Source organism: Eumetopias jubatus, unplaced genomic scaffold, assembly GCF_037043125.1.
Source record: "Eumetopias jubatus isolate StellerSeaLion01/CBP00866 unplaced genomic scaffold, mEumJub1_p1.0 scaffold_11, whole genome shotgun sequence".
NCBI lineage: Eukaryota > Metazoa > Chordata > Mammalia > Carnivora > Otariidae > Eumetopias > Eumetopias jubatus.
The window spans coordinates 2,833,146-2,955,041 of record NW_028274817.1 but is presented as its reverse complement, the minus strand read 5'-3'; the positions used below and the strand labels follow the sequence as shown (position 1 = coordinate 2,955,041).

The 121,896-nt window shown below is 49.7% G+C and overlaps 1 protein-coding gene across 1 annotated transcript; it reads left to right on the top strand.

The window, feature by feature from the left end:
* Positions 1 to 679: 679 nt before the first annotated feature.
* On the top strand, positions 680 to 115,740 carry MAMLD1 (mastermind like domain containing 1). Its single transcript, XM_028091986.2, has 6 exons — positions 680 to 910; positions 59,485 to 59,643; positions 78,641 to 80,392; positions 107,730 to 107,973; positions 114,311 to 114,395; positions 115,654 to 115,740. The coding sequence occupies exons 2-5, from the start codon at positions 59,548 to 59,550 to the stop codon at positions 114,349 to 114,351; spliced, it is 2,133 nt and encodes a 710-aa protein (XP_027947787.1). The 5' UTR covers positions 680 to 910; positions 59,485 to 59,547; the 3' UTR covers positions 114,352 to 114,395; positions 115,654 to 115,740.
* Positions 115,741 to 121,896: the final 6,156 nt, after the last annotated feature.

Below are 121,896 nucleotides of genomic sequence, written 5' to 3'. Positions count from 1 at the left end.
CCGCTCTCCCCGCTCGCTCTTCGTCTGTCAGGGGCGCGCACGGCTCACCAGCCAGCTCTGCCCAGAACGCGGGAAGGCTACCTGCCGTGTGCGGGTTTCCCAAACGCGCGGGGCTCCGCCTGCTGCCCTCGGGCGAGCTCCATCCGCTCGTGCCCAGGGGCCCTCGGTCACCCCTCTGTCGCTCCTCCCCATCAGTGCACCGTCTAGACGGGCCACCTGCCGCTGAGGGCACCGACCGCCTCCCGCTGCGCGCGGATCCACCGAGGTAAGTGCGGCGGTGGCCCTTCCTTCCCTGCCGCACTCCCCGGCTGCCCTGGATCGAGTGCACTGGAGAAACGAGGCGACCGCAGCGAAGCCATCCTGCGGCCGTTTTCCCTTTCGAAGAGTGGCAGGAGGGCCGGGGAGGCCCCTTGGGCGGCCGCCGCGCTTCCGCTGCCCCCGGCCCCATGCGGCCGGGAAACTCAGCGTTTCGGGGCTCAGGGCTGGCGGGGTCGCGGGCGGGTCAGCGCGGCTTCCCCTTTAAGGCCGGAGCCGCTCGTCGCCGTGAGTGTGAGGGTGTGTGAGTGTGCGGCGTGCGTGTCTCCTCCTCCCCGAGTGACACAGCAGTGAGAAATGCCTATCAGTAACTTAAACCCCCGAAACTCCACCTTCCGGGCGCGCGGCGCGGAGCCGGGCGGTGGGAATGGAGCGAGCAGATTGAGGCCGCCGCCGCAGCGCCGCCGGCATGAACTTGGCCGCGAGCTGAAGCAGCCGGCGGCGGGCGGGCGCGGGGGCACCGGCCGCTAGCCAGGGGGTGATCTGCAACCGGGCCGGGCCACTCGGCGGGTGCCCGAGGCCAGGCTGCCTGCGCCGGCGGCCGCCCGCCCCTCGGGCATTGCCCCCGCCGCCGCCGAGGGAGCTCCGCAGCACGGTAAGACTGAGGGCGGGAGCGGGAGGTCCGGCTGCTCTGGGGGCTCCGGGGTGCACTTGCGGCCCCTACTTGTGGTTCTCGTCGCGGAAGAGCCGGGGGACCCCAAAGTTTGCTCCGAGCACACGGCCCACCTGGCGCTACCCGCGGCCGGCCCCCCTCTCGAACTGGCCGGGCCGGCCTGAGCGCAGCTCCCATCGCCCGGGACTTCGGCCTCTGCCTGCTCCCCGGCGCCCATCGGGTGTCTGGAATCGGGCGGGGGCAGTTAAGTACCGGGGGCGGGGGTGTGTGTGCGGAAGGCAGAGGGGCGCGAGCCACACAGGCTTCTCTGGCCCTGCCGGGCTCACCGGGAGGCTCCCACTCCGTTCCGGCGCCCCCCGGGCCGCTGGCGGCCCGGATGCCACCGGCGACGCTCCCATAGCATGCCAGCTCCCTGAGCCTGGGCCAGTCGACAGTGGGCGCTGGGCACAGGATTCCACCCCCCACACACACACCCCAACCCGGTTTGCCGCCACTGAGCGGGAGTGTGGAGTGTGCGTGCGCCGAGCCCGCTGCCTGGCGCTCCCTCCCCTGCCAAATCCTCCTCTGGAGAGCAGCCCCGAGCAGAGCTGGCGGCTCAAGGCAGCCCCGACTGGGCTCCTGCCCGGAGCTCCCCGGCGCCCCCGCGCTCGGAGCTCCCAGGCCTCGGAACGGCGGCAGAGCCCGGCGCCCGGCGCCGGCAAGGGCGGGCGGGAAGCCCCCCGGAGCGCCGCCAAATACTTTTCTGGGCCAGTTGGCTCTGCTAGGCTCTGTCCCGATGCAGTGTGTCCGAAGCCACTTGGAAAACTGGCCGGACCGTCTGATTTTGATCCGTGATTAAATGCGGACTGAGCAGACACTAATAGGATTAGCCTGCCAGAAAACTGCCCTGAAGTCGTCGGAACCTGAGCAAACTGACGCACCTCGGGCCGGGGGCTTAGCCCTACCGCGCTCCTGCAGCTCAGTGCGGCTGAGCCGGGCACCCCGAGTGTGGGTGTGAGTGTGTGCGCGGGAGGGAGCACAGGATGGCTGGGGGACGTGCGGAGAAGGGACTCCGCTTGCTGGGGTGGGCTTGTCGTCGTCGTTTGGCAGCAGAAGGAATCCCCCCGGGGTGCCGTCCCCACAGCGAACGTGTCGTTTGCGGGTAGCCGACCGAGGCCGGCCCCGGGACATTGTCTGTGAGGGCGAGCGAGCCGAGCGTACGAGAGGCGGCCGCGCTGGAACAAAGACGCAAAGTCTCCCTGAGCCCAAGCAATTTCGAAGAGTTGGCGGGGAAGAGGGCCCGGGTCTCCCAGGGGAGACCCCCGCGGGAAGCGTGCGGTCCCCACCGCCCCGGCCCCGCGCGATCGTGTTCCCGGGCTGCGGCGAGCCGGCGGGCAGCATCGCAGCGGCGCAGCCCAACCCTTGGCAGGCGCGGGGCGCCGCCCGAGTGCCCACGGGCCGGGCGGGGTGGGCCGCGCACCCGCGGGGGCTTCCCGGCCGCCCGGCCGCTTGGGGCTCCCGGAGGCCGCGCAGCTTCTCCCCCCCCAACCACCCCACCTCTTCTTGTCTTTATAGATCCCCCCTCCCTCCTACCCCCGCCGCCGCCGCCGCCAACAATCCGCTTTATAAAAAGCCCCTTTGTTTCCCAGGAGGCTGGAGAGAGGGAAGGGGGAAAGGGACGCAGAGGCAGGGGGCGGGGGCGGCTGCCTCCCAGTGGCCTCGAGCCGCTCGGGACCGGAGGGCAAGTGTAGGCGGTGGGGGAGGGGGTTGTGTTTCGGAGACCTTCCCCAGGAACCCCAGAAGGCGTGGGGAGACCCTGGCTCCTGGCGCCCACCGCGCGCCCCGCCTGCCTGCGGCGGACACCCGGGGCTCCAGCGGCCGGGACGGCCTGGCGGCGGCGCGGCGAACGGAAGGACTCGGAGGCCAGAGGCCGAGCACGCTCCGCGGGAAGGGCAGATGCGGCTCGCCGCTGCGCTCGCAGGGCGCGGGCATAGGGGGCGCCCTTTCCTCGGTTTCGCTTTGCAGCCCGGGCCCCTCACCTCCGGGCTCCGGGCGGCTGTCGCGCCCGCGGGTGGCTGAGACGACAGCAGTGTCTGTGAGGCTTTCGCCACCCTGCGGCTACACTCCTCACTCCTTCCTGCGCCCTCCTGCCGGCCACCCTCTCCCCCCTTCCCCAACACAGCACACACTGGGGCTCAAAAGCTCCGCGGTCCCCCTTTGTTTGGAGGCAGGGAGGGAGTCGGAACCGCCACCTCCGAGGTTCGTGCAGCCTTGGCGGGTAGTGGGGACGGGGAAACACCTCCAGACCGTGCGTCGGTCTGTCGCCTCTGCACGGACCCAGCGCCGGACAGCTGGGGGTGTCCACTACGCATGGGCTGCCGGCGTTAGTTGGCTTGAGAATTTAGCGGGCCCCTATCCTCTACACCTGCCCTTCCCCCCCAAACTTGTGGGAACGCGGACTTGGACTGAGGAATGTTAAGGCTGTTAGAAGTAACCTTTCGCCATCCTGTCGGCCTGCCCCGCCTCCGCCCCCACCTCCCCCCACCCCAAAGCTGTCCGCTTCTCTTGTAAAGTTTGTTCTGTTGGGAAAAGGAATACTGACAATAAGAAAAATTGACAAATAAGGAGAAGTGGGCGGGGTCCAAAGAGCGAAGTCAGATTCCTCCCGGTCTCTGTCGCTGCCTCCGTCCCCCTTCCCATTTAATCTCAGGGTGACATATTATTTGTACCTTTTGCGTATCTTTCCCCTAATCCACTCCACTCCCATCTCTGGAGGTTATTCGACAGTGTTAGTCAAACATTTGTTCTCTGGTTTTTGGAATCGAAGGTGAAGCTTTAACTTTCCCCCCACCCACCCACACCCACACCCACACACACACACATCCCAACTGCATCTAAAACCACAAGAAAGTACTCAAAGGGTAAACCGCGGGTTCTACCTTCTCCTCCCCCTTTTGTGCTTCCCTTCTGGAGCAAGATCATTGGAAAATAAAGCTGCTGATGTGCGAGATGGAACATATGGTGCCTCCATAAGAGAGTAGCTGAAATGGCCTTGAACCTGCCGGACAGACCAGCTGTTTGCTGCCAGCCAGAGCAGCTAATCAGCTTCTTTGCCTTAAAGTAACATCCCTCTTTTCTCTTGATGACCAGTTTGCATATTAAATAGGATATTCTCCAGAGGAGAAAGGAGATGGGCTTCTACATTGCTTTGTGCTTTGGTGGCTCTCCGCACGCCTGTCTCCTACTCTGGGTGCTGACTTGGCCTCTCTCCCCATGCTCCTTATGCCAGGGGACAGTGGTATGTTTCCTTTAATACGGGTAAAAGAATGTTGCTCAAAGTGGAACTTGGGAAGAAGGAGGCAAGAGAGGGGCTGAGATATTCCCACATGCCTGGGAGGAAATCTCTCCGTTTTGTTCCTATTGGCTTTAGAAAAACTAGCAGCTCCCCCCCCCCCCAGCACACGCACATTAAAAATATCCCAAAGATCTGCAGCTCTTCCTTATAAGATCTCCTTAGAAATCATCCCTTCCGGCCGTGACCATTTTCAGTTTTCCTTCAGTACAATGTGTTTGAGAGGGGGAAAAACAGTTTGGCTTTAGAAGAAGAAAGGCTTGAGGAGATACAAGGAAATTCCATGTTAGGAAATCATTAGCAAAGGGTGACTTCGTCTGTTTTCCTGCCACTGACGCTGACAGTGACACAGATGTGTGGGTTGAAACAGGAACGTCATTGAATTTTTAAGCTCAACCAGGAAATAGCCTGTTGCTGGGGTGGGGGCGGGGGCTACACGTTCACTGCATCTTAAGGTAGGAGATTTACTGTTGTTGATCCTTTTCAATAAGTAAAGGGATTTTTTTTTCCCAAGCCTGGCCAGCATGTTTAATTTGTTCCCATTTTAAGCAAATCACCTAAAGCCTTAAAATGCACCTGTTAATAGATCATCCCTAGGAAACTCAGTGTCTGTTCAGGCTTCTGAAATGGGCGAAACTGACCTTAGATCAGTGGTTCTGACAATAGTTGGACTACCCTCCTTCTTTAAAGGGGCCTCTATGCAGTTAACCTTTTCTTTCTTTCTTTTTTTTTTTTTTAAGGGTCTGATTTTCATTTTTTTTTTTTTTCTGCAGCGCTGCATTGAAGAGATAATTAGCCTAGGAGCTGGGAAACTTGTGTTCTAGAACACTTTCCCCACTAATTAGCTGAGTGATCTTGGGCAAGTCCGTCCCCCCTCCTTGCTCCTCCTGCCCCCCCCACCCCCCTTCATGACCTGGGAGTCTGAGTCCCTTCCAGCTCCAACACACTGCGATTTGTAAATGAAATAGTCATTTTCTGGGAAAGTAAAACACCTTTGGGGAAAATAGCTACACGTACAAAGAAATGGGGCTGAGATTTGGAGGAGCAGCAAGAAGAGGGAGGAGTAAAAAAAAGTGGCAGAGGGCCAATGAAAACAATATAAAAGTGGGAAGTGCTCCCTCTCTTTGTGTCTTTTGTGGGTATGAACTTCTCCCTCAGAAGCAGAGATGGTGGAGGCTGGGAGGCATCCTGGAGGGCTTCTTGTCCAGTACCCCTAATCTGGGGATCTCAGGGCCTATTGACGGCAGGCCTCCTAGTCATTGGGCTGGTTTTCAGATAACGGGATCTAAACTCTTTGAAATTAGACTGGCATGTTTCCAAAGGACTCATCTAATAGAGAGCAGATTTGCTGCTTTGCAGTTATTTAGCAATGGTTTCAAGGACAAAAAGGCCTTCCGTCTACACACGCGGGCCCCACTGGAGTTGGGGCTCTGAACTCACTGTTGAACATTTTCCGTTCTTCCTAGTCCAGCTGGGTGTTTTTTAAAAATCACATTTCCAACTTGGAGGACACAGCAGCCATGCAAGAATCCGCCAGTGTCCTGCTTGATTTTAATATTGATTTTTTTTAAACATGGGGGGGGGATGTGAACGTTATGCAGAAGGACCTTTTATCCTCTGAGCTCTTTGGCAATTATCTTGCTGCCATAAATGTTGATACACATATAATGGATGTAACTAGAAAATCTCCTTATCCAAGCAGAAAAGGCTGAGTGTTTGTTGGAGCAGACAGATGTGCCCGGGGAGGGAGATAGATGGCGGGGAGCAGGGGCCGGTTACTATGCACCAGCACAATAAACTGATTCTCATCACCCCCCCCCTCCCAGAGCCGCCACCCGGGGTAACCTAGGCAGCATCAGTCAGCTGTACGGCAGGAAAGAAGCCTCTCGAAGCTCACTTGGAAGCAGTCTGATTTTGCAGACATTGAGTCCTGAAACATCTTCGGGTCTCGAGCAGGGAGGCTTCCTGAATCTGCATGAACCTGATAGGGTTGTCTGACAAGACTTATTACTTGTTGCTGTTGCCACTGTTGTCGTCATTTGGTTGCAACTGTAGCAAAGGAAGAACCGGGCCCCACAGAGCCGCTGGGCAGTGGGTCAGGGGTCCCGTGGAGGTGAGGAATGGTAGCTTGTGTTATGCAGGCTTTACGTGTGAGCATTGTGGACACATAGTCCCAGGGGTGTCCTGCTCCCAAATGAGCAGCCCGGGGCTTCGGAAGCCCCAGGAGCATTTTGTGCGAGGGAAGGGATGGAAGGAAGCAAGAGAGTTGAGTGTCCTTCCTCCCCACCCTGTTGCTTTCTTTTCTTCTCCCTGTTCACAGAGCCTCCCCGATTTCCTTTGTGCCGCAAGTCCATCCCTAACATTTGACCTTTTAGGATTTTCCAAAGCAATCACATTTGTCACAGTCCCAAAAGATCCCCCAGGGTGACGCATAGTGAGGGGCTTTGCTGACTGTGGGCTCCCCAGAGTAAAAGCTTCCAGAGACAGGGCCTAAGGAGCACCAGAAAGAAAAAGCCCTTTGCGAAGTCTGTGAGAACTTTTCTTGCCCAGAGGGGTTCCTCAGGGCCTCTCAGGAACCCCAGCTTCCGGCTCCCCTTCCCTCCCTGGCCCGCATGAGGGTGGGCTCTTCCTGACTGCGGAGGAAGAGCTCACCCATAGCAACCCCATCCTGCCCCAGCTGCCTTCTGACCCTGGGGGCAGCCAGCACCCCTTTCTGTACAGCCTGGGTCCCAGCCTGGAAATCCCTCTATTTCCTCAGAGCGGGGGCAGCTGCCTTCCCCTCCCAGGGTGCCCTGCTTCTCGCTCTGCTCAGTAAATAACCAGTAAGTGGGGTTTGGGCAATGCTGTTTTCTGAACATTGAGAACTGTTCCGTGAGGCCCAGAGGAGGATGGGGCAGACCCCGGGATTCTGCCATGCTGGAAGGGGGCCTGCCAGCTGGCCGTTAAGTCTCCCCCTTCCTTCCGTCTGTGCGCAAGTACCTGGGCGCTGGGCCACAGGGACACATTTCTGCCGATTCTAGAAAAGGCCCCTGGATGCCACGGGGCATGAGCTAGTGAATGGCATCTGCTTTCATATTTTGCCCAATATTTGAACCTGAAACCCCCACCCCAGCTTCTTTTAGAGGTTCAGTGACACAGAAGGGCAGAGGTGGGACCCGCTCTGCTTGCTTTGCTTGGCCCCATTAGTCTGTTGCCTACGGTGCCTACACATGGTCGGCCTGCATGCCCCTAACTCACCTACAAACTCCTGTAGTAAAAGATAGAGAATTTTCTAGCTGGAAGACTAAAGCCTCGTGACTTTACAGAAGACGAAAGTGAGGCCCAGAGAGGGGTCCGACTTTCCTGAGGGGACACTGACTCTCCGTCAACCATTTGAGTCCAGAACACCCCCTTTGCACCCCTGCTGTGGGCACACGGGCCTCTCCTCTTGAGGAAGAGCAAATGTGGTGGGATCCTGGCGCGTGCCCCTTGTGAGCACTGTAAGGAAGGCAGAGGGGCGGATCGCAGTCAGAGCTCCAAGCCTAAACTAGTGAACACTGGCAGGTTGTAAGTTAAGGAGCAGTCTGGGGCCCGGGCCTTGGGGCCTCAGAAAGGAGTGTGTCTCATCTTGTTTTCAAGTTGCTGAGGGAGAGTCGGGCAGCCAGCTCCGTGGAGGGCTCGGCTGGGTGGGCTCTGTTGGCAGTTTTGGGGATTGTTTGGGTTTTGTTCTTAATGAGATCTCCGTGTTAATATCTGCCTCTGGAAGTTCCAGCGCCGACCTCGGAATTTTAAGTGGGACAGTAGGTGTGGTGTGGTTGCCAACGTCACGTGAAAGACTGGCATGCATTATGCTAGGTTTGGGGAGGAGGCCACAGTGTTTCTAAGCCACTTGTCTGTCAAGGATTAATTTAACCTCTAATTACTACATTTTCTTCGCAGTTTGCTGCGCGAACATGTTGTAACAAAAGCTAAGGAAGTATGCCATTTCATTTCGCCACCACTCTAAAATTAATTTTGGGGATATGATGGAGTCAAATTTGACACACTTGGTGTTAGAATAATTGTGCTGCTATTTGAATGAAAGTGAACAATCTGGTTGTTTCTAGGGATGCCCCGACGATGGAGTAAAGAGCATTATTGGGTTAGTCGCAGCCACAACCCTGACACTCCAGTCACGGCACTCCTGCCCCCCCCCCGCCCCCCACGGCCTGGGGCCTGTGCGTCGCCCTGGAGGGTGCCGGGGCCCTGCCTGCTGCTCCCCGAGGCTGGCGGGTAGGCGCTGTGCCCCGCAGCACAGGTGAGGTCAAGCTGGAGCCTCCCCCACTTCTACTCCCCAGGCGGCAACAGCAAAATCGAAACCGCAGGGCTCCCCGGACGGGGAGCCTCCCAGCAGGCTTCTCTCCCTCCTCCCCCCTGCAGCCCTCCAGAGTGACAGCCCCTTGGCAACCCTACAGACGTCTTCTGTCCTGTCTCGCCAAACAGCAGCAGTGGGTGTGGGAGCCGGAGGCCATTCCCCTCTCTGGGGCGGCGGGGACGTCTGGCTTCTCAGCACCGGGGCTGGAGGCCCTCAAAGCATCCTTTGCTCCCATGGCCCAGTCCTATTTCCGAGTGCACAGCAGAGGCCGACCAGGTCAGCCAGACTTGGCCTCTCACGCGCGCACCTGTCTCGGGGCAGAGAAGCACGATCACCCTTCCTTTCCTCTCCTTTCCTCCTTCTAGAGCACAGGTCTCCCCAGAAGCTGAGAACTAGAAGCTGACATTGTCTCTCTCATCCTCACCGCATCCTTTCAGGAAGGTGGTACTCAGATAGGAAGGGCTAGGTCTGAAGCCCTTGCTCCCCCATATGGCTGGGGGAAGGCTTTCTGGCCTTTTCAGTCACATCTGTGGGTTGGCTCTTTGCAAAATCCTGAGCAGACCAAATTTGGGTTCAGTCCCCCCGCCTTGCCCTTCCCGGGTCCTGGGCTTGCCCCTGCCCCTCACAACCCCTCCGCCTTACCTGCAAGGGTGCCCTCCTCAGCCCTGTATGTCTCAGTGTGATTCCCTTTCTCAGGAGAACCTGGAACTTCCAACTTGAATTATGGGATGCAAGGGTTGCCATGTCTTGGAGAGCATCTGCTCTATAGGACGCCGGTAGGAGGTGTTCAGGGTTTAGGGAGGTCCCTTATGCCCTGCATAAAGCTGGTTCTGTTCATGAGATTGGAGAACAGCCAGGACCACCTGGCTGCCAAGGCTTTCCTGAGCTTGCCCCCAGGGAGGCCGACTCCAGCTCATCTCCTGAGCCCCAAATCGTAACAAAAATAATTCCTGTCTCCCTGGAGCAGGGACAGTCCTTGCCTTTCGTGGGTCATAGACTTCTTTGGGAATCTGATGAAAGTTGTGGGTCTTCTTAGACCACCACACAAGAATATGCAATGTGGCATCTAATTTCAGGGGCTCATAGACCTTTCTGGAAGCCCATTCATGGTTCCCTCAGGGATTCTTTGAGACAGGTTAAGAACACCTCAGTGTAGTGCCTTGAGCTGTGCAGATTGCACGGCCATCCCTGGTCACCACATGGGCATAGACACACTGTGATGTGGTGGGAAGAACAATGAGCTTTGCCTTCTGGCAAAGGTCATCGACCAGCCATGGGATTTTCGCCAAGTCTCTGCACCTACCTGAGCTGCAGTGTCCTCGGTTGACAGATGCGCATACAAGAATGCCAGTCCTGTCCAGCGTAATGGCATCGTGCGGGTGTTGGTGAGATGGTCTTCCAGACATCAGGCTCAGGACACGCTCTTGGGTTGCTCTTTTTAGGGCCACTGGCCACGCTCCATTTTGCCTTCTCAGCTGGCCTGAGAAACGTAACAAAAGAAAAGCAGGTCTCTTTTGACGCGAAAAGTCCTTTTGTGCCTTCTCTTGGTCACTGTGTGAGCTACACCCAAGCAAACCAGCATGAAAGAATCCCTGGCTTGGGAGGGCGTGCAGTGTTTCTGGGATCTAGACAGTTCTGCAGGCCGTGCCTGCTTAGAGATCCTGCTTGGCCAGCCCTCTGCAGCTCCAGAGTGGGGCCAGGGTGTGTGTGTCTGGCCCAAGGCCCTGGAGGAGGTTCCGTGTCTTCCTGCCATGGAAGTTAGCAAATGAGATCTGAGAAGGCCAATGATTTGGTTGGGTTTTCTACATTTCCACTGTCGCACCTGGCATCAGGAGGGAAAAGTGGGTCTTTGACTCCCCGCAAATCACTGAAAAGGTCTGGCCAGCTCATTGTGAGAACTGGGTGGTGGACCTGCGGGGGTGTCTGGCCAGGACCCTGTCCTGAGGGATGGGAGCATCATGTTCTCTTTGGAGAGAAGCCTCAGGAGGAGCAGGGGAAGGGGAGGGGGGCGTGTGCTGGGTGCGATTCAGAGAACCTCCTCTGCTGTCCGCGCCCAACCCTGCAAATGTGGGAAGGCTTCTCGTGGCAAGGCCAGGAGGGTTCATAAATCACAGATGGGGAAACTGAGGCTCTGAGTGGGGCTGTGCGAGAGCACGGTCGTGAGCATGAGGGCGTGTTCTTGGCCCCTGTCAGGCCTGTACTCCACCCCTTACAGTAAGGGCTTTTTATCTCTCTTAAAGACCACCCTGTCATCGGATTAACAGTGCCCTAATGAATGTTCAGGTCCTGAAAGCCAGCCGAGAGAGTGAAGAGCAGGTTTGGGAAGCCACGGGAAACCTCAGAGGATGTCCTGGCTTGGTGAGCCAGTTGCTGTGCGGTGCCGCATGTTTGCAGATCCGCTTACGCCCATCCCCCCACGCTCAAGGTAGAACCTTTGGGAAGGGGGTGTGTTGCTAGGAGCTTGGGCTTTCCCTCGCCTTTATAAAGAGATGAGTGCTGGTTTGCTCTGAACGGGCTTGCATACAGGTTGAGGTGTCCCCTCACCCTTTGTTTCTTTTGCTAAAGAAAGCCAGGTTTGCCAGGGCTGGGTAAGTAAGGGTCATGGTGAAGATGAGTAGTCAGTCTTGGGTCCTTATGCAGAGGGGTGCCAGCTCTGTCCATCGCTGGAGCTTCTCGGCCTCTGCTTCATGATTCATTTGGAGGGGAGGAGTCGAGCGAGTCACTTGAAAGTAGATGCCCTTCAGCAACTGTAGGCATCACCAAGTAATCCACCTGAGATTGGAAATCACGGCCGTTAGCTCTTGCCCTTTGGAAGATTCGCTGTTTAGGACCAGCTTTGAGTCTGGGTGGGGGGTTCCCTAGTGCTGTAGTGTGTAGAACATCCACCTGGGCGTCAGCCAACACTGACGTGTTTCAGATGTAGCTCTGAGTCTCAGTTTCCCCATCTGTACAATGAAGGACTTAGACTAGGGGAATCTGAAGGGCTCCTCCAGCCCTGACATTTCCATGATTCCATGAGTTGCAAATTAAACTCTAAGTTACTTCAAATATTTCAAAATGATAAATCATCATTTGCTCTTTTTGAAATGACCAGAGACTTGACACTGTGGGGGGTTTGTGTTAGTTTGGTAGGTGGGGGCTGTGACTGTTCTATAGCCAAGAATAGTTCTGGAAGTTTGGGTAAAGACGAAAGGAATTGATATGTATTTATGTAGGACCAAAAAATGGGAAAAATGGAAGTTCCCTTAGAGACCCCTGGTTTTACACATGAGGATGCTGGGGCTGAGCTAGTCCAGGAATCAGGCGTTCCCACTCCCAGCCCACCCTGGAGCTGTTTGCTCTGCCCCATGCTTCACAGACCCTTACAGAAGCATCATCTGGGCCTCCAACTTGTGTGCAGCAGAAGGAAGATAGGGGTGATTTTGATTTCTAGCTATCAAATAGTAGCTTATCAAAAAGGAATTTTTGTCCTCCATCCTTGCCCCCAGTAGCAAAGAGTTGTTCTCGGCTAAAGTAAATATTTAATTCTGTTGGTACCGGTGCCTAATTTATGATAAAACAGATTTTTAAAAAAAATACTGGAGGGGGGCTTAGGGATGTGGTCCTTGGAGACTTGTTATTTGGAATTATTTTAATTTAAACATACGGGCTGTTTTAGGTTTGACTTCGTATTTGTTAATTTTCATTATAAAAAAAAAAAACCCAAGCCACCCCACTACCTCACTGTGTGACCTTGGGCAAGTCCCCTCCCCTCTCTGGGCCCTGTGGGCCCCATCACTCCAGTGAAGGGGCTGGCCGAGAAGAGGAGAGGGCTCTCTGAGATTTTTTTCTACTTGGCTTGGATTATTATATTTGGAGGCTGTGATTTGACCAGTGGAGTATATGACCTTTAAATCCTTTCTAGAGGTAAAACTCAGTGATTGCCTGAGTCACTGAAAGAGGAAGGGAAACATGGAGTCCAAGAAAACTGAAATGGGCTAGCACTTTTTAAATATATGTGCTTCTTGGGGCACCTGGGTGGCTCAGTTGGTTGAGTGGCTACCTTCGGCTCAGGTCATGATCTCAGGGTCCTGGGATCGAGCCCCACGGTGGGCTCCCCACTCAGCAAGGAGTCTGCTTGTCCCTTTGTCCTTGCTTGTGCTCTCTCTGTCTCTCTCTTAAATAAATAAATGAATGAATGAATGTGCTTCTCTGCCCACATAGTTCCTGATAGCTCTCTGCCTTTTGGGAAAATGTGTCTATCCCCTCCCCCTCAGATTTGTTAGGAGCTTTGGCTCCTAAAAGGGAGGGCAGTGCCCAAGACCCTTCTCTCTACTGTGGACCCTCACAGGTGGTGGGGCATATTGGGCTTCTTCTCCTCTCCAATTCGGGCAGGTCAGGGGTCCATATGAAACTGGAGTCCAGAGTAATTCAAAACTGGAACTTGGGTGCTGATCAATTCAGGAACAGGTCAAAAGTCATTCTGAAAAATTGATTCAAGGAAGATGTTGTATGTATGTACTATGTGCCTGGGCTGTGGATGGACAGACAGATAGATGAATGGATGGACAGACAGACGGATGGATGGAAGGAAGGAAGGAAGGATAGGCAGATATGTGAGAGTAACAATGTAAAAGTCTACTAAGTGCCCATGGTGAAGAACTTATGCAAATTAATGATTCGCCAGCGTGATGATACAAGAGTGAACAAAGCACACACAAAATGCTCATGGAAGGTAGTCCGGTGGGGGGAGACTAAAGGAAGACAAGATTAATAAGTAAAAAATACAGTTATGTCTGAGGTGATAAGTGACTTGCAACAAAATCAATCAAGGAAGGGAGTTGGGGAGTGGCAGGGAAGGGGGCACTTCTAAATGGGGTGGGCAGCAAGGACCTTGCTGAGAAGATGAGATTTGAACAAAAACTTGCAAAACCACAAATCCACTAGGCCAGTGCTGTCTAATAACCACATTGAAAAAGTTGAAAAGCAGGTGAAATTAATTTGAACAATATATCCTGTTTAACCCAATCTGTCTAAAATATTATTTCAACATGTGATCAACTTAACAATTACCAAAGTGTTTGTACATTTATTTTATCATGTGAAGTCTTTACATTCCAGTGTGTAGTTTACATTTACAGCACATCTCAATTCAGACTAGCCACATTACAAGTGCTCAACAGCCATATCTTAACTCTCTATCTACCCGTCCGCCCATCCATCCAATCATTTGTCCGTCCACCCATCCATCCAACCATTTGTCCGTCCACCCATCCATCCGTCCATCTATTCTCCAAAACGACTCTACCTGAAAGGAGTTTTGATGCTCAGCTCCCATCAACTGGGAGCATTTCCTAATGGTTGGCGCTCAGGCCTCTGCTCTGCTCTCTATACCTTCCCTTTGTCCTGGGGGTTCAGTGATCACTTCTAAGCTTTTTTTTCTCTAATGCTTTAGCTTGCCATGAATTCAGATTCAAGAAAAGTTGCAAGAATAATACAAATGATTTCTGAATACCTTTTACTTTTTACCACGTTTTTGACATTTTCCTACATTTCCTTTGTTTTATCCACTCCCCTCTACACACACACACACACACACACACACACACACACACACACACACACAATTTCTTTCTCTGAATTGTGTGAGAATAAACTGCAGACATGATGTTCCCATTCCTAAGTAAGTGAACGTATATTTCCTAAAACAGAGGCATCCTCTTGTACAAGATGCAGATCAAAATCTAGAAGCTAACATTGTTTCCAGTCTAACCTAAAGACCTTATTCAGATTTTGCTGATGGTCCCAATAATGTGTTTTATAGCAAAAGAAAGTTCAGGGTCATATGGTGCATTTGGTCATCGTGTTCCTTTAGTCTCCTTTAATCTGGAATGATTCTTCAATCTGTCTTTGTGTTTTATAGCATTGATATTTGTGGAAAGTATAGGCCAGTTGTTTTGCAGAATGCCCCTCATTTTGGGTTTGTCTGATGTTTCCTCGTGATTACATTCAGGCTCTGCACCTGTGGCAGGAATACCACAGAAGTGATGCTGGGTCCTGGTCCGTGCCTCAGATCATGAGGTCTGTGGTAACTAGATGTCTCATTACTGGTGATCTTAACCTTGATCACTTGGTTAATGTGGCATCTGCCAGGTTTCTCCACTGCCGAGGTACTAGTCTTCCTGTTGTAATTATCTTATGGGACTATTTTTGAAGAAATGTTAATATCCTGTTACTCTGAAAACTTCCACTCACTAGTTTAGCATCCAATGACGATCCTTGCCTGAGGCAAGTTTATTATGCCGTTTGCCAAATAATGAATTTCTAATTTCATTATCTCTTCTATATGTATCGTTTGGCTTTCTACTGTAAGAGAGCTTTCCTCCCCACCTGGTTTATTTACTTACATATTTATTTATATCAGGTAAACTCGTGGATTATTTTTTTATTCAGCGAGTTATAATCCTTTACTATCATTATTTATTTTGATGCTTAAATTGTCCCAGATTTGGCCAGTGGGAGCCCATTTATGTTAGCTCTCAAGTCTTTTTGACATGTCCCTAATCATTCTCTGAGCATGGCCTTAGTTTCTGGCACAAGGTGCTCCAGGCTCATCTTGTACATTTTCTGCCTCAGTCCTAAAAATCAGCCGTTTTTCCAAGGAGCCCTAGTTTCTTTTGGTGGAGAATGGTATTTAGAAACCAAGATCTGGGTATTAGATGTATGCTTATTTCTACAAGAGTGTCATTGCTAATAGACCCTCTGAGTCCACAAAGGCAGGAAAATAATTACCTAACCCACATCTATATTTCATTTTATTTTATTATTTTATAATTTTTCTTATTGTGGTAATTTCTCTATCTACCCACCTCCCTGTCTATCTCCTATCTATCTATCTATCTATCATCAGTTTGTCTGTAATCCATGAGTTAACACTGATATCTCTAAATCCTAATCCAACAGCGAAGTTAATTCTCTCTCCCCGTCCATATTTGTAACTCCCTTTTATGACAGTGAGAAATCTCCCTGCTATTATCCAGAATGTATTTACTCATTTGTTGAATCCTAGAATATACAGGAGGTAGTTTCATAATTGCTAACCTGTAACTCTGTGAGAAGAAGCCCATTAACTAGAGTACAATATTTGTTTAGAATTCTCTTTGTCTTTTGCTTGAGGTTATATCATCCAAAGACTGTGTTAAAAAATTACCTGGGCTAACTTTCCACCCCCCTGCCCCCGGTGTGGTCATCTGAGTATGGTTCAGTTGACTTATTTCTATTTAGATTCCTTTTGAGGTTTTTGTTTCCCCATATCTGTTCATTTTAATTCTTCTTTTTGTGAGCATGCGGAAAATGACAAAATTCTGTAAGTTAAAACTGTCCAGAAAGCGACACCTCCCATTACTTCTATCTTTCCCACCGTAGTCCATTCATCTCCACTAAGTAACCAACTCATTTGTTTTCCTGTATTTCTTTTGCACAAATGAGCAGACGTCTGTGTATTTCTTTCTTACATGAAGAGTAGCCGCCCATAGATCCTTCCCTGGGCTTTGCTTTTTTACGTGACGGTACATCCTAGCAATCACCTCTTCTCGGTTCCTAGAGCTCTTTCTCATTCTTTGATTACAGCTGCCTAACACAGCATTGTGTGGCAGTACCCTAGATGATTCAACCACCTTCCTATGTATGAGTTTTGGGTTGTTTCCACTATTTTGCAATTACAAACAATGCTGCAGTGAGCAACCTGGTGCATATGTATTTTCATTTTGCTGAAGTTATGTGTTCAAAGGTAGATTCCTAGAAGTGGAATGCGTGTGTCAAAAAGTAAACACCTATTGGTTTTGTCAGGTAGTGACAAAATTCCCCTCCTGAAAGGTTTGTACCGATTTGCATTCCTATCAGTAATGTGTGAGAGGGTCTTTTTTCCTAAAACCTTGCCAACGAAGTTTTTGCTATACTTTTTAATTTTTGTAAATCTGATAGGTGAGAAATGGTATCTCAGTCATTTTAATTAGCTCTTTTCTAATTATGAGTAACTTGGAGCATCTTTTCATATGCTCTAGAGCCTTTTGGGGGGGGTGTGTGTATGTGTGTATTATCTGTTTATGTCTTTCTCCCTTTCTCTATTGAGTTTTTGGTCTTTTATCCTCAATTTTAAGAGTTTTTATATTAAGGCTATTAGTTTTCCAACCTGTGATATATGTTGTAATTTCTCCCAATTTGTTGTTTCCTGATGGTGTTTATTTTTCTTTGCCACACAAAAGCACTTTTTAAAAGAAGATTTTATTTTTAAGTCATCTTTACACTCAATGTAGGGCTCAAACTCACAACCCCAAGATCAAGAGCTGCACCACAGACTGAGCCCGCCAGGCGCACCGCAAAAGCGTTTTTACATAGTCAAATATCAACCTTTTCTTTTATCGCATCTGGATTTGAGTCACAGTTAGAAAGCCTTTCCTCAAACCCAGGTTAAAGAGGAATTCACCCAATTTTCTTCTACTATTTGAAGGGTTGCAGGTTTTACATTTAGATTCCTAATCCATTTGGAGTTTATCCTTGTGGGTGATTATATGGTTTGGATCTCTGCCTGTTTTCAAATGGCTGCTCAGTTATCACAACCCTGGTTTTTTATTTATTTATTTATGCATTTAACCTTTAAATTCTTTTATTGTTATGTTAATTACCATAATCACATCATTAGTTTTTGATGTAGTGTTCCATGATTCATTGTTTGTGCATAACACCCAGTGCTCCACGCAGAACGTGCCCCTTTATTTATTTATTTTTTAAAGATTTTATTTATTTATTTGAGAGAGAGAGAATGAGATAGAGAGCACGAGAGGGAAGAGGGTCAGAGGGAGAAGCAGACTCCCCGCCGAGCAGGGAGCCCGATGTGGGACTCGATTCCGGGACTCCAGGATCATGACCTGAGCCGAAGGCAGTCGCCTAACCAACTGAGCCACCCAGGCGCCCCAGAACGTGCCCTCTTTAATACCCATCACCGGGCTCATCCATCCCCCCACCCCCCTCCCCTCTAGAACCCTCAGTTTGTTTCTCAGAGTCCATCGTCTCTCATGGTTCGTCTCCCCCTCCGACTTACTCCCCTTCATTCTTCCCCTCCTGCTATCGTCTTCTTCTTTTTTTTTTCTTAACATATGTTGCATTATTTGTTTCAGAGGTACAGGTCTGTGATTCAACAGTCTTGCACAATTCACAGCGCTCACCATAGCACGTACCCTCCCCAATGTCTATCACCCAGCCACCCCATCCCTCCCAACCCCCCACCACTCCAGCAACCCTCAGTTTGTTTCCTGAGATTAAGAATTCCTCGTATCAGTGAGATCATATGATACTTGTCTTTCTCTGATTGACTTATTTCACTCAGCATAACACCCTCCAGTTCCATCCACGTCGTTGCAAATGGCAAGATCTCATTCCTTTTGATGGCTGCATAATATTCCATGGTGTATATATACCACATCTTCTTTATCCATTCATCTGTCGATGGACATCTTGGCTCTTTCCATAGTTTGGCTATTGTGGACATTGCTGCTATAAACACTGGGGTGCACGTACCCCTTCAGATCCCTACATTTGTATCTTTGTGGTAAACGCCCAGTAGTGCAATGGCTGGATCGTATACAACCCTGGTTTTTCAAAACGTCTGCCTTTGCCCCAGTGATTTGAAATGTCACCTTTATCATATATTCAATTCCACATATACTCGAGTCTATTTCTAGATATATGCTCTATTCCTCTGGTCAATCTGTTCCTCTAATACCACCCTGCTTTAATGATAGGAGACTTACAGTATGACTATAAAAACTTTTTATTTTGAGATAATTGTAGGTTCTCATGCAGTTTTAGGAAGTAATGCAACAGAGATCCCATATGCCCTTCACCAAGTTTCCCCCAATGGTAACATCTTGCATAAGTGTAGTTCAGTATCACAAGCAGGACATGGGCATTGATGCAATCCATCCAAGCTTATTCAGACTTTACCAATTTCACACGCACTTATTTATGTATGAGTGTATTTAATTCAAAGCAGTTTTATCAAATGTGCGGATTCATGTGATCGCTACCATCACCTCGAGGATCCTTGTTTTTCAAAACTGTTTTATTCTAGGACCTGAAGCTTCCATATAAATTTTAAAATAAGCTTGTCTGTGTCTGCAAAAAACCTTGCTGGGATTTTGATAAGAATTGCATTAAAACCATAGATCAGTTTGAATTGAAATGTTTATTATGTTGTGTCCTCTAATCAATAAACAGAATAAGTCTCTTCATTTATTGAGATCTTTATTTCTTTCATAAGTATTTTGTAATTTTCTAGATACAGATCCTATGCATATTTTCTTAGATTTTAATATCTAAGTATTACATTTCCTTTGGAGCAATTGAAAATGGTATTGTGTTTTTAAAACATGGGCTTTTTGGGGTATAATTCACATACCATAAAATTCATTTAGAGTGTGTGTTTCTTTTTTAGTATATTCACAGAGTTGTGCAACCATCACCCATATCTAATTTCAGAACATGTTGGTTACCCCAAAAAGAAACCACATACCCATTAGCAGCCACTCCCCGTTCCCCTTTACCCTCAGCCTCTGGCAACTATTAATCTGCTTTCAGTCTCTAGGGATTTGTCTATTCTGGACATTCCTATAAATGGAGGTGTACAATAGGTAGCCTTTTGTGACTGACTTCTTTCCCTTAGCATAGTATTTCAAGTTTCATCCATGTTCAAGCATGTGTTAGTACTTCATTCCTTTTTTATTGGCAAATAATATTCAATTGTATGGATACACCACAGTCTGTTTATCCATTCACCAGTTGGTAGCAATTTGGGTTGTTATCACTTTTTTACTATTGTGAATAATGCTGCTATGAACATCCATGTGCAAGTTTTTGTACAGATGTAGCTTTCATTTCTCTTGGCTCTATACCTACAAGTGGAATTTCTAGGTCATATGGTAACTCTTGTGTTTAAGATTTTGAGGAACTGACAGAATGTTTTGCCAAGTAGTTGCACAGTTTCACTATCTCCCCAACAACATATAAGGGTTCCGGTTTTTTCCACGTCTTCACAGACATCTGTAATTTTCTGTCTTCTTGATTATAACCACTGGTGTTGAGCATCTTTTTATGTGTTTATTGGCCATTTGTATATCTTCTTTGGTGAAATGTTTATTTGGATCCTTTGCCCATTTTTAAGTTGGGTTATTTGTCTTCCTGTTGTTGAGTTGTAAGGGTTCTTTATGTATTCTGGATACTAAACCCTTATCAGATATATGAATTACAAATATTTTCTCCCATTCTCCGGGTCATTTTCCCACTTTGCTGATGTTATTTTTTTAAGATTTTATCTATTTATTTGAGAGAGAGTGTGCACAAACAAGGGAAGGGGCAGGGGCAGGGGCAGAAGGAGAAGGAGAAGCAGACTCCCTGTTGAGTGAGGAGCCCAGATGCGGGCTTTGATCCCAGCACCCCGAGATCATGTCCTGAGCTGAAGTCAGACACTCAACCAACTGAGCCACTCAGGCCCCTTTTTTCCTGATGGTATTATTTGTAGCACACTAGTTTCAATTTTATGAAATCTAATTTATCAATTTTTTTTAATCCCATGCTTTTGATGCCATATCTAAGAAACTCTTGTCTAATTCAAGGTCACAAAGATTTACTGCTATGTTTGATACGAATTTGGTCATTTTTGTTTTTACATTTAGGTCTGGCTTCCATTTTGAGTTAATTTTTGTGTATATTGAAAAAGCAGTCAACATCATTCTTCTGGTTGTGAATATCCAGTGGTCACAACACCATTTGTTGAAAAGACTATTGTTCTGTCTTGGCACTCTGTCAAAAATCAATTGAACATAAATGTAAGATTTATTTATTAACCCTCACTTCTATGTCATTAATCTATATATCTATCCTTAGGCCAATATGGTATTGTATTTTTAATTTCAGTTTCCAAATGTTTGTTGTTACTATATGAAAATGTGATTGGTTTTGTGTGTTGATCTTATGTCCTGTGACCTTGCTGAACTCACTTATTGGTTCTAAGAGCTACTTTGTCAAGTGTTTGGGGATTTTCCATGTAGACAATCATGTCATCTGCAGATAGGGACAGATGTAGTTCTTCCTTCCTGACCTCTATGACTTTTATTTTCTTGCCTTATTACACCAGCTAGAACTACAAGTATTTTGTTGAATAGCAGTGGTGACGGCAGATGTTCTTGTCTTGTTCTTTTTTTTTTTTTTTTAAAGATCTTATCTATTTATTTGAGACAGCATGCACACGAGTCAGGGGAGGGGCAGAGGGAGAGGGAGAAGCAGACTCCCCACTGAGCACAGAGCCCAATCCAGGGCTCAGTCCCAGGGTCCTGAGATCATGACCCAAGCTGAAACTGAGAGTCAGACACTCAACCGAGCCACCCAGGCTCCCCCGTTGCTTTGCTTCCGATCTTAGAGGAAAAACATTCAGTCTCTCATCATTAAGTATAATGTTAGCTGTAGAGTTTTTTGTAGATGCTCATTATCACATTGAGGAAGTTCTCTGCTTCTAATTTTATGAAAAATGGGGTTTTTAAAATAATGAATGGGTGTTGAATCTGTCAAATGCTTTTTCTGCATCAATTGATATGATCATGTGCTTTTTTTTTTTTTAGCTTGTTAATAGTGTGGATACCATGGATTAATTTCCAAAAAGGTGAACCAACCTTGCAATCCCACTATAAACCCCACTTGGTCATTATATATTATTCTTTTTAGGTATTCCTGGATTTTATTTGCTAATGTCTGGTTGATTTTTTTTAGTTTAAATTCATGAAAGATAATGGTTTTATGTTTTCTTATTTTGTACTCTGTCTGGCTTTGGTATCAGAGTCATGAAATGAATTGGGAAGTTTTCCTGCCTTTTCTGTTTTCTGAAAGAGATTATGTAAAAGTAGTACTAATTCTTTAAACATCTGGTAAAATTCTCCTGTGAAACAACGTAGGTGTGGAGATTTCTCTTTTGAGAACTACAGATTCATCTCCTTAATAGTGGTAGGGTAATGTGGGTTGTACACTTCATATTGTAGAAGTTGTGGTAGTTTGCTAATAATTTCTTTTTTTTAAGATTTATTTATTTATTTGAGAGAGAGGGAGAGAGTTCGTGAGCTGGGGCAGGGGCAGAGGAGGAAGGAGACAAGCAGACCCCCCGCTGAGCAAGGGGCCCACTACAAGGCTGGGTCCCAGGGCCCTGAGATCATGACCTGAGTTGAAATCAAGAGTCAGAAGCTTAACTGACTGAGCCACCCAGGCGCCCTGTTTGCTAATAATTTCTTAAGGATTTTTGCACCTTTATTCATGATGGGTCTCTGGTTTTCTTTCTTCTACTGTTTTTGTCTCGTTTTCATATCAGGGCAGTATTAATTTTATAAAATGAGTTGGAAAGGTTCCCTCCTCTTTATTTTCTATAAGAGAATGGGTAGAGTTGGTATTAATTCTTCTTTAATGTTTGGTAGAATTCTCCAATGGAACCATCTGGGTCTGGTGTTTTGTGGGAGAAAGTTTTTAAAATTATGAATTCAATTTCCTTAGTAGTGATAAGGCTATTCAAATAGTCTATTTTGGTAGCTTGTGCTTGGCAAGGAATTGGTCAATTTCACTTAAGTTGTCAAATTTGTGCATGTAAAGTTTCTCATAATATTCCTTTAATAGCCTTTTTGATGTCTGCCTGGTCTGTAAGCGATAGCTCTGTGCTTCATTTCTGATCTTGGTAGTTGGTGTCTTCTCTCGTTCTTTTCAGTCTTGCTAGAGGTCAAGTTTGCTGATCTTTTCAAAGAATCAGCTTTTTGTCTCATTGATTTTTCTCTATCATTTTTCTGTTTTCAATTTTATTGATTCCTCGTCTCTATCATCTCTTAGCTTCTGCTGCCTTGGGTTTCTTTTGCTCTTCTTTTCCTAGGTTCTTGAGGTATAAGCTTAGATTATTGATTAATCTTACATACTAATTTGAGAGCTTTCCACTTTTCTAATGTATGCATTTAGTGTTATAGGTTTCCCTCTCAGCACTGCTTTAGCTATTCCCCCACATGCTTTTATAAGTTGTGTTCTCATTTTCATTCAGCTAGATGCATTTTTTATTTCCTTTGGGACTTCCTCTTTGACCCATGCATTGTTTAAAAGTGTGTTGCTTAATTTTTAAGTATTTGGAGATTTTCCTGACTTCTTTCTGTTATTGATTTCCACTCTGATTAAAGAACATTGTGATTAAAGAACATACACTGTGTGATTTCAATGCTTTTAAATTTGTTGAGGTGTGTTTTAGGACCCAGGATATGGTTTATCTTGGTGTATGTTCTATGGGCCCTTGAAATGAATGTGTAATCTGCTGTTGCTGGGTGGAGTGTTCCATAAATGTCATCTAGAGCCTGTTAGTCAAAAAAGTATTATTGAGTCCTTCATTTTTGTTAATTGTGACAAGTGGTTGTATCTATTGCTGAGCACGGGGTGTCGAAGTCTCCCAAGTATCAGGTGGATGTGTCAATGTCTCCCTTTAGTTCGCCCGGTTTTTGCTTCATGTGTTTTGAGACTTTGTTGTTTGGTGTGTACACATTTAGGGTCATTATGTCTTCCTAGTGGTTTGATTCTTTCATCATTATATAATGTCTGTCTGTCTCCCATAATATGCTTTGGTCTCAAGTTTTTTTCCGATGTTAATACAACCACTACTGCTTTTTTTTAAATTAATGGTTGCATGGTGTAGCTTTCCGTCCTTTTACTTTCCACCTAAATATGCTATTGTATTTGGAATATCTTGTAGGTAGAATTTAGTTGGGCCATTTTTTATAATCTACTCTGCCAATCTCTGTCCTTTAATTGGTGTGTTTAAATCGTATAAATGTAAGGTAATTGTTGATATGTTCCAGCTTACATGTGCAATTTTATTCTTTTCTGTTTGCTTCCTCTAGTTTGTGTTCCTCTGGTTCTCTTTCCTTGCGTTCGTGTGGGTTACTTAGACATATTTTAGGATTACATCTTGATTTATACTCAGTGTTTTTGAGTATCATATTGTATAATCTTTCTTAGTCATTACTCTAGTAACCACTTAATGTTACTCTAATAGCTGCATATACAAGTAATTTATCACAGTCTACAGTCTACACTTTATCACTTTGAGTGAAGTATCCATTTAGATCACTTTTCCCTCCCCTGCTTTTTAAATATAATTGTCTTAGCCATTTCTTCTGTAGACACTGAGAATTAGATGAGATGGTGTTACAATTTTTGCCTCATCCATCAAATATAAGATGGAAGAAACTCATGAGGAGAAGGGCTTATTCTATTTATCACTGTTCTTACCTATTCTGAATTTCTTCTTTCCTTTATAAAGTTTCCTTTTCTGTTATCATTTCTTTTCTGCTTGGAGAACTTCCTTTAGCCATTCTTTAATGATGGGAGTATTATTAATGACATATCTTGTTTTCCTTCATCCAAGAATGTCTCGATTTCCCCCTCATTCCTGAAGAGTATTTTTTGCCAGAGACCTAGTTTGGAGTTGACAGTTCTTTTCTTTCAGCCCTTGAAAAATGTTATGCCACTTCCTTCTGCACCTCATGGTAACTGAAAAGAAATCCCCTATCTTTTGAACTGATAGTTCTCTATGATTTTTTCCTTTGTCTTTTTGTTTTTAGAAGTTTAATTATGAAGTGTCTTGGCATGGATTTCTTTGGATTTTTCCTGTTTGAGATGATCTCAGGTTCTTGGATAGGTTTATGATTTTGCCAGATTTTGAAGGTTTTTAACTATTTTTTTTTTTTTTGACTACGTTTTCACTCTCACTCTCTCCTCTTCTGGGCCTCCAATAATACAAATGTCGGATCTTTTGTTGTTGTTGTGTCCCTGAAGGTCTCCTTTAATCTCCATCCTACTAATTAGCCTTGTCTGTGAGTTATTTTATTTCGGTTACTGTACTTTTCAGTTTTATAATTTCTATTTGGTTCTTTTTTTTATAACTTCTATTTCTTTGCTGAGATTTTTTATTTTGTTAATTTGTTTCAGAAATATTTGTAATTGCTTGTTGAACTGACACTACCCCAGTGTACCTGTTGGCAGTTCCAGGTTGGAGGTTTCTGCAGCAGCCTGTTCAGGATCTATGGGAGTCCATAAAGAAACCCATCAAACTCCCTGATGTGCTGTTCCTCAAGTCTCTAAGTCCCTAGGTTGACCACCCACCCTCTCTTTCTGCCTTCTAGAGGTTTCTTATACTTGTTTGTTATATCTTTTGTTTGTTTCTGCAGTTTGCTTATTTAAAACTTTCTAATTATGGTAAAATACACATAATGTGAAATGTAGCATCTTAATCATTTGTAAGTGTACAGTCAGTACTGTTAAATTCATTCACGTTGTTGGGCAATGTGCAGGTTTTTTAGTTGCAAGAGGGAGGACCTGGGAGAAATGGGGCCACTCCATCTTGGTGGGAACCAAAAGTGTCCGATAAGGCGTTCTCCTGGCTATTCTTGTATGTTTCTTTTTCCATATGAAATTTAGTGTCAATTGTCTAGCAGCATTAAAAAGCTTGTTAGTACCTTTTTTTAGGATTGCATTTCATATTTATAAACTAAGAGAGGACTGCTGATGTCTTTATGAGTTGAGTCATCCCATTCGAGAGCAGAGAGTATCTTTCCGTTTGTTCAGGTCCACTTTCACGTCTTCGGGAGTGTTTTAGCATTTTCTTCAGAGAGGTTTTATACATGCTTGTTGTGTGTCTTCCTAAGAATGTTATTTTCTTTGTTGTTTCTATAAATGGGGTTCTCTTTCCTATTGTGTGTGTTCCCTCCTTGGTTATTTGGGTACATGAAGTGAACTAGTGACCCTCAAATCTCGATCTCCAGCCTGTCACCTGAGCTTCAGACCCAGTGAGCCTTCAGGTCAGTGTGTGCGAGGATCACTTGCCCCTCTCTCCTGCTCACTACAATCATAGCAGCAACACTCACCAGAAACTGTGTGGTTATTTCCAACTCCTCCTTTTACAGCCCCTCACCAGCTAATTAGTCATTCAGTGCTGATTCTCTAGCAGTTTAGAAGCCATGATCATGACATCTCCGTGTTAGATGGAATCATAAAATCATCTAGCATAACCACACTTTTTGGACGCCTAAATTCTCTATTCATCTTCTTCATCACGTTGTTTCCTGTCACATGCTTGAACATACATTTCCAGGGGCAGGAAACTTACTCCTTTATGTGGCAATCCATTTTATTCCTGCCCATTTCTGACTCTCTCTCTCTCTCTCTCTCTCTCTCTCTATTTCATTATATATATATATATATTTATATATATATGTATATGTATACACACATTTATGAAATATACAAGAAATATATATATGAATGTATATTATATATCTATGCGTGAACATATATAATGTAATATAATAAATCATAATGAAAAAATATATATATCAGGGCATTTCCTGAGCTGACCCCAGCCTTCCTCTCTCACATCATCTCCGACTACTCTGACAGGCAGGGGTTGGGGGGGGAGGGTGGAAGGGAGGAGAAAACAAGGAGGAAAAGGAGGAAGAGAAGGAGGAATGAGGAGCGAGATCACACACTAGCTTTCCAAAGCTCATGTCAACATTCGTTGTAGATTCTCCTTCTTTCCTACTCTATCAGCGCAGGTAAAGGGAACTGACAGCCTCGGCGTCTTCAGCAGGAAGGCTGTCAGTGGTAATCACAGCAGGGCGTTTTCGATGTGAATTCAATAAAGGATGTTCAGCAGCCATTCCCTACTCCCTTGACATAGTTGGGGTGTAGTGACACACATATGTTGCCATCAGGGAACTTCCAGGCTCGTGGAGGAGACAGGCCAACAAAGGAATATAACATCAGTGACCATAAATACAAAGCAAACTATAGAAGGCTGCCTCCTCCATGAACCTCCAAAGGACATCTCTGTTTTCTGAAGGTATTGGTTGCCTGCAGCCTGGTAGTATAATTATTTCTAGACGGTTCCTTTAGGGTAGCAACTGTCTTTGGTCTATCTCAGTATATCTCCCACTCTGTCTTGTTTCCCTATCAGAGTCCCATTCACTCATTAGGATCCCCCTCAGATGCCACTTCTCCTGGAAACCTTTCTCTAGTCTCCTTAGTGAGAATTCATTCCACAGACATTTCTTAAGCACCTGCTCTGTGCCAGGTACTGGGCCAAGCACTGAGTATGAAATGCTGGTGTGGTGTGTTTTCTGCCTTGTAGGAACTTACAATCTGGTCAGGCTTTATCACCCTCAAAGCCCCTCTGTTAGCACCTTCTGACATGTGTCACGGGTCAACTTCTCCCACTGAGATCCAAGCTTAATGCCCAGCCCAGAGTAGATGCTCAGAGGGGTGGATGAGTGGATGCCAGAAGGGTCCAAACAAAGTGACATTTGAGTTCAGGGAAGGGAGGGGGACGTATGGTTCAGAGGTCACATGCAGTGAGGAAGAGGTCATGCAGGACAGAAGCCAGCACCCAAGCAGCTAGACCTTTGCTTAGGCCCCGAGGTGGTCAGTTTGGGAGCACCAGGGGCACTAGGGGGCTGAAGGCGGGACAGAGAGGGGCTGACAAATGTGGAGAACTCCAAAGGCCATGCTTTGGAACTTTCCCTGGAGAACCTATGGTACCACCCATATTTTTGAGCAGGGAAGATGGTCAGATCAGTGTTTTGGAAAGATCTCTCTGACTGCAGTACAGAAGACAAATTGGGAAGGAGAGACTAGAGGCAGAGGAGGTCCCCTGAGAGGAGGCTGTGGCAGGAGTGCAGGGGAAAAATTATGAGGCTAAGCCAGGGCAGTGGAAGGAGACAGGCCTGACAGACGGCTGAGAGGCAGAATCAACAGATGGCTATTACTCCAAAGACAGGCTTGACTGATGTTTCACCCACACGGAGACGTAGGCTAGAATTTGTGATAAAAATATGTTATTAACAAGTGTGGAAGGTGTTCAGCTCAGAGACTTGAATGGTATTGTGGGTGGAATCGTGTCCCCCGAAAAGATACGGTGAAGCCCGAACGCCCATCACCTACGGATGTGACTGTACTGGGAAATGGGGTCCATGCAGAGGTGCTCAAGTTCAGAGGTGGTCATTAGAGTGGGCCTAGGTCAATCTGACTGGGGTCTTTACAAGAAGAGGGAAAGGTGGCCCTGTGAAGACAGAGACAGACATGGAGTGATGCAGCTACGGACCAAGGAACGCCAAGGTCCGCCGGCAATGCCAGGAGCTAGGGCAGAGCCATGAAACAGATTTTCCCTCAGAGCTTCCAGAAGGAAGTGACCCTGCCCACACCTGGATTTCGGACTTCTGGTTTCCAGAACTAGGAGAGAATAAATTTCTGTTGTTTCAAGCCACCGGTGTGTGGTAATTTGTTATAGCCGCCGCAGAAAACTAATACCAGTAGTATGAAAGATAAGTGAATGGGCTCTCGACGAATATGGAGGGGGTGCTGAGGGGACGTTCGTGGCGTAAAAGTCTAGCAGTGGCTGTGGTGGCTTCGGAAGAGATTGTCTTTTATTTCGGACCCAGCTTTTGCCTCATTGCTCTCTAAAGGGAGGCTCGTCAGAAAAAAAAAAAAAAAAAAAAAAAAATCCTAGGTGTGGCTCAGAAGTTGTCACAGGCTACTACTGTCAGAGAAACAAGATGGTGGCCTACAAATCCATTCTGTCCGGTGCGTTAAATGCTTACTCTCGGTCACAGGCTGGAGGTTCCCTGAGGAGGTTAGAACCCGTACCTCCCAAGGGGGTGTTCTTCCTGCTGTACCTCAGCACGCCTCATCTCGTCCTTCATTCGTGCCAGTTACAGAGACTGCAACTAGTATATGTTCCGGCCAGAGGATTTTGGTTTAGAAGGTAGAGAAGAAGCAAAGATACTAAAAGTCCTGTAGTCCATGCGCTGGAATATTCTTCAGCCATGAAAAGGAATGAAGTTCTGATCTATGCTCCGACGTGGACGAACCTCTCAAACACGCGGAGGAAAGAAAGCCAGACACAAAGTATCACATGTTGGATGATCCCGTTGATATGAAATGTCCAAAAGAGCGAAATCCACAGCGACAGAAAGCAGATTAATAGCTGTCAGGGGCTGGGGTGGGGAGTGGGACATGGGCAGTGACTGCTAATGGGTACAAAGTTTCCTTTGGGGGATGAAAATGGTTTGGAACCACGTAGAGCCCATGGTTGCACAGCATTGTGAAGGGACTAAATGCCCTGAATTGTACACTTTAAAATGGCTAGCTTCATGTTATGTGATTTTTTTTACCCCAACAAACAAAGATATTGCAGGCTTGACACCAGATTTTATTATTTGGTTTCTGAAAATTGGGAGGTTAGTAACCCTCTCTGTGGCCCCCACCACCACCTTCGGCTAAGCAGCAGGAAGCCACAGAGCTCCCATTTGTCCACATGAAGTAAAGAGCAAGGTAGCTCACCCTCCTGAGAGCCACCCCAGGGCCACCGTGTGGTGGGAGACTCCCTGCTCCGTCTGGCTTCCGGGTGGGTGAGCTGCAGCCTGTGTGGAAAAGGGCAGAACGCAAGCATAAGGAGGCAAGGCCCACTGCACGCACTCCATTGCTGCTAACGGGTCTCCACGAATGGTTATGATTTTAAAGAGTGATTTCCTTCACTGGCAGCTTCTCCCTAGGCTGGGGCCTCCTGGAACCCTCTAGAAAATTCAAGTGAAAATACAGTGGAGACTCTCATCCAGAGAGCGAGGAAAGCCCAGGCATCAGAACAATGAGAAGGTGCATTGATGCATCAGATGAAATATCAAAAATCGCCCACATCCCCATCGTCTGAAGCTCAGGGGTGTCGCCCAGAGCTAGCAACTGAGCAGGGACCGCATTGTTTCATTGCTTTGGTTGCGGTGTAACTGGCCTACGACCAAGGCGCGTATTCGATCAGTGTTGGCACGAGCGTGTCCCATCACCGCAGTCCAGATAATGATATACCCACATCCCCAAAGTTGCCTTACGCCCCTAGACGGTCCCTCCCTCTTGATCCGCTTCATCATCCTGGGACAAGTGCTCATCTGCTTACCATCAGTGTCCAGCAGTTTGCATTTTCTAGAGTTTTTCATAAAGGGAATCACAAAATAGGGACTCCTTTTTGGTCTGGCTTCTTTCATTCAGCGTAATGACTGAGATCCCATCATGCTGTGTGCATCCATTGTCCATTCCCTTTTATTGCCAACTAATACTCGCTTGTACAGATTATGCCACGGTGGCCCATCCGTCCACCTGTTCGTGGGCATTTGGGTCGCTTCCAGTTTGGGGTTACTATAAATACAACTGCTGTCAACGTCCGGGTAGGAGTGTTTGCGTGGACCCAGTCTTCCATTCTCCTAGGTAAATATCCAGCAGTGGAAGGCTTGGGTTATAAGGTATATGTTTAACTTTTAAAGAAACTCCCGAACTGTTTTTTCAAAGTAGCTGTACATTCCACACTGGTGTGATTCTTCAAATCCATGCCTTTCTGTGGGGTTAGCAGAGGTTCGTGGTTTTTCGACCGGTTCTGCAGCAAACCAAACATCGGGCTGTGTCCAGAAATCACTTTGGTCTAGTTTCGGGGGCTATATTGTGACACGAGATCGGAATGAGGGGCAAGTGGTGAAGAGCAGAGTGGATGCGGGGGACCAAGGAACTTGGGGACAGGGGAACATCAGCAGGAGTCAAACTGGCCCCTTTGAAGGAAGCCTGAGCTCTGCCGAGGGCCAAGGGAAGGGAGGGGGAGCAACCAAGCACATGTTCAGGCCTTTCTCCTGGCTTCCTGCCAGAGAAATGGAACTTCTCTGAGGAATGAACGGGCAGTTTTCCTGGGCACCCACTTCCAGGCCCTGGAGCCCACCTGTGCGGCCACGTTAAGGCCTGGGTCTGGGGGCCCCTTGCCATGGGGCAGTGCACATCTGGCTTCTGACTTGGAATAAGACAGAGAGGGCAGTTGTGACATGACCTGTTTTCCACCTGTTGCTAACTTCCTATTGTACTTCGCCTTTCATTCTCCTGTTATCTCTTTAAAGGCCCACTGGAGAAAGGCAAGGTGGAAAGGGGGCTCGGGGTGAAGTCCTTGCTCCCTGTCACGTGGCCAGGGAAGATGAGATCCGGGCACGCAGGTCAGGAAGGAAAGGCATGCTGCCCTCGGGCCTCCATCACCTCACAGAACCTGGGTAGCAGTGAGCAAAATCCAGTGTCGCCCAAACAGAACTATTCCAAATCCCAGAGTGCAGCCTTGCTTCCTTAGCTTGTTAGAGTACAAGTGCCCCTAGGATCCTCTGGGTGCCTTTGGGAGCCCTTGATGCCCCAGCAAAGAGGAGGTGGGTGTCATACTCCCTGGAAGATCCGTCCTGTTAGTATTTTTCCATCAAGATAGTAACACACTCATTCTAGAAGTTTTCTGTGGCAAACATTGGCTGGGCTTGGGGCCCCACCAAGGGCGATGCAGACAGAGGAGCCAAGCTGGCCTGGAGTGAGGCAGGCCAGTGACCCCTATCCATGGAGCGAGGGCTTCTAGGAGAACCTAGAAGAGTGGCTGGAGTCTGACTCAGCCTCTCCCCTGCCCCTCCCTCAGACGCCCCCTCCACTTCATTCTCATCTCTGAAAGCTGCTTCTCAGCCATTTCCCAGGAACGACTGACTCATGATCCCAAGCTGTCTCACCAGGGAAAAATGCTGGAGTGCCCGTCGATTACAAGCCATGGGCATGGCCTCTGTCCGAGTGGGTCCAACCATCCTAAACAAACAAGCATGCCTGTTTCTGGAAACGAGACACAGAGCTCTCAGGAGAACCTCTCTAACTAGCAATCAAAAGGCTCATTATACCTGGAGATGGGGTGGGGGAGGCCACAGATTCTAGGATTCTTAGAGCAGTTGTGATGGGGTGGCTTCTGAGCGTTCTGGGACGGAGCTGGTCCTCAAGCCTTCTGGAAGGGAAGAGGATTGGTCCTGGGCGCTAGTGAAAGTACTCTCGGAGGCTGGGATTCTTAACCCTTAACGTGCTATGGATATCCTTGGCTTTCTGGTGAACCTTACAGACCTTTTCAAAAAAAGCCATTCTTAAATACAAAACAATGGGATCACAAGGGATACCAGTTAGCCTGAAATAGTTACCTCAGTAACCAACATATATAAATATATCACAAATTTGTTTTGTTAATAAGTGCTTCCTAACACATTAAATAAGATCTAGCGGTAGGTCTCATAACTCCTGTAATTTCAAGGTAGTGATATTTGGAGATTCCTACTATGGGCGTAATGTGAAATAAAAATGTCTTCGATTTCTCTTGGTGACAAACTCACAGGTTCTGTAAATATTACAGCGGTGTGTTGCCAACATTCATAATTGAAAGGAATGCTAACTTTCAGTTAGAGGTCAGTGAAAATAGAAATGTAATTTTTTCCTGCATTCGACTTTACGGACTCTCTAACTTCTACCCATGAACCCTAGGTTAATAGCCCCCTGCTAAGACAACACTGAAACCCAGTTAATTGGTTGCTGTTGTTGTTTTTTTCTCCTGATTCTTCAGCTAAGTCAAACTGTTGACTTTACAGCTTTTTCTGTACTTTCTTCTTACTGCCAAAGCACAACCAGGGAACTTAGGTTCCAGTCCTTGCTCCCCGCTTGTGAGCTGTGTGATGTTGGGTGACCCGCTAAACCTCTCGGAATTTAGTTTTCTCCTCTGTGAAATGGGAATAACAAGAGTGCCTACCTCCTTGTGTTGACATGAGGATTAAAGGAGACAATGCCTGTACCACATCCTGGCCCCGTGTTAGCCCTTAATAAAGACGGGCCGTGATAACTATCATTAAGGAAAGAGTTCAGAAGCCAAAAGGCTGCCTGTGTGTGACCATTAATAGTAATCTGCATTCTCCTTTGGTGATTTATCTATTTGCCATCTCTACGATCCCAGAGTAGAAGGCACGGGACACGCGCAGACAGGGGAGGGGCCGCGGTGTGCTAGAGCAGGGGCACGCCCGCTCCCGCAGGCCAATTGTTATATTTGCAGGAATTTTGTTGGTGGCCAGAAATCGGCCCCAGTGAGAGCTTTTCCCCCTGGAGAGCTGCCTGTTAATTATTCACCAGCACAGCCCTGGGAGAGGGGGGTGAGGGGCTTCTCTCCCCACAGGTATGGTGGGACAAGCTCTGCCGTATCTAGGGAAGGTGTGAAATGTCAGATGGGTTTCGGAGGAGAAAACTAACTGTTCCTCGTGGTGTAAGTTAATTTCATTTTCAGTCTATTGATTCTTCTATCTACAGAGTTTGGGATCAAGGAAAGAACAGGTTTTTCTTGATTAACATTCTCAGTTCTTGATAATTACTTCCATTTCAGCAATTCTGCAAAAGGATCTGTTTTGAGATAAGGAGAAAAAATCTCTGTTCTCTTTATCTGCAGAGTACAATATTCTTTTTCCTTAAAATCCAACATTTTTCTGTACTGGTAACTTACTTCCATGTCAACTTTTATCTAAGATTCCAGTGCCTTCTTCCCGGAGAGTATTGCAAAGGCACACAGCAGAAAAGGGAGTTTACTGATTATGCAGCCCTGTTAGCATTACTTGCGTCCAAATGTTGGCTTAGATGGTGTTTTCAGAACCCGTAAGTGGATGTTTATGTCTGCAAATGGAAGCGCTGAGTAGCTAGAGTTGCAGGGCCAATGTGGGGGAGGCAGTCCTGGGGTGGTGGTTTGCTCAAACATTGGCATTTGGTTGCATGAGCTGTTTTCCAGTGCTTCTCGGTTAGCTTGCCACAGTCTCTAAGCCGGTTGTATTCGCTGCTCTCCACCTGGTGTGGATACTAACACATGATGGAGAAAGGAAACATGGCGGAGGTGGCACGCGAGAGGACTCGGGACTGTGGAGAAGGATGGCCACAGCCTCTCGTGTGGGGATGCTGTGGGGTGCTCCACCAGGCAAAGTGTGCAGCTCAACTCTGTGGCCCTGAGGAGCTCTGCAGAGACTGGGTGGCCCGCCAAGCTATTGGTCCCACACTCTCCCCCCACCCGCATGCAGTTGCTCTTGGATCGTATGCGTTCTCATGAAATATGGGTACAACCAATTGGTTGGGTGCTTCAGGGCGGGCCACTCCTTCCTTTGCCTGTGGTCAGCATTATTGGGGTCCGTATAGTAGTAGTCCATGTCTCTGGCTCTCCTCTTGTGAAAACCTCACTCAACTGGATAATACCTCTGGCTGGCTGCTTGGCAGTAGGTAGACGAGCTGGCCTCATCATACAGACTGGATATTAGTACCGTCATTTCCCAAAGATGACAAGGAGTTAGGGATGGGGGTCGTCGCTGCCAAAATGGGCTCTGGCTTCTGGAAGCAAAAGTTGTCAACTGACAACCTAAAATAATGTGAGCCACTTGACTAGTCTGGGTTCATCCTTTTCTCTGATATGCCATGGTTTGTGCACTTCAGAGAAAGTGGGCAGCCTAGTAGCCTGTCCATAGAATACGTGGCTCTCAGAAGCAAACCAAACAGTGGTCTCTCTTCATGTGCGTTTATACCTGTGGCGATTTCAAGTCGTTCCTGTCAAAATGTACCTGCTCTCCAAAATGTGTTTTTTAAATGTAACTTTCACACTTAGGAATGGAGGGGGGGAGGAGAGATGAACATAATATAAAGTAAGGCAGAGAAATTGGCTCCTATAATTGACATAGAAATGGGCTCCTATAATTGACATAGAAACGGGCTGTGGATATGGCTGTCAGAAATTGAGCCTGACCTTGAACGTGATGGTAGTGAGCCCAAGCCTCGGAACTGGGTGTGTCCCTTCCCCTCTTGTTTTGCTAGTGCCCTGTGTGTTCTGGGCCCAGATGGGAACGTGACTTCCTGGAGGGCACAGACCATGGTCCCACCTCACATTGTTTGTCACCCAGAGAGGACACTGAGGCCCAAAAAGGGGCAGGCTCCATGGCAAGGGAGCCGCAAAGCCTCTCAAAGCCCAGCCTCCTGACTCCTAGGCCAGCCCTGAGCTCTGTAGACTGTCTGAAGCCTGCTTAGGTCTCTTCTGCTGTCTGTCACCCACCTGTGTTTGCACCCAAGTTAGGAATTTTCTACCGCTGGGACCCTTTCCAGGGGGGATTCCCACACCTGCTTCTTTACCGCGTGCCAGGCTCTCTTCCAGGAACTGGGTATTCAGCGTGGGGCTCATGTTCTTGTGGTGGGGACACTGGACAGAAAAACAGTCAACGTTGCTCTGCGACCGTGACAACGTTTCATTCCGCCCGGCAGCTATTACCACAGTGGCCTGGTTCCCCTCTGCCAGGACCTGGATGGGGGCCTAGAGGAAGACAGCACCCCGAGCTAACATTCGGTGGGGCTAACCATGGGGTAGCACCTGTTCTAAGCGCATTACAGGTATCATGCCTTTGATCTTCATCACAACCCCATGGGCAGAGGCAGTCATCACCATCTCTCTTTTACAGTTAAGGAAACATAAACAGAGAAGTTGAGTAACTTCCCCAAGATCACATAACTAATCAGTGGCAAAGCTGAGATTCAAACCCAAACCATTGGTTGCCAGAGTCCGTGTTTTAACTGCTCGGCTACTATACTGCCTCTCAGGATGGCACAGAATTTGAAGTCCAGACCCCACCCAGTTCCAGGAAGGCCCAACAGCCAGTCTGGGGTCCCCCCTCGGTCCCCCCACGATGGGTGATGACCTTCACTCCCAAAGGAATGCTGAGGCAGCCGTGTGCTAGCCGGGTATCACAGGACCTGGCCAGTGCCCCGTTCCCCTTCCTCAGCCAAAGCACCCTCCTCTGGGATAGGAACCCCAGCCCTATTTGCCTCACAGAGTGGTTGTGAGGTGCAGAGGAGCCACCTCCGATCCCACCACCCCCCCCGGAAACATTTAGCAGCACTGACCATCACCCCCCGCCCTGGTCAGGCTCCAAGCTGGGACAGACAGCAGGTTTTGCAGAGAACCAGAGACCGTTGTCTGGGCCAGCTGGGCACCACCACTGCCTGGGCTTTGGAGCAGTCGTGCCGGCTGCAAGGCCATTTCAGCCTTTATCGTGCATAGTGCCCCTTGCATGTGGCCTCCAAAGCAGCTCGAGAAGCCAAGGCCACTGTGATGGGCAGAGGAGACCCGTACAAGTTAGAGCAGTGTCTGCCTAGAGGCGGTCTGTCCATTTGCTTGGGATGCTGTCACCACACCCCACGCTGCCCGGTCCCGAGATGGCCCTACAAACCTGCCCAACGGGACCCTTTGCTGCCAGGATGCTTTTCTCTGGCCCATCTCCCTCTTTCCTGGGTCCCGGCAAGCCAGCCGTGGGGGCTGTCGGGGCCCTAGGAGCAGAGACTGCACTGCTTGGCCGGAGAAGCGGGCAGGCTGCCAGTGAACTGAATCCACTTGATTTAACTGGCCTGTGTGCTCTGTGAAACATTGTTTTTGGTCAAATGTAGGGAATCGAAGTTTAGCCATTAAAACCATGTGATCTACAACCATATTAAAAGTTAAGGATGTAAAAGTGCCCCCACAAAATGCTCTAAAGCTAAATAAAATGGTGTTAGTGCGGCCGGACAGATTCTTGTTGAAGGAAACGTAATCACTCGCTAGGAAGAGAAAAGTCCACGTGTCAGCAAATCAACACTGGGATTCTATTTTGTACTTTTAGCCACAGACGGTAATGTGGGGGCCCTGAGACGCATGACCCAGCGTCAGAACACATCAAAACAATCATGAGTGCGAGAGGGAAAGAGTTCAGTTCGCTCCACAGTCCCATCATCAAGGGGGGAACATCAGGAGACAACAAGCTGTCCCCAGTTCTCCTCACATTGCACCCCCACCCAGCACCCCTCCGCCTCCAGGCTTCTGGGGACTCTCACCCATCCACACAGCTGGAGGAACTACCCACTGCTCTTGAAAACCCACCCCTCCAGCTCCAGCCTCAGGCTCTTCTCTTCAGGTGGACTCCCCTTCTCCCCCATCTCCCTGCATGGTGTGCTTCCTATCTGGGCAGTTCAGCGATGGACACTCAGCCATCACTGGAAGGCGTGGGGGGGGGGGGGACGGTGGGGGGCGGCCAGGGCAATTCCTAACAAGCTTACCCCGGGCTTTTGCGAGTTTGTTACGGAGGTGCACCTTTTCCCTTCCCACATAACCCAGGAACACCGCTTTCCGACAGAAGATTGAGTCAGGAACGGGAAGAAAGGCCTAAGACAGGGAAGACCAGAAGAAACGCTCTTCCACTAGCAAGAAACAGTCATTTAGAGCTCATCGCACCAAGAGTAAGACTCCAGATTTCCTAAAGATGCATCAGAGTCAGGGGCGGAGAGCTGGGGGGAAGGGTGTGCCCCCAGAAGAGAGAAGGTGGCGAAGAAACACCACAGCCCGGAGTTCCTGGGTAGTGAAGAGACTCGTCGTGCGGAGACTGATGGGCTGGGGTTGCTGCTCAGCTAGAGTTGGAGACCGTGACGGATGAGGGGATTGTGAGAGGGGGGCCTCTTGGCCAGGCACGGAGGGGAGAGCACTTGCTAACAGGACCGTGAACCCTCATCACGGAGCATTAAGGAATCACACACAACTGCAAAGAGGAACCATAAACCACCAAATGGGCACGTACACCCAAACCACCAGAAAAGAAGTTCCCCGTGCTGGGTATCTTACGTAGCTACAGTTAGCATGGCTTCCTGGAAAAACTTAGAGCAAGTGAGTGAATGCATGCTTAGAAAAGGAAGCCAGTGAAAAGTGAGTCTAAGACAAAAGCAGAAGGAGCGGGGATCCCTCGGAGCTGCCATGGGTTCATTAGGAGTAGCCTGTTGTGTTGGAATGGGCTCCTTTTCTGTTGCAATTGCTCACTGGGCAGGTAGGTCAGAGAAAAGCAAGCGTTTTTAAACTTCAACAAAGCATTTGGCATTGTCTGTTGTGAAATCCTGTTTACAGCCCAGTTATGTGATTGCGTAACCAATTAAAGGACTGAATCCCAAGGCCTTGGGCAATGGATTAATGTACTCCCTCAGGGAAGGAAGTCTAGGGGCAAGTCCCAAGCCTCCCTCCTGGCTGGTTTCACTTGTTCCTCAGTGATCTGGATGAGAATAGAGAAACCCAAATCTGGTATTTGCCCACTGACATAACACCAGAGGGTGACGAATTCTCGGTAGTATGAACTTGGGATCTAAAGAGATCTTAACGAGCTTAAGATTTTCATGGGAAATTTAACAGGGACAAATAGCTGGTCCTACATTTGGGTTGTGAACCCATCTGCCCAAGCGTAGGATGAGGGAACCGTGGCTTGAGAAAAAAAACTAGGGGCTTTTACACTTTTAATTGACTGTGACTGTAATTAGCAGTGAGCCGGGCCTGCCACAATGTCACCATGATCTTGCGCACTGGGTGTGATGGTGGAGGTGCTGCTCTGTCCGCCCCGGAGCTTGGAACTCAGTTCACATCAGGTGAACAGCAGACAGGTGACAAGCAGAGGTGGCCAGCAGGGTGGTGAGAGGGCAGTAAAGAGGCTCACAATTACACGCATGCAGCCGGCAACCTCCAGAGCTGGGACTTGAACCCAGGGCTCCCATTCCAACTTCAGAGCTTTTTCATAAACCACCCATGCAAGACCCTGAATACCAAGCCTTGGATTCATTTCATTCTGATTCTTCTGAGTGTATTGACAAATGCTTTGAGAGTTGGAAAACATTTTAATGGAAAGCAGAGACCCTCTCAGCCTTTGTAGATATGCGGGCTACGCCCTCTAACTTTCGATACCCAAGAGAAACTCAGCAGAGATACTCTCTCATAAAAAGTAATTTCTTAGAGGTGCCTGGGTGGCTCAGGGGGATGAGCGTCCAATTCTTGGTTTTGGCTCAGGTCGTGATCTCGTGGGTCATGGGATCGAGTCCCACGTTGAGCGCCGCCTCAGTGGGGAGTCTGCTTGAGTTCTCTCTCCCTCTGCTCCTCCCTCCACTCTCTCTCTCTTTCTCTCTCTCTCTGAAATAAAGAAAATAAATCTTTTTTAAAAAAGAAGAAAAAAAGCAATTTCTTAAATGAATATGAAATGAATTTCAGAAACCCCCAGAGGCTTCTTATCCACTTTAAAAGGTACATATTATTAAAAACAATACCTGTTGGATGCACTAAGGTTGTATAGCTTAACAGAACTTTACTGTACCTTACCTTCCCTGCAGGAGAGAATGAAAAGTTTGTCTCTTTTCTTACGCCTTCTGTACAACTCTCATCCTTTTCTTGTATGAGCAAAAAGAGGAAGGATGAATCAGGATGATACAGGCAGCTTGCCTAGATGAATAAGTGGACGGCTTATTGGATGAATGAACTGCAAAGTCTTGGCACAGAAGTGTTTCTTTGGAGTGTTTCTGAATTCCAAACCAACTTCGTGCACAGCTGAAGGACAGTAACTGGTGACACTCCGTTGAAGAGCCTGGAGCTCTGTGGCTCTGTAACCTTCCACGCCTTTCAAGCTCTAGCTGTTTGAACCCTTAAACCCCAGAAACATACATTTGCATTTGGTCCAAAAATGGAGTCAAATAATTATCCTTGAAGGAGTTAGAGCAAGGACTCGTGAAGTCATGGAGGTGGTACTGATTTGGATTGTGAAGAGATCGGTCCAGAAGGAATAAATGCAGTGGATCGGGCCGGGCTCAGGAGAAGCTCAAGTTGCATGCCTCCTGAAGCCCAGCCCTATCCAGTCGCTTTCCTGAAACTTCCTCTTCCTGGTGAATTAGCACATGGCATATGTGGCCTCCACAGTGTTAAGCCCCAGCCGATGACATGGGTTTGTTTTTTTCTGTCTCAGGCAAGACAGGTTTGATCAAGAAAACATGTCTTATTCAGTGCGTCTTAGCAGCTGGGCTCATGGGATGGGTCAAGTGCCATGCATTCAAGATCTGCTTGGGGCTCTGCAGTCTCTCCTTCGCTACCCATCACAGCAGAGCGGCCTTGTGTTTGCTTAGGCGGCGAACGCCACATAGGACCGGCAAAGGAAATCGGCTCATAGAGTTTGAACTGTGGAAATTCACTCTTGGCGATCGAGCAGAGTAGCCTACAAAAGTATCCATGTCAATTTTCCCTTTCAGCTCTTTTGGCTTCTGCACTACATTGCTCTTGCCCGCTTATCATGCCCGATCCTCCGCGTCTTGATGACTGTGTCCTGGGAGGGAAGTGTCTGTGAACCATTTCCGAAATGCATGGCGATTTTCCCACTTTCTTTGGAAACCAGAGCCGTTGTTGCCAAGTTGTGATAAATATCTGGAAAATTAGATTGTTTCCTCCAAAGCTGGTGGTAGCAGCCTTGACTGTTTTCTTTCATTTGTGAAATAATATCAGAAATATTTGCAAAGACGCATTTCCAAGAATGGAGAGAATTTATTTCATCATAATAAGTCCTAAAAGCACATTTTCCTCCCATCAAATGAGATTTCACGTGAAGTCTGTAAGTGCCACACTAGGGTTTTTTCCTATTATTCTAAATCCATCTAAAGAGTGGAATGTGTTAAGGAAGACAACTTAAACATGAGCTCTCCACAGATCTTTTCTGACCTTCAAAATAGTCTTTATTTTGAAAGAAATGGCTGCTCCGTTTCTTCTTTTAACTCACTGCTCCCACGGGCCACTGGCTGAGTCCCCTTCCCTCCTTCTGTTCGCCTTCTTAGGCAGATTTCTCAGTCGGACCCACCACAGTATAGCTGGAGCTAGAAGGCTGGACTGTGGGTGCAGACCTACGGGGACACCTCCTTGCCATGCCTCATGTTCCCCAATTAGCTGTGGCCTTGTCTTCTCCCACTTTCTTTTTAGAGCACTTTGGCCTCTGAGGGGGATGAAGAATTCTTGAGCATTGTCCTAATTGGGGATCTAGGACTCTGATCCCCCGATTGCCTTGTTTAGAAATCTGGGGGTGTGGGGGGGTTCCACAAGTCTTTGGTTCCAAGCAGAAAGGGAGGACCCCAAGCTCCACCCAGCCCCCCTGGGAGTCCAGAGCCGGCCTAGCGTGTCTCCAGTAGCTCTGGCTAGAAGTCAGAATAGGTGGACGGCCATAGAGGAAAGTCGATGTAGAGGCTGCCAAGCCTCATAGGGTCCTCCGGGCCAAACTCATTAGGGTGTCGAGAGCAGGTGAAACCCGGAGGTGTGAAGAGGCTTGCCCGTCGGCTTGGCAGGGACAGGCCGAAGTCTTGGTGTGGCTGGCAGGGTCAACACTTGGGAGAGAGGCAGGGTCGTGGCAGCCTCGGAGGCTGCCTCAGGTTTTATTAGACTTCCTCTGTGAATACCTTTCTGAATGTGAACCCGAGGGAACTTTCGCTCGAGTGCCTGTCCTCAGTCCAGCTGCTGCCATGGCACCCTGACGTGGGATTCAGGGTCTGGTGTCCCTGCTCGTCATCCCTGTGATCCTGGACAAGTCTCTGCCTCATTTCCCTTATCTGTACCTAAACTCTCTAGTTTTCCCTCTCAATATTAACATTCTTAGGACTCCAGCCAAGCTTCACTGTAAAGGAGGGACACAAAATGACACTGCTTCTGTCAGCACGGTGGCTTGCTCCGTTTCCTGCACTGTAGGAAGGGGCTGCCCTCCCCCCATCCCGCCCCTCTGTCCCACAGGGCAGGTTCAGGTTGTCATCTGAAGAGCAAAGGGGATCAGTCCCATTTTGCAGATGCGGAGCCCGAGGCTCATAGAAGTCAAGGGATCTGGGTAAGATGGGAGGTGAACCCAGGTCCCCTGACTCCCATGTTCTACCCACGATTTCTCCTCGGCCACCAGCTAACAGCACGCTGCACACCTTTACTTGCCAGGTTTGGCTGTGGTTAGCTGGCACCTGGACCCAAGCTGTTTCTGCACTCCGAAGCTCTTGCCTTCTGAAGTTGCTACAAAAGCAAACCATGCCCAGTGCTTTCCTCCTCCCTAGCCCACCATCGCCGGTGACTCTTGTATGTTAAGTCCACGGACAGCACTGGTTTTGCAGTCATTTCAAGGGGAAATGAACCTTGCTTGAGTGTGTGCCTTAAGGCAAGTGGCAGGCAGGGCTGGAAAGGAGGGCAGCTACGGTTCTCTTCCCTCTGCCGGCCACCGCTGGAACCAGCTGGAAGGTAGAAGGGCCAGGCAACCACCAGTACTGATGAGGCATTCCCAGTATAGAGAGGGAGCACTTCCTCCAGGGCCTCCAGGGCCTCTAGTGCCGGGGTGTTTTCTGGAGGCAGAGATGGGGGGAAAGCTGTGTGTTGATGTACATCTTTGTGGATCTGCATATGTGTGTGTGCATGTATCCGCGTACATGTCTGCATGTGTCTATGTGTATGTCTGTGTATCTCTGTTTCTGTATGCACGTGTGTGTGTGTGTGTGTTTCAGTATGCATATGCAACAGCGTCTGTGTGTGTGTGTGTGTGTGTGTTTTGGTATGCATACACAACAGCGTCTATCCGTGTGTGTGTGTGTTTCGGTATGCATACACAACAGCATCTATCTGTGTGTGTGTGTGTGTGTGTGTGTCGGTATGCATACGCAACAGTGTCTATCTCTGTGTGTGTCTGGTATGGTATGCATACACAACAGGGTATATCTGTGTGTGTGTGTGCGCATGTGTTTCGGTATGCATACGCAACAGCGTCTATGTGTGTGTGTGTGTGTGTGTGTGTGTGTGTGTGTGTGTGTGTAGGTATGCATATACAACAGCATCTGTATGTGTGTTTCGGTATGCATATGCAACAGCGTCTGTGTGTGTGTGTGTGTGTGCGTTTCGGTATGCATATGCAACAGCGTCTATCTGTGTGTGTGTGTGTGTGTGTTTCAGTATGCATACACAACAGCGTCTATCTGTGTGTGTGTGTGTGTGTGTGTGTTTCGGTATGCATACACAACAGCGTCTGTGTGTGTGTGTGTTTCAGTATGCATATGCAACACTGTGTGCATGTGTGTGTGTGTGTGTGTGTGTGTGTCGGTATGCATACACAACAGCGTCTGGGTGTGTGTGCGTGTGTGTTTCGGTATGCATACGCAACAGCGTCTGTGTGTGTGTGTGTGCGTGTGTGTGTCGGTATGCATACGCAACAGCGTCTGTGTGTGTGTGTGTGTGTGTGTTTCGGTATGCATACACAACAGCGTCTGTGTGTGTGTGTGTGTGTGTGTGTGTGTTTCGGTATGCATACGCAACAGTGTCTGTGTGTGTGTGTGTGTGTGTGTTTCGGTATGCATACACAACAGCATCTATCTGTGTGTGCGCGTGTGTTTCGGTATGCATACACAACAGTGTCTGTGTGTGTGTGCGTGTGTGTTTCGGTATGCATACACAACAGCATCTGTGTGTGTGTGTGTGTGTTTCGGTATGCATACGCAACAGCATCTGTGTGTGTGTGTGAGTGTGTGTGTGTGTGTTTCGGTATGCATATGCAACAGCGTCTGTGTGTGTGTGTGTTTCGATATGCATACGCAACAGCATCTGTGTGTGTGTGTGTGTGTGTGTATGTTTCGGTATGCATACGCAACAGCGTCTGTGTGCGCGTGTGTTTCGGTATGCATACACAACAGCGTCTGTGTGTGTGTGTTTCGGTATGCATACGGAACAGCATCTGTGTGTGTGTGTGTGTGTGTGTGTGTGTGTTTCGGTATGCATATGCAACAGCGTCTGTGTCTGTGTGTGTGTTTTGGTATGCATACACAACAGCGTCTGGTTGTGTGTGTGTGTCTGTGTGTTTCGGTATGCATACACAACAGCATCTGTATGTGTGTGAGTATGTGTGTGTGTGTTTTGGTATGCATACGCAACAGCGTCTGTGTGTGTGTGTGTGTGTGTGTCTGTGTGTTTTGGTATGCATACGCAACAGCATCTGTATGTGTGTGAGTGTGTGTGCGTGTGTTTCGGTATGCATACGCAACAGCGTCTGTGTGTGTGTGTGTTTCGGTATGCATACACAACAGCGTCTGTATGTGTGTGAGTGTGTGCGTGTGTGTGTGTGTTTCGGTATGCGTACGCAACAGCGTCTGTGTGTGTGTGTGTGTTTCGGTATGCATACGCAACAACTTCTGTGTGTGTGTGTGTTTCGGTGTGCATACGCAAGTGTCTGTGTTTGTGTGTGCGTGTGTGTCGGTATGCATACGCAACAGCGTCTGTGTGTGTGTGTGTGTGTGTGTTTCGGTATGCATACGCAACAGCATCTGTGTGTGTGTCGGTGTGTGTGTGTGTGTTTCGGTATGCATACACAACAGTGTGTGTGTGTGTTTCAGCATGCATACGCAACAGCATCTGTGTGTGTGTGTGTTTCGGTATGCATACACAACAGTGTGTGTGTGTCAGTATTCATATGCAACAGCGTCTGTGTGTGTGTCGGTGTGTGTGTGTTTCGGTATGCATATGCAACAGCGTCTGTGTGTGTGTGTGTGTGTGTCGGTATGCATACGCAACAGCGTCTGTGTGTGTGTGTGTGTGTGTGTGTTGGTATGCATACGCAACAGTGTCTGTGTGTGTGTGAATGAGTGACTACATTTGTGTCTTTCTGTGCACATGTACAACTGTGCACACCTGTGTCTGCGTGTGTGTATGTTCATATCACAACATATGAGTGGGATGGTCTGGCCCTGCAGAGGACACCAGAGCAGTTTCCCGACACCCTCCAGCACAACCCCAGATTGCGTGGTCGGCTGTGGAGAAGCTCAGGGAAACTCGGCTTGCAGGCATTCAGCACATGGAAGGGCCAGCATGCAGTGCTAAATCCCAGGGCTCTTCCAGTTCTCGAAGTGTGTGATGTCTGTGACAGGAAAAGATAATGCTGAACAAGTCCAGTACAAAAATGAGGTCTTGACAAAACTTGGCCTTATATCACCTCACAGGCTTGTCCTGCTGCCGTCAATCATGTGACAAGATCAGCATTGTCATCACTGCTGTAAGACTCTCTTGGTCTGCCCTAATTTCTTGGTGTCCCCATGTTCCAGAAACCTCGGTTCTCCGTTTGCCGTAATGGGTGGCCATCACCCGCTGCTCTGTCTTAGAGTCAAATCCACTTCAGGGCAGGGCCAACTGGAGAAACCGTGCTCTCCGCTGACTTGTTGGTCGCTATACAAGTCTTGGCTCCTTAAAGCAGGACTTTGCCATCTGGGCCTACTGTGTGGGAGCACAGGACATTTGTATTTGCCAGGAAGCCATGGCCCCAAGCAGATTTGTCAATGAGTGGCACATGACACCCAGATGGGGGAGGGGCATTTTTAACATTAGCGGCATGATATCCCAAAGCCCAAAGGAGGCAGAGTGGGGAGTTCCTGGGGAGCAGCAGTGGCCGTGTCAAAAGTATGATCAGGGGCGCCTGGGTGGCTCAGTCGGTTGGGCATCTGCCTTCGGCTCAGGTCATGGTCCCGGGGTCCTGGGATCGAGCCCCACGTCAGGCTCCCAGGGAGCCTGCTTCTCCCTCTCCCTCTGCCTGCCACTCCCCTTGCTTGTGCGCACTCTCTGTGTCAAATAAATGAATATAATCTTAAAAAAATAAAAGTATAATCAACCAGAGCTTGAGATATCATTTCCACATCAACTTGGTTACGTTTTTCACTAATGATGTAGGTCACTGGGGAAAGGTCACCAGCAACAGGAGAAAAGGGCCATTGACATCACATTTCACAAGGAGCCAGTCTTAACTAAGAGTAGAGGATAGATGAATGGACAAAGAAAAGATGGTATATATATGCAGTGGAATGCTATCCAGCCATAACAAAGAATTGAACGCTTGCCATTTGCAGTGACATGGATGGAGCTAGAGAGTATCATGCTAAGCGAGATAAGTCAGTCAGAGAAAGACAACTACCGTATGATTTCAGTCACATGCGAAATTTAAGAAACAAAACAAAGGAGCACAGGGAAAACCGAGAGAGAGAGAGAGAGAGAGAGAGGCAAAGGAAGAAACAGACTCTTCACTCTAGAGAACACACTGATGGTCACCAGAATGGAGGTGAGTGGGGGATGGGGGAAACAGGTGACGGGGACTAAGAGTGCACGTGTTGTGATGAGCGCCGGGTGATGGATGGAAGTGTTGACTCACTATATCATACACCTGAACCTAATATTACACTCTGGTAACTACCGGGAATTAAAATAAAAACCTTAAAAAAAGTGTAGAGGATATAAACTTTCTTTTCTCCAAACACAAGATGATTCATCCTTTTTCTAAAAGGAACATCTTGGGGCGCCTGGGTGGCTCAGTCGGTTAAGCGTCTGCCTTCGGCTCAGGTCATGATCCCAGGGTCCTGGGATCGAGCCCCACATCGGGCTCCTGGCTCAGCAGGGAGCCTGCTTCTCCCTCTCCCTCTGCCTCTCTCCCTGCTCATGCTCTCTCTCTCTGTATCTCTGTGTTTCAAATGAATAAAAAAAAAAAAAATCCTTAAAAGGAACATCTTTCTAAAACCCCAAGTCAGATTAAGGAGTGATAACAATTTGGGCTTTATAAAAAAGCTCAATTAGTATATAATTCACATACCATACAATTCACTCTGAAAGTGTACAAGTGAATGAGTTCTTCGTACTCCCAGGCATGTGTAACCATCTTCACAATTAATTCTAGAACATTTTTATCACCCTCAAAAGAAACCCGTGTCCGTCACTCCACATTCTCCCCTCTCCCCATGTCCAAAGTATAATCAGGAGTGCCTGGGTGGCCCAGTCAGAGAGCCACACTCAGTGGCTAGGCAACCACAAATCTACTTTCTTTCTCTACAGACTTGTCTGTTCTGGACGTTCCATATAAATGGAATCATACAATATGTGGTGGTCCCTTGTGCCTGACATCTTTTACTTAGCATCATGATTTCAAGGTTCCTCCATGTTCCTCCATACATGTTTAGTATGTGTCACACTTCATTCCTTTTTATGGTTGAATAACATTTCATCATACGGATAGACCACATTTTGCTTCTCCATTCCATGTCCAGTTGATGGACATTTGGGTTGTTTAAACCTCTTGGCTATTGTGAATAGTGCTACTATGAACATTCATGTGCAAGTTTTTGTGTAGATGTGCTTTCAGTTCTCTTGGATATATAACCAGGAGCGGAATTGCTGAATCATGTAGCTACTCTATGTTTAACTTGTTCAGCAACTGCCAAATTGTTTTCCAGAGTGGCTGCACCATTTTACATTCACACCGGCAATATTTGAGGATTCTAATTTTTCCATACCACTTTGGGCTTTTTAAAGTCAACTTTTAAAAGGCAAAAGCAGTGTTTTAGAATATTGATACATTTATTAGCACAAAGCTATAATTACATGCCTTGCAGCTCTTCACGTTGTCGGAGCAGTCCTTTCAAATGGACACAATGAAGGATGTGTTACGCGTTCCTGAGGACACATGGGCGCCAACACACCGAGTCATCGAGGCTCTAGGCTGAGGGACTGCTTTAGAGGGTTCCAGTCCAGCCTTCCACTCAAGCTTGTGCTGACCTCGGGGAGCTTACAGACTACAGGGGAGCCAAACGTTCACCAAGTACTTCCCGCCATGCGTGATGGGGGCACAGAGGGAGCTCTTCATGTGTGCCATGTAGGAATGTTGGAGAGAGCCAGTGGAAATGCTGTGTACATTGCCAAGCCAGATGCCTGGCTCATGGTGGGCACCCACTGGTGGCGGTTATATTTCTGTATAGAACTTTGCGTTTTACACATGAGGACACTGAGTCTTTAAGATGAAGCTGCTTTTCCAGAGCCCCATAACTTATGACTGAGAACCCTGCCTTCCTACTTCATTGGGCTCCAAAGTCCTGCCTGTACTGATATCTAGACGCCTGGCCTCTTTAACCCTTGACCTGCCTGTCTTCAGCCTGGGTTCTACCTGCTTCTCCCGGGTCTGAATCCTGCTGGAGCCAGGGCATCCTACCTGACTCACGCCCAGCTTAACACCAAGACTGTGAGTGGCAGATAGTAATTATGAATAGTTAGCCGGTACCTGTTCGAGCAGGGTGACCTGCTGATAGTTAGCAGCCACAGTGGCCATGATGGATGGCTGCGAGCTGCTCGGTCTGTGCCTCATGCAGCGCTCTCTGCCTATCAGCAGCCCCACACTTCTTCCCACTGTCTGGCCTGGAAGTTCTGGAAGGTAGGTGTGGCCTTAGCTTCCTGGTCTGTATGCAGCCAGTCATCAAGCCAAGGGAATCCTCCTTCCCTTCATGTCCTTGCTTCTTCTCCATTCCCACACGCTCCCCCCGACCCCCACTTTTGTCTACAAAATTTTACAAACTGTTTGCCATGAGCAAAGCACTGTGTCACATGCTCTGGTTCAGAGCCACCTGGGAGAAATAAAGAGTCCAGAACTGGGTGTTCTGTAAGTGCCCAGAGCCAAAGACGGCCCTGGGCTATGAACACTCCAGCTCTTAGTCATCCTAATGAGAGAGAATCTTTCACCACAGAATAGTAAGTGAGCCCAGAAGCTCAGAGTAACCAGTGAGTGTGCTGTGCTGCGGACACGGGCCAGTCCTCGCTGGTACCTGTGCCTTCCCCTACAAACATTTCTGTCCCCGGCGTGTGAGTTTGTTGGGGCTGCCATAACAAAATTCCACAAACAGGGCGCCCTAAACCCCACACGTCTGTTTTCTCACAGCCCTGGAAAGTAGAATTCTGAGATCGAGGTGTCAGGAGGGCTGCACTCCCTCTGAAGGGGCCACGGAAGGACCTGTTTTGCTCTTTCTTCTAGGGCTTGGTGGTTCCTTGGCTCGTGGCGGCATCAGTGCAGTCTTCGCATGATGTTCTCCCTCTGGGTCCAAATGTCCCCTTTCTATAAGGACGCTGGTCATACTGCATTAAGGGCCCACCCTACTCCAGGATGACCTCGTCTTAACTCCTGACACCTGCAATGACCCTATTTGCAAATAAAGCCACATTGTAAAATATGGGAAGGAGACACAATTCAACACACAGCACTAGTGTGCATGTTTGGAAACTGATTTGAATTATTTATCCATCAACACTGCAGATCTGTTCTTCCACAAGCCCACTTGAAACCTGGAGGTCTTTTGGCTTTTTCTTTGCTTTGGGGGCTAAATTTGACCCTTGAAAAATGAGGGCTCTTCTATTGAATGTCTTCTATCCTGACCAAAAATCTGCCCAACAACCTGGTGCCTCGGGGTGGGACATCATGGCCTCAGGGGTCACACTGGGAATGGCTGAGCCTGTCTCCTCACCCTCGCCGCATCCAGGGGACACAGAGGAAGAAGCAGTTAGGATGAGAGACACACTCAGGTCTGTCAGTGCGCCTGTGAAGTAGGCGCCCAACTCGGCTTCACAGCGTAGCATGCTGTTTGGACCTTCCAGTCCGAAGCCCAAGGCTATTCCTGGCCGAAATGGTAGCGGCTGGGGGGCAAGGGCAGAACTCCTTTATGCTTTTATTTTTTTAAAAAGATTTTATTTATTTATTTGAGAGAGAGCATGCGCACAAGCAGGGGGAGGGGCTGAGGAGAAGCAGACTCCCCGCTGAGCAGGGAACCCGTCTGCGGGGCTCTATCCCAGGACCCTGGGATCATGACCTGAACCGAAGGCAGACGCTTAACTGACTGAGCCACCCGGGCGCCCTTCCTTTGGCTTTTAAAGAAGATTTCAGGCTTGCATTGCTCCCCTTCCTTCCTTGCCAAGTGCCTTTAACTTGGCTCCTGGTTTCCTTCCTCGGTCATGCCTGCAGCCGGGCGGCAGCAAGGTAAAGCTGGCCCCAAATGGCACTTGGAGGTGGACATGAGGGATCTGGCAGAGTCCACAGACCCGGGAAGCAAGAAATCAGGCACTAGAGACGTGGCTAACACGGGGTGGGGTGAGCCAGCGATAACCCCAGCGGTACTAGTGTGCCTTCAGAGCTCTGGGTGTGGGTGGCCAGGGGGTCCCAGGTATGTGCTTAGAGCCTGAGGGGGAAACAGAGACTGCCCACAGGCCTCTGTTCTGAAGCTGAGGTATGAGAACGCCCCTTGCCTCACCCTAATGCCCACGGGCACAGGCTACAAAGTCACAAAGCAATGCATCTCCCTGGGGCAGCCACATATTTGAGGATGGGGCACGTTTTCTTTCTTTATGGAGGCCGAACGTGGATATGTATGAAGTGGAAAGTTGAATGCACATGGATTTGTGGGAATGAAATCCAAAGTGTGTGTGGCAGATGGCTCTGGGGTTCCCCTACAGCCCTGGACTGTGCTTGGGTAAGAACAATTGCTGGGAGTTGGTTTCTTTTTATGCGAGGGGCAAAGGCTTCCCGAACAGGTGCTCATGGGCGCTGCCAGGGGACGAGGAGCCCAGGCGGGTCTCAGGGATGGAAAGGTGGTGGACCCCTGCTGTGGACAGAAAGGTCTGCCCACGGGTTGTTTCCCAGGCCTAGGTTCATCTAGAGGGAAAGAGGAACCGAGACCACGGCCCGAGGCCGGTATGCTGGGGGTGGGAGATCCCTTCCGACTTGGACCAAACAAAGACAATTTCCGGGCGGGGACCTCCTGTCAGCACCCCCTCCATTGGCTGTGCTCCCCAGCCCCGGGTCCCCCCAGTACCTAAGTGCGCGGCTGTGGTGCTGAGCCAGTAAGCTGCTACTTCGGACCAGAGAATCAAGCCTTTGTTCTGGAAGCTCTGGCCATTACCCCCACTTGTCCCCTTTACGTTGGCTGCTGGGAGCCACAAAGGGGCAGGACAAGAAATCAGTAGAGTGGAGTCTTTAAAAGCAAAAGCGGCTTTTTTTTTTTTTTTTTTTTTTTTTGCCTTTTTTCTTTAGAGCTGAATGGGTAGCTTGTTTGATGTCGATAGGTTTTGTGTTGCCAGCCCTGAAATAAGATCCCGGCCTCCGTCCCCCACACGGGCTCCAGATGCTGGGCCGGGGAGTTAGTGATGGCCTCTGCGGTAAATAGGGTCTCTTTTTCCCAGTTCTCTTTGGGTGCATTGTACATTATATGCCATTTTGTCCCCAGACCCTAGTGTTTGAGTGAGGTTACAGCCAAGGCCTCAGGCTTGGCCCCTGAAACACTCAAGAAAGATTTGGGTGGGAATTGTTTTTTAAAGAATAAAAAGGTCTGTACAAACTTCTGTATGTTGCTTTAAAAAGGAATGCTACTTAGGACATGTCCCAGAAGCAAGAAGAAGAATCAGTGTCCCCCTGGATCTGAACATTGACATCTGTTTTGAATAGCATTTCGCTTCTTTTTTTGAAGGAATTACAGGTTCAGGGAAAATTTCAAACATGGTAGAGAGGCCCCCGGTGGTTACACCTTATATCCCACTTGTATAATATCAAAACCAGGAAATCGATACTGCCATGGGTTTTTTTCTAATGAGTCTCCCTACAGGTCTTTTGTGTGGACATACATTTTCGTTTCTTCGGGATAAATGCCCTGGAGTGCAATTGCCGTGTCCTGTGATACTTTCATGCTTACTCTTAGAAGAAAGTACCAAACAGTCTTACAGAGCGTCTGTACAATTTTACATTCTGACCGGCAGCTTCTCCACATTCTCACCTGTTTTTGCCATCATGACCATTTTTTTATATTAGCCATTCTGATATGTATGCAAGAGTATTGCTTTGTGGTTTTAATTTGCAGTTCTCTAATGGTTACTGATATTGAACATCTTTGTATGTGCTTATTCGCCACCTGTAGAAACTTGGAAGTACAATGTCTTTTCACATCTTTTGCCCATTTTCTACTTGGATAGTAGTTTGTCTTCCTACCAGTGAGTGTTGAGATTCTTTATATATTCTAGATACTAGTCCTTTATCAGATATGAGGTTGCACATACTTACTTCCAGTCTGTAACTTGTTTTTTCATCCTATTCACAGGATCTTTTCACAGAGCAAAAGATTATATTTTCGATAAGGTCTGATTTGTCTATATTTCTTTTTATGGGTCATGCTTTTGGTATCATATCTGAGAAAGAACGTTTTGCCTAGCTTTACATCCTACAGATGTTCTACTTTTTTCCCTGAAACTTGTATAGTTTGACTCTTATATTTAACTCCATGGTCCATTTTGAGTTAGTTTTTGTGTAAGGGATGAGGTTGAGTTTGATGTTCATTTTTTGCTTATAGATGTTCACCTGTTCCAGAACCCCATGTTAAAAATGCTATTATCCCTGCACCAGATTGCTTTTGCACTTTTGCCAAAAATCAGTTAGGCGTATTTGTGTGGGTCTTTTTCTGGGTTCTCTGTTTTATTTCAGTTATCTGTGTGTCTGTCCCTCTGCCAATACCACATGATCTTGATCACTGAGACCATATAATAAGTCTTGAAATTGGATAGATTGATTCCTTCCACTTTACTCTTCTTTTTCAAAATTGTTTCCACCCTCCTACTTCCTTTGCCTTTCCATTTAATTTTGGAATATTATTCCATTTATTTTAGAATAATCTTGTCTGTATCTACAAAAATCCTTGCTGGGATTTCGGGGCACCTGGGTGGCTCAGTCAGTTAAGCATCTGACTTCTGCTCAGGTTCTGATCTCAGGGTCCTGGGGTTGAGCCCCATGTTGGGCTCCATACTTAGTAGGGAGTCTGCTTCTCCCTCTGCCCCTCCCCTTGCTCACACTCTCTCTCTCTCTCTTTCATATAAATAAATAAAATCTTTAAAAAAGTCTTGCTGGGATTTTGATAGGAATTGGTTAAAGCTGTACATCAATTTGGGAAAAATCGACATCTTTAATATGTTGAGCCTTCTAATCTATGAACATGGAATATCCCTCCATTCACTTAGCTCTTCTCCTATTTCTTTCATCAGTGCTGCATAGTTTTCAGCATATGAGTCCTATACATGTTTTGCTTAGTTTTCACCTGGAAGTTTTGGGGCAATAGTAAATGGTATTGTATTTTGCGGAGGTGGGGGTTGGCAGAAGGAAAGGGAGAGAGAGAATCCCAAGCAGGCTTCACATCCAGCATGGAGCCTGACTCGGGGCTCCATCTCAGGCTCACGACCAGGTGCCTCAATGGTATTGTATTTTTAATCCCAGTGTCCATTTATTCATTGATGGCACATATAAGTGCAATTGATTTTTATTCATTGATCTTGTATCTCAGACCTTCCTGAACTCTCTTCTTGGTTCTAGGAGTTTCTTTGTAAATTTTTTAATGTTTTCCACATAAACAATTGTGCCAACTGCAAATAGAAATAGTTTTACTTCTTTTCTAACACGTATGTCTTTCATTTCATTTTCTTAGCTTAATGGACTAGCTAGAATTTCCCAGTACTATGCTACTATGTTTTTGTTTTGTTTTGTTTTTGTTTTTTTAATTGAGAGATATTTGACATACGACATTGTGTGAGTTTAAGGTGTACGACATATTGATTTAAGCAGTAAAGAGAGCAGATATACTTGCCTTGTTAACAGTCTTATAAGGAAGGCATTTATTCTTTAATCATTAAGGGTGATGTTAGCTGTAGGTTTATTATTGACATTCTTTATCAAGTTGAGGAAGTTCCCCTCTATTCCTGGTTTTCTGAGAGTTTTTATCATGAATGGATGTTGAATTTTGTGAAGTGCTTTTTCTGCATCAAATGATGTGATCGTATGATTTTAATAGAAGTTTTTTGTTTTGAGATAATTGTAAGTGAACATGCAATTGTAAGGAATAATCCAAATAGGTCCCACATACCCTTTAACCAACTTCCCCTAATGATAACATCTGGCAAAACTATAGTACGATATCATAACCAGGATGCTGACATTGGTACATACAGCCAAGGTACAGAACATTCCCGTCACCACATGAATCCCTCATGTTGCCCATTTGTGGATACATCCACTTCCTTCTGACACTCACTCCCTCCTTAACCATTGGCAACCACTAATCAGTCCATTTCTATAGTTTTGTCATTTTGAGATTGTTACAGAAATGCAATTATGCAGTATGTAAATTTGGGGGATTGACTTTTTTCACTCAGCATAATTCTCTGCAGATTCATCCGGGTCATTGTATGGATCAGCAGTCATGTCTTTATATTGCTGAGTAGTATTCCATGGTATACATGCACCAGTTTGCTTAACCATTCATCCATTGAAGGACTTCTGGGTTGTTTCCCTTTTTTGGCTACTATGAATAGAGCTACTCTAAACACTCGTTTACAAAATTTTGTGTGAACACAAGTCTTCATTCCTCTGGGATAAATACCCAGGAGTTCAGTTGCTGGGTCATCTAATGGTTGTGTGTTTAGTTTTTAAAGAAACTGCCAGTTTTGCAGTGACTGTTTTCGCAGAGTGACTTTTCATTGCCACCAGCAATGTGTGAATGATCTGGTTTCTCTCATTGTGGCCAGTATTTAGTGTTGTCGCTATTTTTTTAAAGACGAAAGTCGCATAACAATTTAGTGTCATTTAATACATTCACAATGTACTAAAGCATCACCTTTATCTAGTTTACATCACCCTGAAATAAAACCCAATACTCATTAGGCAGTCATTCTCCATTCTCCCCTCCCCCCAGCGCCTAGCAAACACCGATCTGATTTCTCTCTATGGATTTACCTATTCTGGACATTTCATATAATTTCATACAATATGTGACTTTTTACGACAGGCTTCTTTTCACTTAGTGTAATGTTGTCAAGGTTCATCCATGTCCTAGCCTTTCTCAGTATTTCATTCCTTTGAATGGTAGAATAACAGTCCACAGTATGGTTGTACCAAAATTTGTTTATCCATTTATACACTGATGGACATTTGGGTTATCTCCACCTTTTGGTTATCATGAATGATGCACTTAAGAAGATTGTGTAAAAGTGTTTGAGTACCTATTTTTGATTCTTTTGGATATATACTTGGAGTGGAATTGCAGGGTCAGATGGTAATTCTACATTTTACTTTTTGAGGAACTGCCAAACTGTTTTCCACAGCAGCCATGACATTTAAATTCTCATTAGGAATGTACGAGGGTTTTGATTTTTCCACATTCTTGCCAACACTTGTTATTTTCCTTTAATTATGCTATCCTAATGGGTGGGAAGTGGTATATCATAGTTTTGATTTGCATTTCCCTTAGGCCTAATGGTATTGAGCATCTTTACATGGGCTTGTTGGCCCAAAGTGTATCTTCTTTGGAGAAACGTCTATTCAAGTCTTTTGTCCGTTTTTTAGATTGTATTGTTTGTCTTTTCATTGTTGTAACAGTTCTTTATACATTCTAATTCATACTAGATCCTTTTCAAATATATGATTTGCAATAGTTTTCTCTCATTCTGTAGGCTGTCTCATTTTCTTGATAATGTCCTTTGATGTGCAAGTTTCTAATTTTGATGAAGTCCAGTTTATCTATTTTGTTGTTGTTGCTCATGCTTTTGGTGTCCTATCTAAGAATCCTTTGCCAAATCCAATGTTATAAAGATCTTCCCTTATGTTATCTTCTACATGTTTTATAGTTTTAGCTCCTGTGTTTAGGTTGATCCATTTTGAGTTGGTTTTTGTATATGGTATGATGTAGGGGGTCCAACTTCATTCTTTTGCATGTGACTATCCATTTGTCCCAGCATCATTTGTTAAGGAGACTATTCTTTCCTCCACTGAATAATCTTGACACCCTTTCTGAAAATAAATTGGCTGTAGATTTATGGGTTTATTTCTGGATTCTCAAGCCTATTCCATTGGCATATACGTCCGTCCTTATGCCAGTAGCACACTGTTTTGATTACTGTTGTTTTGTAGTAAGTTTTAAAATTGGAAAGCGTGACTCCTTCAACTTTGTTCTTTTTCAATATTGTTTTGAGATGATCATATGATCTTTACTATTTTGCTTGTTAATATGGTGGATAATGTGGGCCTTGCATCCCTAGAATAAACCTGACTTGATCATAATATATAATTCTTCTTATAAACTGCTAAAACGTTGTTATGGATTTTTGTGTTTCTGTGCATGAGAAATATTAGTCTGTAGTCTTCTTTGTACATTCTTCATCTTTGCTGTCAGGGTAACACAGTGAGTTGGAAAGTGTCCCCTCCTCTTCTATTTTCTGAAGAGATTATGTAGAATTGGTGCTAAGTCTTCTTTAAACAACTGGTATAATTCTAGTGAAACTGTCTGAGCCTGGAGTTTTCATTTTCTGGCGTTTTTTTTTTTAATTATGAACTTAATTCCTTTAATAATTATATTGAGTAAATTTTGGTAGTTTGTGCTTTTAGAATAATTGGCCCATTTCATCTAATTTCCAAATTCGCGTGGGTAGAGATGCTTTTAGTATTTCCTTATTATTCTTTACATGTCTACAGAATCAGTAGTAATATTCTCTTTTTCATTCCAATATTGGTAATTTGTGTTTTCCCTCTTTTCCTTTTGTTAGTCTTTCTAGATGCTTGTGAATTATATATATATTTTTTCTAAGAACCACCTTTTTTCCACTGGGCTTCATTTTTTTCTGTTTTCAATATAATTTTAATATCTGTATCTATTCTTTATATTCCCTTCCTTCTGTTTGTTTTGGGTTTATTTTGCTCTTCTTTTTCTTGGTATCTTATTTGGAAACATATTGTTTTTAGACTTCTCCCGCATTTCTATTGTAAGAATTTAGTACTGTAAATTTCCCTCTAGCTTTACCTGTGTCCTACAAATTTTGATATATTGTATTTTTGTTTTCATTCAGTTCAATGTATTTTTATAAAGTAGTCTCCATGCCCAGCGTGGATCTTGAACAAATGACCCTGAGATCAAGACCTGAGCTGAGATTGAGACTTCAGACACTTAACCAACTGAGCCACCCACACACTCCAGTAAAATGTATTTTTAAAATTTCTCTTGAGACCTCTTCTTTGACTCATAGATTTTTTTTAGTGTGTTGTTTAGTTTAGTTTAGAGATTTTCCTATTGTCTTTCTGTTGTTGTTCCCTAATTTGATCCCATTATAGTCAGAGAAAACACCATGTATTATCTCAATTCTTTAAATGTCTGTGGATTGGTTTGTTGTCCAGAATATGTCTATCTTGGTATATATTCCTTGGGTGCTTGAAAAGAATGTAAATTTTACTGTTTTTTGGTGGAGTGTTCCATAAATGTCAATTAGATCCTGTTAGATGATGATGTTGTTGAGTTCTTTGTATTGATTTTCTGTCTAGTTCTATCAGCTGTTGAGAGAAGAAGTCTCCACTATAAATGAGAATTTTTCTATTTCTCCTTTCAGCTCTTTTGATTTTTGCTTCATATGTCATGCAGTTCTGTTGTTTGGTGTGTGTACAATTAGGATTACTATGTCTTCTTGGTGGATTGACCCTTTTATCATTATGTAATGCCCCTCTCTGTCTCTGGTAATTTTCTTTGTTCTGAAGTTTACTTTATCTGCTAATACCAGAGCTACCCCATTACTATTTTTTTATTAACATTTGCATGATATGTCTTTTTTCACCTTTTACTTTCAACCTGTTCATATCATTATATTTGAAATGAGCATCTCATAGACAGCATGTAGTTTTGTCATGTTGTTGTTTCACTCTGCCAATGTCTGTCTTGTAATTGGCAGATTTAGATCATTTTCATTTTTTAAAAGATATTTTGTTTGAGAGAGAGAGAGAGAGAGAGAGAGAGAGAGAGCACGAGTGGGGGGAGGGGCAGAGGGAGAGGGACAAGCAGGCTCCCTGCTGAGCAGGGATTCCAGTGCAGGGCTTGATCCCAGGACCCTGAGACATGACCTGAGCTCAAGTCAGACGCTTAAACAACTGAGCCACCCAGGCACCCCTGGATCATTTTCATTTTAATGAACTTACTGGTAGTTAATGCTTAAGTCTACCAATTTATTTTTATTTTGTTTGTTCTGTTCTTGTTTCTTTATTTTCTTTGTCCTGACTTCCTATAGGTTACTTGAACATTTTTTGAAATTCCATTTGATGATTCATGTATAGTGTTTTCACATGCATCTTTTTGTATGCCGTTTTTAGTGGTTACTCTAGGTATTGTATCATACACACATAACTTGTAATAGTCTACTGATGTCAATATTTTACCAGTTTGAGTGAAGTATGGAAACCTTACTTCTCTTTCCACCTCTTTACCCTCCCCTGTTTATAATGTAATTGTGTTAAATATTTCTTCCACATAACATTTAGAACCATAACATGCAATGTTATAATTGGTGCTTCAACCATCAGACATAATTTAGAAAACTTGAGAGAAAGAAAGTCTATTATATTTACCCATATTTTTTTCTTTCCATTGTTCATTCTTCCCTGGTGGTGTCCAAAATTCCTTCTTTGATCACTTCCTTTCTGATTAGAGAACACCCTTTCTCCATCCTCCTAGGAATGGTCTGTTACTAACAAATCCTTTTGGCTTTCCTTTATCTCAGAGTATCTTGATTGCCCTTTCATACCTGAAGCATATTTTCACTGGGTATAAGATTCTGGGTTGACAGTTCTCTTATTTCAGCACTTATTTAGATCTTGTGTTTTAGCTGACTTCCTCGGACAATGCTTCGGCAGGGAGTGGAGCACCATCTCATTTCTGCCAGGTTCCCCACTTAGCCTTCATTGACACCGAGGAGGTTGGGGTGCCTCATTACTCCTGGGTAGTAGTGATAGTTCTAGCTCCCTACTAGGCTTTCACTGATACTGTCCTGGCTGGGACCGGTAGGAGGGCCTCATTGCGGTTCCCCTTGTGATCTCCACGGACATTGACAATGATGGGATGTGGACTCATTACCACTGTGCAGAGCAAAGGTCCTGACTCTCTCTTAGGCCTCCTCTGATACCACCCTAGCGGGGACAGGGAGAAATAAATCATTGCTGCTGGGTAGGGGTGGAGTCTAGGCCCCCACTTGGCCCCTGATGTTGGGACTTGATGGGACCACAAGTTTTCCTGTGGTGTTTAGCTGAGTGAGAGCAGTTCTTGTATAAAAGTTTTCTGCCTTGGTGGGCTGCCCCTTTCCTGGCCCTTTAGCTAAAGAGAGTAGGCTTTTGTCGGGAACTTTTCGTCAGTGCCCATTGGCATTTTGGGGTTGCCAGCTTCCTCAGGTCCGTGTCTGAGATCTATGAGGCAAAAACCCAGAGAACTCACCACCACATTGTTCCTCAGGTCCCAAGGTCCCTTCTTCTCTCCACTTTTCAGGGTCTTCTTATGTTGATTTTATATATAATGTCCAGAGGTTTTAGTTGTACTCAGTGGGAAAATGGGAAGGGTACGTTTCCATTTTCCCACAGGCAGAAGTCTGGACCTTGACATTTTTGTGCCCGATTCTGTACTGCCAAGGGGATTTCCAAGAAGGAGAGCTTCTCTCACATATGAATGCCTTAACAGAGCTCTTATTTCATGTCTACATCACGAAAGACAAAAAGAAATGAAACAAAATAAAATGAAAAAAGCTTTACTTGGTTTAGCACGGGTCTGCTTATCTGTCATGGAGGGCATACACTGGGGTAGACATGATCACCATCTGCTTGGTTAGTTTTGTGTAAACCAGTACACCAGGGTTTCATGAGCCCCTTCCAACACCCATTGCTTCCTTCCACTGACTGTCAGGTTACAAACTGTTAGTCAGCTTGCTTGGCTGGGTGCTAATGGGAGCAAAGCCGGGAGCTGCTCCTTCAGTGGGCCATAAGGCTTACTCTACTAGAGCCGTGGGGGTCTTAAGCCATTACCTGATCCAACCACCATGGTTTTCACATACGAAAATTCCGTCAGAGAACAGAAGAGTCTTTCCCCAGATCTCACTGCATACCACACGCACAAAAAAGCCAGACCTAAGATCCCCATTCCCTGCCTTTAAGCCTAGTGTTATTTTAGTTACGTCAGGCTGCTTCTCCGCCCATCCTTCCACTCTCCAGTGAATTCTGCTCTACACCATAGCCAGGGACTGCCACCTCATCCCAGCCAACGGCTTCACAGAAGTGCCCCTCATCCCTGGGGGTGGGAAGGGGTTCAATGAGGGTGGTGGGGTGGGGAGAGAGACATGAAAGGGAATGTGGCTGACTCCCAACAAACCTGTCCTCAGAGTGAAAGTCTGTGATTCACGGGGTCAATGGTCTCATCTTCATATCTGAAAGACAGTGTACTTTTTGTCTCCCTAAGCCCTGTGTCTAGGTCGTTTGGGAAGCGCCTTGGAGAGTCAAGAATAAAATTGCAGGTCAAACAATGGATGACTGGAAAAGTCGGCTTGTAATCAAGAGCATGGTTCCCCATTTCGCCATGGTGGGAAATCGTCAGGAGCCCAGAAAGCTCCAGGAATCGGTCAGACAATGGGCTATTGGGGGGAGGGGGGTGTTGAATGCTTCTAATCTTAAACTTGAACATAAGATGTGTTATTGAAATTCTCTATGCAAACTTGTTGGCAGGGAACCAACCCAAAATGTAAGAAACTAGAATCTGACCTAGAAAAGATGTAGGAGATGAGCTGACCTTGCCCCTTATGAATTTCTGGAAGAGCAGGAAATACAGTGCAAGGACGCATCCCGATTCCCAGTCTAGTGATCTCTACGCTGCACCCCTTCGAGTAGAAAGAAAGGGAGAGTGCAAGGGAAGAAAAGCCTTCTTTTTCTCTCAACAGAAACCAGGAATGTGGAACTGACAGACACTAGATATATTGCATTAGCTTCCTGGTACCACTGAGAACAGGAAGCCAGTGAGTAGGGCACAGAAAGAGATTCCCATTCAAACTCTCTCTGGCTCTGGTGTTTTAAAAAACCCACTTGACAAATTTCTCCTTTCCTTCCTTGGAACCCAAACCTCATCTATGTGTCTGAAACTAAGGGCTAGGGTTTCCAGCGGTAGTTCTAGGAGCCAGGACAATAGATGGGACCACGAGAGCCGCTGGCTAGTTGAATTTGACATTAAAAGCCTGCAACATCACCAGTCTACCAAGGTTAACTCCGTTAGTAGGAGTCACAGCAAACACAATGGTTGTTATCTCAGTGTATTGGGTCCACAGAGGAGTGGCTTACTTAATCTCTGAAATTAATACAGCAGAGAGGAAATGGCTCTTATAGAGCCGCGGGTCTGCTTCCTTCCTGTTCAGAGAACTGGGAGCTCGGGGCTCTGAGGTAATGTCATTTCACATAACTAGAGGGCTGGCCTCTCCCATTCCAAGGGCGATCCACTTTCAGTAAGTGCACAGGTGTGGGGGGAGATTGTTGAAATCTTGCCTCTCTGTTCCTCCTCACTATCTGCCACCAACAGTGTATTGAGAACGAGGTATGCAGTTGAGTACATAGACATTTACAGACTGTAAGTCTCCGCTCACAGAGGTGGTAGTCAGATGGGATGGCAGACATGGAGCCACCACTTGGCCAGCCGCCTGTCCTTCACGTTGCCAGCCCTTCATACAGGCATCTTGTAGAAGGCAATCTCTAACCTCCAGCTCAATTACCCCTTAGATTTCCTTTTTCTTAAGATTTTATTTCTTTATTTGACAGAGAGAGACACAGCAAAAGCAGGAACACAAGCGGGGGAGGAGGAGAGGGAGAAGCAGGCTTCCCGCCGAGCAGGGAGCCCGATGCGGGGCTCGATCCCAGGACCCTGGGACCATGACCTGAGCCGAAGGCAGACGCTTAATGACTGAGCCACCCAGCTGCCCCTACCCTTTAGATTTCTTGCTTCTCCTTTATGGTCAACAACTGAGTCAGTGAAAGAAAACTTTTTGGTGATGCATCCAGAGTCCAGATTCATTTGGGCGTGGCTTGCAATTTCTCCTCTGTTTCACACTGGGTTTTGCTCCTATAGGAGGAACGGGTGGGTTGTAGTTGCAAGGGTCCTCTTCCCCTTCTCCTCCTGAGCCCCGCCCCCAACACCCTTTTAAAAGAGTGTGACTGGCAAGTAACTGCTTTGTTTTTGATCAGTGTAGACCTCAATGCCAGAAAGGTTTTCTTAGAATAGGCCCTTGGAACAGCCATCCGTGCCTTCACTTAGGAGAAGTGGCCATTGCTCACACCATTCCTGGGCTTGGCATTTCCTTGCAGATGGCCTTATAGAGCCCTTTTTAAGCCTTGCCAAAAAATTCACGTTTATTGCTTTAGAGTCACATCTTGGACTTGATCAAAATCAGTCCTTCTCCTTCCTCCGTGGTACACCTTGTTCTCTGCCCTTGGCTCTGAGTTACCTGTTTCCAAAATTCTAAGCTGTCCTAGAAGACCAAGGATTTGCCCCAGTTGAGGGGATCCAAAACAATATGCCTCAGGCTCCAAAAGCAACTCTCCCAGATGAGTCTCCTTCGCAGTAAAAAGCACATGTGTCTTCTTGGAAGATGCATGTGGTCTCTGAAAGGGATGACATGGAAGGAGCCCGCTCCTCTGGCTGGCCTGCTCGGCCTGCGTGGAGTCCGGCCAAGCTGGGTGCTGTTGCCACCATCGGCCCACGGTGAGGGCACCTCTTGGTTTGAGCACAGCTGGATTTTCGTGGTCGTTAAATCTCTGCCGCCTCAGGAAGCTACCCGATGCTAATGTGGAGCTCAGCTGCACACACCGAGGATCTCAGCAGCCCGGGTGTTTGTGGCCTGAGGGACAGAGACAGACAGATCAAATGCAGAAGGGCCTGCCGGTTCACCATGAAACCTGCTGTGCAGACGAGTTATTGCAAAGCCCAGAATGTGAGGGGCTGGCGTCTTTCACGTGGAGATCTGATCAAGATGCTCAGCTTACCTGCTTCTCTCATCCTTTCCCAAAAAGCAAACTAACAGCAGCAGCAACAAAAACATGTTTCAAGTGAAGTTCCGTTAAAAAAAATCCTATCAGTCTCAAAGGAGAAGCCTTTTAAATAGCCCTGAGCTATTTCATGTGAATAACTGAGAGCCCCCTTGCAGGAAATGTACATCCTAAGACCATCCTAAGGGCTCAAGGCACCTGGATTCTAGTCTTGCTTCTGCTACTAAATGGCTCTGGGACTTTGTCCATCCTTTGCCCTCCCCGAGGGCAAAAGTCAAATGAACCAGGAGTAAGAATAGCCACCTTTAATTGAGCGCTGACTAGGAGCATTATCTCCCATAATCTGTAGGATAATCCCGACAAAGAGGCTATCTCCAGGAAACTGAGGCTCAGAGAGGTTAAGCAACTTGGCCGAAGTCATAGGGTACGTTGAAAATCCCCAGGCACTGAGCACACATCAGGCAGGAGTAGTCATCATAAGGGATCTCAGCGGCACAAACACCTCTTCAGTATTCACTCCTTCATTCAGCAGCGTGATTGCTTAATGACACTCAAGATCTGGAGAAAAGCAGAGTTTTACCTTTTGAACATTGGGGCACCTCCCCCAAGGTTAATAAGGCATCTAGTCTCTGCTGTCAGCATATGGAGTTTCAACAGGAGGCAGAATGTTTGGTCCTTCCCTTTGAAGTTAAGCTCTCCATTCCTCCCCCAGACCGGAGGGTTGATTGATTACTAGTGTGAGAATCTCTAAAACATCACGTCACCTCTGTCTCAGTCGCCACCCACTGCAGGTGCAAAGATGCCCCAGCTCTGAGCAGCCACTTGGTCCATTCATAGAGCAGCTCCAGACCAAATGGGGGCATTCAGGGCACACGGTTGGAGAAGGAAGGAGACACCGCTCATTGCCCATCTTCTGTGCTTTGTCATGTAATGATACTAAATGGCTCGCTGTAGGTGACGGTGAGTTGGCATGCCCAGTAGCCCTCCTGAATTTTCCAACCATGCTCCCTCTTTATGGATGAGGACACTAAGGCCTGAGAAATCCGTGACTTGCAGGAAGATTCCCATCAAGAAGGTGGGGAGTTACATCAAGAGCCCTCATTTGGGTGGCCCCAAGCGCAGCCTGCTTTCCGCCCACAGACTGGCCAAAACCAACCGCTCACTACTTCTACTACAACTACTACTACTACTTCTACTACTACTACTACGTCTACTACTAATACTACTACCTCTACTACCACTACTTCTACTACTACTAATATACTACTACTTCTACTACTACTACTTCTACTACTACTACTACTACTACTACTACTACTAATACTTCTACTACTACTAATACTACTACTACTTCTACTACTAATACTACTACTACTTCTACTACTAATACCATGACTACTACTACTACTTCTACTACTACTACTACGTCTACTACTAATACTACTACTTCTACTACTACTAATATACTACTACTTCTACTACTACTACTACTTCTACTACTACTACTAATACTTCAACTACTACTAATACTACTACTACTTCTACTACTAACGCTACTACTACTTCTACTACTAATACCACGACTACGTCTACTACTAATACCACGACTACGTCTACTACTAATACTACTACTACTTCTACTACTACTACTACGTCTACTACTAATACTACTACTTCTACTACTACTAATATACTACTACTACTACTAATACTACTACTACTACTAACACTTCTACTACTACTAATACTACTACTACTTCTACTACTAATGCTACTACTACTTCTACTACTACTAGTAGTAGTAGTAGTACTTCTACTACTACTACTACTACTTCTACTACTACTACTACTACTTCTTCTTCTTCTTCTTCTTCTTCTTCTTCTTCTTCTTCTTCTTCTTCTTGTCTTCTTCTTCTTCTTTCTTCTCACCTCTAACTGCAAGTGGGGCTGAGCAGGGGGGAAAGAGGGGCCCTGCATGCAACAGGGAAGATGGGGATTGGGATGGCTACAAAAATTCTGACCCCACCCTATCTGTCCGTCTGCTTTAGACTGGTGACCTTAGAAATACCCAGTAAGGGGAGGGCCATTCACCTCCTGCTGTGGCGTGTGATCAGGGCTCAGGATTTGTATCCATTGTCCTTGGAGACACCTGCCTTTCCTTGTGAAAAGAGCATAGGACTCAGAATGGACCCCTGGAACTAGCACTTGGTGAGACCTTGAGCACGTCCCTTTCCTCTTGAGCTTGGAGGCCTTGCGTCTGGCCTCCCGCCACATTTCCAGGGTCTGTCCTATGTGTCCAGCCCTGTGCTAGACTCTGGGCTCCGGCAGTTTCCAGTCGAGGAGCAGACTATTCCCAGGCTTCCTCCACCACCAACAAATTGGTCCTACTCTGTAGTTCTACGTAGCCTACCCTGAAACCAGGAGGGGAGAATTGAGTGGCTCCTTCACGTGAGCTACTTTGTGTATATTAGCTCATCTGCTCCCGTGGCACGGAGACGGGGCTTCATATTTCTACTTCACCAACAAGGAGACTGAGGCTCATGGAGAGCGGGGACTTTCCCAGCGTTACAGTCAGTAGGTTGGAAATTCAGATCTCAACTCCAGGTGCCCTGACTCTGAAGGTCCTCCTCCTTTGCTGCTTCCCATTCCCAGATTAGGAACCCAGAGTGTTATAGGGCCATCTGCAGGCTGGGCACGACTCTCCGGGGCTCAGGCTGGAGCAGCGGACCAGAGTCCCAGGTGGCCTGGAGATTTCATCCCAGGGGCAGAGACAGCCCATAAACAGAGGTAGAGTGGACACATCTTTATATCATCCTCGTGGCTCTCTGGAACCTTCTGACCGCACTGTCTACAGCCCAGCCTGTGTGCAACGAGCCGGCTGATTAAAAACCTTACAGGGAGATAGGGACAGCCAGCCAGGACCTGGGCTGAGTTGTCTAAACGGCCTTCTTGGGAGCCCAGTGTCCCCCACTTCATGCAGGCTGTGGGCACATTGCAAGGGCAGGTCTGGCCCCAGGAGAAGGGAGTTACTGCGTATGGCCCCACTTCCGGAAACCAGGTGGTCCAGGGATCGGCTCACCAGGTCAGCAGCTGTCCCGGACACTTACTAAGAATCTTGCATGAGTGTCTGGGCTTAGGTCCACACCAGTAAAATAGGGTTAATAATCCGACCTCTGCCCACGTCAGGGTTTCTGGGATGACGAAGACCAAGATGTGGGTATGAATGCAGTCTGAAGCCCACAAGGTATTACTGCTGTTTGCACTTTTCTTTTTTTTTTTTTTTTATGATCAGAGAATGGCATTGGCTCAGAAGGCAGTGGGAAGCATGTCCTTGGAGCTCAGGTAGAAACACGCAGGACCCCTGAGGACACCTCAGTCTCAGCAGCAGTCTCTCTGCGATGAGGAGGGCTGCATTTGTGCTGTAGCTCTGAGCATTCTGGGTCAAGGCCTGCAGTGCGTATGCGCCTTTCTATTTTGGGGATCCTCCCCACGGAGCACGCAGCTGCTCGCTCCCTTTTCCCCCTCCTCCTCCTCCTGCAGGAAGGGCCCTTTCCTGCTTCAGACGTTCAGCCAGGGCAGCCACCAGGCCGAGGCCTTGCCTTCAGACCGATCCCTTCTGCCGGGCCGAGCGCTGCTCAGTTGGCAGGATACCGCTGGGCACCGCATCTGGGTCCTGCCTGGGTCGCCCAGTTCAGCAAACCGGTGACCTGAAAATCGCAGTCTGTTTGAAAGGGAGGGCGCCGGGAGGGAGTTCCGTTTGGCAGCTGGCTTCCGCTGGCATCCCGGAGCTCCGTGCTGCCCTGCCTGCCTTCCTGCCTGGCCCCTGCCCCCTGGCTTCTTTGACATTAGGCCCGAGGTGACAGGTGTCTGGAGGTTGAGCTTCCCGGGGAGGAGAGTAGACTCTGTTGGACCCTAGGCCGGGGCGGTGGAAAAGCCCAGCTGAGCGGCAGCGCAGGCTTCACCGCCCCCCCCCCATCTAGGGTATGTGCAAACTGGGGGCAAGCCCTGAACATGAGGGCCTGGGGCTCCCCAAAATCTGGGCCGGCCTGTGTTGGCTGAGGCCTCTTGCTTTTGCTGGAAATCCCCAGCTGGAGAACTCAATAGAACTGCGCTTGCGGACAGATATTTAGGTCAGCAGCTGCCCCCGGGGTGCCGAGTTCCAAACCTCACGGGGGAGTGGGGGAAGCAGGTGCTTCTGAGGTTTGGGCTACAGATTCTGATTTCTGCAGTCGACGTAGAATAATTTGTTAGCACCCTCCCTTCTCCTCCCCTTCGCCTTTCCTTCTCCTCCCCTTCCTTCCTGCCTTTTCTTTCTCCCCTCATCTCCCTCCTCCCTTCTCACCAGATTTCTAACCCCTCAAATACCAAATTTAGAAAAGCAGCCATGAGCCATAGGCTGCTGGACTTGACCGCTGAGGGCCCAGGCTTGGTTGCCCTCGCCACCACCTCCCATCCTCCTGGGAACCTGAGATCTACCGGTCCACCCAGGGCTCAGGCCCAGGCACATAGTAAATGATCACTAAGCAGCGACCACTGTTCCCCTGGCCAGAAGGCTTAGAAATCATTCAGGCTAGCCCCTGTGCTGGACATAAGAGGCCACGGACACGCAAAGGAGAAGGAGCATGTCCAAGGTTATTGGCCCAGTTAGTGAATTTAATCACACTTTCTGAAAAGCGGTTGTCTCTTGGCCTTGTGCTTAGAAACAGAAAGAACAGGATAATTTGCAGGAAACCTTTTGCTCCAATGGTTAATTCAAACCTGCAGATGCCAGCTGAGCCCTGTCACAAGGCTAGGTGCTCTGGGGGTACAGAGATGGGGCGGAAACGGTCCTTGCTTTCAGAGAGCCGCAGGCCGAACATGGCGACCTCGAGGTTGGCCAGAGCACGGGCCTGGGAGGGAAAGGGGTAGAAGGTGAAGCTGTATTATCATAGAGACCCCTGAAGGCCTGAGGGAAGAGGGTGTGCTTGAACCTGGCAGACAAGATGCGAACTGTTCACAAGCATACAGAGGCTGGGAGAGCAAGGCAGATGGGCGCCCTGTCATCAGTGAAGGCGAAACATGGCATTCGAGACTGCTGCATACCTGGCCCAGGTCAGACCCAGTTCAGAAGTGGTTCACCTAACTTGGGCGAGAGTCAGAATATTGAAGCTTCTCGGCTCTGAAAATGTCGCCTGCCACTCTTGTCAACAGTAGACTTCCGCGGCCCCCTGTAGTGAAGGGAGGGCAATTTGGAAATAGCAGATTTCCCTGGGGGAAGATGCTCAGCTCAGGCTCTAGAGGTCAAGGGTTGGCCAACTCCAGCCCCACGGGCTAAATCCAGCCAGCAGCCTGTTTTTGTAAAGTTTTATTAGCACACAGCCACGTCCGGCCGGGAACAGATTGTCTACTGCGGAACCGCACCGGAGCTCACGTGGCCCGCCAAGCCTGAGATAGTTACCGTTCGGGTCTTTACGGACGATGTTCGCCAGCCTCTGATCCGGGTCGCTGGGCTTTGGTTCATTTTCTCCGAAGCCACGGTTTCTCCTAACAAGCGGGCACTCCTCTGTGCCGCCTGAGCGAGAATCCCCGATCCTCAGGTCAAGCCCCCCGCCCCCGCCAGTGTTCCTCTCCCTCTCCGATGCCACAGCTGGCCCAGTCCCCCCCCCCGCCCCGCCCTGCTCAGTCCCCCTGCCCCTCCTCCTCGGTCCCTGCCTCGGTGACCGTTCCTGGTTCTTCCGACAACTTCCATTTCTCCCCGACCTGTCAGCATCCAGAGGCCTTTCCCAGACAAGTTGAGCCGATTGTTCCCGCCGCAGACAAGTTCTAATCCACCTTCCCCCGCCTTCCGTGGTGTCCCTGGGCTGTGCTCCTTCTAAGGGCTTTCTCTCTGGGGTCCCTGAGACAGCCTTGCTTCGCACAGTTAGTGGGCAGAAGCCCGGGGCCACTCTTTTCTAACTGCCTCTTTTTCTAGAATGAGCTTTTGGTGCCTAAGTTGTCTAGTGATAGGACTGCCTGTTGGACACGGTCAGGAAAGTTGAACACTTTCTTGCCTCTTTTTGCCCTTTAAGTCAAGCCTTTGGGGGTTAGAACAATTAACTTGGCCAATGTAAAATATCTCCAGGAAGCCAGCCCCCAAACACCAACACCCAACATCTGCTTTCTGAATATATGGCTTCAAAGAGCTGAGTGTACAGTGGCTAACGGCTGTCCATCCTATTTATTTTAGCCTCATGACAGCTAAGGAACTGAGAAATGCCTTGCCCTTTCCTGTAGTTAAATCTGACATAAAATTACTTTATTGGCAGCGTTTTAACAAACAGAAATCTCCCATGCTTCCACCAGCAATTCAGCTTCAGGTTTCTGGGTGGACAGAGATCATTATAAATGTCTGCAAGGAGACAGTTTTGAGGTTTCTGCTAATTCAGGGTGAGTCTTCTCTCCGGGGCTCAGCCAGTGGAGCTTCTGACAGAGAGGTAGAGCAAAAAGGAGATATCCTTAGGGACACACCCCGTCATCAGCACCTCCTCTACCAAATAGCACCATTACCATCACTGTCGTCCCACCGTTCCACACGCGCGTGCACGCACGCACACATACACACACACACACCGAGGCAGGGGAAGTGTCTTAGGTTATATGACCCATTCCATGATGGGATCACAGACACTTTCCATAGAGGATGAAAGAAATGAATATTTTAAATTGTCATTATTTTCACTATGTAAACCCACGCCTGTTGCTGTGTGCTTTGGGGCTACGGAACATCAGCACGTGTTTGTGGGCAAAATGAAATTAGGATTCATTGCCAAAAAAGCCTCTTCTCCCCAAGTGCACACCTTAAAAAGCACATAAATTTGGATGAGGGATCTTTGACTTCGTAAAAGGATTTACTGAGGATTTTCTTTCAATGGCAAATTCTTTTTCTTCCAATGGCAAATTCTTGTTGCATTTTATGATGATTCGGTTTACAAAAGTTAGCCTTGCCTACAGCTGTTCAGAAGTACGGCCAATGAGTAAAGGCAGATCTCCCTCGAATGACAAATGCTGCTGAGTAAACCATGTTAAAGGCTATTTTAGGACCACCAAGAATGTGTTTGCATTTTCAAGAGTGGAAAGAGAGAGAATATTTATTTGGCCTGTGCGCCATGCCGGGCACTATGCTCGCTTTACAGTTCTAAACACGTGTGATCTTATAACAGATTTGTGCAGTGGGCCCTACTATCCCATTTGGTTGTTGAGCTTTGTGAGCAAGCAAAACGCTACTGAATCGTACGCTTAAAAAAGGTTCATTAAATGCTCTGTGAATTTAACCTTATTTTAAAAAAAAAAAGAACACCTAAATTATTTCACAGAGTATATGCATATGAAATCATTCAAAAAATCTCATTGTATAACCTAAATATATACAATTTTTACTCGTCAGTCATGCCTCGCTCCATAAGGCTGGGAAAACCACGATGCCCCTTATCCCGTACCCCCTCCCAGCCTCTGCATCCGTGGTGTCGGAGCTCAAACAGCCTGGCTCTAAATTCTACTAACTGTGGTTGGTACATCTGCAGACAGCTAGTAGATCTTAGAGTCACAAGTTGGCACTCAGCTGCTAAAATGTGCTTATTCACAAGCATGTGACCTTCAGAATGCATGAGACTAACCAGGTGGCTCTGGATTCTTCTCCCACCTACACAGCTGTTTGGTTTCTCATGCAAGGAAATTCCTGCCTTGTTCAAAAGCCTGTTGCCATTTTACTTAGCTCATTGTTGGGGCACAGGCCGAAGTGAAGTCTCCTTGCCCCTAAGATTCAAGACTCATCCTTCAAACCTTCCAAGGCCTGGTACTTAATTTTGTTCTTTTTTTTTTTTTTTTTTTTTTTTAAGTAATCTCTACATCCAACATAGGCCTCAAACTTACAACCCCGAGATCAAGAGTCTGACACTCCATTGACTGGGCCGGCCAGACACCCCTAATTTTGTTCTTTTAATGTTCTATTCTCTTTCATAAAGAGGGGCCCCCAAACTGTGTAAGCTTCAATCCCCACAAAGTAGAGATCTGTACCTGGGAACAGAGGGGAAGGTACTGAGCAATAAACAACCATTTTTCTCTTTGCCCCGTTTAAACCACTCAAGTTGGTGTCCCAGCAATGGGGAGGCGTGCCTCCCACAAAATCAGGACTGTCGCCATGGCCTTGACTCTGTCATCTGCAATCCAGCGGGGACTTGCTGTAAGGAGAGATAATCCCTCGTGCACTCACCCGAGCAGAGGTAGAAGCCTCTAGGATTATCTGAATGGAGTGCCATGACTACCCCATGTGGTGCATGATTTCCACACAGCTCAAACTGCTCCAGCCCAAAATGACCCAGGACTTGTTTCCAGCTCTTGGATTATCAATGGCTACTTGTTACCCCGACTCAGCTCCACCAGAAGTCCCATTCCTGAAATACGCCAACAGCCCCCCTAAAAACTCACTCAGCCCATCAGGGCCCAGACCAGGGGCTTCCCCACTGACCCCACTCCCAATCCCATCAGCATTGGCAAGGAGCCAACCACCGCCTGATGGGGCCCGCATCTGGAGTCCCAGCCAACATGGGGGCACTTGTGAGAGGAAGGCCTGGGGAGCCAGGGGCCAGACAGCAAGGGAGAGGGTATAAGAGCCTCCCGTCCAATGTGTGGTCATCAGCCAAACTGGGGGCCTCACTGGGGGCTTTGTGGTATGGAGGCAGAGCCTACCAAACGGCTTCAGAGCCACCAATATGGCTGCATTCCACCCTCCTGGGTGGCTCGGAGTGCTAGGCCGGCTGCATATGTGCTCTGGGTAGAGCTGTGGAAAGCAAGGGACAGGGTCAGTCACAGCCCAGGGCAACACAGAGACATTAACAACGTGTCGACCAGACTTGACGGCCTGCTAGCCTAAGGAGTGTCGGTGTCGGTGGGGTCTTGGATGTTGCTCATGTCTCTCTGTGTTTTCCACTGGTGTTGTCACCGTCCGGATGAAGGGAGGTTTGGCTTCTATGAAAAATGCCTGGCCTCCTGGTGGGAACTTTCCTTCCTCGCCTCTGAAATCTTCTACCTCTCTGGAGCATTCTAGAAAAAGAGTGTTTTCTCAGGAGCAGAGATTTCTTTGAGCCGTGAGGTAGACCAAGAGCTGACCTAGAGCACGGGAAACGATAGCCCCGTGACCATGAGCAAAGCGGCAGGCCTGAGGAGGTACCCAGACTGTTCTAGAGGCATTCCCTGGCAGCCGGGCCTCACTCCGGCCAGGGGGCTTTGCCATCAAAAATAGGAGCTCATGACCTCTGGAAAATTGGAAGCACCATGGTGCCTTTGGCACAGTCTTCTCTGTGAACTCAGTCCCCTTCTCTTCAATTTTGGTCATTTCCTATGTGCTGGATTCTGACTGGAGAGATGCCAAGTTGTGACAGTGGCTGGTGAAGGAGTTAAGGGCAGGCAGGTGGGGGACAGAGGCCCAGACGACTGACCGAGCCCATTGCCGAGTTCTCATTCTGGATAGATCTCCAGGAACAAGCTTTAAAACAGCACCACTGACTTTCACACGCCCCTCGAGGTGGCTGGGGAGCTGGCAGCCTTCCTGGCGACCGGTGACTTGGTAGGACTCTAATGGAATATGCAAGTAAGCACGGCTCACTTGACCAAAATCGCAGGCTGCCTTTCTTGATTCAACTAGTGCAGACCTGCTATCCTCAGGACGAACACTGCTAGCGCCCCTCCCCCCCCCCCCACACACACATTCAAGTGATTCCTTATTAAAAAGTCATAGAGTATCTGGGGAGGACCATGATTTGACCCCCACTGGATTGGAGGAGGTTGTGCTTTCTGTAAGGGTGTCTGCAATGGGCATCGATACGCACATCTTGCTCACTTGTGGGCCGCTGGGCTGCCCCTGGCCTACTGTCAGCCCAGGGAGAGAGACCCTTTTGGGTGGGGGAGAAGAGAAGTCATCATTTCCCTACAGGAGCAGTCCAGGAAGAAAGTCACAGCATTCGCTTTTCCCCTTCTTGGCATGATTCTGGGCTCATCAGCCTAATTCCAGTGAAACGCAGATGAAGCTTGTTAACCTGGGTCCTGCACAGACAGGATTGTCTGGACCCGCGCAGGGCCTTTGCCTTCGACCCTCAGCTTCCATTCCAGCCCCAGGCAGCCGCCGCTTCATCTGTAGGCCCGCCTTTGCCAAACGTGTCCCACCATATTTGAGACTGACTGCATCTTTTCCTTCTCCCCAAAAGTGATCATCCTTATCCCACTAGTGATGCTACATGGGAATGTGTTTGGAGGAAAGCAGGGCGGGGTTTCTTCCTGCAAAGGAAGGCCAACCTGAGAGTCAGAGAAGCTGGCCCATGGGCGCATCTCTCCCTGGCTCCAGGCCTCACCAGTCCTAATGTGAGTGGGAGGCACCAGCCTGTCTCTCAGGGTCTGGAAGTTCTGACAAGCTAGGCGTGCAAGGCTGGTTAGTGCTCAAGAACCCCATGTTGGGTGGCAGAACACTTCAGATCTTCGGCGGGGGGGGGGGGGGGTCGGGGAGAACAATATGAATTACGAGCTCCGTAAAGCTACATGCGCCTATGGGCTTGGGCCCGTTCTTAAGAGTTGCCAACTCCTCCAACTGGCGTGTGTCCACTACAGAAAGGGAGAATGCAGTTCTAGAAAATGCATTTGCTGGGCTTGCTGCTTAGATGGCTCTGGTCGACGCTCGCTCAAGCTGCAAGCCCTCAGGTCGGGACGGCAGAGTGCCACGGCAGCGGGGCAGGGCCCGGAGTGCAGGCAGCAGTGCGCAGCGGGGGTTGGGGTGCTAAAGGCTGCCAGGACTAGGCCGCTTGCCTCCCCACCCCCGCCCCCATTCCCTCCACTCCTCCCCCCACTTCTAGTGGGCATGTCCTTATTCGTCGGCGGGCAAGCCGAGGCCTATGCTGGAGGGCAGTGGGGCAGCATGGGGACCCAGGGCCTGGAGAATGAGAGCAGTAATTGTCACGTCATGCTTCAGTGATGCCGTGAGGCACACAGTGCAGGCCCAGGACCCATTTCACAGAAGAAGCTACTGAGGCTCAGAGAGGGGGAGTGACTCTCCCACAGTCACACAGCAAATGGAGGAGCTAGGACTTAAATGCAGGTCTTCCGGTGCCTCCTCCAGGGCTCTGTCCCGCCCCCCCCCCCCCCCCCCGCCTGCCACTGCCTGCGTCGGGTGCTGAGGCTGCAGTTTCTGCTAGCTCAGGGCAAGGCAGGGGCACCGACAAATCCCCCATTTGTAGGCTGAGACTTTTGCTCCAGACCACCTGTTAGCAGAGATTCGTGCTGGAGACAAACCGACTCCTCTTGAAGCCAATCAGCATTCAGGGTTCCCTGCCATTCCCCGCCACCCTGGACTTGTCCAAAGCCTCACGTCTTGCAATTGTGGAAATGCCGAAAATCCTGTTTGAGCTACAAAAAGGTCAGTTTCAGTTTGTGAGGAGATTTTTCTGAAAAACAAACATGCACATGAAGCACAGACTATACACGTGGGTACTCATTTCATCCCCCGTGTATATCCGGGCGTATTCTTTCCTTCCCTCCCTTCCTTCCATCCTCTCTCTGTTCCTGCAAGCGCCATCTTGCCGCAACATTGGCTTAGCTATTCTGGAGCTACCTCCACCGTGCCCCGCAATGTCTTTATTCCTTCTGAGCAAGTCTACTAGGGGCCATCCTTGTCTCCAAGGGCTTGAGATCCAATCTAGTTGGCCAACGTCAGGTTCTTGGAAACTCCGGGAACGTAGAACAGTGCTGAAGAACGATTTGATGGAGTGCAGACGTACTTGAGAGAGAGACTGAGAGAAGCACCAGCAGAGTGGCCTAAGCTGACCTGTGGGAGGCACCAGTGGCGGCGGGGGGGGGGGGGGGGGAGGCAGAAACTAATAAGCCACAGGCGATTTCCGCCTTTTTGACAATTTTGCCCAGGCACTATGTGCCCGGCCACCTCTGCAGGGAAAATGAGGCTCCCTGAACTGATCTCTGCTGGACACCTTTGGCCTCCTACGTTCTTCCCCAGCAGGAACCGTGCATATTTCTGCTGGCCTTCTGTTGGTGTCCATGTTAAACCTCTGGCTAGAGTTTCCAAAATTAAGTGTTTATAACAGCCTGCTAGATTTCTTTGGGAAGAGTAATATATTTATGTATTTTACATGTATATATATTTAGAATATACACATTTAGATTACACACGTACATATATCATAGCCTTCGTTCTTCTTATGCCCATTTTATGAGGCTGGACTGTATTCTTATAAATCTAGACCTTTTCCAAGAAACCCTTGCCCTTTTTGTCCTTCTGGACTAAAAATGTAGAAAGGGAAGAATCACCATGTCATTGTTCAGACAGAACCAGAAATAATACTGACTTCAGAGCTGAACTTGGCCCCTATCAGAAGGGTTGCCTTACTTTTCTCATTATTTAGGGGGTGGGGAAGCCATCACATGCTTTCAAATGCATCTTAATGAATGTTCATGCGGTTGTGTGGATCACAGTGGTGGCTCTGTCTGCCTGCTTATGAAATGGGACTCTGCAGGCATTCGGGGATGGAGATGGTCATTCTTTTCTAAAAGATACCAGGGAACCTCCATCACTTCCCCGCCCCGCCCCGCCCACCCCACCCCGACCCCCAAAGGCTGACCTGTGAGGGCTCAGGCTGGGAGTTGGGACACCTGGGGTCTAGTGTTGTTCTTGTCCACTAACTAGCTGTGTGACCACAAGCAAATCACCTCCCATTCTGTTTTCTGTAAAAAGAACAGGTTGAGATGTGCTCTCTAGAAATCCTGCCATTGTCTACTGATTTACTTATTTTTTTCTGATTTGCTTATTATATAAAAAAAAAAAACTCACAGCAGGACCATGTACAATACGTGGCCTGAGGAAAGAGCTGCTAGCTGGGACCAATAGTTTGCTGTTACAGAGTCCACAGGCTGGAAAACGGCACACGTGCAAAGCTGGAAGGGTTTTTTAGAAGGGTCTGGAAGCTTAGTGAGGGACCTGCCACCAACAACATGATGTTGAGAGGGAAGTCGTTCCAAACTAGCAGCTTCCGTTGCACTTGCTCTAAAATGGTGGCCTTGGGATTAGTCAACACCACGCAGTGTAGTGACGCTGACCTCAGCCAGGTGACCCGGCCAGGGCGCCAGTGTGGCACTGGTGGGGGGGTGGGGGGGGGAAGCCCAGCTGGCTGTTTGACGGCACAACAGGAGGCATGGAAGCCAGCCTGTAGCTAGCTAGGGGCAGAAGCCAGTAGACCTCCATGCCTCGGCGAGCACCTCTGTGTGAACACAGCCGCCTTCCCCTGGCCTCGTGCAGGCTCAGCTGGGGCTCTGGCCATTCAGCCAGGGTGCTTCAGGCTGCCTGTTGAAAGCTCTCAGCATAAAACCCGAAACACGCGGGGCCGAGGCCTCCAACAAAGCCAAGTCTCTCTTAAGTCCATTGAAAAAGGGAAGCACAAAAGAGGCCCCTGCCTGCCCTGTTGAAGCCCCGTCTCAGCCGGCACCACCCCCTTCCCTGCACCCCAAGGCACAGCGAGGCCAGCCCGGCCCCTGATTGGGCATCCTCCCAAAGTGTCCAGTGAGGCGTCCAGCTGCCAGCTTCGAGCAACAAGGGCAGCACCCACTCGGGCAAATTGGATTCGCCAGCAGTGGGCTAGCCTTCAACACCCTGCAGGGGCGCCCCGGGGTCCGCTTTGTTGTTGAGGAGCCGGCTGGGCCCCAGCATTGGAACTGAGCGGGGAGCATTGGCTTGGGGGCCTGAAGACTTGTATGCACGGGCCCTCTCATTTCGGAGAGTTAGAGACTGCTTTCCCTTGCCGGTGGTTCCTCCTATGAGCTGTAGCATCCCGTGGTCGTGCCCAGCCTTCCCCCACCTCCCGCTACCCGGGTCCCAACAAAGTAACGGCAGACGAACAACTAAGGAAAAGGTCCAAGAACCCACAGAGTCTGCCAGGGATTCCAGGCTGCTACAGCTAACAGCCCCTGCCCTGCCTTCCGTCCCGTTCCTCCCACCCCATGCTCCCCCTGCCTGGGCTACACGGACTCCAGTGTCATTGCACCCATAATCACAGTCCACAAGCTCACCGGCAGCACACCGAGCCCAGCCACTGCAGGGGATCTGGGGTAACACCCGCCCTCACTCATCCCTTATTGATCCATTTCATCCATTTCTACTTCCAATATATTGGAATTCTTTGAACTCCTTGAGAGAATGTCGATGAAACGGAATTTCAGTTTGGGACCCAGTGACTCGTTTGTTGGCTGCCCCGTAATTGACTGAATGAATGGCCAGGAAAACATGTAGCAGAGCTCCCTGCGCGCCAGGCCATTTGGGTTCATTGGTCTGGTGATTCATTCAGCCGCTATTCACTGAACACTTGCTGTGGGCCGATACAGAGTCCACTGCCCCTGGATGGAAGAGTGGGCACAGATGAATGGATTGGCCTTTTCTTGTGCCTGCTCCCCTCCTCCCCAGCCCTTTCTTGCCGGCCCTGAGTCCCGAGGCCCCAGGTGGATTTGATGGCAGAGCTGCCCCTCAAAGTGCCCTTGTTCACGCTGCAGAGAAAAGGCAAAGACGGAGGCAAGTTCCCTCACTCCAGCTGGTGGGACCCCTTCTGTGGAAATGAGACAGTGTCCTGCCATCGGGGCCCTTCCCGTTCCCTGGGTGTCAAGGCCCCTGTCTCACCTAGGACAGGGTTGGACTTCCAAGGCCCTTCCGTGGCCGCCCTTGGTAATGGCAGCCACCCGTTAGGGAGGATTTACTAGGCACCACAGAATCTGCTTCTTTTGCTTACTACTCAGAGCAGCACCATGAGATGATGCATTTAGAATCAGAATCAGCCCAGGAGCTTTGAAAACACTCAGATCCCTGGACTCTGCTCTGGATGAGACTGAAACAGTCCATTCGTGTGGGAGACCCTGGAAATCTGGATGTGTCTAAGTGAATCTGGTGAGCACCAAAGCCTGAGATGTGCAGCCCTGGGGGATCTCTTTTGATGTTCACTCTGTCATGAGAGTCATGGCCAGTGGGGTGCTAGCAGGTGGCCCCCCACACACATTGACCCTCCCCCCCCACCAGTGAGCCAAACATGAGGGGACGTCAAAGGATCAACAACGAATGTCCCAGTGAGACTTCTAAAGCTAAACAGGGGTTTCTTACATGAAAAATTGCATCAAGAGAAATACAGTTGCCCCTTAAACAACACAGGTGTGAACTACACAGGTCCACTTGTATGCAGTTTTATTCGATAAATACAGGACAGTACTGTAAATGTATGTTCTCTTCCTTATGGTTTTCTTAGTAACGTTTTCTTTTTCTCCAGCTTACTTCGTTGTAAGAATATAATAATGATACATACAACATCCAAAATCCGTGTTAACCGACTATGTTACTGTAAGGCTCCCAGTCGACAGTAGGCTGTTAGTAGTTAAGTTTGGGGGCCATTTTCAAGGGTCCACCGTACATCTGTTCCACTGTTGGCTGTAGGTGCTTTCCAAGCCCCTCTCTTCCCACACATTCCTCCACTCCACCCCACTCGCTTTTCCCTCTACTTGCAGGTCACGGTCATTAACATGACAGCCACTGATGATTGTACGAAGCCTTGAACGAGTAGGAAATACTGCATCACTAACCGCTTTGTTCCCAAAGGCTATGCTTTTATAAATGGTGAGCAGCTCCCCCAAGGTGCAGATCGCAGATTGGGTCCTTTTCCTGTTGTTGCATATCTCCCCAACCTGAGGATGCATCTGCAGAGAGGAATTTCTTATTTAGATAGCTTTATACTTTGAGGGGGGGAAGGGGGGTGGTTATAAGTCATTCTCAGTAAAAACAAACAAGCAATACCAAACGGTAGAGAATAGAAAGGGCCTCGCCAGCCATCCCCAAGAGATGACTACTCCAAGTGGTCGCATGTATGTTCTTCCAAGTGATTTTTGTATGCACCTAGCAAGGTGTGTGTGCGTATAAAAATAAAGGAGCCTGTGCCCCAATGACGGGTCGGCATCTTGTGTTTCCCCTAAACGGTATAGCTCAGACCCAAGAGCACACCGCCCAATCTACTTTCCTCCAAAGGCTCTGTTGTGGTCCATTGTATCACCACAGTCTGATGCATTTAACCAAGACAGGGAGGCAACCTACAAGTTCAACATCTATGTTATGCTTTTCCTTTTTAGAAACGGGGGTCTCTGTAGACAGGTAGGAATCGGAAGTGCCTGAAGTATTTGCAGTGTGCCCTCAAACGCCCGTCTGGGGCACAGTTCATTCCGTGGCTTCCGCCTAGCTGAGCTGAGCTCCCCCTTACTCGGGCCGAGAAGATCCTTTGTGGGACTTCCTGTGGTGTTTCGTACACAGACAGCATAATGCCTAATTTGAAGTGTAACAAGACAGTTTAAATGAAACGTAGCAACAAAGGAGCAAGCATTATGGTTCCCAAAATAGGCCGTATTGTATAGTTTTGACAACTATAAGTCTTGAAACTGAGAGATGTTTTATCTTGCAAGCTTCCTGTTCATTAGCTTTAATGTGCCAAGGCTTTATAAAAATTTCTCTCTCTCCCTCTCCCTCTCCCTCTCTCTCTCTCTCTCTCTCTTTCTATCTGCCACAGGGAACCATTAAGAGGAGACAGGAAGGAGATAATTTCCAGTTTCCAGGCATGGCTGACGGGGGTTACCCTAATAAAATCAAGAGGCCTTGCCTGGAAGACGTTACCCTCTCTATGGGCCCGAGTGCCCACCCCAGCACGTCCTGTGCGGAGCTGCAGGTTCCTCCGCTAACCATGAACCCCAGTCCCTCGGCTGTGGGCGTAACGGGCCATTCGTTACCACTCGAAGCGAATCCCATGAATGGCAGCGTCATGGGCTCACCATTCGTGGTGCCGCCGGCTGCAGAAGTGGGCCTGAAAGGGCCCCCTGGCCCCTACTATGACAAAGCCAACAGCGTGCCAGCCGTGGACCAGGAGCTTCAAGACCTCCTGGAGGAGCTAACAAAAATTCAAGAACCTTCTCCAAATGACCTAGATCTCGAGAAGATCCTGGGGAGCAAGCCGGAAGAACCACTGGTCTTAGAACACCCGCAGGCGACCCTGGGTACAACTCCCAAGCCTCCGGTTCAGATGCCACACTTGGAGAGCCTTGGCTCCGGCAAGGAGTTTGCTTCTAGTTGCAGCCAGCTCCCCGGCGCGTCGCTTCAAGTCCCGCCCTCCCCGGCGGGGATCAGCTACGTGATCCCCTCCACCAGTAAGCAGGTGGCCTCCCCCAGCTCTACGGCGGCACAGGCCAAGAGCCAGGTCCAGGGCGTGCTCCCTGTCACTTTGCCCCCGCTCCCGGTGCCTCAGTGGCATCACGCCCACCAGCTGAAGGCGCTGGCGGCCAGCAAGCAGGGGTCCGCTCTGAGGCAGCCGGGGCCCAGCCCCAGCTGGTCGGGCCTGCCGCCTCCGGGCCTCTCCTCGTCTTACCGCCCGGTGCCATCGCCGCACCCGCCGCCGCCGCCGCCGCCACCGCCGCCGCCGCCGCCGCCGCCGCCGCCGCCGCCGCCGCAGTTCAGCCCGCAGAGCCTCATGGTGTCCTGCATGGCGTCCAGCAACCTGCCGGGGAGCGCGTTCCAAGCCTCCCCCAACGCCTTACTCGCCAGCATGGCGTCGGGCGGCAGCGCCGCCCTTGGGCCCGCCATGCTCTACCCTCCCGACAAGCTCCCCGGCCCCGCTCTCAGTCAGCAGCCGCAGTTCAGCCCGCAGAGCTCCCTTCTGGCCAACCTGGTGTCCTCTAGCGTCAAAAGTCCGCCGGGACACCTGCTGTCCGCTCTGCCCACCAGCACCCCGGGGCCTTCCCCGCCCTACCGGCCGGAGAAGCTCTCCAGCCCGGGCCTGCCGCAGCAGTCCTTCACCCCGCAGTGCTCCCTGATCCGGAGCCTCACCCCCTCCGGCAACCCGCTAACGCAGCCGCCGCCGCCGCCGCCGGCCCCCCAGCAGTCAACCAGCGGCATCTTCAAGCCCATGACCGCCAGCTCACCCAAAACCCTGAGCATGATCATGCAGCAGGGGCTGGCCAACCCCAGCCCGGGAGTCCCGGAGCCATTTACTTTTGGCAACACCAAGCCCCTGTCGCATTTCGTTTCCGAGCCGGGCCCCCAGAAGATGCCCTCCATGCCCGCCGCCTCTAGGCAGCCGTCCCTGCTCCACTACCTGCAGCAGCCGCCGCCGGCCTCCTCCGCCACCGCCTCGTCCACCGCCACCGCCACCTTGCAGCTGCAGCAGCCGCAGCCTGACCACTCCTCGTTCCTCCTGCAGCAGGTGATGCAGCAGCCCCAGCGCTTTCAGCGGTCGGCGGCCCCGGACTCCATGGCTTCTCTGCCCAGACAGGTAAGACGGGCTCACGTCGGGTCGCGTTCCCTGGTTTTGGTGGAAGTAAGAACCGTGGCCTGTGCTATGGGTAACCTGGCTTTGGAGGCAAATCGGGCTGTAGTCCTCTCTGAGACTGGACTCGACTCTGGAAAAGTCTATTTAAGCCAGCTAATTCTGTGTGGTCCAAGTGCAGTATTAATGAGGCCAAGGTTATGCTTTCAGTTCCTGTGCAGGCCACTTACCTTCTCTGGGAGGAAAAGTGCCCCCGGAAGGTGCTGCCAGGGGAGGGAACCAGGGGCGACAAGTCCCTGCACCGGGCCGCGTGGCGTGTTCCCTCACACAGGGCTAGTGGGGGCTTCGCAGGATGCAAGGAAATTGCACCAAAGCATTTAAATCTTGTCCCTGCTGGCAGAAGGCCACACACTGAGCCTTCTAGAAATGGCACAGCAAACTTCTGCTGAGCAGCTCCGGCGTGCCCTTCAGCACTGCGCTGGACACCGAGGCAGGTTCTAAATGAAAAGGATGGATACGGAGAAAGTAGTTACTCTTAGCATCTCCATTCTACAAAGAAACTGAGGCTCGGAGAGTTGAAATGACTTGCCCAGAGTCACATAGCCAGGGGCAGAGCAGGAACTGGAAACCAGGAAGTCTTAGACCAGAGCCTGTGCTCTTCTCAAAATCACCGTGACTTCTCCCTCTCCCTCATCTACAATCTGATCACTAGACTCAGCCGGTCCTTCCTGGGTGGTGTCGACCGCAGATGCCCCTCATCATTGCTCTGGCCCCTGTCCGTACTGGTTATCTCTTGCCGGGTAACAAATTACTCCAAAACATCTGCTTAAAACAACACACGTATATCACCTCGCAGTTTCTGTGGGCCGGGAGTCCTGGCATCACTTAGCTGGGTCTTTGGCCTTGAGTCACTCGTTAAGGTTGCGTTCATCTCCAGCTCAACCAGGAAGGTTCTGCTTCCAAGTTCACTCCCGAGGTTGTTGGCAGGAAGCAGTTCCTTGCAGGAGGTTGGACTGAGGCCTCAGTTCCTCATGAGCTGTTGGCTAGTGGCCTCCCTTGGTTCCTTGCCATGTGGGCCTCTTCATAGAGCATCTCACAACATGGCATCCGGCTTCATCTGAGTAAGCAAGACAGACTGTGCCAGCAAGAGAGGCAGAGGGAGTGCCTGCAAGTCAGAGGGCACGGTCTTTAGAACTTCGTCTTGAAAGTGACATCCCATCTCTTCTGCTGTATTCTGTTCATTAGACACAAGCATGAAGGTGTGAATACCAGGAGGCAGGGGTCGCTGAGGACCATGTCAGATACCTGCCTACCCAGGGCACTGTCCATCCTGGTCCCTCCTTCCCATGGTCTCAGCCCTCCCCGAGTTCAGGCCCTCTTGGTTCTTTGTCTGAACTCAGAGTTGACTTTTAAAGTGGTTTCCCCCAGTAAACCAGCCATCACTCAAAACATTACCTTCAGGACACCCGATGGAACAGGAATCTGATCGTGTTTCACATTTGCTCAGAAGTTTCCAGAGGCCCATCACCTGGCTCCAGCTACCTTCTTAGACTCGGTATTCATCCGGCCCCGTCTGGCACTTGACTTCTATCATCCACTCTGCATTTGGGGCCTTACTCCTGCCATCCCCTGTGCCTGGCTGTCCCTCCCCACCTTCTCCGTCCTGTACCATTCCTACAGCCCCGGAGGCCCAGGCGCCTTCCCCTCCAGGAAGCTTCTCCCCGACTGCCCTGGGTACTTCTGTCTCCCACGCTGCCTCCCTCTTCTCTGTAGAGCAGCCGAGGAGGACAGCTTGGCCCGGGACCGGGCCTGAGGGAGGCACCTGTCATGGCTGACCTCTCTTCTGAGAGCCCTGGGTGCCTGTGACCGGGGCAGCCCCCGGAGGATAGGACCCGTGTCTTTTTCCTCCATGCCTCACGAAGCAGCCACAAGCAGAGAGCTAGCTCCGCTCCGGGGCACCCGTCCTCGGTGAGGGGAACCGGCCAGCGGCAGGCCCGTGTGTGCCGTCCGGGAGCACTTGTGTTTGAGCTCGCCGTAGGCCCCCTGCCATCTGTTTTCACAGAGCACCAGCGCTGGAGTTCTCACCCTAGCAGGCAAGGGCCTCAGCCTGGGGACACATCACCATCTAACGCTGTGAGCCCTTTGGGGTTTTTTGGCCTCAGTGGGGTACGTTTGTAGCCTGACTGTGTGGCCTCAGAGGGAGAATCCTTAATGCCTGGAGGTGTGAACATCACACCCAACTGATTCCCTAGGTGAGCTGGAGAAAGTGCTCAGGAGAAAGCCCAGCCGCCAAGCTGCCCGAGGCGACCACCACCAGCACAGGGGAAAGGCTGGGCTCCCCGAGCCGAGTGGGAGGTGGTTGCTGCCGCGAGGGGCCTTCCCTGCCCGTGCTGGCCCGTGGCCTCGGGCCGGGCTTGCCACTCCGTGCTTCGCCTGCCTTTTCTCATTTTAGGTCTCAGAGACAGAGGCCCTTATCGCTCCCTGAAAAGCCGAGAAGACTGAGGCACAAAGCAGTCACGCGGCAGCTCAGGGCCAGAGAAGGGAGTCTGTCTTGTCTGTAGAGCCCATACGTGTAACCCCGTGCGTGGGCCGCTAAGTCCAGAGTCTCCCGCTCCTGCCTGGATCTCCTACAAAATGCGCGATAGGCTATGATAGGTTGGTTGAGGATTAAACGCATTAATACGTCCGAAGCATGATGAACAGGGCCCGGCCGCACAAAGTACCTGCCAGTGGAGATTTGCTATCTCTAAGACTAACTCCTGGCCCTGAGTCTCCAGATCCCGTTTCTGGGGGGCCGAGATGTGGCTCTCAAAACCGATGCTGCGTCAGGACAGAATATGAGTAGTGCTCTCTCCAGACAAGACGGACAGCAGTTGTGGAACCTACTAGCCTCGTGGGTTCTCCCTGTTCCAGGCTCTGCCGCCTCGAGCCAGCTCCAGGCCTGGTGGGAAAGGGAATAGGCCGTGTCTGCCCCGCTGGCGGGGGTCTCTAGCTCACTGCCCCTCGCCCAGCTCCCCGGTCGGTCCATGGCGCTCTTCTAGCCAAAATGCGGAGTGGGCCTCTGGGCGCGCCAGCAGCTCTGCTGTTCCTTCTCATGGTCTTTCTCCATTCGCTTGAAGGCCTGAGAGCTCGGCCCTGCTCACTCTTGCAGGGGAACGTGTTCTTGGCCAAACCGAGCCTCGGAAAACCCTCCTGACCTACTACATGGTGATGGAGACTAGCTCGTTTTACCTCCACGTGTGATAATGGTTACCCCAGAAGCACTGGGGTTTCATTTTAACCCAGATTTTGGTTTTTGAAAAGAGTGCTTTCTGAATGTAAGCTGAGAAACCCAACTCTTGAGTAAGCAGAAAAGCCAAGTCCAGTCGTCTAGAGGAGCTCATTTTTATTTGTAGACTCGTATTTCTCAGCTCTGGCAATTTCACTCGACCAGTTAAGTAAACGATCCGATTTCAGTGGGCCATTTGTTTGCACTGAAGGGAAAAGGCAAATGCCATCTGGCTTCAGGGCGGCAGCTTAGCATGGCAGCTGAAGCGAGGGCGTGGGGGGTTCAAGTCCAGGCACCGACACTGACCAGGCTCTGTGCTGGGAGCAACGTCACTCAGCCCCTCTGAGCCTCAGCTGCGTGTGAGCCCAGGAGGAGTGCTGGTCTCTTGGGACATTGGAAGACAAAGGAGGCGCTGAATTGCAATTGCTCAGAGCTGGGAGGCGCTGAATTGCAATTGCTCAGAGCCGGGCCTGGCACACGCTTCGTGGTCAGTCAGGGCTAGTGCAGGCCCCGGGCTGGGATCCGCCACCTCGGAGGTCAGATGCAGTTCCGAGTTTAGAACGTTTGGGGCTTTAGAAAGGTAATATGGTGCATTTGCCAAATATCACACAAGCCTCTGGCAGAACCTGGGGCAGCATTTCATTGTTCTTGCAGAGAAATATGAATATTTAACTAAGTCCACATCAATTTTTGTCCCCAAATAAATTTTGATGCCGATTTTACCAAAATAAAAGCGGCTTTCCGAGCTTTTTGGGTTTGAAGTTCCAGATGAGGGATGTGGACCTGGAATTACGAAGGGAGGGACTCTTTGCAGTCAGGACACCCCAGCCCTGGTGTGTTGGATTGTAATGACCCCCAAATCTCCCCACCCTACTTCCAAGGCTGGGTGACATCTCTGTTCTTAATTGAGGTGAATTTTGTTTCCATAACTTAGGGCTCTTCTCCCTGAAGGCTTATTGGAGATACGCGCAAAAATCAGTTAGGACTCGAATTTTACCACCAGCCGCTGGTGAATGGAACTTACATTTGCTCAGGGATGAAAGCAGGTCCATCAAGGAGGTAGCTTGAGGGCCCTCAGTGCTCGTGGTTTGCAGAGCTGGGAGTGCAGCATCCTGGGGAGGAGGGATGTGGATGGGGGCCAGTTGGAATAAGAACAAAAAGGCCTGAAATCTGATCCTTGAGGCAGGCCGAGGCACAGGGGAAGGGGGCAGCTGTGGAGAAACAGACCAAAGAGGCACATGATATTGTTTGGACAGATTTGGAGAAGGGCAGGAGGGGAACCAAGCCTGCCTTGAGGAAGGATGAGGCCCCTCCTGGCTTTGCTACGCTTTCTGCCTTTACCAATAAGCCTCCTGTCTCCTTAGCCAGGGCACCGGTGACCACCCAGCCATTGCAGAGACCGGGGATGAATTGAGAGGACTTGCCATCTTGCCTCCTTGAGGGGCTGGGCCTGCCATGGGGATCTGGGCAGCGTGGTCTGAAGTGGGGCCTCAGGGAAGCCCTCTTGCCACCCTCAGCCGTGGGTGAGTGCTGCACCCCCAGTGCCTGGGGCCTGAGGGAGACGGCACAGGGCAGGGGACACAATGGCCTGGGGCCGGGGTGGGGGGGGGCGTTGCTTGGCAGGGGCAGGCCCCAGGACTGGGCTGGAGGCCAGGTTCAAGGGGGCCCAGGCTTTGGATCCCTAGGGTCCAAATCGCAGCTCGGCCACTTTTTAATTTGGCAAGCTATTTTCCCTCTCCGGGCCTTAGTCTCCCCATCTGTAAGCTGGAGATACTCATATCCAAGCGCTGGGCATAGGACCTGGCTCACAAAAATGCTCCATCAATGTTGGCTGCCACTGTTCCTAGAAAGTCCCTGGGGCGCCTGGGTGGCTCAGTTGGTTAAGCGACTGCCTTCGGCTCAGGTCATGATCCTGGAGTCCCGGGATCGAGTCCCACATCGGGCTCCCTGCTCAGCAGGGAGTCTGCTTCTCCCTCTGACCCTCTTCCCTCTCATGTTCTCTATCTCTCATTCTCTCTCTCTCTCAAATAAATAAATAAAATCTTAAAAAAAAAAAAAAAAAGAGAAATAAAGAAAGTCCCTGAAACTTCGAACACCAGTAACCCAGTGGAATGGGTTAGACTGCCTCAGTGTCCAGGGTCCTCTCTGATTATTGGTGGGGGAGGGGCGGCTGGTCAGGGAGGACATTTGCCAGGTGGCTGAAGAGAAGTCAAGTGGAGGACACAAGGTCGGTGACCCCAGAAAGGAGCAGAGCCGCTGAGCCAGGCCATAGCTTTCTGAGCACCCCTGGCCGGGGAGAAGGGGAGAATGTTGGCTGCCCCTCCCTCCAAGCATAGACAGCAGAAGTGCTGGGAGACATGTGGGGGCTGCTGTGAAGGCTGAGTAAGAAATGGGCCCCAGGACTGCTGCTGACAGGCACAGAGAGCCAACGGCAGGGAGAGCACAGGCCAGCCTTGCCGGCCACCCAGCACCAGTGCCGACAGGAACGCTGCTTCTGCTTAGTCACTGGCAGTGGGGGATGGGCGTCCCTTGTCAGCATTGTGTTTTTGGAGCCTTGTTCGGGGCCCCAGATGGATGCCAGCACTCAGAGCACCCATGCTGAACCTGCAGGGGTGCCTCCCCCTTCCCCTCCCCCCACCACCACTCACACCCACTCCCAAAGCCTCCCACAGGAACCTTTGCAGAAGCTCAAGATTCCTCTTGGTTCGAATTTCCAAGGCTGTACTCACCTGCTCAGTAGAGCAGAACCTTTAATTACTGCTGTCGCAGTTAGCGCTGCAAATTAAAATCTTTACATTTGCACCATGACCTCTCATGGAAAACAGAAATGATAAAAGCAGGCTAGACCAAGAGAATCGTCTATTCTTGTCAAAGTTACGTCGGCTCCACTTTCCACCAGAGAAGGATTCAGGAGATGTACCATGTAATGATTCAACAATTCTGTACACTAACTCGGTGCTCATCACAATAAGTGTGCTTTTGAGACTAATATGACACTGTGTGTTGATTGTACTTGAATACAAAAAAACTTTAAAATTAAAAAAAAATTTAAATTTAGGAAAAAGAGAGAGAGAGTCAGGAGAGATGGTGGCCCGGGGGAACCTGCTTCTAGTCTCAAATTGTTCATGAGCATTTAAAAGCAGGTGACAGCTCTTTGTTGACATACTGGACGCCCCCCCCCCTCCCGGAATCAGATGCACCATATATTGTCAGGGAGGGCCTGTGACTTTGGACTTGCCGGTCCTTTCACTGGCTTACCTTAGTTCTTCTCTTGTTTTGAGGGTAAGGGTTGGGGGAAAGCGGCACTGTTCCCCTGTTATGAGAAAAGTTTCCTTGCATTTGTCTTTTACTAATTCTGGCACGAAGCATCACGCATTTCATTTTGGAGGTTAGTCCCGCTGCAGTGCAAGAGCAGAGGCCCCTGGGCAAGCTGTCACCACTCGCGGGAGGATGGGGGCGGCGAGTCAGGTTCCCGGTGCCCCTGGGTCACGGCCAGGGCCGGCTCTGCACACATCTTCTCTGCCAGATGGGGCAGCCTTTTCCTGAATAAGTGTCTTCATTTTGTCTGCGAGCACGACTGTACACACAAGCTTACTTTTTCCTTTCTTTCTAAATTGGGCCACAAAATGTTATTTCGTTTGGGGAAGCCTTTTTTTAGCTGCTTTGGGAGGAAATATAATTAGACACAGTGTAACATACATTTTTGAAAATGTAGGGCCCAGTTTCCCCGTGTTGACCAAGTTTCGTTTCAACCTCTCTGAATTGCCACGAAGTGAAACTCCACAGGGTGTTGAATTTGGGAAATGCAGTCTCAGAACTTGGTACTAATATTACCCAGAATCTGGTTTTTCTTTCTCTTTCTCTTCTGGCTTCTGAGAATCATTAATGATCCTCCACCTCAAAGCTATGTCCCTTTTTCAAAAAGCAGAAATTTAAAATGCGCTACTTGTCAAGTGCTAGCCCTTTAAACATCAGTGGTACTTTCTATCCTTGGAGTGACGATCCGAGAGTACGGTCCACGCCGAAACTGATGAGGGTGCAGAAAGCCCCCCAGTCGGAGGCCTCAATAATAGAGATCGACAGATCGAATTTTATAATTGCTTAGTAATTGCCTTATGAAGGCGCAAAAGGCAACCATTTTCAGAAACCTCCTATCAAGTTTTTGTGGGTTTTTTGTTTGTTCATTTTGCCTTAACATACTTGAAGAGAAACCACGAACTTTGCTGAAGTTGAGGTGCTCAAAATGAGATGTTTAAAAACAAAGTGTAGGAATTATTTTCTTTTTTCAGCGCTCACTGAAACGACCTGCTTATTTGTCGCTGTAAAACCAGGGAAGGTTTTCAAAGAGTAGAAGAGTAGTACCTGCTGTTGTGACCCCCCAAGTGAAAAGTTAGCAAAACATAAAAAATGTCTAGGGCGAGTGGAAAGTCACAGTGGGCGTGGTCTGTTCAGCTGTGGCCCAACAGCCCGAGTGCAGAGCTGGACGGCGAGCCAGGCAGGCACACTAACAGGGCTCCACTCCATTCCCCCCCTTCCCTCCCGCATGCTCCCCGGCCACTCCCTCTCAAACCCGTTAATGGCCCCATAGCACAGATTTAGGAAGCCTCTCCTGAGTCCATTTGTACTTTTAGCCTCTTCTGTCCCTTGGGGGTTGACAAATCCCAAGATCTGGGCCTGCTGCCTAATGCGGCCGTGCGTGTGCCCTGGCCGGCTCCTCGTGAGCTTGAGGAGGGCGGCAGAGGGTAGAACTCTGTTTATGGTTAAAGCAAAACCCCTCGCCACCCCCCCAAGAAAAAAGTTTCTGCTTTTTCTTAAGGAGTTGAAAAAGTTTGGATTTTTATTGGATCTCGTTAGTTTTGCCCATGGTGACACATGGTGCTTTGTCTGTTTATTGTGTTTTGTTGTCACGAGATGAGGGCTTATCATTTGAGTCCCTCCCATCAAAAGGAGTGAGGTTGTTGAAAGCTAAAAGCCACACGCAGGTCCGAAGAGATCCCACTTCCACCGCAGACCCACGTGGGCCCCCAGCACAGCCTTCCCTGGCTCCTGCCTCCCAGTGGCCTCACAGGCCTCTAAGACAGAATGGAGTAAGTGAAGAGGCGCCATTTCTCTCTTTCTTCCATACTTTGGCCCTTCTCCCATGTTAACCGAGTTTCCTGTCGGATTAGGACATGTGCAGCTGGGAATCGCCCTGAGCCCACAGATCTCGATTGGGCTATTGGAGCTAGGTACACAGAAAAAAGGGAAGCAGACACTTAAGGAAATTATCGTAAAGCTTTGGCCTAAATGTGGCCCTGAAGGCCTGAAAGATGCGTAGCCCTATTTCATCAGAGAGTATTCCAAGTCTTGCTTTGCTTTGGGGGGCTTTGGATTTGAAGCCAAAGGCACAGGTTCTAGCTGGCTTTTACCCCTGTAGCGTGCTACCATGTCTGGCCGGTCTCTGTTTTTGAGCAGAGGAGGTGAGCACGGTTGTGGGGAGCTAGATTTTTTTCGCAGGTCCATGGCTGGGTGGCACATGAAGAGAATTTGCCAAAGCCGGCTGACTCCATAGGCCAACAGATGAAGGTGGACTCCTCATTTACAGTTTTGAGTAATGATCATTTATTTCCAGGTGACAAAGCTTTGACGGGTGTGGGAGGCCCCCAACCACCCCTGAGTGGGAATAACTGGGAATAATTCCATGACCCTTTCGCTCTATCAGGCAACACTTTCAAAAACGAGCTCTGGAAAATGTAAACAGACAAAATTTTGACCCCCATTAGGGTGGCTATTATTTGAAAAAGAAAACAAAAAGAGAAAACAACAAGCACTGACGAGGACGTGGAGAAATTGGAAATCACGTGCACCATCAGTAGGAATGGAGACTGGTGCAGCCGCTGTGGAAAACAGTATGGCGGCTCCTCAAAATGTAAACATAGAATTACTATATGACCCAACAATTCCACTCCTAGGTATAGACCCCAAAGAATTGAAAGCAAGGCCTTGAACCCAAATCTGTTCACCAGTGTTCACAGCAGCTCTATTTATAGCAGCCGAAAGGTAAAAAAAAAAACAAAAACCCAAATGCCCATCAACTGGTGAATGGGTAAGCACAATCCATCTGTCCATATTATGGACTATTATTTAGTCTTAAAGAGGAAGGGAATTCTGACACCTGCTGCTACATGAATGAACCTTAGAGACATTATGCTCAGTGGAAGAAGCCAGACACAAAAGGACAAATACTGTATGATTCCACTTTTATGAGGTAAGTAGCATGGTGGGTGCCTGGGGCTGGGGGAGAAAAGGGGAAGTTAGTGCTTAATGGGGAATAGAGTTTCAGTTTGGGATGATGAACACGTTCTGGAGAGGGATGGTGGGGGTGGTTGCACAATACTGCGAATGTACCCAATGTCTCTGAACTGTGCACTTAAAATGGTTAAAACGGCAACTTTTACCACAATAAAAAAAGAAAGACTTAAGTTTTAAAACACTTGCCAATCCAATCCTCTTCTCATCAAAAGCAATATTTAATTTTCAAATAATATTAGCGTGTTACACCAAGGGGGCAACAGGCCGAGTTGCCGGCTTTCTGTCATAGCCCGGCGCCGTAGTGTCGCCATGCATGTGCATCATCTTGTGCGAGCCAGCTGGGGTTTCTGGATGTCCTAGGGAGGTGCAGAGCCAGCACTTAGAAATCACTTTCCTGGTCAACCGAACACAATGTCTGTCCTCTCTGGGCGTTTTGGTGACGTGACAACACGCGGGTCAGGGAATGGAGAAGTGACTGTAGACAGGAAGGGACATTATCTCTGCTTCTGACTGGGGTTAAGAAACCCCACTTTGCTTCATTGGTCCTCTGCATCTAGAAATACTATGATGACTCACAGTTTGCTGATTAATACAAGAGCCAGCAGAATGATGCTAGGGACTCGCTGTGTGTGACTAGCTTTCTGTGCAAACTATCCCTCTGGAGCAAGTGCTAGGCCCTGGGGGTAGAGTTCTGGAAAAAGTTAAGGATCTCAACCACAGTGCGAACCAGCTCCTAAGGCCTTGATACTGGCACACAAAGTAGGAAGTGAGAGCCTCCGACCAAGGGCCCAAAATGACTTTTGAAATGTCGACACACCTGCTTCTTGTGTCCTCACTCACGTGCCCAGCTCCCAAGACCTGTGGTTTCTGCGTTTCAGGGCTTGGTGAGGTTCACATTTTAATCAGAGTTATTTGTGTCTTGTCTGCGCCGCGACTTGATAACAAAAAAGAAGAAGTCTGTCTTCTCTGGCTCTGTCAAAGTGAGCTGAAGGACCCTTTGAAGGAGTGAATGGAAGCTGGTGGGAAGGGGCGACACGACAGAATTAAGCTCTTGAGACTGTTTCTGAGTGTTTCCGAGTAATTATTGGTAGAAACTCCCAGACTTCAAGGCCGATGAACTCAGGCTCTCGTGTGGGGCCACCACCCCCTGACCGTGCTGCATTTTTCTGGTCCAGCTGGGGCTCTTGTTCTCTTCCAGCACGGGGCCAGCTGTGGCTGGCATTCCCCAAGGGTGAGATCTGAGAACACAGGGTTCCTCCAACCTCTGACGAACCCAGAGGTTAGCACCTCCAGTGGTAAATCTGCGCTGGCCCATCCCGTGGCAGCGGTGGTCATGGTTTGATGTATCTTGGAAAGACAAAACAGGCCCTCTGGCTGCCATTTCACATAGCACAGTGACAACCGCACATAAGAACCCCCTTCCCCCCCCAAAAAAAGTTGGCTCAGAAATTCAGGCCACTCTTACCACTGTTTTTTTTCCCATGTAAGATCCATTCGTGCCACTCTGAGTGTTCCTAACAGAACCGGCATATTTCAGCCAGTCCTGAGAGAGCCGTGAGTGGTCTTCACTTACACACAGTGCATTTCTAAGTCTGCTGTTTCTCTTTGACCAGCACAGTGTAGAGTCAGCACATTTTGAAGGCTGTTCAGCATATGTTCTTCTCTCTTCAGGCTTAAAGTATAATTTTTAAGTTCTTATAAGTTCCGGTTGTACTTGAATAAGCTCTCACGCTTGGTTTAAAAATTAAAAAGATAAAACAACAACAAAAAATCATTAAGAGGTTTTCTTCACTAGTTCGCGAGCATAGATTTTTACATTCTTTGTGGAAATGATAGGTTGAGGGTTTTGTTTTTGTTTGTCATTTTGACAGCTATATTGTTTGTCTTTTATTTGCTTCATTAGCTTTTCATTTGGAAGTGTCTTCTTTGGCAGGCTAATTACATTACAAGGAGATTCCTTCCCACTACCCCCTAGAAAGGTCTCCTGCCTTCAGGGTCCTTGAGAGATTTGAGGACAACTGTGATGTTCCCCCTGAGTCTTCTCTTCCCTCCCCAGTTCTTCACCCCTGTCCTGGCAGCTTGCCTCTGAACTGAGCACAAGGCATTGGAGTGAGACCCTCTGGGTGGGTAAGGTTCTGCTCAACTGACTAAAATGCTCCAGGTGCATCGGTCCTGTGCAGAGGAGAGCGGGAAGGGAGGCTCACGCTTTGTTCTTGTCCCCCTAAATCTCACTTGCCCTGGTGATAGCCACATCCCCTATCTGCCTTGCCTGAGCTCATTTTCCAGGCAAGCTCAAATCTTTATACCAACCCCACACTCGCAGAAGAGGTTCCTAAAGGCAAAGCGTTTCTCTGTAAACTTGCACTTGACTTGTGTCTATTATTCACTCTCCTGGTGAATAAGGTTTGTGATAGAAGATCGGACTCGGGATGAAGAAATAGAATGAGCCCTCATGATTGTTTCTAGAGCCATCAGCTTCCTACTTGGCAACACCTCTTATGGGCTTTTAATATTTTGTTTACAGTCATTACCTCTGAAATCTCCACTTTCTGGTATGTTCTCAGACTTTTCAGAGGATTTAAAAATTCAGGAGCTTGATGCCAATAATTGCTTTTAGAAGCTAGCCCTGCCTATCTTCTATAGATGACTTCCAGTTTGGACCATCAATTATTTTCCTCACAGAAACCCACAAAGTACGTATTCGAGTTATTCGGAATTGAATATGAACTAGAAATCCTTAATGTTGTTAAGCTTCTAAAATGTGTAGCGCACTCAACTAATGCAAAACAGAGTATTTAAGAGCTTGAGTACTGCATTTCAGATCCGAATGAAGAACCCAAGCCTGCCATAGTTGATCTGCACCAGACGTGTTTGTTGGAGCAGGTCACACAGGCGGTTCACGTGTGTTAGATTTCTCTGTAAACTGGTCCCGGGATAAAGGAGCGTGACTTGAGGCTGAACAGGGCCCAACAAGCCCTGTGCTTCATCATTAGAAATGGGATGCTCTCCAGTGGGAGGTATAATGCAGACCTCATGAACTCCGAGGTCTGGGGGCCAGGCTAGATTCCTTATCAGTTAGGATGTATTGAGTCACAAATAACAGGAAAACCAACTCACACTGGCTTGGCCAATGAAAGGAACTGACTTGAGTCCCGTAAGTGCGAGTCCGGCGGTTGGGTCGACTTCAGGGGTGATTTGAAGTAGTAGCTCAACTGTCACGGAGGATGCTGTTTCTTTCCAGCTGTCTGTTCCTAGTCCTTCATCCCAAAGCTGGCTCCCCCTTGTGGGCACACACAGCGGCCAGCGGTTCCAGGGGCTACAGGCTTCCTCCTCCCTCATCCAGCCGCGTGGGAGAGAGAGTCGCTTCTAGAAGCTCTGTCAGAAAAACAAGGAGGCTTCTTGCCCAGAAGCCCCTGGGAATTCGGGGCATAGTGGCCCGAACTGATTGCATGTCTACTATGCTGCTTCATGTGAGTTGAGCCAAGTGCCCCCCTTCTAGAGCCCTGAGTGGAGCCAGGTTTCCCCAGAGCGTATAGGCAGCATGGGGCAAGCAAGGCTGCCTGAGCAGAAACTGGGGAAGGTGCCAAAGAGAAGGAAGACTAGATGTTGGCTAAGCGACCAACTATATTGTCATAATCGACCTCTTCGGCCAGCCACATCCATCTGCTCCCTCCCTCCCACGCACACGCCTCCCAAAATGCTCACCCCTACAGCTACTTACTCCCTCCCCAAAGGGGTTCGGCTCTGATCTATAAACTGCTGGTGATGCGCCATCCTCGTGTCCCAGGACCCCTGGCCCCTGCTCACTGCGACAGAGAAGGAGCATGAGTACAGGACACCTTAGGGCTTTTAGAATGTTAGCAAGTTTCTGGAATTTAATAAGTCCGGAACAGAAATGTGAAGATTGTTCATCCATCCCCCTCACCCGCACCCGTATAGCACGGTGCTCTTTGGGATGACGTGGGACTCTTGAAAGCAGTCCTTTCTTTATCTAGGAAAACCCATATCCTTAGGCCTCATTTTGCAAGCGTTCCCCCAAATATCCATAAGCTGGGTATTAGTCGGGTCTTTGGAGAGGAGTGGCCCTGGGTACAGCTATGACATAGATCAAGTTGATTTGAGAATTTTGCCAACTTCCTGCCCGGGGCCTCTCACCGGGCCAACATCTCATTGTCCTTCAGGCCACAGCTTAAAGCTCAGTTTTGCCATGAAACCCCCCCCAGACTAGGTTAGGCTCCCCTGTTTGTGCTCTAACACTCTGCAGGATTCCTGTACAACGCTTACCGACCTGTACTAGAAATCCTTGTCTCAGTGCTTCTCCGGAATAGGAATGTGACAGCTCCAAAAGGGCAAAAACCATGTCTGTCTTGTCCACCAATGTTGTCGCAGCACAGGGCCCAGATCATGGTAGGTGCTCAGTAAATACGTGTCGCAGAAATGTTCTAAAAGGCCGACGGAGCAGATTTCAGCTACAGTACAGTCTACCTTACACGTTCTACAGTGTAGGATGACAGGTACTCCAAAGGGAGCAAATAGTCAAAGCCCTCAGAAGAAACACACACCCCAGTGCCCTTGGCAACAGCCTCTCCCTCATGCTCTCTGGCAGCCTGGTACCTCAGGGGCCCGGGGTACCTCGCCACCTACCAGGCCCCCTGGGCCTCCTAGTCCTGGGCAGCAACCCCTTGAGCGCCCAGCTCCCTCCTGTCCCATGCCCATACGGTTTATAGATGGGCAGTTGAGGGAAGATGGTAGAAGCCCCTCAGCTCACAGTACGCCCCAGAGAGCTGATCTGGGTGAACCCCACACTTTCTCACTGGGGTATGGGAGTCCCACAAGGCCATGAAATGATTGGCCCTGAGTAACATCTGGAGTCCCCTGACTTCTGGCGCAGACGCTGAGCTCATAAATTCCGCATCTTGAAGCAGGCACGTGGCTTCAAATCTGGGAACGGGATATGAACTTGGTACGCTCTTGACCGTTTATCACCATTGCTGTAAGCCTTTGCTATTAAATATAATTTTACAATTAAATCAAACTGAACCCTTAAACTAATTTATTCAGAGAAGGCCAATTATTTATTAAAGTCCACAAACTAACTAGAAGTATAGCCTGTGTATATTGATTTTGAAGACTGTGCCTGAGCTTAGTGTAACTGATGGATCTGTTTTCGTTGGATGTTCACACATCAAAAAGGACGTCTGTTCGCCCAACCTTAGTGGTAGGTTATGCATATGTTTGCCTTTCTGGTTCCCAGAGCTAGACCTTATTCCTTCAAAACAGTCCCATAATCCATCCATTTACCGGCTTGCAAAGCTTCGATGAGGGAGAGAAAGCAGTATGGTAAGATACCAGAACTTTCTCTGCAGGGCAGTGTACTGTGTTTACTGAGGGCTGCTGGATGTGTCCAGGATTTCGCCATGACTTGCATTGCCCAGTTCATGACTGGGGTGAGGAAGGAAAATAACAGAAAAAGATATCTGGCCCAGGAAATTACAGAAACTCCAATAAAACTCAGACAGAAATTAAGTCTCTGAGCTGGGAGCCTTGCAAAGCTTCGATGAGGGAGAGAAAGCAGTATGGTAAGATACCAGAACTTTCTCTGCAGGGCAGTGTACTGTGTTTACTGAGGGCTGCTGGATGTGTCCAGGATTTCGCCATGACTTGCATTGCCCAGTTCATGACTGGGGTGAGGAAGGAAAATAACAGAAAAAGATATCTGGCCCAGGAAATTACAGAAACTCCAATAAAACTCGGACAGAAATTAAGTCTCTGAGCTGTGAGCCAAGTGCTCAAGGGAAGAGACAGGGGAGCGCTTCTTGCGTTGCTCACTGCTCACTGTGGTGCTTCACGGGCAGTGTGGGGAGTGGTGTGGTGGGGGAAGGGTTTCCTCTATATTTTGAGCGGAAAGAGGAGCTAAGTAGACAAGTGCTTCCTTGTGTCTGTTCAGGTCTGCTGCAAGGCAGACCCCGGTGTGGGGTTAGAAGTGTAAGACGTGCATTGGGATGGGGGGAGCCTCAGTCCACAGTGCAGGTGGTCTGTGACGACTGGGGGACAGAGGAGGATTGGGTAAGAACAATCTTGGACCACAGTACAGCTCCAGGAAAGTTTCAGCAAGGCCAATGGAGAGTCCTTGAGCCAGAGTTGCCATTGGAAGAGTCCCGTACCTCACAGGAGTGAGCCTGCATTAGTATACCTGCCATGTACTGTCAGTGGTTGGGAGTGGGGCCAGGGCCACATATGGTGACAAAGCCAAAGGGACAGCTCCTGGAGGCTACCCCATGGCAGGAGATCTGAGCAGCCATTAGCATAGCCACCACATCCTTCCTTTGGTAGCTATGACCGGGCAGGCCCTTCCCTGCTTTCCTAGCAGACAGCAATAGGAACAGATGCAAGGGTAGCTCCGGACTGGCTACTTTGGAGAACGAGGCCAAGGCTTGTTTGATTGGTTTGTAGGCGGACTGTGTTTCTTCACTGCCTCTCCATTCAGTGTTTGGATTCTTGGTTCCCCCCCCCCACCCCGCCCCTTTCCCCTTGTTTGTCCAATTCACCCTTTGACCCCAGGTCTAGGAAATATACAACTATATGCATTTGGAAGAAGTTTAAAATGAATTAGCTGGTTGGCTTTAATTTCCATCCTAAGCATCTGAAGATTCCTAGGCCTTGCATGTGAGGCCGACTGAAGAGACTAAAGTTATTTGAGAAATCAGCAAAATGAATCTTCAGCCTCTTGATTACACAGGGAAGAGTCCAAGCTTTGTCTGTCTAGTGCCTAAGAATCACTGTCTTTCAGTTGTCTTTGGATCATGACATCAGCGAACATGAATATTGAAAGAAACCTTGGAGGTTGTCTAGTTCAATGACATCATTTTACAGATGAGGACACGGGGAGACCCTAATGGGAAAAAGTAGACCGACACTCTTTAGGAACAAAGATGCAAAAACTCTCAACAAAACCCTGGCAAATCAAATCCAGTAACATATAAAAAGGAATTATACACTGTGACCAAGTGGGCTCTATCCCAGGAATGCAAGGCTGGTTCAACCTATGAAAATCATTCAGTGTAATGAACCATATTAACAAAACAAACAAACAACAACAACAAAAACACCATCTCAATAGACACAAAAGGAAAGGGACTTTCTCGAGGTCAGAGAGTTAATGGCAAAGCCCAGGCTGTTACCCAGCTTCCAAGCCAGAGCTCGCCGTAGCAGTGGGAGTGGGGACAGAAGGCAGAACTAGCCCTGCCCCATGCATGCACTGCCCTGAGCCCACATGGAGGAATTTCCCCTTGTCCTTCCCTCCCGTTCTCACAACAGTCCGTGGCAGTGGGCACTGTTATTGGCCCTACTCTCTGCCTGGAAAAGCAGGCTTAGAGAGGCAAAGGAACTTACCTGAGTCCACCCGGCTGCCAAGCACAAGGAGGAGCTGAGCCTAGACCCCAGGTCTCCTGTCTCCCCCACTGGCTCTTTCCCTTGCCCTTCACTGCTCTCCTCATTGATTTGTGCCACTGGATTAATCTGATTCCATTAGTTCTCAGATCATCCACCTCCAGGCCAAGTAGATGGGCTTTTGGCTGTGAGCGGGTGGGAGTGTCCTCCAAATTCTCTGGGGGAAGATCCCCTCCCCTGTGCCACTGTGTGACAACTCTTGGAGCCCAGGCTGTTGACTTACCTTGGTGAAATCTGGGCCAAGTGGCCATTTCTATATGCTAATGTCTAGAACCTATGTGCAAGGACTGGAGACCTGTAAAGAAGCACGGTGGGGGAGCCAGAGGCCAGAAGGCTGGGACATGGGGGCCAGTGGGGAAAGGAGAGGAATGAAGCTGTTCCTTTGTTCCTGGAGAAGCTAAGGGCCAGGATGGCCTGGCTTTTGGCAGAGCCTAGCCCAGTGAGAGCTCTTGCCACTGAGTCCTGGCTCTTCCTGGTAGGACAAGAAAAAGAAGGCAAACATTTCAGAGTCAGGGAGAGAGACACAGCAGGGCCAGGATGCCGTGAGGTGTCTTCTTTTTGGCCCCACACCTGGACATCTCAGATGGAGCTGGACCGAAGGTCCAGTTGGCCCAACTTCCTCTGGAGGTGTTCACCATGGCTTCCCGAAGCTTCTTCTCTTCAGAAATGCATTTGGAGAGCGCCCCCACCCCCACCCACCCACCCACCCCAAACCAGGCACTGAGGCTTCAGGCCATTTCCAGGCTTTCCCAGCACCGCTCTGCCTGTTTAACTCAGAAACATGGGGTGCCCTTTCTTTCTTGCTCTCGCTGAGAATCACAGAGGGGTTGAAAGAGGTCGACTTTGTACGGTCTACTCTTTTCTCTTCCTCATGCCCTCTGCCTTGCATATAGATATGTTTCCACCCGGCCACCCACCCACAATGCACACGCTACCTGCCACCCTTCCCTCCTCCTGTCCTGGCATTTAGACGAGGGAGAGTGGCTTCCTTTGGGATAAAGGGCTTGCAAGAAGGCACCCTGGACTGGGAATCAGGAATGCTGAGTTCTAGTCTCCTCTGACTTGGGGCAAAGCCTTCCCCTACCATGAGCCCCAGAGTCCCCACCTACCAAGTAGGGAGTTGGTAGCAACCAGTATTTCTCAGAAGGTGGCATTGCAGGGTGCCACTCCCAGAGACTGAGTCCTTGCAAAACAGTGGAGCCAGGTGCTCTCTGTGTGTCTCTTAGACTCTCCAACTCTCTATCTTTAACTTGCTTGGCCACCTATCTTTTCTCTGATTTTTTTTTTCTTTATTGTGCTAAAATACACATGACATAAAAATGGTAATTTTTTAGTGTACAGCTCAGGGGTATTAAGTACATTCACATTGTTGTGCAACCATCTCCACCATCCACCTCCAGAACTCTTTTTATTTTGCAAGACTGAAACTCTGTCCCCATTAAACAATAACTCTTCGTGACACACTGCCCACAGCCCTTGGCAACCACTATATTTACCTGGCAGGAGAGATACCATGATCACCAAGGTGGTTTTCCCAGAGCAAGGCTTATCCATTGCTTGGCAGTCTTGAGCAAACCATGGACTTCTCCATCTACAGAGAATGGTGACTCTCACAGGTGACCTCTCAAAAGTTCTAGGGTGGGAGGGCAAGGAGTCCGCCCCAGGGAGACAGAATGGGCCAGAAGAAGACAGAAGATGAGGCTTTCAGTAAAAGGAAAGTAGAGAATGATAAAGGTTGGGAAGGGAGGAGACCAGCCGAGCAGTCGTGAGAAAGTTGCATAGTAGGAAAGCACGGGTTCATTTGTGGTTAGAATACCTACTTGCACAAAATAAGATCGAAATTCCAAAGCGATTTTTCCTTAACCTGTCAACTGATGATTTTCTTACGAATTTGAGTTGTTCCTTCAACATAGCACTGTATTTTCTGTTTACATGATTCCTGGTTTTTTCTAATCCTGGTTCTCTTAAATCCATACAATACGTACAGAAGAGCATATAAAGCATATGATAGTAAGACCAATAGCCATGGACCCACCAACCAGGTTAAGAAATGGAACATTCAAAATATCTTAGAAGCCTTCTATGTACCCCTCCCACTTCCCAGAGATAATGACTCTCCTGACTTCCAAGAGCCAACTCTAGGAATATGCCCTAGGCCCCTTGGTAAGCTTCGAGCTCCAATCTGTTTCAGTAGCTATTGTCTGCATAGGTTTCCACAGATGGCTCTTCCCATCTGTTTTGTGTTGATCCTCACTAGTTTCAATTTTAGATGGGGACCTTGTCATTTTCCAATCTCTTGATTACAAGAGTAATCTTTGTAGTAAACTTGGAAAGTGCAGGCAAGTATAGAGAAAACACAAATTCCATGGGACACTAAAATATATAAATATATGATATATAAATAAGCCAGGAGTAACCACTGTTAACATGTTGCAATACAACATTTAATTATTTTTTTAAAGATGTATTTATTTATTTGACAGAGAGAGAGAGAGAGAGAGAGAGAGAGAGAGAGCGGGGGAGGGGCTGAAGGAGAGGGAGAGAGAATCTTTTTTTTAAGATTTTTTTAATTTATTTATTGAGAGAGAGAGAATGGTAGAGAGCATGAGAGGGCAGAGGGTCAGAGGGAGAAGCAGACTCCCTGCTGAGCAGGGAGCCTGATGCGGGACTCGATCCCGAGACTCCAGGATCATGACCTGAACCGAAGGCAGTCGCCTAACCAACTGAGCCACCCAGGCGCCCCGGGAGAGAGAATCTTAAACAGGCTCCATGCCCAGCACAGAGCCCAACTCGGGCCTCGATCTCACAACACTGAGATCATGACCTGAGCCAAAATCAAGAGTCAGATGCTTACCCAACTGGAGCCCCTCAAGCACCCCTCACTATTTTTTCTATGCAAAAATATATATTTCACATTATTGGCACCCAGCTTTGTATATAGCTTTTTCTTTTATTGTGAAATATAGCATAGATGCAGAAAAGTGTGCAAGGCCTATATGTCCAGTTTAAAGAAGAAGTGTAAAGTGAAACCCTGTGTCACCACCAATTAAGGTTGAGAAATAGAATGTTTTCCCCCCTCCCCGATTCGACCCCCACATGCCTCTTGTGATCCCAGCCTCTCCTCCCCGCAGAGGCGACCACTCTCCTGATTCCGACATAATCTTTCTCTTGTGTTTCTATGTAGTTTCCTCACTTATGAATGAACTCTTAAACAGTTGCTTCATTTTGAAGAACTGAGCGGCGAGCACAAGCTAGATGCGTATGCAGCAAAGAGCCCTAGCGCCCCCATTAGCTGAAGGCTTCCAGAAGGGACGCTGAGAAGTCCTGGTTATTGTCCGCCCCCAGCTCCCCTTTTAGGGAAGTCGGTGGCCCAAGGCACAATGGACTGGGGCACGTATAGAGCCCACCACCATCAGGACGCCTGACAGGGTCATGGGCATGGTACTGGACACACCCAGAAGAAATATGGCTTTCGAGCTTGCCACAGCCTGCCTCCAGATCCTCCAGCCTCCAAGCGCAGGTCAACACAGGACACCTTTGTGGGGTGAAGTGAGCGTCCTCAGCTGATCCAGGGAGCAGGATCTAGAAGGCAGAGCAGGAATTCAGCAGCAAATGATCAAGCCAGATCTCTGCCATGGCCGAGGAGAGGCAAATACTCACGGACGTAGAGTGGGGGAGGGGATCCAGGCTCTACCCCATTACGTTGGGCCCCTCCATCCACTTCATCTCCCTTCCAGAGACAACCTGGGGCCCCTGTTCCTGAGCCCGATGAAGATTCAGCCATCCAGACCAAGCTACTTTTCCACCTTCCCCTCTGATGTCTTGTGATTCGGGCTGTGTAGTCAGTTATCCTTGGTTCTAGCTATTCTTTAACTTGGGAAACTATGGTGCTGTTGTCTCCTCTCCTGTTGGCCTTATCCTTGTGGGATTGTGTCTTTAAAAACAAAACAAAACCCTTACTGCACTTTTAGCGGGGCTCTGGGAGGGAGCGAAGTTAGATGCTTGCATTAAATCGGCTGTCTAAATCCGGAAGTCTCCAAAGGAAATCCTGCCGCTCCCTTCCTCGGTTGCCCGAATGTGATAGTTAGTTGGATGGCTCCTTTGGCACCCTGGGGCCTGTCAGCAGTGCTCACTGTACCCAGCAGGTACAGTGGTGGGGAAAGAATGTGGGTACGCATAAGCATAAGGGGTAGGCTTTGGACATTACATTTTTAGTATTTGTAATCAAGAGCCTGAATTTGGGAGTAGGTCAGACCCAAGTTTGGCTTCCAGTTCTGCCCCTTACCTACTGTGGACTTGGAGCAAGTCACTTCGTTTCTCGGAGCCTTATTTTCCTCCCTATAAAATGAGGAAAAGTAATGGTACCCATCTTTCAGGGTTGCCTTGGGAATTAAAGGGGATTACATGAAACTGCGGCATTTAATTCAGCGCCTGGCACATTGTACACGCTCAGCACATGGTAGGTGTTGCCATCACTGTCATCATCCTGAGACCCTAGGAACTTTCCAGAAGCTTCAGAGCAACTCGTGCCACAGGCCTCTTCTGGCTGCCACGGCTCTGGATTCCAGAAAGCCTCGATGCCCTCCCCCTTTACCCAGCCCTTGACGTCCTCCACAGCAGTGCTCTTGACCTCACCTTGCTCCTGGGATGATTCCCAGGGGCCCACCTAGCCTGACCAAGCACAGCTTTCCTATCTAATCACCCAGCATTGCTGACAGCAGGCACAGCACTGGCCACACTACACAAGGGCCCCACAGAAAATGGCCAGCCGAAATATCGGCAGAGGATTGCCGACCGGCTCTGCGCCTGGTGCTGTGGAGCCCCCAAGGGGCATCCCAGGCTCTAGCCTGGCTGATTCGCAGGCCACCTGCCTACTCACTGGGATTCATGCTGCAGAAAAGATATTTATTCCTTCATTCTGTAATTGATGTATACATTATTGATTTTGCCTTTTTGTGTTCTCTCAGCAAAGTAGCTGTTTACCAGTTGAACTTAATCTAAATTCCAAGTCTGAGGACTTGATTTGACCAAGTGAATTTGATTTGGGACTCCGTCAATTTTAGTCAGCGCCAGACATTTAAACTTCAAAAAATTGAAGTTAAATTATATACATTTATAAAGGGAAAAATCCCAGAAAACCTCAAACTCTTCCAGCTCTTGCATAGGGAATACCCTGCTCCAAGGACACTTTAACAAAATGCAAATTTACAGGAAAGCTCCACCCAGCGGGGGGGATTGGTGCTACCCTAGAGTTCTTGGCAGAATCTCTTCAGTGAGCCCTAGCTCCCTCCCACCCCCTGTACCACGTGGTCATAACAGAAATACCCCAACTCAGATTTCTCCTAATTTTAGGATACAGCTGTTGCAAAACAAAACAAAACAAAACAAAACACGTGGGTCACACAGTAGCCAACCCAGCAGCCATCCCACAGCTGTGGAACCCTAGCGGCCTTCCAGAATCTTCTCCCTGCTGGTCTGCTTATTATAATAGCAAAGGTTTCAGTCGGGCAATTTGATCGTGCAAAACTCAGGTCGTGGGCTTTGAAGTCAGACAATATCTGGGTTCTAGACCAGGCTCTGGCATTTACTAATGAATGACCTTGGGCAAGTTGCTCAATACATGGCAGAGGCATTATTGGTAATGAAGACTACCACTAGCTAATCTTCAGAGAGTGCGTGCAACAGGCATGAACAGGTGTTCGCTCGAGTCATCTTCATAACCCCTACGACACTGTGAATAATGTGCAGCCACGACCTCTCTTTCACAGATGAGGAAGTCGAGGCACAGAAGAGTTAGTAACTTCCTCCCAATGACATAGCTCTGAAGCGACAAGTCCATGGTTCCAGCCCAGACCTCTCTCCAGGGCCTGCATGCCCTCTTAGCCCCTACGCCAAAGAGCTGTGCTCTCCAGTACTTAGCCAGCAACCCCATGGGGCTATTTAAATCAATTTAAATCAATTTAAATAAATAAAATTAAGAATTCGGTTTTCCATTTGCACTAGCCACATTTCAAGTGCTCAGTTGCCACATGTGGCCAATGGCTACTATGTTGGACAGCGTAGGTAGAGAGAGCACTCTTTTCTTCCTGGGAGGATGATTCGACATCGTCTCAGAAAGTTCTGTCGGACAATGCTGCCTATAGAGCTTCTGGGATTTTATACCTTACAAAATCTGAGACTTGAGTTGTATAGCTTTCTTGTATTATTATTAATAGACAGCTGGTTGTGATAGATTGAAATGCCTTCTGCACTTGGCCAAGTAGGGCAATGGCAAACAAAAAGCCAAGAAGTTACATTACATTTTTCCTGTCTTCCCAATGCATTACTTCAAATTTACAAAATTGTCTCCTGTCACTTCTGTTTGACATGTAGGGACATTCACCGATTTGCCCCAAGATTCAGCTTCTTCCACAGCTCTGCCTTGACCTCTTTGGGTTATCTGGATAACATTTAGTACCCTAGTACATTCATCTCACCTGTGACTTTGAACGACGAGCTGGCTTCTGAAGTCGGCTCAGCCCCGAAGGACCCTGGGCTCTGAGAGTCTCTGTCATATGTGCCATGTCTCCGGTTCCTTCTCTCGGGCTTTCTCTGCTCACCTCTGTCACACGGTTAGTAAAGGCCAGGGAAAAGAAAGAAAGGAGCTCAAGGTTCCTTGCCTGAACTGCTGGATGATTCAGTCTGGGAATCTGCAAGCTCCCAGAAGCCAGTGGAATTACAGTACACAACCATAACCTTGTGAGTACACATACGCCTCCTTTCGAAGCTCTGTGGTGGAGAAGACTGGACCAATATCTGATCTAGTCAATAATTTATAGAGTTAGGACAGCCATCCACTTCTTGCAAAGCAGCTGAACGTTTATGGGGGTTAGTCATAACCTTCGCTTCATGCCCCAGAGCCCATTCGAGCTACAGTGACATCACAGAATAGCCAAGGAGGTGGAGTTACTCCAGTGTAAACGAAGGAGGACACCTCGGACTGCTCCTCTTCGGGTGCAGGGAAGGAGCCTCTGGACTTCCAAACCCAGGAGTTGCTTGGGTCTTAGCCACTCTGTAAATCAGATCCAGGTCTGTACGCCCCCTTGCCACCGTGTGTCCTGGGTAAACCTACCTCTGCTTCCTTGTTAGCTGAGGTTATTTGTACGGTGTGGTTACAATCCCACTCTGTTCTATCGATGGGTTTCATTAACGCAACAGGGTTGAAAAGGGATGAATAGACGTGTTTAAATGAGGGGCGAGTCTCTGTTTATCATTAACGTTCATCCTAGAGAGAGGCTAGCCCAGTCCTCACCAGATTACCATCTCCCGAGTGCCCAGCTCATCACGCCAAACCCCTAACGGAGTAAGGTCAGGGTAGAGGAGCTGGGTCTCAAAGGACGTGCGGGAGTCCCAGAGCGAAAACAGGGAGAAAGTGCATTCCAGGCTGGGCGAATCAAGGGGCGCCAGCTCAGAGGGCGGAACACACATGGTGGCCTTTGATGAGCTGAGCCTGGCATGATTGGAGGGCAGAGAACATAGCAGTATGGAACATGAAACCCGGCTCTTAGTGCTGCTGTGAGGACGGGAGGCCAAGCTTATGGACAGCCCAAAGAACAGAATTTAGCAGGCTGTGCTTGCATCCCTAGGCAGCTGCAAGCCATTGGCGGATTTTTCAGTGGGGAGGGACCCTTGGCCAACCTCAGTCCATCAAGCTCTCTGGCAAGCATGGAAAGCCCAGACCCAGGGAGCTGAGTGGATGTGAGTTCTGTGAAATGAGGCGCTACGACTATCAGACACTATCCATCCCATGGTCTACTTCTGCGAAATTTGGACTCAGGTGGAACTAGCCAGTCTAAGAGCTAGTGACCGTGCCCACCGATAATTGTTAATTGACTTGCTTTTCCGAGATTTTCGGTGGTACCAAAAAAAGAGATGGATTTACCTTACGTTTGGAAACCTCGGGGAGTTGAAGATGTCCCTAACAGCCTTTTCCTTGAAAGTTGGGCCTCACATTTATAGGGTGTGTGATAAGCAGGGGTTTTTTCCCCCCCAAATTAAATAAAACAGAGAAGATGCATGAGCATCGGTTATAAAGCACCTACTCCGTCAGAGTGCAGATTTGAATCTCATCTGTTTTATTGATTTCACTTTTCAACTGGGGATTGGAATGGTTCGCCAAGGGCTGCTCCCATTCTGCTCCCCTTGAGTGAGTGGCTCCAGATAGAACCGCTCACCGTGTTGGGGCATCCTCCACCGTGGGTAGTGTCCACGTGCCATCTGCAGATTGTTGCGCCTGCTGGACTACGGAGGCACTGCAAGCGTATGTTAACACTGATGCGGGGTTGGGGGGGGGGTCCTGTTTCTTGACCCGTCACTAATACCCTATAAGTCCCATGAAGCTACCAGGGATTCCTGAGCAAAAGCTTAAGGTGCTTCAGTTCCCTCCAAATAAGCCCTATTCATTGCTTTGAGGTTGTGGCATCATGGGCGGGCAATCAGAGCTCTGGTAATATTTGCATTTGGGGATTGTAAAAACTCCAACGTGGCTATAAAATAGCGTTTAGAATGATCAAGGAGCTAGGTATGCGGGCACAAAGAATTGTCAATTGTAGAAAGCCACGTTTCTGCTCGAGTCCCGGATGACTTTGCTCCAAGGACAAACTGAAGCTGCAGGGGGCCAGTGAGCTGGCTCTGTAGGGATGACCCACCCCAAGAGGAGGGGCGCTGGGCTCCCTGCACAGTCTGGATACCGTCAGAATGGCGAGGAAGTTTCCTTTCCCAAGTGCGCTGAGTTTACTTGCGAAGGATATTTTGTGTTGTTCTTTGATTTTGTATCTGTCTGGGGGACGAGTGTACTCTCTGAAACCCTCCAGGTAGTTTGATTGTCTTCCCGATCCCCTCTTTAAGTATTTATAATTTGTTCTTAGGAATTTGTCTGGAGCCCCCTCGTAACACTTTGCCTGAACTTTTCTAAATGGTGCGTTTCAGTAGTTTCTACATTTCAAAACTCGTTTTGCAATTTGGTAAGCTAATGACTGAGCACACACACACACACACACACACACACACACACACACTCCGTGGCAAACCACGTGTGGGCTTGGGAACCAGGCAAACCCGAGTTTGCATCCTGCTCTCCTACTAACTAGCTGTGTGACTTTGGGCAACTTAGTTAACCTCTCTGGGCCTCAGTGTGTTCATCCATAAAATACGGACCATAATAGCTCCTGCCTCGTAGACAGCTGCTTAAAGGACTGAGTGAGACCAGATGTCGAAAGCACTTGGGTCAGTGCCTGGTGCCGAGCAAATGCTCGATAAATTCAGTGGTGGCGATTTTTCTCGTTGCTTCGAATGGGACATCCAAATACCTAGTGGCCTGTCATCCATTGCGGGGACTTGTGCACAGGAGGTGCTTAGTAAGTGTTTGTTGCAATGAATTGAATTGATTCCAGCCGTTTAACTTAGTTTGGGGGATATAGATTTCCCTCTGTACCAGGACGCTAGGAGACACGGATGAGGACTCGCAGCCCAGGCGGTCCAGCGTGAGAGGGAGGAGGCCGTGTCCTGTAGAAGGAAGAGCCCGGTTATCAAGTGTGAGGTTTTCTAAAAATGCCTTTGGCTGAAAGAATTTGGGTCATAGGTTCCCTTCTGGCAAAGTCCCTGTCATCTAAAACGTGACAGCAAGGAAAGGTCCCCCCCACACACACACACCCAAGTCCCAAAGCCTTGGGGCCCCGGCAAGGTGAAGTACAGTGAGGGCTACAAGTTCAGGACTCGGCTGTGGTGGGGTTTACACTTGACTGTTTGGTTTTGCACTCACCATTTGGTTTTGCAGATTCCTCAGCATTTCTACACACACAAACCTGCACACCAGTTCAGAACTCTGTGCTCTGTTGGGGAAGGGGGGGGGCGGGAAGAGGGCGGGAGGGATCGGGATTGGTCGAGGTCATTGCCGATGAACCAGCTATCCGACCTGGCTTCCTTCCCGTTTCCAACAAGACAATGACTGATCAAGGCAGAGGATCCCTAACTGAGATCCATGGATGGGTGGGAATGTCCAGAAAACCCCTGAAATTATATGTAAAATGTTGGTGGGCTGGGAGAGGGGAAACACCACTGGGAGTGCTGTTTTCTGTGGAGAAAGACCATAGTTTCTAGTGGATTCTCAAAGGAGGTTGTGACCCAAGGCAATTAAGACTGCAAAGCTGTTTGGTTTTGTTGCCCCAGACCAGTTGGTGTGTGTAACCACGGCAGCCAAACACGACCCAGCTAGGCAGGCAGTCATGGCAGTGACAAGATCAGTCAGCAGCATTTTGTGGCCAAGCAGCTGATGGATTGTTCAATCGGTTGTTGTAGACTCATGTAGACAAAGCCTGCAAGCTTGGGGAAGCCAGGCCCCCCCAGGTCAGCCTCGGGCGACAGCCCCCATCCTGCCAGGCCCCGGGGAGCGAGTCCTTCCTGCCCGGCAGCTCGTTTGCTCATGAGCTGGCCCGAGTCACCTCCTCGTACAGTACCTCAGAGGCAGCGCCCTGGGGCGGCTGGGATCCGAAGGCCTGGAGGCAGGTGCCCGCTCCGCCACTGCCTAGCTGCGACGCTGTAGGTAAGTCACTTCCCCTGAGCCGCGCTTCCTCATCTGCCAACCGGGGCACAGTCCCCTGCTCAGCCTGCCCGCCTGCCTCACAGGGTTGTTGGGAGGAACACAGGAGGTGACAGCCCATAAAGCTCTGTACACCTAGGAGGGATCTCTAGTGCTTTCTCCACTGTGTCCTGGCCGGTCTTTGGCACAGGGACCACCCAAGCAAGCAGAGTGCTCCAGGCGCCTGAGCCTCACCTGCGGGGAAATGAGTGGGGGTCGCCCCGGGTGCAATTGCCCCCTCCCTGCGGTAAGCCTCCCAGCACCCTGGGTCCTTCCCTGCCTGTCTGTCCCTGCGGCCAGACTGTGAGCCCAAAGGGGGACAGGGGCTGGGCCTTCTGCACCTCCGGACCTCCCCCAGTGCCTGCCTGCTCTGTGCCCAGTGGGTGTTCAGGAACTGCCTCTCCTGCAAGCTCCGCTGTGGACTCCGCATCCCCAAGGGGTGCTCTGACCCCAGCCAAGACTTGTGCACCCTAGAAGTGGGAAGTCAGACCAGCCCACTGGAGCACCGGCAGCCGGAGGAGAGCAGGCCAAAGGAAGCCAAGCCAAGCCTGGTCCACGGTGGCTGTGAGCTTGGATCGTCCCCTGGAGTCTAGAAGGAATGGCTTGACTTGCCCTGCAGAGTCACATCAGTGGTCACGGGAGCAAGATGGTGGACGCCAGCCAGAGTTGGCCTTTGCTGAGAACACCATTTGAACCGCCGAGCTGTTGCTCTGGTGCATGAAATAGCAGTGTGCATGGGACGTCTGCCCTGTCTGCAGAAAAAAACAAAACAAAACAAAACAAAAAAAAAAACTGGAGAAATGAGCATTCGCTAAGTGATAGTGATCAGAAGATGGTCATCAGGCTGAAAGGGCCTCCGGGATTCTGGCCTTTAATGGAAATTCTGCTCTGGTACACATGGCCTTGTTCTCCTTAGGCCGCCGGGCCCCGATGGAAAGAACAAGCAGAGCCTTCTGCTCAAGGTCTATTGATGCCTCTCTCTTTGCCCCTTTGCTCAGTGTGCTCTTCAGCTGTTCAGTATCCGGCGGGAACAGGAGAAATCCTGTCCAAGTCAAAGCTGCCAGGCAAACAGAATTAGCAAAACTGGACGGGGACGTGGTCCACTCCGGGTGTCATCGGGCCCCACCCCGGTCTTCCCTGCCTTTCCCTTCCCTCACGAGTCCGACGTTGAGAGGGACCCCAGCTAGCTTGCCTCAGAGTCCTCTTCCCCTGCCTTATTGTGTCCCTTCCCAAGGCAACGCCCTCCGCCCAGCAGGGGACGGGGGCCAGGCAGATGCTCGGCCCTCAAAACTTCCCTAAGAAGCTTTGGAAGTTGGGCGCTCCGCGGGGGCTTTGAGGGACGGGCTGTCGCACCAGCTCAGCCGGCGACTCAGGAAGGCCGGACTCAGTGTGAGACGGAGGACACAGGCAGCGCAGGCGAAGAAGAAAGGCGAGCTGCAAACATGTTTGGTTCCTCTGCCCCGGGATCATTCCCAGCATTTAGACCAAGCCCTTCCGGGACCAGGCCTCCCTGAAACCACCGAGACAGAGGAGGAATCCGAATAGAGTTGGAGATCAAGTAGAAAGACAGAAACTGGAGAGTCAAGCAGCTGACCTACAGCTCTCTGCTTTTTGCTGGTGATGGCACTGATTTTGTGAAGCCCCTAGAGTCAGCCTCAGACTGGTCCAGACCCCAGAGCCCTAGCCTCTCCGTGGGCGAAGCCCCGGGGCCCCTACGCCAGGGTCCCGGAGGGGCCCAAGGGGCCCAGAAAGACGCCAGCAGAACACCCTCAGGGTTTCCGCCGTGCCCACCCGCTCTTGAGCCCTTCACTCTGCCGTAATTTTCTTTAGAAGATGTGTCACCATCTGAAGTGATCTTCTTTGATTAATTGATTTGTGTCTTGTCAGCCTCCCCCTCCATTATAAGGGCCGTAAGAATGAGAAGCCCAGCGCCATCCCCCAAGAAATGTGTGCCCGCTGATTGACAGAGGGACTTACCGGGCTGCTAAGTAAACCCCATCTTCCCATCCGGTATTTGAGCACGTTCATTCCCGGGGCTCCAGCGCCAGAGGCCCACAGCTCGCTGGGTGCACTCTGGGCCAGGAAGGACATTGAGCAGAGGCAACGCAAGAGGGCCAGATCTTGGCCTCAGCAGTCGACAGAGAGAAGTGGCTTGATGGCACACTCCTCAATCCCATCATTCTGGAGGCCTTCTGGAGAAACTGGATCATGGGCATTGAGAGTTAGGAGGCACCGGGAAACAAGGAACCTTGCCTGTCGTTCACTGTAGGAAGTCCCTATGGTTTCCAAAGGATACTGGTGAAGAATCGGATCCCAAGAGCATCAGCACCCCCTCCAACAGGGCTCCCAGTGGAAGTGTCTGCATTCCCTTCATCCACAGGCTACCGGGGAGCCAGAGCCCATGGGTCTCAGGCATCCCCATCCTCATGGGTGTAAGAGCCCCAAGAATTCCAATCTTGATTTCATGCTCTCCAGCAAGAATGCTGTCTTCCCTGTCATTTCAAAGGATAGGTCAGAAAGGTGGGTGAGTTGTTTCCAAATTTGGCTTCCAGAAACTACAAAAGAAGGTGTTTTTTCCTAGTGGAGTAATACACAAACAAACATGTGCAGTAGAGCTCATTAACCTTTGAACCTTTAAGATAGCTGAGTGCCTTCTGCTGTGTGGCAGGCTGGCTCCCCGTGGGGATACTCAGGGGGCAGGTCTGCTTGGAAAGGAAGCCTAGTTACCTAAAGGTAGAAAAAGATCCCCCCCCCCCCCCGACTTCCCGCGCTCCTGCTCCCCTCCCCCCACCCTCAGTGTGCTGCACAAAGCAAGGCTTCGAATCCATTCCCTGCCATCCCCCAGGAGCTATTCCTTTGGAATCCCCTTCTGAGTCAGAACGCTCTCCTCCTGGGGGCACTGGGGGGAATAACTTCAGTCTGAATCTGGCCAACATCCAGTAACCCTTTGCAGGCCTCTGGGTGTGAATCCTGCTGGTCATCTGCCCTTCTGCCTCTCCCCAACCTCCTCTGCCTGATTAAGTGGCTGAATCTGTGAGGAGACCCTTCTTCCCCCGCAGTGGAGAGGAAGCATCCAGGCTTACAGGAGGTGGCTGAAGGAAGAAGCCGACGCAGCTTCCGGCCTGGCCTGCTAGTGGGGGCTGCTGTGTGAGGCTCAGCCGAGTCGGGGGGCAGTGGTGGGGTCCAGGCCAGCCTCTCACCCCTCTCTCTCTGGCCTAGCACACACAGATGAATCACTAGCCCTTCCATGAGCCCCCAGAGTTGGGTGAGGGCTTTGCAGCTTCCTGGGCATCAGCATGAAGCTTCTAGAAAGGCAGCCCCAGAGCTTCCAGGGTTGCCTGTCCTGCCTGAGACCTGTCTGTGAATGTGGCACCTTGGCCGAGCAGGACCGGGGCGGGGGGGGGGGGGGGTGACAGGAAAGAACTGGGGCCCTAGTTCTCTGGGAGACTTCCTGATGGCCCCAGGCCCAGCACAGTGACCACCATGGGGGAAGGACACCCGGGCTCACACAGCACTCACCTGACACTGCCCGGTCGGTGTCTCCTGGCACAATAGCACCGAGCACCATGACAACTGCAGCCCTAGAAAAATGACTCATTTGATGATCTGCTCCATAACCATGCTTAGGAACAGCCACAGGTTGCCTGAGCCATCCTTCACAAGCGTCCGTCACTAAGCAGCAACTTTCAGCCATCACTTCCTCCTGGTCACTGAAAACATTTGTCATTTCCTGTTTTCTCCATTTTCCAACGATTCTAATTGTCAGTGTCAAAAGGCAACAACTGTTTTCTTGGGGCTTATCTTTGGAGCACATTGATTCAGAACAAAGGATGGGGGCCTCCGTCTGCAAAACAAAGGAAGCAGCCTCCTGGGGAGGCCTCCTCTGCCCGGGGCCAACAAGACCAGGCCCGGAGGAGAGGGCTGCGGGGCCTCTGGACTCCCCAGCCTAGTGAAGAGACTCCTGCTTGATGGCGGTGTCCCAGGATGCCAGAGGCCCAGCCCCGCAGGCCCGGTGCCAACGTGCCATTTGAACTTGGGAGTTTCTGTAGCCATCCCGCTGACCAGAGTTTCCCTGAAACTCGGGAAGCTCCGGATTCTGTGTTTCCTTGGATGAACACCAGCCAACGTCCCCTGGTCCCTGTAACTCTAGACTGTTGGAGAAGCGCTCTCTTTCATCTGGCCAACACCACCCAGTTCCTCCACCCTTTGACCCCTGCCCCAGCCCAGCCTTCTCTTTTATTTCCTGTGCCCTTGGGGTGCCTTTCCTCTCTACTGCCTTCCCTTTGGACTCTTCCACCCTTCCCCTGCTTTTTCTTTGGTTGTGCTCTGTGGCCTCCACCTGCCCCGACCCCCCCCCCCCACCCTTGTACAACTTCGGTGTTTGAGGAAACTGATGGGGCAGACGGTGGGGACGGATTTAGGGTTGATGTTGACCCAGCCAGCCACAGGAACCAGTCCCCAGAAGCAGCTGGTCCCCAGAAGCAGTGGGCCGAAGAGGCTAGAGAGGCCTGAGCACTGGGTCTGCAGTTGGGAGACAGTGCGCTTCCTAGCTGTGTCACTCTGGGCATGTCATTTAACCTCTCCGAGCCTCAGATGTCACATGATAAGCTGGGGCCGTAGATCTTCTGCCCAGATCTCTGAGGGCTGGCATAAGGGTCCAAGGGAAGAACAGACGTGAAAGGGCTGCCCCCAGTGTTGCAGGCAGAGCCTAGCTTCCAAGCCTCACTTCCTGTCTGGGGCGGTCATGTGACCCCCCATGCTCCGCAGTGGCCAGATCCCTAACTGGAATGACATAGCAGGGCGGACCTTGAGGAGGATGTGAAAGAATGAGCGCAGGCCGTTCAGGACAGTGAGCACGGGTGGGCTGGCCCCGGCCCCCCCAGGTTCTAGCAGGAAAAGGGCAGCTCCATGGGCCGCCCAAGGCGTGGCCCCAGTGGAGGGGAGCAAGGGCCCGGATAGGAAGCAGGCTAAGGACAGGACGGTGAAATGGCTTCTGGTGTCGTCTGCCTGCCCCGTGCCTGGGGTCTGTCCTCTAAGGCTTGGCAGGCCTGGGAGCCCAGCATTCTCCCCAGGCGCCAGCCCTCCGCCGGCCCAGCCCACACTAGCCCCACTGAGGGCAGAAATGCAGGTCCTGCCAGGCAGCCCGTGTTATAGGTCAAGTCCTCTGGCATCTGGGGGGATGCAGCTCAACAAGTGGACTAAGGTGGGGGGATCCTCCCTGACGGAGCTGCCTTGGTTGTCAGCACCCTATCGAGCAGGCTTCCTGAGAAGGGGAGAGAGATGGCAGTGGGTGAGCACTGCACTGGGAGTCGGACCTGGGTCCCACTCACAACCTGACACCGAATGGCTGAGGGTCTCAGGGCAAGTCGTGCCTGCGGGGCCCTCGTCCGGTTCTCTGCTGGCTGTCTCCTTGAGCCACTCCCAGACTCCGTGCTGGGCCTGCGGCCCTGAAGCTTGGCCCCTCCCCTACCCCACCAGCTGCCCCTGTGATGGAGACGGGAAGCTCGTCCCAGTTGCCCATGCTCCAGCCAGGCAGGAAAATGAAGGGAAGTTGGCAGCGAGTGGCTATGCTGGGTGGCAGACAGTGCATTTATCTGACCGTGTGATCATCCTGCCGTTCGTGCCAGGACCACCCAGAACAAGTCTGGGCCCTTTCCCCATGACAGCCCTGCAGAGTCTGGGTACCCACCGCCACATAGCCCAGGGTCTGCTCTGCCCCATCCACGGCATCCCTGGTTTGCTCAGCCATTCGTGGTCTGCACAGTTCCGGGTGCGAGCCCTACCCCTATCAGTTAGTGCGCTCACAGTGCAGCCAGTCCATCTGGGTCTCCCTGAGACTGGCACGCCCAGACTCTTGTCAGCACTGTAGACATGGTCTGGCCAAGGCAGAGGAGTGTAGGACTGTCACCTCCCTCCTTCGACATACTCTGCTTCTATTAATGCAGCCTAATGTTACATTTGCTCTTTTGGTGACCACATCTCACTGCTGACCCATCCTGAGCAGAAGGACATCCAAAATGCCTGAACCTTTTCTCTGTGTGCTCTTGCTGTTAAACTCTGTCTCTCCTGCCCCATCCTATGCTGTCGCAGTTGATTTTTTAACCCAGGTGCAGAATCCTACTTTTGTTTATACCTGTGAAATTTTGCTCGGGAGGGCGGGGCATGCATGCAAGTGTGTGTTGATGTGTTCACTCATGCTTTCTGCTACACCAAAGCCAAGTCCTGGGCCCCCACACAGCAATCCCAAGGCTAATTTTCTTGGTAGCCCCCGTCTAACACGTCTTTCTCATCTTCTGTTTAGCAAGAGAAGCAGAGATCAGGTCTTACGGCAATGACCCCTGAACAGCGGAGTGCATATATTGCCCAACAGATGAGTCAATTTCAAGGTAAGCAGTTAAGGTCATTGTTCCCAAAGGGGCAGGCGGGGGTTGGGGGGGGTAGGGGGATAGGGGGTGAGGGGTGAGAACTCACTGCAGAGTAAGCAGTCGCTGTCAGTGTTTCTGAAAGCGCTGAGGGAGGGAAGGGAGGTCTGCAACTCAGTTAAACAGCACGCAGGCTGGATCGACCCCACATTGAAAGCTTCAGCAGCATCCCGATCGAAAGCCAGGTTTTAATGACTCTAAAATCAAAACTTAAGTCAAGAGATTAACTAAATTGAGTCAGGCCCCTTAAAGCAGTTATTCTCGAAAGGAGAAAGGCACACCTTCAGGGTTCTGGTCCTGTCCTCGCCACTGCTGGGGTGACCTTCCACTCTCAGTGTTCCTGAGCCATCTCTCAGGCATGGACAGTGGAGCAGGGGTTGGGGACGCTCTTCCTCAAAGAGTCTGTGGCAGGGGCTCCCGGAGCCTCCACAGGTAGCAGGGGTCCCCACCCTACCATGGCAGCTACGAATGTAATCCACATTTATTGGCCGGGGATACAGCAGTTAACAAAAAAAAATGTCAGGCATGGTCCCCACTTTGTGAAGCTTCCAGCCTAGCCGGGGAGATGAGTGTTAAACAATCCCTACGAGCCAGTGAAGTGATATTGGGCCAGGCCAAGAAGACTCTTAACCTGGGGCTGGGGGAGGCTGCTTGCCCTCCAGCAGGTGGTCAGCTTCTTCGTTTTAGCCCAGGGCCACCTCCGTTCTCCTGCAAGAACCCCCGTTCCTTTGGGCATGGCACCAGCTGAATGTCCCAGCTGCCCAAGCCGGAGTAGCATGCCAGGCATGCTTCAGCTGCAGTGACAGGACAGACAAGGTCCAGGAAGGCCATCGGCAAGGAGTGGCCCTCTGCCAAGGCGTGCGCAGTGCCAGGCCTGCGTACAGAGTGCTGAACATAAAAGCAGACCCAGACCCTGGCCTTGGGGAGCTTACCATCTACCTGAAAAAAATAGACCGATAAGCTGGCATTTTCAGTCCGATGTGATCTTCTCTTGGTGCGTGTGTTGTGGGGGAGCTGGGGGCACCGACCCGGGGAGTCTGGGAGGGCTTCCCAGAAGAACTGCAGTCAGCTGAGGGTGGCGGAAGACGGGGAGTTGAGAAGAGCTGGGGAGCCAAGGGCAGAAGGCAAGAGGTTGGTGCCGTGGCAGGGGCCGCCTGCCAGCCGATGCAGCCCAAGTTGAGGATGACTGTGGCACTGACCTCCCACTTCTCTCTTTCTGTAGCCGTCCAAGAACAAGTCACCTCCAAGTGTAGCCAGACCAAGGCAAGCCCCCCATCCAGTCAGCCCATGATGCCACCCAGAGCTGGGCTCCTTCAGAACAATCCGAATCCAGCAATGATCCCACCCACCAGGCACCAGAGCTGCGAGGGCATGGGCATGGCCTCGCCGACTCTGGGCAAGCAACAAGGAATTTTCCACCGTAACCCCCCGTTCCCCATACCCTCGCGCCCGGGCCAGAACCCCCCGGGCAGCCGTCGTCCACAGATTCCCAAGGCGGCCCCCTCAGGAGCGCCCCTGCCTGGGTTCTGTCCCAGACCCCTGGGCAGCCAGCTCCCAAGTCCCCACCAGCTCAGACAGCCCTGTGTGCCAAGAATGCCTGCAGTGTTCAATGATGCCGCGTGGGCGGCGGCCGCGGCGGCGGCTGGGACCACAGCGGGCTCGAGGGAGCCCCCCCTGAGCCGCGTAGACCGTAGCATCCAGCCGCACTTTGATAGCAACTCGATCTTCACCAAGGCGCCCGCCAGAGCTCCCCTGGTAGCCCCGACGTTCCCATCGCAGCAGGCAGCCGTGCCCCCTGGTCAGGTGGCCCCAGGAGGCAGGCCTGGCCAGAAGGTGAGTGCTGCTCTGGTCAGCCCCAGCTTCGGCCTGCTGGGCAACCAGAGCCTCAGGCAGAGCCCGGTGCGAGGTCCCGTGCCCGTGCTCAACGCCGCCAAGTCCCTCCAGCAGGGCATGGCCAGCTTTGGTCCCGTGAGTCCCATACAGGGCATCGAGCCGCCAAGCTCTGTGGCCGCCGCCGCCACCGCCACCTCTGCCATTGCCGCCAGCCAGTCCCCAGGTCCATTCGGCAGAATGGGTACCCCCCCTGAGCTGCCACCCTACGACTTTTTGTCCCCAGCCCCGCCGCCACTAAAGGGTCTGCTCTCAGCCCCTGACTGCAGTGAGGTGGATTTCTTTGAAGCCCTCTTGAAAGGCCCCAGTGGGAGCCCAGAGGAGGGCTGGGTGTGCAACCTGAGGCTCATCGATGACATTCTGGAAGAGCACGCCGCCGCCGCCGCCGCCGCCGCCGCTGCCCCCGCCGCTGCCCCCCAGAGCGCTGGGGGGCTTTAAGTGCCCGTAGAAACCCCCGCGCCCTCACCACGTTAGGCAGTGGCGTGGAGCCATGGCCAATCCACCGCCCGCCGCACAGCCACCCAGTTGTTTCCTCCCCACAACCTGAGTGGCATCCGCCTGTGCTCATCCCTCTCTCTACCTGTGACAGAATGGAAAGCTGGTGATTTTTCAAGCTACCTGTACATAATTTGAAAATTTTGTAAATGGTTTTCCTAAACGTTAATGACAGAAGTATTTATACTTCATTTTGTGACTTTGTAAATAAAGTGACGGCTTTTGTTTCAGTAGAGTTGTGTTTATTATGCATTGTTTGTGTTTATTATGCACTGTCGCCAATACGCAGGTTGTGTTCGTTGCTCCAGCGCTCCCGTGTGAAGCTCCAGTGCTACCTTAGAAGCCAGGCGGTTGAGTCACTTAACGGTTTTGATGCAGTGAGAGATGTGGATGTGACCAAGAGGCATTGTACAAACTGACAAACGCCAAATAGAAACCCCTTGGCCATTTATTGCCATTTTCACTAAAAATGCTATCGTCCTGTGTGATTCTGAAACTCTTGCAAACCTGTCTCCGCTGGCTCTTAACTGATGCGCATATTACAGCAAGCTTTACAAGTGCCCTGCAGGGGCAATTTGCCAGGAGGCTAAGAGTTCTGAGGCTTTGGGAGGGGTGTAGAGAGGGCCTGTGAGCTGCACACTGGCCGCGCTGTCCACCCTGAGGATCCAGAGTGTCCTCTCTTGATCATTCAGACAGAGAGAACCCCAGGCTCCCACTTCCCCAGTGGCACCTTGCAGGGTGGAGGTGAGAGGTTCCTGGTTTTAAAGCCTTTCAGTATTTGTTTTCATGTAAGGTCTGTGGTTGGGGGGGAGGGTGGGGGGGTAGTCTGTAAACATTAATAGTTGACTTGGGGTTTGTCTTTGATGGTTTTTATCTGCAATTATCGTCATGTATATTTAAGTGTCTGTTATAGAAAAACCCACACCCACTGTCCTGTAAACTTTTCCTCAGTGCCCAGACTTGTGTAATCACGTTTTAATTGCCACCTCCCCCTTCGCCTCTACATTTGAAATCTGGCGTCTGTTTCCAGCCAGTGCGTTTTTTCTTTGTACTGTAATAAACAGCCAGGAGAAAAGTGCCTCTATGTTTTCATTTGTCAAGGGAGCATCCGTTACTGACGCACCCGTGTCAGCTAAGCCTGCTGATGTCTTTGGTTCTTTGGAGAGGCTGCTCGGTCGGTGTCTTGTGCCGCGGGAAGATGCTGCACCGAGGGCTGAGGGTAAGAAGTTTGTGAAGCACGTCATCTCCCCGCCCCCCGCCCCGCACTTCCCCGGCCTTCATTTTACCGAGAAGGAAAGAGGCCGCTGAAGTAACTGCACTGGCGGCAGGGGGCAGGGGGCGACTTGCACCGCCAGTCCAGACTCTCTGTACCCCAGCCTCTTTCCACTGAGGGGGTGACAGACCCAATTAAAGATCCGTATTCCTGCCATGTAAAGGACACCCATACAGGGCGCGGGAGAGGGGGGGCGCTGAGGCAGGCCGCAGGTTGGCTGCACGAGAGGGTGAAGTCCTGCCACTTCGCAAAGACGGCCCGGGAGAGGAGGGATTTGCCGCCTCCCCTCCACCTCCTCTCCCAAAGCCTAGGCTCAACCCAACCCCGTTCACCCAGAATGCGGAGCGGGAGGAGCTCGGCGGCCCGGAGGCGGGGCCGCCAGGGCCGCCGAGCTCCGCTTCAAGTCCGGGACCGCAGTGGAAGGGGAGTTACCCCGGCGCTTCGCCCCGCGACCCTCCCCCGTCGGGCTCCGCCCCCGTCGAGCTCCACCCCTTCCGAAGCCCCGCCCCCTTGGAGTCCCGGCACCGCCCCTTCAGTCCCCACCAGCTGCCCCGCCCCCGGCCGGCCCCGGCCTGTCCCCTCCGCTCTACTCCCGGCCGGCCTTTGCCCCACGAGGGTTGGCTGCCGGTTGTTTCCGATTCCAACAGCCCGAAAACCACAGGGACTCCTGTGACTCCACACTCGGGACTTCCCCACAGCAACAAAGTGGCTGCCACGGAGCTTAATACGGATTCGGCTTAAGGTCGGGCCTCATTCAGAAGGGGCCCCAACAGGATGGCCGGGAGCGTGCCTCTCCCGTGGAAGCGCACGTCCCCAAAGGTAGCGGGGAAGCTAGTTGGGCGGCCCCTGCCCTGCGCTGGTTGGCATCGCTTGTAGCACAAACTGAATACCTCACATTCATGCCCCTAACCGCCTGGGAGAGCTGACACCCTCACTCCTGGACGTACAAAATGGTCCACCACAACGGCACGCTTCGGCGGCTGAGGGAGGCGCGTACACCGAGGCATCCTGTCCTGTCCGATAGAGACTAAAATGCTCCAAGAGGTTGCCCCCACCCACCATTCTCAATGGCTGTGACTAAGGGCAAAGATGGGCAGCCTTGGGACCAGAGGGGTGGTGGGCTCAGTCGTTACTCAAAAGCCCCGCCCTTGGCCCGCGGGCTCCACACCCGCCGCTCCTGCCGGCAGAGCGTCCCTCCTATAGGTGTGAGTAATGGATGTGTCCTACAGGTGTCACTGCGCTCCAGGCCTCACTCCGTGTCACAGTCTTTGCCCCTGCTCCCCCTGCCCCTCGCAGGCAGCACCTCCCCAGGAGCCATCCTCACTGGGACTCCCAGTGTTCCCTCAAGTGCCCCAGGGTGCCAGGCTCCGAGCGGGCCCCAGCTTCACCTCAGGGCCATGCCAGGGCACTCAGGCCCAGCTCTCCAGTCCCCTGTCTCCAATGGGCCCAGGGGCATCAGGGGTTGGGCCAGGTGCCCTTCCTGATTCTGTGTTGGACCCACCTGCCCAGTGACTGTTGCTCATAGACAGCCCGTGGGGGGCTGAATGTCTGTAGATCCCCCAACCCAGCCCTCCCAGTCAGGCCTCCTCAGCCTTCCAGAGGGCTCCGGGGGCCACAGCTGTCCCCACTCTGCTGGCTGTCTGAGCCCCCAAAGAAAAGCTGAGCTCAGCCCACTGGACTGGTTGCATCTTCCACCTGGAGGGCTCACTGCCCACCCCTGCCAGCCATGACCTCGAGGCCGAGCCTGCATGGACAGCAGTGTTGAGGGGTCCCTGAGCAAGTCCCACCACCCCACCAGAGCATGGTCTCACTGACCCTCCCCCCCCCCCCGAGCCGTCCTTTCCCCTCTGATCTCGGGCCCTTCCCTGTTCCCCCAGCATGGTTGTCCCAGGCTTCTCCTTGGAGGCGACAGCTCCCACCCCCTGTTCTGCTGCCACTTAGCTCCCCTCTCTTTTGTGCCTTCAGCCTCTCCTCTGATGGATTCCGCCCAGGGGCTTCCAACCCGGCCATGTTCAAAAGGCCCTAAATATCATAGCCCACCCAGCCGCAGCTCTAACTCCCTGCCGCCCTCCCACTCACTCCTCAACCCAGAGCGACCTAGCTCCAGGCCCCACTCCTTCCCCAAACACACTACTCAGAGTATGGCTTCCTCCTGGCCATTAAGTCCAATGCAAGCTTTGCATTGGATTTGCCCCTTCAGCAGCACTGGACTCTCCCTCCTTCCAGAAAAGCACCGTCCCTTAGCTCCTGGGAGCCTCTGGCCTGCAGCCTAGCCCTCTCCTGCTCTGAGATCTGTTCTGTCCTGCCCCTGTATGGGAAGACACTGCTCCTTCCATTACTTCCTCTCACTCTCACTTGGGTAGGATTTCTTCCCCCTTTCCCGCCCTTCTCCTGGACAGACAAATGGGTTTTGAGCCTGCGTCCCAGCATCCCAGCATCTCAGCATCTTGGTGGCCTGGTCAAGAAGAGTGTGGTGCCTCTGGGCTAGGCCCTAAGTTTCAATCCCCAGGAGAATGCTCCTGGACTGGGTCCCGCATTAGGCTGAAACCCTCTAGGCCCCTTGAAGAAAGAGTAAAAGAGCTTAGAGCCCTCTGGATGCCTCCCAAGAAGACAGTTCCCCTTCATCCTGCTTCAGAAAACAGCCCCCTTGGTCAGAGTCCCTCATAGGCCCCTGGCCTGTGCAAGTCCTTCCCCGAGGAGCTTGCGGGCCAGAACCTGAAGGCCTTCCCACAGCAGCACAAAGAGAACCACAATCACTCCCTCCATACCCTACCCTATCACCCCCTCCCAACTCTGAGGCCAACCCCAGTGAAAATGCCAGAAGTCCCCAGGTAGCTTTGTGAGCCCCCAGGGCCTCCCTCCTTCACTAGAGCAGGCTCAGGCCCCTGGAGGCCCCAGGGCCAAGGTCTGTAGATAAGGTGATATCTCTCACTTGCCATTCGGCCGAGGAAGTCAGGGGGATCTGCCAGTGAACAAGGGGTTCTGAAGATGTCAGGGCTGTGTGTGTTAGTCAGGGTTCTCCAAAGAAACAGAACCAATAGGATGGCAATCTCTCTCTCTCTCTCTCTCTCTCTCTCTCTCTCTCTCTCTCTAGAGAGAGATAGAGATAGATCAGGAGATATATATATATACACACACACACACACACAGAGAGAGAGAGAGAGAGAGAGAGAGAGAGAGATTTATTATGAGGAATCAGGTCACACGACTCTGGAGGCTAAGAAGTCCCACAGCCTGCCCTCTGCGAGCTGGAGACCCAAGACAGCCAGGGCTCCAGTTCAGTCTGAGCCTGAGGCCTAAGAACAGGGGGGTCATTTGTGTAAATCCCAGTCTGAAGTCAGGAGAAGATGGTATGTCCCAGCTCAAGGAGTGGGGCAGGGAAAGGGGCTAATTCCACCTTCCTCTGTCTTTTGTTCTATTCAGGTCCTCACCAGATTGGAAGATGCCCACCCACGTTGGGGAGGGCCATCTGCTTCCTGAGTCCACTGATTCAAATGTTGATCTCATCCAGAAACACCCTCCCTCACAGACACACCCAGAAACAAGGCTTAATCCGGGGACCCCATGGCCCAGTCAAGGAGACACATAAAATTAAACATTCTCTACGCATTTGACTCGAACAACACAGATTTGAACTGTGTGGGTCCTCTCATATGTAGATTTTTCTTTCCCCAATAAATACAGTACGGTCTTGTAAATATATTTTCTCTTGCTTATGATTTTCTTGATACCATTTTCTTTTCTCTAGCCTACCTTACGGTAAGAATACAGTATAGAATACATATGACATACAAAATATGTGTTAAC

Bases quoted from the DNA above. Each gene is read 5' to 3' on its own strand.
- MAMLD1 (XM_028091986.2), top strand. From the start codon at position 59,548: ATGGATGACTGGAAAAGTCGGCTTGTAATCAAGAGCATGGTTCCCCAT. The intron at 80,393-107,729 runs GTAAGACGGGCT...CGGTTGTTGTAG, and splicing joins TGGCTTCTCTGCCCAGACAG to ACTCATGTAGACAAAGCCTG. The intron at 107,974-114,310 runs GTAAGTCACTTC...TCTTCTGTTTAG, and splicing joins GCCTAGCTGCGACGCTGTAG to CAAGAGAAGCAGAGATCAGG.